General features: G+C 39.0%; 3 protein-coding genes and 1 long non-coding RNA gene across 4 annotated transcripts; 3 read left to right on the top strand and 1 right to left on the bottom strand.

The window, feature by feature from the left end:
- Positions 1-141: 141 nt before the first annotated feature.
- Positions 142-3,118, bottom strand: LOC145428693 (uncharacterized). Its single transcript, XR_013909009.1, has 2 exons — positions 2,978-3,118; positions 142-1,417 (listed from the first exon to the last, which is right to left on the bottom strand). It is a non-coding gene; the product is annotated as an uncharacterized LOC145428693 (long non-coding RNA).
- On the top strand, positions 1,016-10,134 carry LOC113022380 (dual specificity protein phosphatase 7). The gene is made up of 3 exons (XM_026167732.2): positions 1,016-1,424; positions 3,024-3,452; positions 5,657-10,134. The coding sequence occupies exons 1-3, from the start codon at positions 1,016-1,018 to the stop codon at positions 5,971-5,973; spliced, it is 1,155 nt and encodes a 384-aa protein (XP_026023517.2). The 3' UTR covers positions 5,974-10,134.
- Positions 10,135-70,914: 60,780 nt separating this feature from the next.
- Positions 70,915-132,308, top strand: iars1 (isoleucyl-tRNA synthetase 1). Its single transcript, XM_026167730.2, has 34 exons — positions 70,915-71,087; positions 72,170-72,293; positions 73,996-74,152; positions 74,253-74,372; positions 74,622-74,704; positions 78,921-79,038; positions 79,176-79,323; positions 85,952-86,039; positions 87,629-87,689; positions 87,890-87,985; positions 89,514-89,636; positions 95,383-95,474; positions 97,857-97,955; positions 103,299-103,425; positions 105,397-105,470; positions 107,289-107,483; positions 107,769-107,855; positions 108,783-108,866; positions 110,560-110,704; positions 113,836-113,956; positions 114,185-114,276; positions 114,698-114,775; positions 115,312-115,433; positions 117,954-118,056; positions 118,845-118,928; positions 121,573-121,747; positions 123,494-123,603; positions 125,719-125,814; positions 127,328-127,504; positions 127,804-127,924; positions 128,181-128,306; positions 129,394-129,540; positions 130,410-130,562; positions 131,085-132,308. The coding sequence occupies exons 1-34, from the start codon at positions 70,985-70,987 to the stop codon at positions 131,165-131,167; spliced, it is 3,912 nt and encodes a 1,303-aa protein (XP_026023515.2). The 5' UTR covers positions 70,915-70,984; the 3' UTR covers positions 131,168-132,308.
- On the top strand, positions 90,358-92,400 carry vimr1 (vimentin-related 1). The gene has a single exon (XM_075410373.2). The coding sequence runs from the start codon at positions 90,463-90,465 to the stop codon at positions 91,594-91,596; it is 1,134 nt and encodes a 377-aa protein (XP_075266488.1). The 5' UTR covers positions 90,358-90,462; the 3' UTR covers positions 91,597-92,400.
- Positions 132,309-136,209: the final 3,901 nt, after the last annotated feature.

Here is a 136,209-nt window from a genome sequence, read left to right as displayed (position 1 = left end):
CAATAGTTACAAGTTAACTTTGAGCACATGTTTGCTTAAAGGGCTGAACCTTCCCTGAGTGTTAAAACTATAAAATAATCTCGACACAAGGTCATTTGGGATGAGAAAGTAGAGGCTGAAAAAAGCAAAAAACAAGGGGAATGACTCGGGAATAAACTTTTAATCCCTAAAACATCATTCATGGTACCACGAGGAAGTGTTTTTAAAAGTTGCTTTTACAACTGAACTCTTAAAAAGCAAAATTAAACACACAAAAAAGACTCAGATTTTAACAGACTCAAAGGATATAGATGTCCACGAGCGTTGGAGGACGTGGGGCTTTAATTTTTAGAATTAGGTCGGCCTTTTTTTATTAATTCAGAGTATAAGCTACAGAGAATCAATGAATGGATAGTATGTTGTGAAGCTACACTGTGCTCCTGTGACTCTAAAGCAGCGCTGCGCCTTTAAATATGTGCGCTCCTCCCTCTCCTCAGTGACAAGCCCGCAGAGCCTCTTTAACGCATCCAGTGGAAATGACAAACCAGAGGCGCACCACGGGCCAAGCATGTCCAGTAATAACAATAAGCATGGGCTTTAGCATCATCGGCTCACCCGGCTCTCACATCCCGAGAGAGTAACGAGGTTCATTTGGGCCGTTTCGTCGCTCTGCGGACGCGTCAAAGTTGGAGCGAGCTCACCGAATGGACGGTCGATGGACTGGAGTCAAACCTCCGCTTCAATCGGACTGAAGGAAGGAGGGAAAGAAACCTCTGCATGTTCAAGTTTCCTGCTCCCACCGGAGGGGCATCGCTGCGTGTGTGTTGGATGTGTGTGCGCGCGTGTGGAAGTGTGTGTTGGGTGCGTTGCGCCCTCAGGAACAGCGGCAGGAGCAGCGGTGGCGTTGGTGGTGGTGGCCGCGGGAAGGGAAGTTTAGCGCCGTGATTTTTTTTTCTTTTTTTTTCTTTTCCTTTCCTCTGTTCTGTTGTGTTGTTCTCATGTCACAGCAGGCGACGGGAGGATTAACGTTTCACTGATGAGAATTAATCACTCGTGGGGATGCTCTGTGATCGTGACTATGACGATGATGTCGAGTAAGAGCGTGGAGTGGCTGCAGGAGGAGCTGGAGTCCGGGGCCAGCTCTCTGCTGTTGCTGGACTGCAGACCCCATGAGCTGTACGAGTCCTCGCACATCGAGTCGGCCATCAACCTGGCCATCCCGGGCCTCATGCTCCGGAGACTGAAAAAGGGGAACCTCCCCATTCGCTCCATCATCCCCAACAACGAGGACAAGGAGAAATTTGTAAAGAGGTGCAAGACGGACGTGGTGGTGCTGTACGACGAGGCGACCTCGGAGCGGCAGGAGTCCGGGCTGGGAAGCTCCGTGCTTGGGCTGCTCCTGCAGAAGCTCCGGGACGACGGGTGCAAGGCTTTTTATCTAGAGGGTAAGATCAGATTGCTTTGAATCTAGAGGTTTTGTTTGGGTTGTGGTGCATTGGTGCCTTTTAATTCATAAAACTCTCACACTACTTCCTCTCAAAGTGGACTGCAGCAAATTGCTTGAATTTCGCTCTGATTTGATTAACTTAGACAGTCCCAGATGAACTGGACTAGTGTTGTTGTAGTGTCACTCACTGCAATTAATGGGAAAGAAAGCGAGTGTAAATCACACTGATTTATCAGACCTGGGATGCTGCACTTAAACGCCGCACTAAGTGAATTTGGTGTTTTGGGGGGTCGTGGCACGCCTGGAACAGATTGTCTTTTAAGGCAGATTTTATCTGGTGGAGTCACATAGCTAAGCTTGAACAAGCCACTCCTATCAGTAGCTTATAAAACATTATTGCATCGATAAAGTGTTTGTAGGGGGGATTTGAAGGGGGGTTAAAATGTGGCGCCACTTCAGATAAATCCAGCTGTTCTCATCTGTCCACACACACACACACACACACACACACACACACACACACACACACACACACACACACACACACACACACACAGAGTTGATGAACACTGAATGAGTTCCGCATATTAAAATAAAGTGTCACTGTTACAAAATCAGGCGGTGTGTAACAAATCGGATCCAGTGTCAGAATGAAGTAGCTGTTCGACAGATGTTTCCTGCTTCCGACCAAAATCATCGCTTTTATTTTTACTTATTTATTGATTGATTCGCAAAGCGTGGAAATTATTTAGGAAGAAGAAAAGCGTCAACAACGCCTCGTAATTTCATCGAGTGCTTTAAAAAAAGAAAGAAGAAGCAGTTTCAAATGCGGCGTGTTTTCAATTAAACGCTGCAAGTACACGCCCCGCCATATTGAGCTCCTTCAGGAAAAGACGAGCGGTTTTTTTTTTTCATGAATGAACACTGAAACCAGGACACGACGACGGGCTACGAAAAATCCCACAGAAAAAAGCCGACATTGTTTAAAAAAAAGACAGTTGAAAGGCGATGAAATGAGGTGTTATAACCATAGCAGAGAGGTATTTAACCACGAGAAAATAGAAATCTTTGACGGGAGTCACGAGCCTCGAGCTGCCATTCACAAAAAGTCCGCTGAGCTGTGTAGTGTTGTAGCTGACTGTCCTGCTCAGCTTTTTTCAATGGAGCCACATCTGTCTACACTGTTCCCCCCTCTCTCTCAGACTGACGTAAATACCAACTTATTATAATTTATCTGTCACGGGTGTGTGTGAAAATATGCCGTGGATCTAATAAAAGCGTTTTTACACACGTAGAATATCACGTGCAATTCAAAGTTTAATACCGCCTCTGATATCTGAAGCAACTGTAATAAAAAAAAAGAGTGAAGAGATTTTCTTCATTTGGCCAATTTTAGCACCAAATTTTTCTCAGATTATTTGGACTCAGTGTTAATTTCTTCATATCCAGGCTCATGTTAAATGACTCATACCTCCTGCCTTTGGTTATGCACAAGTTTTAAACCCCCCTCCTCTCCTCCCAGTGAAATTGCTTTCTTGGCTTTATACTAACATGTTTTGTTTTTGCTTGTTTTTCCTTTGTCTTCATCATGCTCCAGGAGGCTTCAACAAGTTCCAGTCAGAGTACCCAGAGCACTGCGAGATCAATTTGGACTGCTCCTGTCCCAGCAGCTCCCCACCAGCCTCCGTCCTCGGTCTCGGAGGGCTCCGCATCAGCTCCGACTGCTCAGATGGGGAATCGGACCGCGAGCCAGGCAGCGCCACAGAGTCTGAGGGCAGTCCGCTCCCCAACAACCAGCCAGCGTTCCCCGTCCAGATCCTGCCCTACCTTTACCTGGGCTGTGCCAAAGACTCCGCCAACCTGGATGTGCTCAGCAAGTACAATATCAAGTACATCCTGAACGTGACGCCCAACCTGCCCAACATGTTTGAACACGAAGGGGACTTCAAGTACAAACAGATTCCCATCTCCGATCACTGGAGCCAAAACCTCTCTCAGTTTTTCCCTGAGGCCATTTCTTTCATAGGTGAGTGGAGAATGCTGTGCAGTTGTCTCAGATATCCGTCAGGTTATTTTAGACAAATGTGTTTTTGGGTCAGGGCAGGGATCTGAAGAAGTTAAATTCATTATCAATCAGTGTGCTGGTTGGGCCCAATGTCTCATATTTAAGAGGCATGTTTTGTCAATCACAGTCCAAAATCCTCATATTAGATTGTATAATAAATTAGAGCCAAAAAACAAAGCACTGTATGAAAGTATGTCAATGGATGAATGTGAAAAAGAAAGACAAAACAAAACAGGGCTTTAAGTGCTCAATTAGAGTCACAGAGTTACAAAAGTGCTATTTAAGTACTAGTCCATTTAGTGCCGTTATTATCTGCTCTTTATTAGTCACTCTCGCTGCATTTATCCAAGATTTTAATCATAAGTCGTGCATATAAATAGCTTCTTTGGAAACAGTTTAAGATGGATGTTAGCGTGGTTTTGCTAAGCCTGCATTTCACCGTGATTGATAAAACAGGAATTTAAAATCGTAGAATGAAAAGGCAACTCTGTGAATAAAACATGGAAATGGATTCTTTGAGAATGAGGTCACGCAGAAGAGTTCTCATCTTGTCCCATTTTCAGTGTTTCCCATCATTCCCGTCATTCCTTCTCACTTAATTTTTAGAGAATGAGTGAATTCCCTCGCCGATGAGTCAGTGCTAAAGTCTTCATGCATGTCTTAGATTGTCCAGACCACCGACTCTACCCCCCGCCCCTTTTGTTTTCCTTTAGAGTAATGATTCATTGTAGGTGGCAGGAAGTGAGACATATGCCAGAGCCAGAGGTCGTGGCAGATTTGGGTCACGCTGATGTTAAATGGAGCTGGCTGTAATAAGCAGGGATTACAGCAGATCTTTTTTTGTAAATAACGGGGTAATTATGGGTGAAGGAGATGCCGATATGACTTCACACTGCGCTGCTGAAAGTTGCAGTCCCTTAAATGCCTAAAATTATTGTTTGTACGTGCTTTTTCTTTTGTGAAAGCAAGAATGCAGATGGGGAGGGAGTTGAAGTTTCTTGCATAAATGAAAATCCTTACGTTACTGCACATGCAAAGAACGAGTAAAGTGACGTAATCAGTTAAAGCCCGTTACTTATTCGACTTCCGAGGCTTCTCGAGTTGGTTTTTGACTCGTCGGGCAAGGATTTCTGCCCCTGTCTTCGTTGCGGAAAGCGAGCGCACATCACATATAAATTTAATTTTGCATCGCCTTGGCAGCCTGAGCTCATGAGCCGACTGACCCCAATCCTACAACAAGAGACGTTGGCAGCGAGAGATGAAAGAGAGAGGGAGAAAAGAAAGGAAGGAACGGAGCACTTAACTCTCACTCTAATGGCCTGTAGAGATGCGAGTGCAAGGGCTCGAAACTGATAGGTGGATGGATGTAACCAGTTAATAATGTAAGATGCTTTTTCTGTTCAGGTTTTCCTACAGACCGAGATCTAGAAAGCAGAATGAAAAATTACACTTTGCCGTCAGCGACAGAGGTCACTCTGGATTGAAAATATAATAATCGCAATGAGGCACTTCTGATTTTTCATTCTGGTTGTTCTAGGCTCACATCTACAGCTCATTTAGACCGACCACATAATCTAGCATGTGGTCACTTGCTGTAGGAGTAAATCAGAGTACCGGGGGAAAACCACAGGGTGAATATGCGAGAAGTTAAGTCATGGCAGCGTTAAATGATAAAAGCCAGTCTCGTTTGCAAGTGTTGGTCATTTAATGACTTAAAAGTACCTCAGAAAGTAATTCAGTTTTCATGATAGCCACAGATTACTGTTTGTCAGTTCTCGCTATGACCACGTGATGTTATTCAAAAGTTTCTCTGCAAATTAAAGCACTGTGGGGCCACTTCCACTGCAGTATGACCCAGTATCAGGCAGGTTTTTGTTACTTGCTGATCTAGTAGAAATAGTGCCAGCTGAGCATTTGAACCTTCTCAAGTCCCGGAGCTCTCCAGTTAGCGAAAGCCTGTCTGAGGTACACTTGCTTCACTCTTTTGCCTTCTTTTCATCCTCAGGCGACGAGCTCTTTGGAAAGTCTGCGTTATAATATATAGAGAAAAACTTTTCCTTCTGATTCATTGATCTTTTTAATTCCCAGTGTTGAGAATGAAACACGGTCAGTAGTCATGTCTCTCATTCATGTTCTCATCTCCTTGTTCCCTCCTTCCTCCTCAGACGAGGCGCGCTCCAAAAAGTGTGGCATACTGGTCCACTGCCTGGCCGGGATCAGCCGCTCCGTCACCGTCACCGTGGCTTACCTGATGCAGAAGCTCAACCTGTCGCTCAATGACGCCTACGACTTTGTGAAGCGGAAAAAGTCAAACATTTCCCCGAACTTCAACTTCATGGGCCAGCTCCTTGACTTTGAGCGGACGCTAGGTCTCAACAGCCCCTGTGACAACCACTCGAACTCGCCGACGCACGACCAGCTCTTCTTCACCACCCCGACCAATCACAACGTGTTTCAACTGGACACCCTAGAATCCACATGAAAATGAGAGTCTCAGTTTCATGTGGATTGCCCCCATTGCAACTTACGAGGATTTGGGGTGGGGGGCATGGTGGTATGGTTACCATGTCTGCAAGTGGCTGCACTGCAGGAGAGCAGAGTTTTAATGAATGTTTTAGCCTCTTGAGGCTCGTTGTCCGAGATCCTGACCATGGAGCAGCGTTGACGTGTCAGGAGGAGTCATGGATGCCACGTTAAAGGGTTTTGGGGGGTTTTTCAACCCAGAGAAGGATGCTGTGGGTTAACAAAGCTGTTCTCCCTTAACAGCTTGTAAACGAAGAATGAGGGAGGTTTAACTTGACTGAGAAACTAAATGATTGCAGCAGGACAGAAAGCTTAATACAAAGATAGGAACACGGAAAATCTTTAGCGCTTGATTTATAAGATGACTGCATCCTCCTTGTCTCGGCTCTCGAGCCGAGGTGACTGGTGCCAAGTGGAAAAGCTGGGATTTACTCATAGGAAATCTCACTCTACTGAATGTAGAGTTTTTAAAAACCAAGGAATTAACTCTCACACACACACACGATATAAACACAGTATGTATGTTTGTACTGTATGTATGTTAACGTACATAGCAGAAAATGTATGGGCAGTCCTTAACAAATTCAGTATGTCTATATGCATTTTTGTATATTTTCTATGTACATTTACGCACAGATCTATACATTATATATAAATATATTTATCTCAAGCCATATAAATAATGGCTTAAGAGATTGTAAAATTAAAGTGGAATGGGTTTTTAGATGGTCTTTTTTTTTAAGTTTTGTTTTTTCTTTAGGTTTATGACCTAATGCAGTTTGCACAGTGGTGTAGCCATTGATTTTGTTGGCCTGTGCTGGAAGCAGTCAGATAAAGAGACATTCAGAGAAGAGGAGCGGAGAGGTCAGTCCCAGGCTGCGACGAGTCCTGACAGCTGCACGGCTCAGCGGGGAGGGAGCAAAAACTGGGCCCTGAGCAGAGGAGCAGGGATAGGGGTTAAAACAAGCAGCAGGCTGGAAGTAGGAATTGATTCACGGCTGGAGATGGGAGAAATTACTCCTGCGTGTTTGACACTTGGCCAACTGTTTTCGAGCGCATTTCCCAGTTCCTTCTTCCTTCCCTATATGACTGTTCATCCAGTTGTTTCAGTCAGCTGTTCTGAAGATTTTAATCATTTGTTTCGTTTCGGTCAAAAAGTCAGTTTCGGTCAAAGTTCCTCAGTTATTGATTTCATCAACACAGTTGTTCCACCAGCACGTTTTGCCAAAAAGGGTTACTCGGTTAGAGGTTACGGATCAGGGACAGGAAGTCAGTATTAACATTTCTGGGTCACTGAGGTACTTTTTGGGCAGATCAAATGTATAACCTGCACCCCAAAGTTTTGTTGGCCTATGTTAGCTTCTTGTGTGTTTCAGGACCGAGGGTGGGGGGTCGGGTCGGGGCTTTACTTTGGTCTTTGTGTTTGGATTCTGGTCTGGTTGACTGGGACTGGCTTCCGCTAGACTTCACTTACTTCAGCAGTTTCACGTCCCTTAACAGCGTTGGAGGAAATTGAGAGGAAAGGTCTTTCTAAAAACGAAAAAAAGAAGGGATCACTCGTTTTGTCAAAGAAAGCTTTGTCTGAGTTGATTCACCCTTAAGCCTTGGGTATATTATTATATGAAAGCTATATTAAACACAAATGAATATTAAACAGATCTTTATTATTTTGTATACCAGAGCATGCTGTGGTGCCGTATGCTCTCTAACAGTAGACTCAACCACAGGCTGGACGTTACTTTACCAGGTGGAAAGACAAATAATGAGGACCGTTTTATTTAACTGCTGTTGCTGCTGAACGCAGTGGCACACAGCATGTAGTCAAAGCGTTTTCTGAGACAGCGTCCACATCTGTAGCGCTTCAGCAAACCCGCAGTGATTTTTGAGAAAGACTCCAAACAACACCACGCTAATTGGACTTCTAGGTACACTGGGCCTCATGAAAGAACATTTTCTTCTTCGTCTTCTTCGTGCGCGGACGTGTTATAATTGCACAGCTGAGCCTTGTGAACACCACCTGTTAATCAGAAAGTCTGCTCCTTAAAGTTGAAACCCCCAAAGTTTACTTTTCTGTTCCAGCTTTCATGCTCAAAAATGTTCCTAGCAGAGGGTCACGCTGCGGAGATTAAAGTCTTGCTGCCGGAAATCAGCAGACAAAAAAACAACAAATATAGCAATGTCCGTAATTACAATCCCTGAGAAAAAAGAAGAGAAATAACCTGCTATTTGCAGCTGTAATCAGAGAGCTGTATGCTCCCAAAAAAACAAAAACACCCTGCTAAAGCAAAGCAGTCCAGGTGGTGTTCTGTGCCAGGTGTAGCAGGGGATATGTTTAGCTCGACAGGGACCAGTATAAAGATGCTGAGGCAGCTGTTGTTAGGAAACAGTGACCCCAAAAAGCTGGAGGTCATGTTCACTGCTTGCTCATGTATTGAACAGAAGTCTGATTTTACAAAATTGGAAATGTTGTGAAACCTCACAACCTGCAAACAGGTTGTTTTTCATATACTAGTGAATATGAAAAGATGAATACCGTGGAGATATGTGTCCAGCTTTAGGGCTAAGTGGTAGATGCTGAGGTTTGCTATCGATAGAGCACGCTGTCGGGTTAGAGTTAGAGATCTCCTCATACAAGGCGGTTTTTGCACGAGGTCCAGTGTTCACAGCAAACTGCGTATTCAAAGTCGGGATGTGGACGTTTGTCTAAACAGAAACCACGAACGGTGTTTTCTGCGAGCACAGCAGGGGAATCTGAAGAGGGTTGGTTTTAGCTGGCCTTATATAATCTTTCTAACTTGTTTCTAATGCTGACTGTTCAATACTCTTTGTATCTCACTTTGGAAAAAAGAATTGTGTGGAAAGAAGAAGAAAAGGTTTGTTATCTGTTATTGGAATAAGAGCACGGTAATAACAGAGTACAAGCTGTCTTTTTGCCGTAACGGGTCACACGAGGTCCTCTTTGTTACTCTGCAATATATCAAAACACCTTTTTTTGCAGTATTTTGTAGATCCAAGACCTCAACATTTTTAAATTCTCTTCTTTTTGTACTATATCTATTCTATATAATTCCACAAGATCCAGCTCGATTTATGGCTTATGGACTGAAGTAACATTTCTCCTGGGGTGTACAAAATATAGGGCCAGTGTGTCCAGTACAAACCTGAAAGACTTGCAGATTTAAAGACACACACACACACACATACACAGACTGCTCCACACAGACAGAGCTGTGGTTCAGCATGCCAGTTATGTTTCACAATAGGCCCTTACGCCAACCTGGCTTGAATAATTACAGTGATTAAGGTGTTTTTCCTTCTTGGTTTTGATATAATGTGCTCTATGCTATTCCTGTGGCCTTTCAATATGAATATACTTTATATATATATATGAGTTTATATGCAAAAGTTCCTCTCCTGGTATAGCATCAGAGATGAGAATACTACCACCATGCTTGAATGGACTTTCCTTGTCTGGAGTCATATCCCACATAGAATAGGAAAAACACAGAGGACTTGATCACTTGCACCCTGGGATTGAAATATATTTCAGAACAGAGCTTTTCTATTTAAAAAGAAACAATTGACTTCAAGCTGCTTTCTTGTGATTTTTTTCTTTCTTTCTTTCTTTCGCGTGCGTGCGTGCGTGCGTGTGTCTTTGTAACAATGAAAGAGAAATTAAGTGTTTTTCTCTGTTTGTAAATTTGCCAGATCACGGGAACGGCCGTTTCTGTGTCCTTAAACTTGTAGCTACATCTCGGTGAAATTGTGCTCTGGAGAGAAAGGTGTGAATGAGCGAGAGGAGGCGAGGAGCGAGGCGTGAAATACAAAGCGAAAGAAAAAGTGAATGATTTAAAAATGTTACCTCAATGAGGAAATTTTCAGGGATTTTTTTGACAATGCATCTTGCATCGTGTTACAGCTTCAAAGTCACGTTGAATAGCTGTTTTGTATTGTGCTGTAAACAGTTTTTGTTTTGTTTTTAAAAAAAAGATGCAATCTGTCTGTGTATAAAAAGAAGGGGCGTGTTAACTGGGGCAGTTTCACCTTTCTGTCAGTATATTGAATCAACACAAGACATGTTTATACCGCAAATAAATATTGAAATATTTTTTTTCTTTAACATGTTTCCTCTTTATTTCTGATCATCAAAAGTATATTAGAAATGACCTGTGAGTTACAGTGAATGAAGAACTAGGTCTATTTATTGTTCGCTTACACGGAACGTGTTGGTTTATTTTTGCACTAAGAAATTACTGATTACTGTTAGTAACTGGTTTAAATCTGACGATTAAGACTTTTACCTTATACTCTACACCCTATCCGGTCGTTAAGTCTGACGTCACTGGCCGTGTCTGGGCCTAAACTCCGCTGCAGGTCCATATATCAAACGATCACTATGGCATTACTGAGAGTTGAAAAACTGTCTAAAGTCTTTCATCTTTAATAAAATGATCAGCGTTCTGCTCTACCAGGTGAAACAATTGAGTTTAACATCCAGGCATCCATGAAAACGGAATTTATGACATTTAATGGAGTTAGAAGTTAGCTTGCTAGCTTCTATCTAAATACAATATAGCATGTCCTGACTGCGGGGTTTTGTAAACAAATTAAAATGTACAGCTCTGTTATCACTTCCAACATAAATGAAGACAGAAAACTAAACAGCAGTGACGTTTGTAGGGTTACTGAAGTTTGGCTAGCTGGTATATAATGATGTGCTACGTGACCGCTAGCAACACAGCTATGTTAGCATAATATAAACAAGCTAACTTTTTTTCCACTCGATAAAAGTTAACGTGAGTGTTCTCGGTGGTCAGGAACAAATGTAATCGCATGGCAGGATGCTGTAAAAGGACCAAACTTCAGCCAGGAGAACAACTGAGATAATCCATCCACAATACGAGGTTAGTCATTCATATACTGTTGCATGGGCTGGGCTGTAGTTACATCCTAAGGTTTTAAAAACTGAGCTTAAATAAATGATTAGCGGTAATAAAAGCCGAGGGAGCTCAACAGTGATCACTGACTGTTTTAGGAACTTTTTGAGATTAAATAGAAGAAAATACATAACATTAAACATGTTAACAACACAAAAGCCATATTAAACGCACACTACTTTAGGCCCGGAAGTAGGATTCGTCACATCATCACTTAACGGCCGAATACCTTATAAATTCAAATTCAAATTTTATTTGTCACATACACAGTCATACACAGTACGATATGCAGTGAAATGCTTAGACAACTGCTCCTGACCTAAAATAAAAGACTATGAATAGGATAGGAAATAAATATGAAAATTAAAATAAAGGGTAAATTTAACTAGGAAAGAATAAAATAAAATATAAAAATTAAAGTTAAAAATAAAATAACTGTACAACAAAATACATATATTACATATAAACTATATGTAATTTATAGAGACTGAACCTAATGTTTACATTTTAAAGGTTCAGTATCTAAATTACACAAATTAAATTAATCAGAAAATCATTTGAAACTGATATAAAGCCTATATTCATCATGAAAAAGACAAAAAGTTTTCTGACGTTTTTCATGATGGATTGATAAATAGTCAAAGAATAACATATAAATAGTTTGTTTATCCCAGAATTAGCAAAATTCCTGTGTTAAAGCAACCTGTAACAAATTAACTAAACTAAAATAGCTCAGTAAAATCTAATATTTAAAGTAAGTAAAAGCAGTTGAACCAAGAATTTTTCCTTTTTTTATAACGCAAAACATGGGAATGACCTTTATCAACTTGTCGTGATAACAGACAGAGTAAGGGTTTAAGGATTTTGAGGTCGAGTCGGATGACCAAGGGGTGATGACTGGTTCACAAAAGGTGACAAGCAATAAATGTTATTGTGCTTTGTTGGCAAAAGTGGTTAATACTTCCAATTTAGGGAACAGGAAAAGATTCATGTTAAAAGGTCAGCACTGTTCGAAGAATTCAAGATGAATGAGTTTTAAACCAAAGGTTTTTTGTTTGCTTTTTCATTTTTTAACAGCTATAAACCGCCAGTGATGAAATATTTCAACAGTCAGTGTTTTTAATCGTGCATTAGTGTTAAAAACAATTTGTCTTGAATGATTAGGGATTCATTAGTGAGCTTCGAAACAGCACTCTGGTAGGGCTTCCCAAATCACTACAACCAGTTTTCACTTTTGGGATGACAAATGCTACTCACATTCGTCTGAATCAAGATGTTTGATTTAAAACGAGACCGCAGCAACTGTTTGTTGTTTTTCTGTTTGTTGTTTTTAGTTTTGCTTTGCATAAGACTTCCCCTCATCTTCTTCCACAATTACGCAGACACACACAGACACACACGTACACAGACAAACAGGTTTGTGTTGTTCTTGTTGTTTCTTTGTGGTGGTTTTGGAGGTTTCCAGAAGCTGCGTATCCAGTTGCTTAACTGAAACTCTGCCACTTCCTTTTCCAAACACCGCTGTGTGTTTTATGTGCTGTAAAAATGAAATGTGTCTGCGTTTAACAAGAAAGACGAGAAACACTGAAGCCACTTCAACCACTTGAACAGTGTCTAGAGAAGGGATGTCAAACTCATTTTACACAATCGGCCACATACAGCCCACGTTGATCTTAAATGTTTTTTAGGGTTTTTTAGGTTTTTTTTACCATGGACTTGTTAGTATCTGAAAAACAGTAACTTTCTGGTCATTTGATTTTCTTTATCTGTTAGTTATATTCTTATATGTAGTATGAAGGGCAATGGGGGTGGGGAGTCTTTATTAACAGGAAAAGCTATAAAACCTATGAAACAGTACAGTTACATGCAGTTAAGAATTCACAAACTGTGCACTCCTTCACATTTTCTATAGCTTTCCGTTGGGCTGGATTATAGTCTTGGGTAGGCCAGTTCTGGCTCCCAGGCGTTATGTTTGACTCCCGCTGGTCTAGAGTGAAATACCACATATCTGTAAATAGGAACATTGCCTATTGTACTCATCAATATTTCTGTTTTTCTTGTGTTTTATGTGGCTTTTTAAAATACTAGATAATATTAGTCCCCATAATAATCCTGTATACCGCAAGCAGAAAGAGTCTACATTGCTTTATCAGCTGTGTATGCACATGATCCCACATAACCTTTCTTCTCTTCTCAATCAGCATATAATAATGGCACATGCGCACACGAAAGCAGGACAGAGAAAAAGGAAGCGAGAAGAAGGGTTGGTCAATAAAAGTGCTTCTCCAAGACAGCGCTGTGAGTCGAGCTGAGCCGGCTATAAATATCTTCCTCTTTTTCCTCCCCGTCTCCTCTAGCACAGTCTTCGCTTCGCCTTCCTCCTTCCACTGTAGCTCTTTAACGGCAGTGGAAATCACTGAAAAAAATGACAAAGTGAGCCATTCACCTCATGGTAATTCAGACAGGATATTACAGTGACAGAGGGAAGTGAAATAACGGAAATTAAGGCCCATGTTTGAAGAGAATGGAGCGAATGATCGACACTGCTGACTGATTACCCTCTGGTTTCCTGGCAACGCCATGACAGGGTTTCCTGCATGAACATGATCACCAGGATAGTCTGAGTAACAGGAAATATTCCCCACTCTGATTTGAAGTAATTAAAGCTGAGAGTTTATCATAAACTTGAACGGTTAAAGGAATTAATCAGCAGCTCGGTGCCATTTCCTGTCCTATCCTTTCTACTGAAGCACTCCCGTGAGTTGAAAACATGTTCACATGGCTCACAATGAAGGCACTTCAGAATGGCTTCCAAATATACACATTTAAACAAACAGGTAGGTTTTGTCTCTGATGAGTTCATATTTTATAACTAAAATCCTCTGGTGCAGATCAGGTTACAGTTTCAATATTTTCTGTAAATAAATAAATCAATAAACGATTGTTCCAATCATTCACACCCACAGTCAGCAACTTTAAAGTGAAGGCAGTGTGGAAGTGTCAAAACTTCCTTTCCTGCATTAAAAGCTCTGAACTAGTGGAGGCTGTAGCACAGGAGGCAAAGCAGGTCATCTACTAATCGAGAGTTTGACGGTTCAGTTTCTGGCTTTGTAAAGCTAATCCACCTCATTTGCTCTCCAATATGTTCACTGGAGTGAAAAAGTGTGTGATTGTTAGATAGAAAAAAGTGCAGTGGGTGGGTGGGTGGGTGTTATAAAGTGCTTTGAGTGCTCAAGTACAGTCGAAGTGTTGTGTTTACAGCCTTGTACAAGAAATGTTTTAGTCTTAGTTCTCTACTACACAACAACTATGTGTTTTTTAATGTTGCTCATGTATTTAAAGCTTTATTTGGGTTAAAAGTTATTTGTGGTTAAAGGTGTGTCTGCTTTGAGTGAAAGAGAGGTTTTTAATACCCCCATGACCCACCCACTGTTATATATCGTGTCCAAAGATTTTAAACGATAGTTGATGTCCCATTCTGCCTTTTGAGCCACAGCCACCCATGTGACCGTCATCATCACCTCAGGTAATTTAAATTAGATAATTTCGACCTACATTATCTACGATGTTGCTGCTGTTTGAAGCATTTTCTAAACTTACAAGAAGGCAAATCTAAAACGCATATTGAACGTTTGCTGCCCTTTAACCTGCCAGCTTACTAGTAAAACGTCAGATGATGTGGAATTGCACAAACAGTTCAACTTATAACATCTGATGCACTCGCTGCTGCTAGTGCGTGAGTGTGAGGTGTGCTAGCTGGCTCAAGCATACTTTATCCAGGCATCTCCCTCAGCTAAACCATGCAGCAGCACATTTTCAGTAAACGTGTTTAAAGCAGATCGTAACTCTGCTATATGGGAGAAAGGAACATTTTGAAAAATATTCCCATCTGAGTCTCCAGCAAGGTGGTCTGCAGTTGTCTGAAGTTCATGTATTAAAAACACCAACATACAGATTCCCTTTGTTAGCCACTTTAGCTAGGTACCTTAGCTGTCCACCCTCTAATCCAAATGTGGCCACTTTTAGCTCAACCTCTCCTCCCCCAGAATGGTCATATAAGGCTGAAATCAATCCTTTTAAACAGTTATCTACAAACCAAGAGTTGATGTCACAGTAACAAAGTCAAACATTTTTTATCTAACACCAACACTGTATTAGCCTGGCAAGCTAGCAACCAATAATAGTTGAAATGATGTAAAAACAAACAAACAAACAGAAGAAACACAGCACACAGCCAAGCCGTGGTAGTCTTGGATTTCAAATATGGCAATACAGTCAAAGTCAGTACACAGATTTAACACAATAACAGCCATTTTACAGGTTTCAGGGAGTACTACCACATATGAAAATAGTTACATAGGCTTTTGTGGCTCGTGAGGGAACAGCGTAAAATCTGATGAATTACCTCAAGTGATGTTGCTTAAGTCTGTGTTGACTGCGAGACTGAGAATAAAAATAAAACTTCTGGTGGTTTGAGTTAAAAAGAAACGAGTAAAGCAGACCTTCACAACCTTAGCGTTTGTGAACATTAAAGAATCCCGGCAATGGGGATTATGCAGACTTTCAAGCTTCCTACTATGAGTCCAACAGTGGTACAGGCCTTAAAAAACAAAAAGTTAACACAAATACCCCTGCTGAAAGTGACACTGCATCAGCCATCATTTACGACTTCAGGAATGCAGATGATTATCACCAGGTGTTCGCCAGACATGATGAGTAAAAGTGAGTAAAGGGTCACAGCAGAAAGATTTTCCATTTCCAAACGTTCTCTCCTGCAGGTGCCAACATGCCCTGGACAAGAATGCCCTAAACAACTCAAAGTGTCATGTGACATGCCTGTGTGAGGCGTCTCAACTCCTACTTTCGTATTCATTATTAAGCATCACAGTGTCTCTATCATTTTCAATGAATATATAAAAAAGGCCCAAATTTAATATAAAATTTGAATGTTCCCAATGTGATACTCTGTTGTTACACTCTCCTGATTGCAGCGCAGACCTATTTTAATAATGGCCCTGCTTCCATCTTTTAATGGGACTCTTCTGTGCTCGACTAACAGAGCTGAGACACTCACAAATAAATTATGTCTGCTACGGTCATCACAGTGACAAACGGAGGAGTTCAGGTCTTGAGACTTTTATGAAAGCACCTCTATCGCTGGTTCCTTTAATGGGCTCAAATAATTGCAGTAAATACCTGCTATGACTGCTGCTGCTACACTACTTAGGCGAGCACAGTCCTCCCACCATGAGTGGTACTGTACTGATGCAATGTACACTCTCAGCTGTCTTCGCAGTTATATAAAGAACCAGAGCAGCAGTCTCTCCGGCAACGCACCATTTCAAGAGTACAATGAGAGGGGATTTGGGAGGGAACGGAAGCAGAGGGAGGAAAAAAGGAGGGAGAGATGTTCATGTTTCATCAGCTGAGGCCTGCATACCTGTAAAATGGAAAAATTTTAAAACCACCTGGAAATCAGAGAGACAAATGTTTTCGCCACATACTTATGTACTTTTTAAATCTGTGTACCAAGCTCCAGTGTTTACTCATCACTCATGTGAATGAGTTTTCATATTGCAGTGAAAACTCTCCTCGACCCCACATAAAGGCTGTATATACAGGGCACCTTCTGCAAAACTTTTTCTGGTCATTGTCACGACATATTAAAGAGATATAACATCTGGAGTTGATGCGAATCCTTCCACACAGAATCTTGACTGCTATGAGTACACCATATGACTGCTCTTATGTAACTATGCTTGTCTGTGTGAAAGGACTTGTGCAGCCAGAGCAATGACAGTATGGAAGTATTCGAGTTGAGACGTTTCCGCGCTCTAACATCGTCTGCCATAGTCAACCTAAATAGATCTCACTGACAAGAGTAGTACTCTCAATCAAATTTTGAATCATAGAAAATGTGGCAGATTTGCTATCACATCCTGAGCTGTGCCAGCTCAGACTACAGCTACAGACACAGACCAAGAAAAGCTACTTTTTGGGTGAGAAAAATTGTATCTGAGTGTACCCGATTGTATCCAATTGCCAGGGGGTAAACTTGTTAAATTCATGTCTGCCTCGGGACTGTGAAAAATAGTTAGATATCTACTGTATCGCTTGCTCATAGGGGATCATACGCCTTGAGACAACTGTTGTTGTGATTTTTTGCTATATAAATAAAATTAAACTGAATTAAGTATCTTTCAATCATTAATATTTGTTAAAGACACAAGCATGCTGACGTTTGCCATCACCAGCATTAAAAATGCTTACCATGCTTGTAAGTTTATCCGAGCATGCTCACAATTCTTAAGTAAGAAATCAAATTTTGAATTTCAGCGAAACTTGTTGAAGATACTCACAGAGATTTTCTTCATACTGTACAGTATTGTGCAAAAGTCTTGTGCCACCCATCATTTCTGTATATTTTTGCTTCCAGGGAAACAGACTTTTCTTGTCATTTTTATAAAAAGTGTTGAGGAATTGTTTTCTTTGAACATTGGCTGCTTTATCTCTCATTTTCAGTCCACTCCTAGTACCTGACTATTTTCAGGAGAATTCTTTTCTTTGTAAGCCACCATGAATCATTCAAGCATCAACACAGAACCTAACTAAAGGGATGCACCAGTGTTGTGTCTACACATAACAGACAACTTACCAAAGAGCCACTTTTTAAGTTGTAACTTTGCCACTTTCTTCCTAGCAGCCTGAAACATATAATTTGTTGCCATTTATTCAGCTGATCTATAAATAATGCCAAACAACTTGGCTTGTCTTGGCGCTATCATGATTTGGGAATGCATCTCAGCCAGTGGTGTCGGGGAGTTTTCACCATGACAATGGTGCAGTGACAAAATACCTGGATAGAAAAACACGAAATGTAGCACTTTCAATCATAGATTGACCTCCTCATAGCTCGGACCTCAGCATCTAAAGAAGAACTTTGGATGCCCTTCATGAAACCTGGAGGACTGTTGTATAAAGTCTATATTAGCAAATATAGACTTTAAAGATCATTAGAAATGGATACAAAAGATTTTGTGCATTACTCTATATGATATACATTAAAGAACATATTATGAATCCAATTTAGTCTTGAATTAAAGGCCAACTTTATGAGTGTGATCCAAAGAAAGCTGTATGCCCCCCTCAACATCAGTGGGACTTGGTTACGACTTGTTTTACAGCTGAAGAATACACACTTCATCACCCCACCTGTCAGCTGCTGAAGGCGGACGAAGCGCATGTGTGAACTAAGTTTGAACACCACTAATTAGCCAAACATAGTGACTGCTGCCACCAAACAAAAAACTCAGAATAGATGTTACACTGGGAATAAATCCATACGTAAGTTGCGTGGAGGAGTCAAATTTGATTAAATACTTGGAGACTGGCATCAAAGTGCCCTAAGCAACGATCTTCCTAAGTAAACCTGTAAGTGTGCTCATCTGATGTCAGTATGTGTGCATGCAGCCACCTGTGCCTATGTGAATGTTTGACTATGACCCCGTCCTTGGTGAGCAAACATTCAGTCTGTTCTTATTTGTTTGCCCCTGATGGCATTGCCTAAGTGGCCACTGTAGTATTTGCTTAATGGAGGTCAGTGATGATGGTAGATGATAGGAAATACATTTATGGTCAATTTTATAAACACTAAGATGAGTTTTTGGAAGCAGCTAGTTAACTTTACCCCTGCATTATTTGGTTATTACAACTAAATATTTTAGCTACAATCATCATCCGTTCAAATGTTTAGTCATTACTGATAAAATGAGGTGAAACGTGTTACTTTACATGGCTGTTTGTTCATTTAGACTTTCAGGTCCTTCTCTTTCAACTTTTACAAACAACTAGCAGTCTTTCTTTCTTTCTTTCTTTCTTTCTTTCTTTCTTTCTTTCTTTCTTTCTTTCTTTCTTTCTTTCTTTCTTTCTTTCTTTCTTTCTTTCTTTCTTTCTTTCTTTCTTTCTTTCTCCAATCTTGCCACAGGGGTGAGGGTCAGGTGCTAGACAGGTTAACAAAGTACAGCACACATCAGCTCCTAAGTTAAAGAATAACAGCAGGTGATTGCTGTACTACGTGACCACAGTCCAGGCTCCACAAGCTCTGTCTTGGCAAACACAAATGAGTGTTTTAGGCGAGCAATTACAAGAACAATTAAACATGTAGTACGTGTGCGTGCATACAAATTTAGACTCCTTACAGTAAAGGTTAAACTGTCTGCAAAAGTGCCTGAAAGTGTATTATTTGTACTTTAAAATCATAACTATATACTTATGTCTGACTGTATTTGTTCAAGTTACAGATTAAATACATGTAAGAACTGCTGTAATGAAATTGAGTCTGCTTTCAACTCAGGTAATTCCTAAGGCTGTAATTTATGGTAATGTTTCACTTTCACTGCAGAATTACTAAATGTAATTGCCTTTGGTAATTGCTTATGGGAAATAATAAGAACATCTTAAATTATATTGCAGACCACCTTAGTCATTTACCATTGCCATTTCTATGTAAGTAAGCTTTTGTTTGGCAGTATGGGTCTGTAGTGGGACCTTCCTCCACTTGTCTATACATGGAAAGCTTAAAGTAGGAAAAGCAAGTAAGAAGACCTGGTAGGTGTTACTGAGAGGTGCTTAACATGGGATTGATTCATTCAGAAACAGCATGAAAAGTGGGAGCTTGGATTAAGGTGGGTTTCAGAGCGGTTTGCATCAGCTAATGTGGGATACTGTGTGCAGTTAGACATGAGCACCTTTTTTGACTTTTGTTGTTGTTCATTCATTTAGTTATCCTCCTCTGTTTGTACACTTTCACCTACCGTTTCAGATCCTGCCACTCCTTTTTTTGCATTCCCGCACTTCCCTTCTCACCTACTTCCACTTACATAATCATGATCACAAAATTCTAGCTCTCTCTATTTTTTTTTTTGCCAGACTGTGTCTGCATGTTGTTATACATTGTTGTGAATTTTTGTTTTTTTGAATATTTGTCACAATTAAATGTTTCAGGTTGTCAAACGAATTCTAATATTAGACAAAGATAGCATGTAAATACAATACATTTTTTAAAATTACGATTTCAGCTGAGTGAAAAAAAGTTATCCCAACCTACCTGACCTTGGGTGAAAATGTAATTGCCACTCTTGTTAAATCATGAATTAACTGTGATTAACCACATGTTTTGGAAAACAGACTGCTGTTTCACTAGCCACACCCAGGCCTGATTATTGCTAGACCTGATGAATCAGTAAGTCCCTAAAAATAAAACCTGTCTGACAAAATCAAGTAGGGTAAAAGCCATCTGTCAGTCTGGAGAGGGTTACACAGTCATTTATAAGACTTTGGGAATCCAGCGAACCACAGTGAGAGCCATTATCCACAAATGAAGAAAAAGTAGTGAACCTTCCCAAATTTTCTGGCCTACCCAAATTACTCCAAGAGCGCATCAACGAGTTCACAAAAGAACCCAGAACAACACCTGAAGAACTTACTTGTCTCAGTTAAAGTCAGCGTTCATGATTCAATGATAAGAAAAAGACTCGCCACAAATGGCTCTGAAAACCACTGCCGACCAAAAAGAACACATAGGCTCTCTTCCCCCACCCTCCAAAAAAGCCCCCTGATGATGTCCAAGACTTTTGCTAAAATATTCTGTGGGGTAATGAGATAAAAGACAAAAGAAGTTATTAGTTCCCTTACATGTGGCATAAAACTAACAAAGCATTTTATAAAAAAAAAACAAAAAAACAAAACGTCATACCATCATCCAAACATGGTGGTGGTAGCATGATGGTCTGGGAATGCTTTGCTGCTTCTTCCTGAATTCTGCCAGAAGATTCTGAAGGAGAATGTCCAGCCATCAGTTTGTGAAGTGAAGCTAAAGCAACCTCGACTTATGGAGGAGAATGATCTCAAAATCTACCTCTGAATGACTCAAAAATATGAAACAGTTTGGAGTGATCTAGGCAAAGTCCGAACTGTATTGAGATTGAGATGCTAGGGCATGACCTTAAACCTGCCATTCGTGCTCCAAAACACTTCAATTAAAACTCATTTTTAGAAATCCCTCTACAGTGATGTGAAAGCCTCATTGTCACTTATCACAAACACTTGATTGCAGGTTTTGCTGCCAAGGGTGGCACAACCAGTTAATCGGTTTAACTTTTTCACATAGGGCCATGTGGGTTTGGTTTGGCTTTTTTCCCTCAACAAATGAAATCATCATTTAAAAACATGACAGCTTGACTTCTTGGACACTTCAGACTTCAATCACATGTTGATACGCCAAGCAATCCCCTTTACATCCTGTTAATATTAAACCCCTCTTGTAGTATCAAGATCTGAAACTACATGAAACCACTGATTTGTCAGCATACAAGTGTGCACATATCAAATTGTCAGTGATTAGGCACAGCCCCCTCTCTGGCATTCATACACGGAGACTGAAATGCTGCTGTGGGCTCCTCAGACGGATTAACAGACCATTAGCACCTCGACTCCTTTAAATTTTCCGATTGTCTCAGGAGCACCTCGCTGGCCCTGGACCCAGCACTCAGCACTCATCTTTCACCCCAGCTGCTCCTCCATGACAAATGGTTATATTAGAAGTGATTGCCTGATGCAGACAGGAACCAGACAGCTTCAGAGAAGACTACATTTGAATTAACAGCTTGATTTGTATGCAGTAAGAAGTGTAGTTTTAATCAAGAGTCATGTTAAGCAACCGTTTTAATACAATTTGGCATTTTTTGTCCAACAATAACTGAATTTGTACTCTGTAAGAGCCACTATACATGAATAGTTTTTATTGTTAACCATAAAGACATTTAGAGGAAACATCAACCATGGACAAATTAAATTGTTAGCCTTTTTTAAAGGAGAATGTCATGAACCGAAGTTCCACGCACAAGCTGGACCCAGGAGCAGAACACACACACACAGCGGTACGAGAGAACAAAAAATAAACTTTATTATAACTGAGGGTGTCCCGGGAGGTAGAAGGGAAAAAACGCACGGAACCAGAAAAACCGAGGGACCGGGAGGTGAATCGCGCAGGAACGCCGAGAGCGGGACTGTGGGAGGGATGATAGCGGGGCCGAGGGAACCGGAGGGAGGGGTGAGGGTCCGTGGGGAGAAGCTTCAGAAAGGTCGAGGCGGCTGGGGCTGATTTTGATCCAAATTCCGGACAGGCAGGTGGACAGGCTGGTGGCTCAAACACGCCGAGCTGTGATCGCAGAAGGACGACTACGGACTGGCGTGGAGCAGCAGGCTGGGCAGGATTAAATAGTCCACCTGGTGATTGCCCGGGATGGGATGCAGGTGTGGAGTTAGCAGCCACGCCCACGGGAGTGGGCATCCCATCAGCACCTCGGACGCCGGGCCGCGGACCATGACAGAGATTTGTGCAGCTACGTAGCGCTGCCATTTCTAGAAAGAACGCGTTCCCTTAAATGTTATGAAAAAGGAGTCCGGGTAGATTTTCACTCCTTTTTCTGTGTGTGTCATAAGTGTTACCCCAGCAGAGAACACAATTTACAACAATATCCATCTGTTCAAAGCAAAAAAGTTGAAATTAAGTGTCTTTTATGTTGTACTGGGGCTGAACATGACCCCAATACCCGAGTTCCTCCTTTTCTGACACATTTCCAGCAGAATGGCTTCTTAGGTCTTACTTACTGCCCCCAGTAGTCAAGTCACATGATACTTCTGTGAGAAACTGGGATATGAAATTTATAAAAACACACCTTGCAACCACAAATAACCTCAGGTGTCACCCAATAAACCAGGACTGGAATTCCAAAGTGGACATTTAGTAGAATCTTCATTCTAATTTGTATTCCTAGAATCACATTAAAATTAACAAAGTGTTTGTTCAAAGCAGTTCATGTGCTCAAATTACTCCAGGTCCTACTGAGCATCATTGACATTTTCTTCACTCACTCACTTTGTCGTCTTCTTCCCCTGACCTATAAAGAACAGGATGTGCCCTCTTTTGCAAGATGTGAGACTAAAATGAATTGCAATGCTTATTTATGAGGTGATAATTGAACAAGCTAACAAAAGCAATCATGTGGTTCACAGACTGCTGTGTAAAACATGGTTTTGGATGACAATTTGCCAAAGCAATATCAGGCTTTGGACAAACAGCAGAGACTTTAACCCAGGGGTGGGCAATCTCAGTCCACGAGGGCCGGTGTCCCTGCAGGTTTTAGATGTGTCCTCGAACCAACACAGCTGATTTAAATGGCTAAATTAGCTCCTCAACATGTCCTGAAGTCCTCCAGAGGCCTGGTAATGAACTAATCATGTGATTCAGGTGTGTTGACCCAAGGTGAGAGCTAAAACCTGCAGGGACACCGGCCCTCGTGGACTGAGATTAACCTGTTAACATCTAGTGTATCATATTTGATACGTGGAGGTTTTTTTGTTAATTTTTCTTAAACTTTTGCATCATCAGTCATTTTTTCCCCTGAAAACCCCAAAATAATAGTAAATAATAACAGTAAAACGATCATTTTCTGGCAATCATTTTATATTTCAGGCTTTAAGGGGTTAAGGGGGATCAGTGTTTTGTGGGTTTGGTCTTATGATGCTATTTGTTAACAATGGGTCAATTTCCTTATATAGCATTTTTACAAACTATAAGATCTGAGCTATCATTTGTCTTATTGTCACTCTAAGTTCCAATTCATCACAAGAAACAGAACTACAGAGATCCATTGCAACTACCGAGCAATGTTTGATGCCAATATTACATGAACTAATTAAGACATTACGTCTAAGAAACTCTTCATCGGCACTAGAACTTAGAGCTCAGAGCAGATTTTCTACCTGTGTACATCATCTGTTGTGCATGTCAGAAGCTTTAATAGTCTTTGCCAGCATTTATCTGCTGATTGTTTTTTCTGTTCTTATCTTGTTTTAACTCGCCTCACATTCTTGGAAATGTCTGCACACCCCAGCTGTAGCGTGAAACCTGCGAGGACACTCAGTCCCCTGGCTGCATGAGGCAGAGTGATGGGGAAGTGGAGATAAAAATAATTTCTGCAGTCCGATCCATCTGATGACAACAGAGTTCTCCTTGACTGTTACCATAGTAACTGTGAACAGGAAGGAAATGGAATTGTTGCAGAGCTCAGCAGGACTGTCTTTTCCACTGACAGAAAGCAGAATAACTGATTACAACTTGCAGAAAACCATACGTGTGTGTGTGTGTGTGTGTGTGTGTGTGTGTGTGTGTGCGTGCGTGCGTGCGTGCGTGTGTGTGTGTGTGTGTTAAATATTACCAGCCCTGACTTTTTAGCTGTGTTGTGGTTGTAATGGTGAGCTGTTATCATCACGCTCTGGACTCTATCCAGAGTCTTATTGACCCTATTAGATTATCTGAGGGTGTATAATCAGCCTCAGCAGACTAACTGGCCTAAACTGTGCAGCACTGTAGTGAATCGCCCTCAAAAATAAACAGGAGTTATCCAGTCCTCCTTACAGTTACAGTGCAGGAAAGCTAAGTTGTTCTGGTAGCAGTGGAAAGATTTGCCATGAGAAGCTGAACTTTGATCAAACTGTTGGCAGGGCAGAAGATAGGTTTATCTCAGTGCTGGTGCAGTAAATATCTATTTTTGTGTATTCATATAAATATCTCTAAATTGCATGTAATAATGATTAAGAGATATCCTTCCTCATGAAAAAAATGAAATACTGGACAGAATCACTCCATATGCCTTTGACTACCTTTTGTGAAATGGGAATCAGCCCTAATCCAATAGCAAAAGTTGCATTTATATATGCCCTAACCAGATGTGATTCAAAGATGCCAAAACACTCTCCATGTTTTATTTCCATGAATTCAAGTGCGTAAATTAAATAAATTCAATTCAGTTAAACTTAACAATGTCCTGGAGCTGATGCTGAGAAAGGGCTGTAAGCATCAGCAGTCTGACCGCCTGTCTCCTACCAAAGAGAGAAAAGCAGCAGTATTTAATCCTGACGGTTTTTTCAGTCAAGCTGTGAGAACCTGTGGTTAGAATATAAGATATTTTGTAGATATTCTGGAGTATATTTTTAGGTAAACATAAAGGGAAAAACATGGCCAATATATATTTTTAAACATTGCTTTTGGGAGCATTTTTGCCTTTATTTGGTGGGACTGAAAAGAATTTTAAGACAGGAAAGTTGGAAGACACGCAGTAAAGGGCCTTGGGGCATAATCAAACCCAGGCTGTTGCACTGAGCCTTACATCACCTACTCAACCAGGTGAGCTAAACTGGTGCTTTTTTTTAAAAATTAATTCAGTCTTGATAGCTGACAAAAAGACAGGAGGCAGAGCTGGAGGTGGGACAATGTAAGATGCTTCATCCGGAATGACCACGATGGATCAGATTAGAAATGGATATATCAGAATGACAGCTCACGCTGGGCGGGAGGTGGAAGCAAAATCATAGAGGAGGATAGTGGATATAATGGACAAAGGATGTTGAATATAGAGCTGCTGAGCAGGAGGAAAAGAGGACTGAAAAGAAGAGACTGCAGAGAAAATTCAAGGATGTAGTGAAGGAGGACATGGACAGATAACGTCCTCGTAGAAAGTACATTTTCTGTTTTTCAGTGTAGATTTCTTTGAGATTCTTTAATATCACAACCCTAACATCATACACAACAGGATGCTCTTATTGTTATTATTCTCACTTATGTAGTGGCAGTTAAACCATTTTGGCATGCAAAGAAATAAGAGTATTTTCTAGACATATAGGCTGGGCAGCTTCAGTTTCGTGGGTTGAAAAGGGTTTGTGTGAAGAATCATTTGCTGTGAAAGTAAGCCTTTAAGAAATTAGTCTTGAATCCATTCTAAATGTTTTTTTCTCTCTCTTGAGTGTGCTGACAAAGCATTCCTCTTCTGGCCTGAACTTTTTACACACCATGCTCTATTCTTTGTACGAAGCCTTGAACCACACTGAGCTGTGTTACATAATGCTGCAGGATTCCCCGTCGAGTAGACTACAAGCACAAAACTCATATTACCATTCTTCTATTCTACTTCTGCTAGTATTCATATTATTATATGTCAGTTTTGTCTTCCTCTAATGTTCAATAGAATCAAATTCAAATTTAGCAGGTTGAGTTTGATGCTTGTCGAATGCATAAAATTCTCCAAAGCTTGGATAACCTGGAAACCTCTACTTCCTGATCAGAGTCCCTCGGCTAAACGCGGTTGTTTGTGTTGCAGTGTGATTCAGACACCTTGAGCTTTGGATGGTGTTTAACAAACGAACACGCCGACAGAACGAGTGACCCCGAGCTGTCCTTTAGAGAGACTCACCGAAGGCTGTTTATTCATAGAGCTGTTTTAAAATAGCAACGCTGATGAAAAGGAAGAAGCACACTGTAGTATTGTGTAACCACTCTCAGCTCCATTTACAAAAAGTCATATAATATGTATATTGATCCATTATATTTTCAGGACTCCAAGGAGTAAGAGAGGCGATGGCATGTATGTTTGATGAAGCCCCTATTGTACAGTGGTGTTGAGGACATAGAAGCCTAAACTTTACGAGTGAAGTCAAACAAAGCTTAAAGGTCCATTCTTTACAGATAAATGTTACCACTACTGTACTGTAAAAATGAAAGGTTAGAGGAAGTGACATCATGATAACTTGGGATTAACTGATTAAGAATTTGCTTTGTGGGAAACAACAAGGTGTTTCAGCTTAAAGAGCAGCAACCTTGACTGTTTTGTTATGCATTATTAATATTATTATTAAGTATTATGCTTAACCTAGTATGAATGGAATCAGCTGTTTGTGTTGGGTGCATGCGGAGCTGCTTTCAGTCTGAATAGAAACTTATCCAGAAGACACTGAACCAAATTCTTCTCCTACTACAATGGCTGATCTGTTGCTTACATTTTTCATAGCCTTTTTATATTTTAAGGTTGCAGTCTCAGCATCAAACATATGAAATATGCATAGCCTTTAAGTCTGGAAAGCCAGTTCTATACAGATATACCTTAAACCTTCATCAGTGTTTCTAGTTACCAGCAAACATAACGCAAACTCACCCCGATCTGTCGCTTCAGTAAAGACTTCCCTGATGAGTTTGTCATGAGCACATTAAGTCTGAACAGATAAATCTCCAACTCTTATCTCTAAACCAACTCAGTGTTGTTTGAACAGTGTATCAGAAAGGGCAAGAAAGAGGATTTAAATGACTTTGAATGTGGCAGATGGTCTAGTTTAAGTATGTTAGAAAAAAATAACTTGATAAAAACAGAGAAAAGATAAAAACATCTGGGGCTGGGTGAAAATGCCTTGTTGATGTCAAAGGTTGGAAGACAATGTCTAGACTCTCTAAACACACAATATGCCAAAGCTTCCAGCAGATGGGCTAAAGCAGTAGAAGACTCCAACTGATGCTACTCCTGTTGGCTAAAAACAAGAAACTCTCCAAGAAGTATGCACAGGTTTGACAATATTGGACAACAGAAGAGTGTAAAAATGTTGCCAGATCTGATGAGTCCCAATTTCTGTTGCCACATTCAGATGGTTAGATCAGAATTTGGTGGAAAGAACATGAGAGTATGGATCTTTCATGTCTTGTATTAACGGTTTAAGGTGGTAACAACTATGAGTCCCAACTGAGCATTGTCACAGTCTACCCAAATATTGTTGCTGACCGTGTCCATCCCTTTATGAGCCAGTGTAGTCATCTTTTGATGGCAGCTTCCAGCAGGAAGTTAAAATCATTCCAACTGGCCTCCAGAGTCATCAGATCTCAATCCAATACAGCGCTTTTGTGGTGGAACAAGAGATTCACATTATGGATGTGCAGCAGCTGCATGATGCTATCATGTCAACATGGAGCAAAATCTCTGAGCAATGTTTCCAGTTTCTGGTTGAATCTGTGCCACAAAGAATTACACAACTGGGAAGGTAAAAGGGCTCCAACCAGTATTTGCAAGATCTGTATCTAATGAAGTGCCTGTGAATGTTTATGTCTAATTGTGTTGGATGAAGAATATACAAAAATGGCACACTTCTGTGAATAAATCATAGTATTTTCAGTCTAGTCTTGTAATTATGTTGGATGAGAAAAATGTGAAATGGTCACTTTCACATTGGTAAATGGTAAATTACAGTGTTTTTAGTCCTGTCTTACTCCCCTCATCCTAAACCGGTCTCAGCAGATGGCTGCCTACCCCGAGCCTGGGTCTGCTGGAGGGTTCTTTCTGTTAAAGGGAGAAAGTCAAAGCCAGAGAAGTACAGTACACATAAAAAAAAATGTTTGCTGTATGTTTCGCTACAGGAATAATTTTTATGTGAACAAGGTACGCCGAAGTTGGCTAGATCTCTGTTGCCACCAGAATCTTGAATCTTTGCTGTATGTTTATGTTTCAGTACATCACTCTGAAAAACTCACAAACTCTGTTTCTGTTTTCATATTTTTGTCATTTTTGTTGAAGTACAAAACAGCCAAATGAGGTGGGAAAGGCTTGAGTTACATGTTCTGAGCGCTGTGTTTTGGATGTTTCGCTGTACTAAATGCTGAGTAGTGTTAATATTTGGAGTGGTTGCTGGTGTGATCTAAAAAGCAGTGTGTGGTAATGAACGCAGATGAAGCAGTTTTGATGGATTTGTGAGGTTTTGCCAGAAGTGTTGGCGGTTTTATGAATATAGTTTGAAAACTGGATTTTGTGTTTAGTTTAGAGAAAAAGGTTTCAGGAAATGTGACCTGGGAACATTTTGCTCATTTTGGAAACTTGTGGGGGCTTTATGACCTTTGGGCATTTGCCCACTTTGCCAGGCTGACAATTAAGAATTTGCTAAAAAATGCTGTTATATTGTTCAGTTTTATGAGCCCTGGAGCTGAATAACAAGCAGGTATTATTTTAAATTCTATTCTTCTCTTATCATGTCTGCCTTTGTTGTTTAGACTTAACAAGTGTGCATAGACTGCATGTCTAGTACTTTATTACTGAGAAGTACACACGGTTTTGAATCTACGGGGATAAGAGCTCTCTGGTGGATTCAAAATAATCATGAATGTTCTTTCCACATTGTAATCTCATTATGTGCTCACAGGGTGTTCTCGTTTCATTCAAATGCTCCTAATTGTCTCTGTGGCTAATTTATCCAGTGCCTCTTTTTCTTTTGCACCGCTAATGGATTTTTATTTTTTTTTACAGTCTTCTCTCTCTCTGTTTTTCCTCTCATTTGCTGCCTCTGTCTTCTTGTCTCACTCTGACTCTTTGTTTCTATCTGTCTCACCTCATTAGCGTCTATTATCCATAGGGAGAGCTAAAAGCTAAAGATGCAGTCTTCAGAATCACGATGTCAACAAGTCATTTCCTGCAGGAGATACAGGACACTGTATGTGTGCGTATGACTGGGCTACTAATGAGCTACAAATCCCCTAGTTTGTGTTGTGGCCCAAGCTGCATATCAGTGCTGCTTATTGGCAAACATGAATCCGGGCTTTGCAGTACAGCAGCTGAGATGTCCTCATCTATGTGTGTATGTATGTGTGCCCACACACATACATACACACAGATTAGTTTCTATCATCACACAAAGTGGAATCCCTTTAAGTAGCAGAGGGATTCCTCTGCTACTTAAAGGGATTCTTGCATTATAAGTAAAAGCTCAGTAAATCACACCTGCTGAATATAGCCTGGTGGAAAAAGATACAGGTAATGGGTTTCTTCATTGTGACAGAACTATGTGATGATAGGAATTATCTGAATTAGAAAGAAAGAGAGGAGCAGTTTGTTGCTGCAGTGCTGCAAAGCAGTGAGGAGGGGTTCAGTTTTAAAGTCATGACAGCTGGTACGTTGAGCATTTCCTTCTTATATCCTGACTGAAACTGTATCCTAACTAAATGGGGGACCTTCACAGGGCCTTAAGATTAATCTGCAGCATGACAGCATAATCATTTTTTCTGGTCTGGTGAATTAAGGGAAACTTTTCTCCGTTATGGGTTTAACACAAGCTCAAAATGTCAAAATATCCCAAGAACTCTGTGAACTGTGTTTAGCTGCTCACCTCCAAACACACACTTTCAGCTTTTTCGTCTTCAATAACTCAGCTTTGCTGTTGTTAAAATCATTGTATTCCTCACCCAATGACAGTATCATGTCAGGTGCTTCCGCTCTTCATTAAAACTTTGTGATGATTACAGTGTGGCCTTTGTCGTCTTTGTTTTACAGTGTGTCCTAACAATCAGATCACTTGTGGGTCATGCTAGGTGGAAAAATAAAAAAAACACTCAAATATGTGGTGATCCAGCCACTTTCTCTGCCCTTTTGAGGTGGACTGGGACTCATTTTCTCACTTTTTTCCCCCTAGTCTTATGACAATGTGTCCTGATGGGTCTTCAGCATGAACATAACAGGAAGATTAAAGTTACGTAATAAGTGCAGGATGTAGTGCTCCCTCATCTTGTCCTCCACAGTCTTCAGTGAATATGCCCTGCCACTCTCAGTGGTTGTATCATACTATACATTTTGGTTTTTGTTGCTAAAAAAGGGGGCGGGGGGTGTCACCTGACTGGTGATGGAGGCAATAACTGTGCACAGGAGGAAACGATGTAGAAATAACGATATATAAACGCAATCGGTCAAACCGACCACTGGAGATGCAGCAGTAGGTGTAAATGACGGTGTGTCTCTGCTGTCCACTTATGAGCTGCCTCTTAAAGGCAAGTGGAAACAAGGTCTGAAAAAAACGCGACAAATAAAAAGGTTATAAGTTTGCAATGACGGGCACACACACACAGTGGGATGCTGCTTGCTGTGAGGTTAATGGTTTTCTGATGTTTGTGTTGTTATTGTCCAGTCTGTGGTGAGCGAGGGGAGAAGACAGGAGAGGAGATCCACAACTGCTTAGTCAGCTTTCCTGTTGGTGATGCCTGTTTCTTTTCTTTTTTCTTTCCCTCCTTTTTCTTTATTGCCATGACAACAATTACAAGCCACTACTACTGTCCAATACAGCTTTACATATATGTATAATAATTCAACCAATGTACACACAGAAATGTCTGTTTGTCTTCTTTAAATAAGGTGTAATGACTGAAAAAAAAAACAATTGCACACAAATATTAAAACTTTTATAGACACAATCTCACCCAGAAAGAGATGTTCTGGAGTCTCCTTTAGTTCAACATCTAATTAAATTTGACCACTGCTAAGCAAAACGGTGTGACACAATGTTACCAAATGTTACTTTAAAAATCAAAAAGACATTTTTAAAAAAATGAGGAAGTAGATTTATAAGGAGCTCACTGCAGTTTCATTTCTTTATTTCCATGTTCCCTCTAGCTAATATATCATTTTTCTTATTTAACATTCTTTGGACACACGACTTTTCATTCTAGCATTCTGCAATGGTACTTTTAATTTTAGAGGTGCATTGCTGGGTGCTAGCTCTGTTCCACCTTGCATTGGCGGAACTGACTGAAATGACTGTGTCTGTCTAGCTATGACTAATTCTAACTGTGGGAAAGTCTTGTCCTGTCCTTGGCCCAGTGCAACAGACTCCACCATGTGATCAGAGGTGACAGATTCTCTACATATCAGACGACTCAGGTGTCCACGGCCACTTCCTGCCCCCTCGGACACACGCAGCACACACGCACGCACACACACATACTGACACCTAAACCCCAGTGTCCAATCTGTCTTCCTGTTTCTGTACTCAGAGCTAGGGCCCAGTCCAGTTCCACACAGCTGCCAGCCGTTTCAGGTTGCAACCTGAAAATAGATGCTGTGACCATTAACATCCAACATGCTAACCACAGAGCTTCCTGTTAAAGCAATGAAAGATGCAGAGGGTTACAGAGAGAAGCCTTTAAGGCCAAAGAGAATAGAATACAGAGCTGATTCGCTTAAACTCAGCTCATTATTTGTATTTATTCATATAAATATATATATATTTATATTTATTTATCTTCCTTATCTGACTCAAGTACTTGTCTCATAGCTATTTGGAATTAGTTGGACCTTATAAATATAACAGCTAAGCACCGACAGTAAAGAAAACATTTTTAAAAAAAGTATATTTTCCTATGGGGAAAATAAAATACAATAACTTTATTTTGAGAATAACAAAATAAAGCTACCATAGCTTAAAAAACCTTTTTATTAAGATGAATAAACTATGAGGTACATAAAAAAATGTAATGTATTTCTTTATTTGTCTGTTTTATTTTAGGCACCATGCACAAAATACATTCATCACATAAAAGGAAAAGATGCATTGTAGCAGATCAGCTCATTTCCAAATTTCCAAATTCCTGGGCAGATACAAACAAACAAACAAACAAACAAACAAACAAACAAACAAACAAACAAACAAACAAACAAACAAACAAACAAACAAACAAACAAACAGTCAAATCCAGTTAGAAAAGGTAAAATACAGTTAAAACAGTAAAATGTAGTTTTAAAAAATCAGTAAAATACAAAACAGGAAAACACAAGAAAAACAATAAAATGCACTTAAAAACCGCAAAATGCAGTAAAAAACAAACAAACTGTAAAATACTTTAAAAATAAAAATATTTGTAGACAGCCCAAATCTTGTTGTGTTCCAAGAAAATCAGAAACTATAGAAACAATCAGTTCAGAATGTTCAACAGCTTTGACCTTTGACCTTTAACCTAGGCATATTTCTCATTTTGACCTGTCAAGGCTGGAGAAGCACAGCTGCTAGTAACAACATTAACAGTGACTTTTTTTGCGTAAAGCGTCTCTGGTAAAATGTGAAAGAGCGACAGTGAGTGAGAAACCTAAATAGCAAGACTTTAAAATAGCTACATGGAATTCAGCTATTTATGTCCAACTGACATTTTTCCTACTGTGACATGTCAGAATATCCTGTGCAAAAATGTACTCTCTCTGCCTTTGTCCTCATTTCTTTTAATCACCTAATCTTCACACCCACTCGCTACCTGTTTTTAGTGACCTTATCATCAGTTCCTCATCATGTAAACCAGTCCCGTCTCCATTGTTTCCATCGGACCATCTGTTAGCACGTCAGCTTTCATGTTCTGTCCTGTCCTTCCTGTCGGGCTTCCTTCTTTCCTTTCTCGGTATGACCTTTTGTCTGCACTTTAAGATTTATACTTGCCTTTTCCTCTTGCTTAACACGCTGCTTTTATCCAGCTCACTGTGAACTTTGCTTTCACCTTACCCATTTTCCTCAGAGTTGTACATTTGAGCCCCCTGCCTCCCACCTACCTGGTAAATCTGTGCAAATGCTTTTGAAAATCAAATGCAAATTAAAGACCTCAGCAGAAAGAAGAGCACATAACACCAATGTGCTCACAGTGTATTCACAAAGTGGGAAAAAAACAACAACCTCAGTACAAAACAAGCTGCTGGAAGTTATTTTATTAGTGAATAATTAGGAGGTGATTATTTTTTAATCATCTGTTATTTGATCCATGTCCTCGCTTTATTCATGAGTTGCTCCTCATTAACCGTTTGAAATAATCAATGGAAAAAAAATCAGTATCTTTTCAGTCATTATTGACTATTACAGCATCAACTACTTATTTTGTCTCAAGTTAAAAAGCACCATACTAAAAACCTTCTCTGCCACTCATCATTTCCTATCATTATTATTAATATTTATATCCCAGCTGATATACAGTCATTATTTATTGTAGTAATGGGGCAGGAATTAAACAGCTCCAGTGACCCAATACAGGGTCAGTAGAGCTTACTACAGCTATCACAGCCGGAATAGACCATCAACAGGTCACCAATCTATCGCAGGGCTAACAAACAGAGACACTTCACACTAATATTCACACCTACAGCCAATTAAGAATCACCAATTAACCCCATGCATCTCCCTGCAGGGCAGGGATAGCTCAGTAGGTAGAGTGGTGGCCCCATGATCGGAAGGTCGGGGGTTCGACTCCACTGAACGGTTACCCTGAGGTACCCCTGAGCAAGGTACTGTCCCTACACACTGCTCCCCGGGCGCTGCATTGGTGGCTGCCCACTGCTTCACTGGGTGAATGGGTCAAATGCAGAGGAACTATTTCCCTATGGGGACTAACACGCACACTTTACACTTTAGACTGTGAGAAGAACCTGGAGTACGGACAGAACCCACACAGACATGGGGAGAAAATAAATTCAGATTTCACACATTTGGCAGGTATTTCGCTGCCAAACCTAACCATATTTGGACAAGTTATCATGGTGCATTCCATTTGAAGTTGGAAGTTTACTACGGAGCAAAACAAATGCTATTTTTCTTCCCTTTTCCGACTTCACTCAGGAGTGACGTAAAGACATGAAGCATCAGTCAACAGTTGCAAGCCTGGTTTAGAAGGAGGCATCAGTTTAACTCACCAAAGCATAAACTTTTTGGACAGGCTGTAAAAAACGGCAGGCCTTACTATTCGCCTGATAATTTCATTAAAAATCCACCAAAAGGCACCGACGGCACAAACACAGTCAAGAGGTCCAGTTCCAATTAGTCACAGAGAAGCATAGGAGTCAGAAACCTAATCATGAAAACTTTAATCCTTACTAAAATTAATGGGTGAGTTATAAACCCCCCACCCCCGCATATAGTTGTCAAGGTTAGAGGTCCTATATTAATTTTTAGCACTGTCACGTTGGGTACATTTGGTTTATTCCTCTTTTTTTCTTCAAGTTTCTTATTGTACATGAGAACGTTTTTGCATGATTTAAGATTTGTCGTTACAGTGTTGAACAAATATAAGACTCCTTCACCCATTGCGCTAATTCCCAAGGTCAGCTCTCAACTGGTTAATTCAGGGAGAGAAAATGAGTAATTTTTGAGTCAGTGTGGTCAGAGTAATTTTTAGTCTGGGGCTCAATGGAAAAGAAGCTCTTATCTGATGCGTAGGTGTTCATCAGACCTATTTCTGGCTTGAGTGCCGACAGACAAGCTCAAGTGTTTCCTCTGTTTTGTCATTCACACACACACACACACACACACACACACACACACACACACACACACACACACACACACACACACACACACACACACACACCAGTACTGAAATCCTTGCATATCAACACTCACTCGGGGTGAAGTGTGACAAAATGCACACACACATACAAATACAGAGATCAGTTCTGTCACTATGGCAACTGGGGCTTGGCAATTACCACTGTGGTGAAGTGTGAGCGTGTTTATGTGTGAGAGTACCTCTCCACACGTACATACTTGTTTGTGTACATAAACATGTGCTTATTCGTTTATGTGTCTGTGCATGTGTGATGTCAGGATTGTCCTTTGTGAACGCACACTGACATCTCACCTCTCAATGGGAGCTTTTCAGTTTTCATCAGATACTCCCGCAGCTACTGCAGGAATCGTTTGAGCTCTACCAAGAGTACAATGATGAGAATTTGCAACATCTGCAGTTTTTTCTTCACAGATTTTGAGGTTATTAGATATGCCCCGTGCCAAAGATAAGCTTAGAAACATTTTCGTTAAAAAGGTCTTAACTTTTTTCCTGCATGTCAAAAACTTAAGTGCATCATTTTTTTTAATTGAATGGTCAGTGGATGCTGTTTATATATACTCCGAGAGTTTCCACTATAAGCCACATTAATCCATTCACAAAGCACTTTTACTACCACACAGAAACTGTTTTCCCACGTGTTCTGAACCCCTGAACTTTTTTGGACATTACCCTCTGACATTACGTGAGAACACGGCTGTCTGGCACGGTTAGAAGTTGGTCAGAGTTCACAGCGGCGAGTGGGCGTCATGTCCCCGGCCTCCTTTGCGCTCTAATCAAGCAGCTCCTTTGCTGAATACAGAATTTATGTTCCCCTGTTGGGGTCTGTTTTATGCAGCTTTACATAGAAAGAGGGATTGTTGGAGTCTAACCTGTGCATAGGCAGAGATGCAGTTTTATGTAGTCTTCCAAACAGCCAACAATGTAGAGTAGAAAGCTGACTGGTTAAAAAGATTCCTTGGTCTTAAGTGTAAAGTGTAATTTGTGGTCTTGCAAATGTGTCTGTCTGCACTGACATTTCTTTTCGGAAAGGGGGAATAGAGGTGGTTTTCACCCACCCCAGATGTGGGCCTGAAATGGGAAGGGTGTTATAGCACAGTTCATCTTGAACAGGAGCACCTGTTCTGAGTTACCATATTTTTTGATAATTTATTTTGTGACTATTTTCTGATTTCTGTTGCACATTTTACATCAATAATTTCTCTCAACTTTCTTTCTTCCTGTAGACGGTGTTTATAATCTAACTGTACTCTTGCTTATTAAAATTAGATTATTAAATTACCTTTATAGAGTATTTTACAATTGATGTCACTGAGAACAGAATTTACATAATTTCTTCATCACCTGCAAGATATTTTTGACTAATGGTGACTATACCTGGCAAACAACAGCATGTTAGCATTAAGATTGTGAGCATATTAATCATTTGGGTCAAAGTAAATCTGATAAACTTTACTAATCAAAAAGGGAATTCATCAGCCAGTGGCAGTTGGCTGTTCACATGCACAATAAATGAAACATTTGCTCTATAAAAAGAACAGGAGGTTAAAAAAAGAGGTGCACTGTGGGTGATGTAGTCACCAGCTCCTGAATGGAATAAACAAGAAAATATATTTGTATTTTCATTCTGTTTGATAATAGACAATAATAGATGCTTTATACACACACTACTGTCAGAGTTTGGATGTGCCCTCATGTAGCATCACCATTTCTCAGAGTTAGTCTTGCATGTAATATGTAATAGATCTAAGTTAGTCAAAATTTAAAAATGCAGCCATTAAATAAATGTTTCTTAGTCTGTCTGTTCCTTGATTGCATGAATCTTATTCCAAGTGGATGATTCTCACCATTTGCAGGACTTCCTACAAGCAGTTCAGAGGACAGCTACCTCATTTTTCATGAGGTCTCATATTACACCCATCTTGATTTCCTTGTATTTACTGATTTAAAGTGAAATAGCACCTTCACTCAGGGCTGCTGCTAACCCATCCAGTAGCAACTAACAGCGTTGCAGCTCAAAAGTTGAATCAGCATTACAAAAAGAGACAACTGTAAATCTGTTGACTTGTAGTAGTTAGTAATAATAGTTACTGTTCTTCCTCTGTTCTCATAGAAGCCATAGTTTTATGTAACAAAGCAACTTTATAAGCATGAATTGAATGGTAAATTATGTCTTCCTGTTGTAAAGTCTATGATTTCAGAGATATATTAGTGCAGTGTGTTCACAAAAAAGTCTTTCAATCCCATGCCACGCAACCAAGTGTCCATTTCTATGCTTCAAGGAGATTTTCTTGCACTTTGGAACAGTAAGGTTATACACCAGTTCGGATGTGCACGGATCATTAAAGTTAAAATAGGTGAGAGTACTGGGTTGCAAGGGGCTCTCCCTGCTTCGTTAATAATTCACAAGAGACCAATTCACCTCCAGACGGCAGGAACACTAACTAACCTCAGCCGTCTTCCTCTCACCATTCAGAGTCTACCTCTCGATGCCCATCTCACATGTCTTTGGGTGTTTGGGTCTACATTTTGCATCCTTGTGTGTGTGTGTGTGATTTTCCTTCCATAAATGACCTCCAGACAAGATAGGATGTTTCGTCTAGAGGTCGGCTGTGTGAGGTAGAGAATGTCTCCTGTTTGTTATTTGCTTTGCATTAATTAGAGTGAGGCTGCTGTTTGTGGCTTTACTTCATTCATGACACATTTAATTTTCAAATATGTATGGCTGTTTGAAAAGTATGTCATGTTTATGGCATTTCTCAATGAATGAAAATTAAATTTTGTTGGTCATACCATTATCCTGGCCATAGGCAGGCATTGGTGGTCAATGCAGTAGCAGTACAAATCCAGGACTACCGGTAGTAATAAAAATAACAAATGTGGCAATTGTAGTATTACGGCTATAGCTGTGGCATTAAAGAAAGTAATTATAATTGCAGGGACCTAAATTAAGCCAGAGACATTTTTGGTTTCTGTAGCTCATTTCTTCATGACAAGTACAGAGGGTTTGAGTATTTTTTTTGTATTGCTATTTTCAGGACATTTTTACTTAGTGCTAATTGACATGTGTGTCCATGTGATTCATTCATAGTCTGTGACCAAGATCACGCTCTTATATTCAATCTATGACTATTAACCATACAAGAAGTACCAAAAGTAGTGAAACTGTTTTGAAATAGTACATACAGTTTACCTGCAGCTTACATTATTGTTTCAAAGAGTAAAGTCTCCCAGTACTTCTGTTCAGCCAGGTAGATTGACTGTCACTGAATGAGATTCAGCTCAATTCAATTTATATGCAATTTATATAGCACCAAATCAGAGCAGTAGTCACCTCAAGGCACTTTATATTGTAAGGTAAAGACCCTACAATAATATTGATGAAACCCTATGATCACACGATCCCCTTTGAGCAAGCACTTGGTGACAGCGCGAGGAAAGCAAATTCCCTTTTAACAGGAAGAAACCTCTGGCAGACCCAAGCTTGAGGAGAGGCATCCATCTACCAGTTGGGGGTAATGATAATTACAAACTGAGCCTGCTAGTGGGTTGAGTGGCAAGGAATATGGGACTGATAAACTTTCAGTCATTTTTTTGTCATTAAATTAATTGAAAATATTTGAAATCAATTAACTTTGGTTAGGTGAAAGTGATATGGCTCTGCAGTGGTTCACAGATTTGCCTAACAAATTTAAACTTCCCAGTTTAATCCTGGAAGGAGAGACCATTCCTTTTGGGATTATGTCAGGAAAGGCATCAGATGTTAGCTACCCCCTGTGGTGACACCTGGTGAATAAGGGAGCAGCCGAAAGTAGCTTGTGAGGAGGTGAATGCTGAGGTTCTGTTAGGATTTGGGGCAGACTTGGTGTGTTCTCTGTTTTCTCAATCTCTTTGCTCTCAGGTGGTGAGGTGGGCAGATTACTTGGGCCTGCCCTGTTCAAATCCTTCTTCTGTAAGTTCTAGTCAGTAACCCTTATGTGTTGTCTGCTCTCTGGTATCTGCCTGGAGTTTCTGCCCCATTTTCTGAAGAACTTACCTGTTTCCTACTCTGGAGTCAAAAACTCATCGTCAGTATTCAAGTTTTGGGATTTTCTGTGGAAAGAAAGACTTATCTGAAACTCAGCTCCCTGTGCACTCTCCACTGAGCCACCTACTTCATCTGGAAGCTCCAGCTTGTCAACCAGCTACCGGTCTCACGGCTCATATGTCCACAACAAATTAATGGCAGTTTAGTCTGTAGGAACAAAAACTATATTTGAATAAGAAATAAAGGCTTTTTCTTGATATATTTAAGGATTTAAATCACTAGTTATTAGCATTATTACTTCCAATACAACTACAAATAATAATGTTGAAGGTAAAATGCCATCCAGAGTGATAAATCTAGACTGACAAGCTATAATATTACAATCAAAAAAGTTGTAAGCTACCAGAGTGCTCATGACACAATTAAAAAGAATAACTTAAAACAGTTCCTTCTGTCATAATCGATGGCTCCATTTCATTGAATTAGATTTTTACAAAAGCAGCATTTAAAATCAGTTGTTGTTGTTTACAAACACATTGCTTGGTTTGAAGGTGCCCTGGTCTGTAACATCACACTGGGCTGAACCACTGCGGAGGCATGGGTGAGCGGATGACATTAACGATTAATGGCCCGGGGGTTGGTTGTTGTCGGTGGCAGATCGCCCGATGTCTCTCCAGACTGGCAGAACGATGATGTCATGCTTTAGAGTATCGATTAAACTCTCCCCTCTTACACATCACTTTGTCTCTCTCTTTTGCTGTTGTTCCCCACGTTTTACTCTTCACAGCTGCCTCCTCTCTTGCCATATGGAAAAGCAATAGTGAAAACTTATAAAAGACTTGCATAAGATGTGGCCTACTTCATAGAGGGAATCATATAAGGCTTATATGATTTACTCATGAAAGTGGCCACTTTCTCATTACTTTCATATATTGTTTTAGTAAGTATCCAAAACATACACGTTTCATTTATATACTTTTTAAAGGGATCTTATATCTGTTTTCACTCTTGTATGCTTTTCATACAAGTTTTACACAAGACAGGTACAAACTTTATAAGATTTATACAGTGGGGCAAAAAAGTATTTAGTCAGCCACCGATTGTGCAAGTTCCCCCACCTAAAATGATGACAGAGGTCAGTAATTTGCACCAGAGGTACACTTCAACTGTGAGAGACAGAATGTGAAAAAAAAATCCATGAATCCACATGGTAGGATTTGTAAAGAATTTATTCGTAAATCAGGGTGGAAAATAAGTATTTGGTCAATAACAAAAATACAACTCAATACTTTGTAACATAACCTTTGTTGGCAATAACAGAGGTCAAACGTTTACTATAGGTCTTTACCAGGTTTGCACACACAGTAGCTGGTATTTTGGCCCATTCCTCCATGCAGATCTTCTCGAGAGCAGTGATGTTTTGGGGCTGTCGCCGAGCAACACAGACTTTCAACTCCCGCCACAGATTTTCTATGGGGTTGAGGTCTGGAGACTGGCTAGGCCACTCCAGGACTTTCAAATGCTTCTTACGGAGCCACTCCTTTGTTGCCCGGGCGGTGTGTTTTGGATCATTGTCATGTTGGAAGACCCAGCCTCGTTTCATCTTCAAAGTTCTCACTGATGGAAGGAGGTTTTGGCTCAAAATCTCACGATACATGGCCCCATTCATTCTGTCCTTAACACGGATCAGTCGTCCTGTCTCCTTGGCAGAAAAACAGCCCCATAGCATGATGTTTCCACCCCCATGCTTCACAGTAGGTATGGTGTTCTTGGGATGCAACTCCGTATTCTTCTTCCTCCAAACACGACAAGTTGAGTTTATACCAAAAAGTTCTACTTTGGTTTCATCTGACCACATGACATTCTCCCAATCCTCTGCTGTATCATCCATGTGCTCTCTGGCAAACTTCAGACGGGCCTGGACATGCACTGGCTTCAGCAGCGGAACACGTCTGGCACTGCGGGATTTGATTCCCTGCTGTTGTAGTGTGTTACTGATGGTGACCTTTGTTACTTTGGTCCCAGCTCTCTGCAGGTCATTCACCAGGTCCCCCCGTGTGGTTCTGGGATCTTTGCTCACCGTTCTCATGATCATTTTGACCCCACGGGATGAGATCTTGCGTGGAGCCCCAGATCGAGGGAGATTATCAGTGGTCTTGTATGTCTTCCATTTTCTGATGATTGCTCCCACAGTTGATTTTTTCACACCAAGCTACTTGCCTATTGTAGATTCACTCTTCCCAGTCTGGTGCAGGTCTACAATACTTTTCCTGGTGTCCTTCGAAAGCTCTTTGGTCTTGGCCATGGCGGAGTTTGGAGTCTGACTGTTTGAGGCTGTGGACAGGTGTCTTTTATACAGATGATGAGTTCAAACAGGTGCCATTCATACAGGTAACGAGTGGGGGACAGAAAAGCTTCTTACAGAAGACGTTACAGGTCTGTGAGAGCCAGAGATTTTCCTTGTTTGAGGTGAGGAAATACTTATTTTCCACCCTAATTTACGAATAAATTCTTTAAAAATCCTACCATGTGGATTCATGGATTTTTTTTTCACATTCTGTCTCTCACAGTTGAAGTGTACCTCTGGTGCAGATTACTGACCTCTGTCATCATTTTAAGTGGGGGAACTTGCACAATCGGTGGCTGACTAAATACTTTTTTGCCCCACTGTATATATCTTTTCCATATGGGTTGTGTCCTCTTCTCCCTGCTCCTCTTCCCCCTACAGTGACCTCATCAGGTCCATCATCAGAAACCAGAAGTGGCCACTAAAACAATAAAGCTCCCCTCCACAGAGTCATAAAACACATCATAATCAGATGGTACATGCCAGGATCAATATTTTCCAGCTAGACTCAGTACCCTAGAAGGCTGTTTTGGAAGCTTAGTAGGATGCAGAGGGGGCTGATGATTGATGGGGGCTGGGAGTTGGGTTACAGTTAAAGTGCACCAGAGAATCGATAGTTTGTGGAGGCCCTGGCACGCAGTCAGAGTTATGGACCGGTCTCTGGTGGGATGGTGAGCACACAGGCCCTGACAAAAACAACAGATTGTGTTTCGCTTTCAAAAAGCATTACACGCGTCATCAATTTGGAATCAGCAGTATTGTTATACAAATTGTGTGCACCTGCTTTTATTTATTTATTTATTTTTGTTATGGTCAGTGGTGGAAAGTGTAGAAATACTCTCATACAAGTACGCAGATTTACCATAAGGATGCACTGTAAACGAAGGTGCGTGTTATGATGCGTTGGTCATTTCAGAATAATGTATTGTATTTAGTAGAACACACTTCTACACTTTAACTGTGATTATTTTCATTAATTTCCATTTATATGCTTACAAAGCTTTTGGATCAAGAAAGTCTTACCTCTTAATATATAGTACATTGCATTGTGTCTTTGTACTTACTTTTAATCACTCCACATCTTGTGATAATAGGAGCTCAGGTTAGATTTTGGTTTTGAAGCTTTTAGTAACAACCATCCCACCAATCTAAAAATTCCTGTTTATTGCTACAGTTTTAGAAAATGTTGCACCAAAGCAGCTTCCAACTGTTTTGGACAAATACAGCATTCTTGAAAATTTCCAATCTAGCTTACGCAGAAACCAAAACAGCTATCCTTAGAGCACAGGTGTCGAACTTCAGGCCTCGAGGGCCGGTGTCCTGCAGATATTAGAAACAGGGTGATATCTAAAACCTGCAGGACACTGGCCCTCGAGGCCTTAGAGGCTCCAGTGACACTTTGATGTGAGGCGATGCAGGCAAATGTTCTGCTTTTCTGATCTTGGACATGACCTTTCCCTTTGATACTGTTTAATAGGTTGTATTTTGGAGTGGTTCTCATTTAAATCATCCTTTTCTGTGGTTGCTGATAAGTTCAGATCCTCTTCTCTTGCCTGTGGTGTGCCACAAGGTTCTATTTCGAGTCCCTTTAAATTTCTGTTGTGTCTGCTCCCTATATATTTAAGGACAATTCTTGTCACTGCAGATGACATTTAGTTATATATCTAAGCTACAGAACTCACATAAGTTCCTAGACTCTAATAAATATTGAATTGCTGATGATGTAATCCATCTTAAAGAAGCAAAATCAGAAGTCCTTGTTTGTGCCCCCAACAGCTTTGACCTATGATAATGGAAATTCTAGGTCCCTTTGCCACATGTGCTACATTTTCTATCAGGGACTCTGATGTCTTTTGACTGATCTTTCACTCTAGATAGAAACATTTAATCCATGGTTTGCTTTTGCTTTTATCACTTAAGAAATATTGATAAGTTGAGTTCCATTTTACGATTCTCTTGATTTGGAAATTGTTTTTCATCTTTATCTTGTCAAGTCTGGATTATTGTAATTCATTGTTCACTTGTCTTAACAAAACTTCTTTGGAACACCTACAGTACAGGTTGTTCAGTATATCACAGCACTTCTGACAGTCTTGTCAGGCCTCATTTAGACTTCTGCAGTGAATCTGTGTAGCACCTACATCATAACCTATAGAGAAATAAAGGAGACCAAGCTTTGGCAACAGTGGCCCCCACTGTGAGTGAAACTCACTACCAGTGAGCCTGAGATCTGTGCACTCTGTGATCCCTTTTCAAAAACCGCTAAAAACATTTTAAACTTGCTTACCTGTAATGTTTTTGTTTGTTTCTTTTGATGTTCTGGCATTTTTTTCTAAGCACTGGGATCTTTATCTTGAAAGGTGCGATATAAATAAAATTTATCTTACTAATATTAATTTACTGATAGCCTGTAGCATTGTCCTGTCAAAAGCCTCTTGTATCAATAACATGAAAGTGCCAAAACAGGAGCCAAATAACTGAACTCCATTATATATAGCCACTTATCTATCTAAAAGGCTACAGGGATGACACACAGAGTGACACAACCAACAGATTCACACTTACCGGCAGTTGAGCCACCATGTAGGAAAAAAAATTAGATCATTATTACTCATCGGAATCAAGGATTTCCTAAATTGCTTCTTTTACTGTAATTTTTACTAATGTTTCTTCAGTTAATTTGGTGAGGCATGCAAACATTTGCACTTAAAAATCCTTAACTGCATAAATAATTATAATTAATTATAATTAGTGTTTTCTTGTGACAACACTGCACTGCACTGAAATAAAAATAAAGAATAAAGAAAGAAATGACAATTCTTTATTTAGGCCCTACCAGGGAGAACAAACTCCCTGTGAAATGTTTGTGCTTCAATCTTTGCAGTATTTATTATTGAATGAAAGATTATTGCACACTAGCGGAAGCTTCTTAGTCACTTTGGCCAGTTCTATTAGGGTATGTTGTTTACCAATTTTTTATTTTTGCCATAAAACTGCACCGTAACAAAAAGACAAAAAAAAAGAAAAGAAAATGTATTATGTTTTCTCCCATGTGAAGGACTATGGCCTCAGGAAGAAAATCTATCTCTGTCCATATTTCTCTCACATTCACAGTTTAACCTCTAAAAACACACCAAAACCCAACACTGTAGCCTTGCGAATTTTGCTATCCCTGAAAAATACAATTTCTTTAGTTTTTTTCTTCAGTTCAGAGGTTAAACAAACAAGGTATCTGCTCAAGGTCTACTTGGATCCTTATAACTGAGACCAAGTTCAGGAGCTGGTCTGGTTCCAACCAGCATGCCTCCTTTAGTTCTGAGTGTGCCACGATGACAATGCCCCAGTGGTTGTTAGTGGACTCAGTTCTGGTTAATTTTTTTTCTAGTGAACATCACAAGATCACAGGATGTTTTGTGAGACAGAGGCAGTGCCCAGAATTTCTCACTGCTTACTAAATAATTCACCACATTTACTCCCTGCCATTATATCAGTGTTAGTGTCCAGAAATAAGAAAAACATCCAAAAGCTCAGGAAAGGACAAAACAAAACTGTACAAAACAATAGAAAGCTAGGTAGCACTTTCTATTACAGCTCAGTAATAAAGTGGTAATAGTAGGATAACAAGGAAAACACAAGGACATAATAATGTAAAAAGGTTATTATCACTCAATTACCCATGGTAGTTTCTGTGCAGGAAACAGAGCTGCAAAATGCAAAAATGCCTGTTTCTCTTTAATAACACATTAATAACCTATGAAAGCTAATTTAAAGAAATGTGGTTATCACCTGGAAATATCTTGGGTAGTTTCTGTGTAATAAGCATGTCCACAATTTTACCCATGTATTGTGGCCCCTGTTATCCTATTACATTACATAAATCTTAGGGTAATATTACTCAACTGTAGCCACCATACCATACCATAATATTACTTAGGATATTACATGGTTATTACTTTGGTAATAGCAAAGTAATAACTTAGAAAGGACCACATTATTATCCTCTTGTTTCACCCTTGTTACCCTACTCTTACCCCTTTATTACTGAGCTTTAATTCTAGAAAGTGCTACTGAAATCTATTCTTTAAAGTTTGTCTGAATTTGCTTAAATTGTAAAGCCTTTTTCTTTTTAATGTTTTCTCACTCTGGCCTCTGCTGGAGTACCAACAACTAGTGTGCGTTTGTCAAGGATTCAAGGAGGATCAAGTGATCATGTGACTTTTCACAGATCACTGTGTTTCATTGAGGATGTTTAGACACAGCCAATGATTCTGCTCGACCACACATACACTTACACTTATACACACACACACAAAACCCTGCCCTGCACTGTCGATCGAGCTCCATTCATAGTTAATCAGTGAAGAGGAAATGTTGATGGTAGATTTTAATTATTATTTGAAATGGCCTATTTCCTCGTAAATCCTCCCCTGTTTTCATGATCTTTTTTATCCTTCACCCACCTCTGTCTCGACACTCCGTTTCCCACTTCATTTCACCGCCTCTTTCATATAGTTTTTCTTCCAAATTTATCGCATATCGCCTCACTTCATCTCTGTCAGCTTCACTTTTCTGCTTCATTCCTTGTCATTCTCCTCATCCCGCCATCTCCACCACCAAGACACAATTTTTGGTTGAATGGCATTCAAACAGTAGCTAGCTGCTGAATGGGAAGGCTTTGCTGACACCGCCTCTCCCCTGCTCTCCTTCTCTATCTCTCTCTCTCACTCGCATACACATATACGCCCATCCATATATCACTGAGTAATGTGCAAGAGGGGATCAAAGGGAGCATTAATTCCGCAGCACTCAAAATATACACACATTTGCGCACACACACACACTCACTGTGCTGAGAGCTATTCATTCATTAATAGAGTCACATGCTGCACATCTCAGTTTCACACATCGCTGGCTGTTAGTGGAAGAGAGGGAATGAACATGCCTGTGTTCATGCATGTCCGAGGATACTCTCAATGTGTCTGGTTTTTGTTTTTTTGGTACATGATCGTGATTTTGTCTGCACAGGAACATAAGTGTGTGTATAGCTACAGTAGGTGCTAAAGACTGTTCACTCTCACACTTCGGGAGATACATTAGCAAATCATAAATGCATGTGTAATTATGCATGCATACTCTTGTGCATTGTTGTCTATGCACTTGCTTTCTGTCGCCTGCTTGCCTAGATCTGCTGTCACATGGCTTTAGCTCACTATCACACGAGACAAAAGCGGTGCACAGGAAAATAATTGTGCCTCACATTGCTAGGGGTTTTTTCCACCTAAATTCTGCAGGTTGGAAACATTTTAGTGTTAGAAGGCTCTTGAGTTTAGCTCTGAAACAGATTTTCTTTGACACTAACCATGAGATATTTTTTTCAGTTGTGTGGTTTTGATAATAAAACAAATGAAAACCTCATCAACCATAAATGTCTTGGCTATTATATACCTTTTATTTTAAACAGTCCCGCCTGATTTTTGATCAGCCCTAAACTCTTGCAAATGTGTCCCATCCACAACACAGTGTTTTCTGTTGGAAATCTATCTGCCTGTAAGAAATTACACACATGCAGTCCTTATGGATTACTTTCTGCTACGGGACCTGAAATTGGATAAAAATGTCCCTGTTTCCTCGATAGTTTGTATGGTTTCCCTAGCAGCAGATACAAACCACATGGTAACATGTCTGATTTCCGAGAAGCAGTGATAGGGTTACTGTTTACAGATCAGATGTGGATAAGAGATGGCAATTTATTCGGTCGCTGATATTTACCAGCTGCAACAGCCTGGCTGGTATTGCTTTCACCTCACATGTATGTATGTGTGTGTGAGTGTCTGTTTCTGTCTGTGCGTCATCAAGGCAAAATGCGGTCCCGTGGCACCTACTGTAGCAGGAACTACAACAAAGGCAGTTTAAACGGGACAGCGTTTGTATGTCTTTCTGTGGACAGATTTTTTTCATATAATAACGTCACAAGTCACAGGTGAGTGTGGTTGAGAACAAAGCACTATGTTGCAACCTTACTGTAATATGGTTCTTAAAACGCCTTGAGGCGACTGTTGTCGTGATTTGGCGCTATATAAATAAAATTGAATTGAATTGAACTGAAAACTTAATTTTAAGAAAGATAGAATGTATACATTGTTACTGTATATAATGTACATATGACATTACTTTATATATGGTTCACTGGAAGGGTATGAACAGATTAAGCTACGACAGTCATAGCTGAAAACTGAAGCAAACGCAAAACAACAAAAAAACTGCTGTTTCTCTAGTTGCCACTTGATGCCAGAAGTCAGTTCCCAAACACTCCAATGTTAAAATGCCAAACTTTACAGCATTAAAAAGCATGTTTACAGCTTTGGTGAATTTTTTAATATTGTCATTCACTTTCCTGGATAATTGACTCAGGGGCATGGCCCTGCTGATAACCAGATGTACCCTAAAGTCTGTTAGGCCCCATCCACTACTTTGATTCATTAAATTGGACCTCTTCACTGTGTGTGTGCTGTTTAACCCTTTTGGAGCATTTGTATTGGATTTTCTGACTGTGGCGTGCTCTGTGATACAGACCATGGGGTGACTGTAGCTCAGGAGGAAGAGCAGGTTGTCTACTAATTGGAAGGTTGATGTGTCAGTCCATGGCTTCTCCAGCAGAAGCTGCTCTGATGCGTTCAGCTGTGAGTAAATGTTAGCCACTAAGTATTGAAAATAGTGAGTGTGTGATTGTGGCATGTTGTATAAGTGCCTCATAAGAACTATTCCATTTATCATGCAACAAATTTGTGTTTCATTTTTGGTGATTGAAATTCTGATATTTTATTGATCTGATACTAATTAGCTGATATGTGCGTCTAGTATATAGTTTGTTGGGTGCAGTTTGCTAAACAAGCTTAGATATCTATAGCCACCTCTCTCTTTTTTTACTCTCTCTGGTAGAGACACCGCTGTACTTAAGTGAAATCTTTGGCACCGCCACCAAAATGTTACTCAATCATTTCTGGACATTTCATCTAGGAAATATGTTGTCAGTTTTCAGTAAAATGCTTTATCACCTGTCTGATTTTTTTTTTTTTGCATCATTGCAAAAACCCAAGTTATAATAAACATCACTCATTCTTTAAATGTGCTCTACAGATACAAGATTCCTAGAAGATACAGAAATTCAATAATGACACAGGAGCCTTTATTCCTCTGAATATTGAAAAGTTGAAGTAGACTACAGTATTACTAAATATAATTTTCTGGGATATATATAAGCATAATATATATATTTCAGTTATAACATTGACACTTCAAGTTCTCAGACAACACCGCCATTGTGGGCCGGATGTCGGAGGGAAACGAACTGAAATACATCAATGACTTTGTCAGCTGGTGTGAACAGAACCATCCTCGCATCAATGCCAGCAAGACGAAGGAGCTGGTGATTGACTTCCAGGGTTTGGACATTGAATTATTGAATTATTGGATTATAAATACCTGGGTGTTCACCTCTATAACAAACTGGATTGGTCCACAAATGCCCTTTACAAAAAGGGCCTAAGTCGTCTTCACTTGCTACAGTGTTTGAGATCCTTTGGGGTGAACAGGACTCTTCTAAGGACGTCTTACGACACTGTGGTAGCGTCTGTTATGCTGTGGTCTGCTGGAGTGGTGGAATAGCAGAGAGTGACAGGGGGAAACTTAACAAATTGGTCAAGAGGGCCACCTCTGTCCTGGATTGTCCACTGAAGTCCATCGAGCAGGTTGGGGAGGAGAGGATATTGTCTAAGCTAACATCCATTCTGGACAACACCTCCCACCACCTGCATGAGACTGTACGAGCACTGAGCAGCCTGTTAAACTGTAGACCTTTACACCCACAGTGTAGGAAGGAGCACTACTGGAGGCAGCTTCCCAGCACCTGTCAGAATCTATAACACAGTTTAACATGGTTATCTTACTCATCACCTGTTTAACTGACATATCACATATTTTTAATTGATGCTACTCATTTGCAGCTTGTTTGTATATTTCATCAGGATCATTCCCTACAGGGTGAACCTACAATGGCTACAAATAAACCAGATACACAAGTCTATAAAATAGGAATTATTTTAGGGGTTTAAAAAGAACAAGAAACTATAGGAGAAACAATGGAGTGCAAACAGACAAGTAGACAACTGTAGAAATACAAATATCCAATCCACACACAGGGCTGATACCCGTGTAAATAGGGATTCTTCCCCACAAATGAAAATGGTGGTGTTCCACAGTATTCTGTGCTGGGATCAGTGCTGTGTTAAAACTAAGACCTCTTAAATTCAATTCTAGGTTTTTTTAGTACTTTTGTTTCCGCATAGTTCCAAACATTTCTAACAGAGCACTGTGCTCAGATTCCCTCTACTTTTAAGCTTGAGAGTAAAACTTTCCTTTTTGATAAAGATTATAGTTAAGGCTGAGTCAGGTAGCTCTGAACCCTCTCTTCCTTATGCTGCTACAGGCTCAGACTGTGCTACATTGTTTCTTTTTCACTCACCTCTTTTAAGTATTAATATAACATTGCTGCATGCACCGTGCTGTCTCCTGAATCAAAGGGAACCAAAACTGAAAAAATGTTTAACAGAAATGATGGAGTTGCAATGATGGAGCTGACCACAACCTCAATATCAAAATCCTTGAACAGGCCTGTAGCTCCTGCTTTCCCCTTTTTACCAATGTGCTTAATCAACACCTTCAACTTGCAGTGAACTGCATATGTGTGATTAACCAGAAGAGAGACCTACTTTTTCCTCATCACACAGACAGCACCGGGGTTTCAGCTGTAAGCACTGGTCTCGCTCTAAATCCAGTGTGTGTGCTTCGACATGTATAGGCCAACCGCTGAACAGCTTCCACTGTAATTAGACACACACTTCCAGAAGATTAATTCATGCTATGAAATCGGACAGAGAAATGAAGGGAGAGAATAAGAATTGAATCAGCCAGAGTGGAGTGACTTAACAGGTTATGGCTGTGTTTCACAACTAATATGTTTATTAAGGTGTAAGCCATTATAAAAACTATGTAGACCCTACTTCTATGAAGTGTGTGTAAATCTTTAAGTGATTCCCTGTAGATTTTGTAAAAACTTGCCTATAATTGTTATGTAATTGCCTACAAACACGCATGAATCTTCTGAGACACATTTCTATAATAGTAATCATATGAAGTAGCTATAAAAGAGAACAACAATGATGAAAACATATGTTTCCAAACATGGGCTTTATGTCATGTAGAGCAGCTGTCTAAACAGGTTTGCCCAGACCTCCATCTCCCCAGCCAACGCCTCCGGCTCTTCCAGGGGTCACCAAGCCATTACCAAACCATCAGAGATATAATCTCTCCAGTGCATCTTGAGTCTGCCTCTTAGGCTCCACCAGCTTGGACTGAAAGCCTGAAACATCCTAGAATGCATTCTGGTCACATGTCCAAACTTCATCAATTGGCCACTTTCCAGGCGTATGTGCAACAGCTCTACCAGAGAGCCTGTCCTCATGCTACCTGTAAAGTGTGCAATCCAAAATGTTATATTTTATGTTATACAGATTTAAATATTATTTTATTTTATCTCCTATATTATCTCATATTATCTCCTTAAAGTTCGTAGTCAGTAACATTTACTGTATATGATGGTCTACTTGGGCTACTTTATTAGTAATGCTTGTTTAGTTTTGTCATATCTGGCTCTTTAGCAGCTATATGCAAAACTATGTTCGCCAGCCAGCTGCCAACTTTGTTTGTAGGGTTGTGCTGGTAATGACGCTCCAGTGTTATTGGAGCTGTTTTTTGATGTAAAACACTGATGCTTAAAATAGCATAGAGTTGGCCGGCAATTTTCTGTAAGTTCACCAATATGCAAAGGTAGTTTCTGACTAGATAAGTCAACCCAGGCTTTCTCAATCTGATATGTATAAACTTTCACATAGAAGGAGTCGGGTAAAAAAAAATACCACCTGCAAACAGTGACCAGTCCAACAGTAGCAGCTAATTTTAGCAGCGATAATGTGAAGAGGTTAAACACATAATACAGGTTAGAAACAGCACAGCTGCTGCAGCTAAAGCAACAGTGTGAGTCTAATTGGACAACCACTTAACACCTTATCCCTATACTACTAAAAAAAACAACTCTATGAACATGTGTGTGTTTTGGTTTGTCAGTAATACAGGAAAACTCTAGTCCAAATAAAAAAACCTGACAAACAAATGCAGCATATAGACTTATCAGTATTCCTGCCCCGTCATTAAGACACAGATGATCTGACTACAATTAGACCTGCATATTCTGTTAGACAAATGTGTTTTTTAAATGTATTTCTAATCTCCTGCAGTTTTCAGCTTTTCTTTTATCTGAAGTCTTGTTGGTGTTAAGAAGTCCAAGGAAAAAAAATAGTACAAAGTGTTTGTTAAGTTTAACAACCAGGAATAAAAATGCTTTAAAATTGCTTGCAGAAAAAACAAAGGGTTTTTCAGTAGGTGGTAGTACCTGGTCCCAGGTACTTTTTAAGTACCTATTTGGCTGGGGCTGGCCAGACTGCGTACCACCAATTGGCCAGTCACTGACATCTCTCGGTGACTCATGAGCAACTCCTTCAAAAAAATCAAAACCATAATTTTTGAAAAGCAGCAACGAGGGAAATAGCTACACAAAAACCATCAAAGTGGTCCCAGAGCCTAACAAAAAGCCACAGATCGAGCAGCAGGTATACTATTACCTGTTGTGTTGGGTTGTGTTTGTGTCACATACAAATGACATCATGAAATATGACCCCATGCACATGGACGAGGTTCTCAATTGCAATGGAAAATGACTGAAACCAGTAGAGTAGATCTCACAAAGTTGATTCTGTTAATCTGGACGCAGCGTTTTCAGTGGGAGAAATGTTTCATCACTCATCTACGTGACTTCTTCAGTCTCAGCTGACTGCAGGTTTCCCTAACATTATAAACAGTACATTTGCACAATGACTGACACTAGCACCACTGACTAACAATGGTCTCTGAGGTCAAAGACCATTGATCAATGCCAACTGATAAATAACCATGAGTGCCATTCACAGAGAGTTGGGAATGGCTGCAATCATAGCATTGTAAGATGGTGAAAGATGTACCCTTAGGCCTCCTTGACTCCCCGCTTAAATCACCGTTCCTCCTTGTCCAGGGAGGAATTGATCAGTTGACTACTGATCAATTGTAATTGATCAATGGCCTTTGATCAGTGGTTGTTGATCAATGGTCATGCCAATTTCATAATAATGATCAAGAAACTAACATCAGAGCTCATTGTTTGCCAGTGGTGCTACTTTCAGTTTCTCCCCCTGAAAACGCTACGTCCAGATGAACAGAATCAACTATTTGGGGATTTCCTTACCTGGATGACTGAGCATGCATCAAGACAATTAAAGTGGAGTCACGTTGAGTAGGTACTAGTGGAAAAGAGGCTTACGGTCTGAGGGATCTTCCAGGAATAGTGACACTCTTTTCCAGAGAACTAATTGGTGAGCAGGTGTTTCCTTTGTGCATAAGATCTCTTTTGTTCAACTTAGTCTGCTCTGGAGTAGAAACTTTCCAGTACTAGTTACTCCTAAAAGACTCAGGGTTACATCTGAAATCACCTTGGAGCGCTCTCTTTTATGCTTTTGGTTTTGCAAACAGTGACACACAAAGCTGATCAAAATTAGTTTAAAATTGAATGCTGTGTACAAATGAAAAAAACAACAGATGAACAGCTTGCTGGCACAAATAAAACTATTATATCTATTTATGTTTAATTACCTTGCTTTTCCAGAGTATTGTTTTTCTCCCTGAACACTGATGTTTTTCTCCCTTACATAAATAATGTTTGGGGGGCATTCAACCTAGATAAGACAACATTTGTGGATTCCCTAAAAGCCAAGGTAATTGTGATTCGTTTCCACAGTGGTTTGAACAAATTAATTGGAAAAGGGTTCAGTATGTAAGTCCTCATTGATGACTAAGATTAAATTATTTGAAAACCACAAATATACAGCTGACCAATCACGGGTGGTTTGGTCCAGCCCTGAAGAAAAGAAGCAGGATAATAATCAGAACAAACCCAGAGCAAACAAGTGCATCAATAGACATGACTCAACCCTCTTTGGAGCCTGTCCCTCTTAGACCACTGTGTGTTTTATTATTATTATTACACTGTATCTCTTTACAGGGCTTCAACAAAAAATACTCAAGGTTAAAAACAACCAAACAAGACCATCATAGATTTCAATATTAGTGCTGTTTTTCCAGTGCAGAAAAGTAAGGCACGGTCTCTACATAGAAACTGAAAGTGAACAACATTTAGAGTAAATGAAAGTGATTCATAGTATTAAAGCTGTACAGAGGCTTAACATTCATCCCAGAGCATGAAACATGAATTTATTTTCAGTTATCCAGCCTTTTGGAGCACGACCTAAGTCGTCCTCATACTTAGCCATTTTCTGTGTAAAGCATGATCATGACAGATGAAATAACCTTTAGGATTGAGAAAAGCAGGTGGTGAGTTGAACTCAGCCCCACTCAGCTTTCTGGCCAGTGTAGTACTATTGACAGCCATGATGGAGTGGTAGCTCTGAATGTTCAATACTCTGACCAATAGTCAGCTACAAACAAGTGTGCGATGAGCATTATGGGGACTGGGTGTCAGGATCTATTAGAAGAAAGTCAATCTGCTGATATTTAAACAAATAAACAAACAAAAAACCGTGGGAAGCTCTGTGAAATGTAAATAAAAACTGAATGCAAATCTCGTGAAACAATATTTTATTCACAGCAAAACATAGAAAACACATCAAATGTTTAGAGAAATATTTTCCCATTCTCGTCCGCTCAACAGCCCTGGGTCTTCTTTGTAGTAGTTTTCACTTCAAGATGCCTCAAATGTTTTCAGCTGCTGAAAGATCTGAACTGCTGTTCACCATCTGGACATTTGTCTTCAAAGGCCATGCTGTTTGACAGATGCAGTATGTGGTTCAGTGTTGTTTTGCTGAAAGGTCCTCCCTGAAAAAGACTTATAGATGAGATCATACATTGCTCTAAATCCTGTATATGCCATTCAGCATTGATGGTGCCTTTCCAAATGTGCAAGCTGTCAATTCCATAGGCATCAGTGCATCCACAAACCATCAGAGATGCAGACTTTTAACGTGAGCATTAGATCGTCCCTCTTCTCTTTAGTCACATTTGCCAAAATAATTTGACATTTCAATTAGCCTGACCACAGAACAGGTTTCCACTGTTCCTCAGTGAATTTTAATAAATATGCTTTGGTGTAGTGAAGACATCGGTGTTCCTCTTCTTTGCGTGATAGAGCTTTAACACAGTGAACTGTGTTCGCAGACAATAATTTAACAAAGTGTTCCTGAGCCCATGCAGTGATTTCCATTACAAAATCATGCCTGTTTTTAATGCAGTGCTGCCTGAGGACTCAAAGATCACAGGCATCCAATACTCATTTTCAATTATTTCTCTGGCTCACACAATTTTCTCCAGATTCTCAAAAACATCCCTAATGATCCTCTACCTAATCACAACAGAGGAACCGCCTCTGAGTGTGTTGCTGGGTCTGAAGTATACTGGGATGTCGTGTTTGAGAAAACGCTCCTGAGTTACACCGGCCACATAGGGGATGACGACGAAGAAGCTTCTAGGATGAGAAGTAAAACGTCTTCAAGCCACTTAAAGAAGTCCAGACGCTTTTCTTGCCAAGCTCCTTAGACTATTATCTTCAGGTAAAGAGCTGTGCCAGACATGCAACACAACATCTTATTTTGTTATCTGTTTTCAGTTGCACACATGATATTTGCTGTTTGCTCAATTACCTCTGGCACCTCTCATTTTTCTTTATATTACAGTACTTTGCAAAAGTCTTGTGCCAACCATTTCTTTACATTTTGCTAGAAAAATGGGAAATAGGTAGAAATACAGTATATGAGGCAAAAATATAGCTTGTACACTTTCAATACAGAAATTTGGTATGCCCACTTTCATTCTTCAACACAGCCTGAACTCTCTTAGGCAAGCTGTCTGGAATTTTCTTTAAGTAGTCTTCAGGAACATTTTTCCAGGCTTCTTGAAGGACATTCAAAGCTCTTCTTTGGGTGCCGTTTCTTTCATTCTCTATCAAGATGATCCCACACTGCTTTAATAATACTGAGGTCTGGGCTCTGGGGAGGCTGATCCATCTTTTTTTTTTTTTATCCTTGTATGCTTTTACTGCACTGGCAGTGACTTTGGGATCAATGAAGCCACTGCCAACAGAACATTTTACAGATGGTATTGCATAGTGGATTAAAATCTTACTGCACATTTCTGCATTCATAATTCGGACAAAATCCCCAGCACCACTGGCTGAAATGCAGCACCAAATCGTGCCAGTGCCTCCACCGTGATTTCAGACGGCAGTAGTCTCTCCCTGTTGTACCTCTTGACCTGTTGCCACTGATTTTCAGTCCACTTCTAGTTTAATTTGGCATACCCGAGCCTTTCTCATTGTTTCCCTCCCTTAACAATGGCTTCTTGAAAGTCATCCTCTCACTGAGACCATTTATTACTATTTTATATTCTTTTTCTGACGAGACCTTTGGCAAACAGTAGATGGATCAGCTGGAAGTAAAGATGTATCTCTTATTTCCCGCGTCAGGTCTTTAGTCAAGGAGCTGAATGGGGGTTTTTTTTCCCACCTTACTCTACAGGAAGGGTTTATTATTTATACAGATCTCTCAAAACAGTACACAGAAGGCTTGGTCTGTGTTGGGAAGGGAAAAGGTGGCTTTTAGCTGGAGTTAAAAAACTGCTGTGATCAAGTGTACTTTTTTCATATTAATTCTTTTACATGTTTGACTGATCAAACTTGTGTTCTGCCATCTTGCTTTTGCATTCACTTTCACTCTCTCTGGTCTCTCTATAAATACAGGAGGGGCCGACAGTTTTGAAAGAGACGACTCACATGAATGCGTTACTGAACCAGCCACCAAAACATAAAACAGAGAACAGTGCTTGTTTGTGAAGCTAGTATCTTCCCACTGAGACAGAAAACAGGTCAGTTTGAGACTGACTGTCCATGAGATGCATATTGTATAACAGGCTACCCAACAACACTGTGTCCTAAAATACCCAGTGCTGAGCTGTAAGGTGTCCAAGTGTGTGCATGTGTAGGTGTAGGTGTGTTGCGAAAACGCAAGCGTGTGTGCGTGCGATAAATATGTGTGTGCTGAGTGGATAAAGAATGAGTGAGTCACCAGAATATGATTAATACAGTTTCTTTGCTTCACATTTATTGCCTCTGATTTAACCAACGAACTGCTTCAACTGTTTCAATTCACTGATTGATGAATCGATTGAGCTGTGCCACCTATGATTATAAGGAGGCGCTTCTTTTGATACAGGTGCTCCAAATAGGAAAGATTAAATCCTGATTAAACGATCTACTGAATCACATCTGTCGCCAAGATAATCAGTAGCTTTCAGCGATGAAGTAGCTGGTTGCTGAGACTGGCATTTCAGCTCAGCCACAGGTTAAAGTATGTGAACACTCATAATCTAATAAACCGGGGTGCTGAGCTCAGCTAGAGTTGAATAGTGCTGGTGTTTTATATGCTATTTTTGTTTTGATTTAATCTGTCAGTTTGGACTACAAACAGACGCTACATATTCCTAAACTAAAATGAAGCAAAAATCAGTGATAATCTAAAATGGGATGTGGTCATTTATTTTTGCACTGATGACAGATCACAAATATCAGTTCCAAGACTTGCACTTCCTTAGGTGGGTCGTTGGTTTATTTTTACAATATAACTATGGTTCTAAAGACAGCAAACAGAGGAAGGATCTCCACCTCTGTTTATGCTCAACTAGCAGGGCTAGAGGCAGAAGTTATAAGCAGAGAAAGATGGTGGGTGACATTACTATCCGGTTGTTCAGTGATGACGCGACGAATCCTACTTCCGGGTCTAAAGTAGTCTGCGTTTAATATGGCTTTTGTGTTGTTAACATGTTTAATGTTATGTATTTTCTTCTATTTGATCTCAAAAAGCTCCTAAAACAGTCAGTGATCCCTGTTGACCTCCCTCGGCTTTTATTACCACTAATCATTTATTTAAGATCAGTTTTTAAAACCTTAGGATGTAACTACAGCCCAGCCCATGCAACAGTATATGAATGACTAACCTCGTATTGTGGATGGATTATCTCAGTTGTTCTCCTGGCTGAAGTTTGGTCCTTTTACAGCATCCTGCCATGCGATTACATTTGTTTCTGACCACCGAGAACACTCGCGTTAACTTTTATCGAGTGGAAAAAAAGTTAGCTTGTTTATATTATGCTAACATAGCTGTGTCGCTAGCGGTCACGTAGCACATCATTATACCAGCTAGCCCAACTTCAGTAACCCTACAAGCGTCACTGCTGTTTAGTTTTCTGTCTTCATTTATGCTGGAAGTGATAACAGAGCTGTACGTTTTAATTTGTTTCCAAAACCCCGCAGTCAGGACATGCTATATTGTATTTAGATAGAAGCTAGCGAGCTAACTCCCTGCTAACTTCTAACTCCGTTAAATGTCATAAATTCCGTTTTCATGGATGCCTGGATGTTAAACTCAATTGTTACACCTGGTAGAGCAGAACGCTGATCATTTTATTAAAGATGAAAGACTTTAGACAGTTTTTCAACTCTCAGTAATGCCACAGTGATCGTTTGATATATGGACCTGCAGCGGAGTTTAGACCCAGACACGGCTAGTGACGTCAGACTGAACAACCGGATAGTGATCCCAGTCTAGCTCCATTACATTCAATAGTGACTTGTGTTTGTGCTTCTGAGTCACTTTGTCTTTCATTCAGGTTTAAGTTAGTTTAAGGATCAATGTGTGGTTTTCACATTCAGGTATGTTTACTGCGATTTTTTTTAAACATATTTAATATAGTTTTTTATGCTTTGCATTAAAATTTCATTCCTCATACACTTGCTGTATACTGAATGAAGGAAAAAGTCTGCCTTTACCCTCTAACCTTAATTACTGCATAACCATGACAAAGACACTCTAACCTGAAGTGCTTTTTTAAACCAGGTGTTGTCAATGTTTTGATGACTGAGTGACAATTTAGGAAGCTAGTATCCAGGTGAGAGTGGGGAAAGAAAAAGCAAACATTTACTTTTTGAACGTTAAGCTTCCAGAGAAGCACAATTGAACCTTTAGAGTGGCGGTCACATTCCTAACCTGGCAGCGAGGTGTCACATTGTGCTTTTTAACACCATAGTAATAAGCTGGCTGTAGTGGCCCATCTTTCCCATCATGCCTGAAATGGACTGAGTGGACTGTACTCCACTGTAATCTGTTTCAGGTTTCTGTTAAGTTAAAGTTACTTTTAATTAAAGGACGTTGAGCCAGTTTTTTTCCACCCATCTTAGCATTGCACATATCCTTAAGATACTTGAATTACTGCCTGTGTAACAGCGTTGCAACGATTCAAAAATCTTAGAAACGAATATAATAATTTTCAAATTTTATAGATTCAGTGAACGAACAATTAGGTGAAGTTATTACAATTAACATCTGTAGCAGCAGCGCTTTACTGTGTGTGTATTTTAAAAATGGTATACATACAAATGCAGTTATTTTCATTCTCACAGTATTTTCCTGTATACTTACAGTTATGTGATAGTAGAGAGCCGAGCCAAAGTGAGTCATGGGACTAACCAAGGACAGATATTCGTAATTCATGTAGAGTACATTGGTATGTTTACATATACAGATAAATGACAAATATTCAAAGGTTAAGCTTCTCAAATGTGATGAATTGCAATTTGTATCATAAAAGATAAGTAAATTCAGTAAAATACTGTCACCTGTGTAAATCTATGAATGCCACTGCTTTTATTTTCACTGATAAAATAATTAAGCTAAAAACAAACTGGTTAATAATAATGTAATAGCACAGATATAAGCTCAATGAAGTCTTATCTCTGTGGCTGTCCAAATAGAGCCAGAAGTAGCCGAATTTACCTGAAATAGGAAGATAAAGCACTCCTTGTAGGGAGAGCTCAGATAACCTTTAAGCTGGCAAAAATTAATTGGTGTTGAGTCTCAACTGAGTTTCCAATAATGAGATACCCCGTTTGATACCCTGACATTGCCAAGAAGCTACGATATAAGGCTCAATGAGCATGTATCCAGTGCTGAAAGTTGATATATTGTGCAGCGATGCAGTGCGTGCTTTGGTAGTTAGAGAATAGAGCCAGTGACCAGAAACAGAAATACTGCCTTCAGTTTACTAATATTGATTTTCTGGCTGCTGTGCTTTGAATTAGTTTGAGATCAAAAGCACTTAAGACAGCTATATTGGCAGGGATAGTAACATGTCTTTTCTAGGTCACATAAATGTGGTGGTTCAAAAAGAAGACGACTCAAAGTCCACGACTTTATTAACAGTATTGAAGTAAACAGAGGGTGAAGGTTTCAGAAACCAGAGAGCAATTAAACTACCAAAGGCAAAGATCCAGAAAAAATGAAAAACCAAACAAGAAAACATAATAGGAAAAATTAGATAAGGAATGGTCAGGAGTTTATATATTCAAGGGAACAACTGGATGACTGAATTCAAGTGATGCATAAAAGAGAGCAAATAAACATAGAAGAGAAATTTCAAAATACAACAGGAAATGACTTAAAGAACCCACTAAATATCCAGAACTGATCACAGGTATATTTCTAAGAATATAGTTTAAAAAACTGATATTTGGATAGTGATCATGTGTTCCCTTAATGTTCAAAAACATGAACATTAAGGGAAATAATAAATATAATGTGATTTATTATCAGATTACATAAGGATAATGCAGAATGAGAGCTTTCTTTTCCACATCTCCTCACTGTTTATCTTGACTTTGTTCTGTTTGATTTCCATGAAGGTTTTCATTGTTGCAGGATTTTATGGCATAGATAGTACACTTACTGGCATTTGCATCTCTCTGATGCCCTGGCCGACTGATTAATGCAGACTGATGTCTGTTGATTCCATTTGCCAGAAGCAAATGGATGCACAAAGTCAAAAATTTATGTCCAAAGTCAAAGAAACAATATGAGTGATGGGCAAAGAACATAAATTTAAACAAAATTAAAGGGTAATATATGCTACTCTACATTTAAAAATATGTGTTTTTCATTACATTATTGGCAAAAATATAGAATGCAAGGCTCCTAGGAAGCAATCACAAGCTACATGCTAACTTTCTAATACAGACAGACAGACAGACAGACAGACAGACAGACAGACAGACAGACAGACAGACAGATAGATAGATAGATAGATAGATAGATAGATAGATAGATAGATAGATAGATAGATAGATAGATAGATAGATAGATAGATAGATAGATGGATAGATAATGACCTCCCTCTATCTCACTTCCCTTCTCCTGTCATCCCAGTGCTATTTCATGCTCTAATTCCTTGTGACATGTGGTCTTCATTCAAATCTGTGCAGTTTCATTCATCACTCCCCGTTAACCAATAGGAAAGCTCGATGTTAGCAATGTCTGCCCACCTCTCTCCTCTGTCTCTCCCAGAGCAAATGCATACACTCTGCTGCCGTCGACTCCTTTCTCATTCGTGTATTTTGCCTTTCATTTTCATACACTGGTCTGTGCCCTTCAACCACAGTGAATGAAGACAGCGCTGCAGAGCGAACATGGTGTCAGGAGCCGTATGAGGAGAAAGATGAATAGATGGAGAGAGCAACAAGGACAGTATGTACAGAGAATAAGCAAAGCTGAAAGAACCACTTAGTGAGTCGTTGTCAATGGCAGTTTGAAAGGGACAGACTTTAGTGTAATGTACCGGCGATGTTCTCTGGTGGAGGACGGAGTTTTGTGGCAAACTAACACATATCTTTTTTAATGTGAAAGAGGACTTTCATAACAGTGTGCAGTGTTTTGGAAACTGAGGCTTCACATAAATGCACACCACAACTTCATCACATTTCTCTTACTGAGCGGCTCCACTTGAGTAATCAGTTGTCTCATTGTGCTGCTTAAGATATCCTTTCTATAGAAACTGAAAATACTGAGAAATACAGGATATTAGTATTTTTTTTGCTAAAGTTTTGAGCCACGCTTCATGTCTTTGTATTTCACTTTCACAAAACCAGACTGTCTTGTAATAATTTAAAGTGGTTATGAGTAATATTTCTCCGGCCTTTGTGAAGTTCTTTCAACTGGCTGCTTTTTCAACTTTTTTCAGTCCAGCATGCCACGTCTGCCATATTCAACCTAATCACAGGAGTGTCATGTCATTAAAATGCTGCAGCACAGAAAAAGTGACAGATTTACTATCACACGCTCAACTGTACAAGCTCTTTTCCAAACAGTCAGGGCAAAAACTGAGATCATAGAAAAGCCAGTTTTTGAATGAGGAAAAATGTAATAATTATTAGAAAAACATTATATAAATATATATATTTGCTATGAACAACATCAAATATAGTTATAGTCAATTATAGTTAGGCATGCTCAAAATTCTTATGTAATACATCTAATTTTGAATTTCAGAGTACATTTTCTGAGATACTTACAGGATATTACGCCACATTGTACAATATTGTGCAAAAGTCATGAACCACCCCTCATTTCTTTGTAGTTTGCTTCAAGGATTCTGAGTTTCTTGTCATTTTTAAAAGTGATTTTTTGAAAATCTTTCAGAGTTTTTATTTGCACACCGGCTGCTTTTTCACTCGTTTTTATTTAACTTCTCGCACCTGATCATTTTCAGAAGAAGGGACTCATATTTATGTGCTGCAAATTCTCATTTCAAACCAAAATAAAGCACACATTACATTTTCACAACCAGCAGGTTTTTGTCTGTTTATTATATTCATTTGCACAGATGTATGTGAAAACTAATGGATCATGCACTCTATTATCCTACATATAATACCTCCAAAATCCAGAGATATAATGAGCCGCCTCTTTCATGTGTTGAGCTGAAGTGAGCCTTTGGAGGATTAACTTTGTGCTGCTTGGATAAATGATTTCCTCTTACAGATGAAAAGGAAATGAAAGTGGGTGGGGAGGAAAAAAAAAGACAGAACGGAAGAGTAAGAGCAGTTCAGAGGCAAAACGGAGAAAGAGTAAAGGGGTGAAAGCAAGATTAAATAAAAAGAACAGGACAGTGGACGAGAAGGAGGGGAAGGACATTCAGCAAAAATGAATGCAAGTAAAGAAGGAAGGATGTTATATTTAAAAAGCAAAATACAGTCAATCAGCGATCAGATTTTATTCATGCAGCAACATCACTGTGTGGAAATATCACAGTGTTGTGGGAAGTTTGCCGAATCTCTTGACAGATTTTCAAGTACCTGCTTTTCTTCTCTACCCCTCCAGGTTTAACATTTGAAGTTACTGAGAAAAATCGATTATACATTCATCGAATGCTATAACACAAATATCTGAAAATATGACTTTTCCAAATATTTAAATGAAGACAGGATTTGCTTGTATTGCAGGCTTTTTTTAATGATTTGCACATTGATATTAGCACATAGCTTAAATTTGCCCTATTCCCATAAAACCTCAGTCATGCAGGCCTAGAGACCAGTTATTGACCCTTTATGAGAAATTAGAAATATATTACATATAATCATTGTACTACAAGTACTCTACCCAGATCATGCTAAATGCTAAACTTTCTGTTATGACAACATATTTCTCATAACAGCATTTTAAATCAAGATATCCCATATAAATGGATCATGACTTGATTGGAAGAAGCAAAAGTAATAGATTTTCATCTGATTTTTTCAATATCAGGAAACCAATATAGCACCATGTGTAATAAACATAAACAATTATAGTAGTGCATATGTGGAGATTTTTTGCTCATAAGGGGAAAACACTTCCAATTAGACCCTCAGATAAGATCTAATGTCTCTGATTGGGTTAGACGGCAAGCAAGAGCTTCATATCCTGTAACTGTAACCAAATTGGTGTGACTGTTTTGTGGTTGTTGCTGTTGTCTGCGTATTTGTAGGTGTCTTTATAAAGAAGACACATATTTTTCAGCAGTTAAACAAATATATACATAGAAAAATTCCAGTATGAACCGCACAGTTCTCATTCCAAGCTGATAAAATAATGCTGACTGTCAAAGCTGCTTTATGTCTCAGTTTCATACAAGGTGTCCTTTATGGCTTTACTGAGATGAAGCCGTCTCTCTGAACACCTCGTTTTTTAACTAAGATTATTGTGGTATAATTTACCCAAGCATTAATAAATGAGTGGTTATTAGTGCCTAGTGCCAGGTGAAAGAAAAAGCAAAATGCCAGTGAAAAAGCAGCTGAACAGTAGGCTGGAAAAAAGCTAAACCAAGTGCAAAACAAATGGCTAAAAGGGAGACAAATCATGGCTGCTGCCATCCCTACAGCCTCTTTAAGCAAACTTTTTAGCTCCCTATAATCAGGCTAAAATCTCTCAGCTGCCAAAATTACTGTAACCAGTGTGTCAAGACACCTTGCTGTACATAACGGTGAGACACAGGAAGCATCTGTGCTTTTCAGTTCTAAGTAAGAGTAGAAACATGCTAGTACCAGTCCATTTAATTTGTGCCATGTAAGTAGCCCTGGTTTTACTTACATGGCACAAAGCTGGGCAGCCAACTGCTCACAGACATGGAGCTGCACATACAGACAAAAAATACTTTAGGGAAGGTTTTTCCTGCAGGGGACACACGAATCACTTTCGAGAGATTTTCTTTTCTTCCAGACGTTACCGTTTGTCGGGGGAATCTTCTCATTTATTCCCTTATTATGATCATTTTGAGTTTCACTGTAGCAACTGCGAGAATATAATCTCATTATTACAGAGAAAAACATTCACAGAAATGTGTTCATTTCACAGTATGAACTCACCACGGCACATAACGTGTTCAAGATAACAGAGGAAATGGAAACCAGTACGCACGCCACCACGATCAGATCAAGAAGAATGTATGAAAGAACACATGTAACCAAATCTGTAATTGACTGAACAGATCTGAGTGCTGCAGAGTGGAGTGTGGGGATTTGTATGATCAAATGGGGGGGGGGTGTCTAAATATAGGATACTGCTGCATGATTTCCTCCGCTAGGCCTGGGATTCACCCAGCTGAGAAAGAAAGAGGACAGGAAAGGAAAGGAAAGCTAGGGCCACACATTACAAGACAGATACAAGGAGAGATGTAAGCTTAGTCACATGGCTCTGCATCCATCCCCATCCATTACAACACAGTGGAGTGCCAGCAGCACAGTAATCTCTGAGGATCTGTCTATTAATGCTGGCCAGTGAACAATCTGTCTATGGTCTCACCATGCTATGAGTTGTAGTAATCAGCATCTTCGGCAGGTCTGTCAGAATGAAATCTCATATAATCCTGGCCAGGCTTAATTCCGACTTTTGGCAACTGAGGATGATTTTCTGCCAAACAAACATGTCTTTAAGTGTTTTTTCACAATACTGTTGTCCACTGTTTTCTGATATATGTCTCGTTTTTGGGGCTTTCCCCCCCCATTTTTTGTTTTTCCCTATTAATAGTTAGTAAGTAACTCATGTGTGTTTCATCTTTAATGATAGAAACCCTATTTTTGTAGTGGGGTTTGCAATGCAGTTTCATAAGAAATTCAAGCTCTGGTGCAACCAGGTGCCACTCAACTGTGATCAAAATGCAAATTTTCACAGATCAATACATGTTGTGTAATTCATGATCCAGTTGAAAGCAGCAGAAATTTTGAAGATTCAACAGCACAGAGTTACACGTATTAACACAATTCGTTTATGTAATACACCAAATTAAAAAAAAAAAAAAAAAGTCTTATTCAGCAGCTGGTGATAATAGACTCATCAACCAGGTCAAGGTTTTGTATGGGCTTTTTATGTGGGAGACAGAAAGCGGCAGAATAAGAGTTTATTCATTTTTTCTTCATATAATGTGCCTGTGGAACTTTTTTTGAAATTGATGCTGATAATGTATTTTAGAGTTGTTTTAATCTAGCGTAACAGAAACCCAGCCTTTTTAAGTTTGTGAAGCTTTAGAATTGAACAATTAAGGCCTTTAACTTACTGGTTGTCTTTTTTTCATTGTAACCTTCATTTTAAGATTTTATATATAATACAACATGACAAAAAAAAAAGCTTTAGCTTTAAATAACTTTAAGATGGTCTCACATTTGATCCTACAATACTTTGGTATACAATAGAGTTCTGATATTTAAAAGTAAGTAATATTGTGTATTTACTTTTTACCATGTTGGACATTAATTTCTCATTTTTCCTTTTATGGAGAAGATGGAGTTTTTTATGATGTGCAGAAGTACTAAAGGCAAAATAGTAAGTTCACTTAGTCTACTATAAAAATAAGATCAGGTACAACCAGTGACTGTAGAAAACAATCTTTTATACAGTCATTGGGTACAACCAAAAAGTATACTTACTGAAGAAAAGTGGATTAGAATTAAATAACCTTAAATGTTCTTTCATTTTAAAGCGCCATCTCTGCACTTGCCCAAATGCAATATATCGTATTATTTTATTTGTTATCTTTTTTTTCCTACATCTATCTCTATGGTTTAGCGCCACAATAGACTGGCCACCTCTCCACGGTGTCCAACCTGTCTGCGTCCCTGAAGTGAAAATTTAAGAAAATGGATCGATGAATTTTATTTTGTTTGATAGTCAGTTTCTTAGAAATCATAGATATCTAAAGAACAAAAAGGCCCACATGCAGTATACATCTTTCTGTAAGGCAGGTATGAGAAACCCGTTTTTATACTGTGGGCCACAACAGCCCGCTTTGATTTAATTTATATAGCACCAAATCACAACCGTCACTCCCATTCTGTCGGTATAAGGAGGTTTAACTGCACATTTAATTATTTGAAGATATCATGGTATAAGTATATATCTGTCAGCATGACTTGGGTTTAAGTTGTGGGAAATAAATGTGTAAGCTCACACTCAAAACCATGCAGTGGACAAGACTGGAGTCTTTCCGTGGCTAATTCTGGCCCCTGGGCCTTATGTTTGACACACCTACTGTAAAGGTGTTTGAGATGGTTAACTTAATCTACAGCAGTGTACGGGAGTGGCTGTACCTCAGGTGGTAGAGCAGGTCAGCTGCTAACCGGTTGGTGGTTCGATCCCAGGCTCCACCAGTCTGCATGCCAAATATCCTCGGGCAAGATACTAACCCCATGTTGCTCTCTGATGCATCCATCGGAGCGTGAATGTGTATGAATGTTAGATAGTAAGCACTTAACAATTTAGAAAAAGTGTTTGTGTGATTGGGTGAATGAATTAGTTGTATAAAGCGCTTTGAGTGCTCAGAGTAGAAAAGCGCTATATAAAAACCGGTCCATATACGACGGAAAAAATACCATGGAGAAAAAGGAAGTGTACATTCAACAAAATTGCATTTATATACATTTTGGCCTGTTTTGTATTTCCGATGCTTTTTTTTCCCTTTTATTTATATAGTTCTGCTCCAAATATATAGTTTCCAAATGCAAAAACAAAAGTGAAAGATTATGCAGAAGAGAATCAGTCAAAATCAAATCAGTGGGTCTTCTAGTTACAAGCAGACCTGTCACGTTTTCATTTGTGGAATAGAAAGGCTGTGAGTGACATCCAGTGGCTTGTCATAGACTCCAGCCTGTTGTAGAAGGACCCACCAATCAGCAGGAGGCGCTGTCACCATCCACATCTGTTCTTCTGCCGCTAACTTCCTCTCTTGGCTCCACTCTTTATCTTTTTCTGCTCGCTCGGGTTTTCTTTCTCTTCCGGTTGTCGTCTGTTCGTGTGGCAGGTATCTATTTTCCCCAACTCGGGGACTCTTAAAAAATCCTCATCAATCTGAGTGTATTTCATATGTTTGCAAAGAAACAGACAGTGATTTAGATGAGGGGCTTTCTTAATGATGGATCCATGGCAGTATTGTTTAGATGGGATCCCAAATAAAGCCTGAAAATGACGTTCAAGGCGTGTTAACGCTCTGTGTAGCAGAGCTGTAGTTTCGCAGTAGCTTCCGACCACCAGGCAGTCTTTCTAAGCACAGCCCAGCCGCACAGTCATTTTTTAAAATTATTATTTATTTCATGTGTAGTTTTATATCATAATTCTGTTGCTACCCAGAATTTTTTCCGACGGACACAGCTGGTTGAAATGAATGAAGCATCGTTAGCCACCTGATGCTAATCCAATCCCAGTTAATACTGATGATAACTACAGATTAAGGTCTGATGCGCATTTCTCCCTCATTTTCTCTACTTTTAGATTAACCAGCGTCGAAATGGCCAAGTCTAAGAACCACACAACCCACAACCAGTGTAAGTAACTGCTGAAGTAACTGTAAAGTCGTTTTACCGAGATGTGGTGCTGTTGCGTTAGCTTTGAGGTTTAGCTACTTGCCTGTAGTTAAATATTGCAAAGCTAGCTGCTTTGTATTAATTGTCGCTCCTTTTTATTTGAACAGCTCGGAAACACCACAGGAATGGCATCAAGAAGCCACGATCACAGCGATATGAATCTCTGAAGGGGGTGCGTACTGTTACAATTTTACATGTTTGTATCTTTGAAAAAAACAAAACGGGTTTTGTGAACATGATCTGCAAGGCAAGCATGCAGCTCATGGTCAAATCCTCTGTAGTAAAGTGTGCTTTGTATAACTTTTGTAATGAAGTGAGTGGATGTTATTGCCTTAAAATGTAATATGGAGTATTTCTAAATTTAAAACGTTGCATTGGCGCTTGCTTGCAGCAGCATTTACAGTTACAGCGTTTTCTGTCAGCCTTTTCCAGTGTGCTACTGTTACTAGTGACTTTCTAATTTGGAGAATGAATATTTTGAAAGAAAACGACAGCAATAGTATTGATAGCATTATATGCAGTGACATAATTTCAATGTGTGGACAAAAGTAGCCCAGGCAGTGTTTTCCCTGACAATTTCCTGTGAAATTATAAAATGGCTGTTTAACAAATGGTAACTCATCAGGTGTTGTACATCTGGTCAAGCTTTTTAAAGAGTAGTTTAAAGCCCTGTTTTTCCGAAATGTAATCACAATTGTAACTACTTACATCCATCATTTGTTCTTCCTAGAGTTGAGGTATTTATTTACATTTGGATCGCAGATCAGCAGCAGTTGGCTAGCTTGATTTGATTCAATAGTGCTTTTGCATGAAGTAGCAAATACCAATCAAAAGGACCGAAACTGTGAAGCAAGCTTTTTTTCTATGTTTAGTTGGAATAGTTTTTTGCGTATTTAAGTACTGGACCCTTATTAATTAAAGTTATTAATTAATTAAAGTTATTAATTTATTTATTTTCAAGTTGTTGAAGTAATTCCCTTTGGTAACAAATCATCTCTGGAGCGTGACAAGTGGTTCATGCTCTAAGACAGGCCCTACCTAGTCTCCTTGAGGTTTCTTCCTGTTGAAAGGAAGTTTTTCTTTAGCAGTTTTGCCCAGTGCTTGCTCATAGGGTGTTTGTTGGGACAGTAGGGCCTTTACCTTGCAATATAAATTACCTTCAGGTGACTATTGTTCTGATTTTTGGAAATCCAAGTAAAACAAACGTATTGAATTGAAGTATTAGCAACGTAAAGACACACCTTTGCTACAGCTGTGGGCTCGAATCATCAGAATGTGCATTCATCAATTATTTAGCTACCGCCCACCCAAGCTAATTTATTAATTCCTTAAAATGGTTGCGTTCTGGATTGATGATTAATTCAGAGACCTGCTCCCAATCAGGCATAAACACAGTGACATGACAGGCAGGTTGGTTTGAAATTATATAGATAGGCCAGTTAATTGTCATATTTATTTACTTTTTTTTTTTTTTTTTACATTAAAGAAATTGGATCACTGCTGAAAGACCTCCTGGTTATTATTATAATCTGGTTATTAAAGTGTGTGTGTGAATGTGCAGAGTAACAGAGAGGTCCTTGGTAATTTTGGATTGTTGGATTAGGTAAGGTTTAGGTTTATCAGTTTCATTTAGGTTAGCACTGTTTTAATACATGATACAAAGCTGCTAACATTACTCTGTCTGCCCAAAGCTCTCGCTAACCTGTTAAAATGAAATAATTATTTTTGCATTGTGTTATTAAAGTTTATTTTGCTTCGAAGAAAACTTTCTGAACTTTCAGTTCAGTGAACCTGCTAACTACTTGTTTACTTTGTTGCAGGTGGACCCCAAGTTCCTGAGGAATATGCGCTTTGCTAAGAAGCACAACAAGAAGGGCTTGAAGGCAGCACGGAAGGCCGCTATGGAGAAATAAGCAGCTAGCCCATCACCTCATGTCTGTCAGAGTCCATTTTGTGTTACCATCATCAAAATAAAGCTATGCTTTGTTAACACACCAACATCTGATTGTTCTTTATTGAGGTTCCTGCTTCTCTCTGGTTTTATAGAATAAATTATGTTATTGGTTATTAAGGGTTTATTTCTTTCTAATGTGTCTCTAGTTTGTTCATTGAAACTGAAAGTATGTAGAAAACTGGATAATGGTTGAGTTTGAAATATTGCAAAGATTGGGGGGGGATGGTTTTAATCAGGATAGATGAAGTTTGATTGCACAACCTCAATAGAAATAAGAACTTTCTCTAGATTTCTAAAATCACTAACAAGCTGTGACAGAAATATATTCTAATAAGGAAGGGAGTTGAATAAATCAAGTTGACTTCTAGCATCTTTTTTCCCCTTTCCTTAATCCCATGCAAAGATTTGAAACACCATGAATGGAAGTCATGAAAGTGTGACATTACCATGTGAAAACACAATCATTGCACAGGTGTTATCACATGGGTAATAACTAAAGCAATTCAACACCAGGAAGTGAAGTGATGGACCTCCTTGCTGCCAGAAAAGCTTCACCTGTCTTGACAATGATATTTACTCATTTCGTGTTTTGATGATGTTGTCAGTCTTTAACATATGGCTGCCCACTGCTTCACTGAGTGAATGGGTTAAATGCAGAGAGGAATTTCCCCACGGGGATCAATAAAGTACACTTTCTTCTTCTTTCTTTCTTTTTCTTTCATATTAGACCCAAACCGCCCATACAGTGGGGCTGAGATCTGATGACTTATAGCATTTTCACATCTTTTGTGCCCTATCCATGGCAGAGAATTGTTATTCCACAAAAAAACCTGTAGAGGTGGAGTCAACTAGAGCAAATACCCCCCCCCCCATAAAAAAAAATGCATAGAGGCTGAACATATAGTGTATAGTGTTTGTATCTTAGGAAGTAAGTTTACTGAAAATATAGGGTAGTCAAAATGTTTAAGTTTTTTTTAATTGAAAAAAAAAGTTTAAAACTTGTGGTCGATTTTTAAACCTTTAGTAGATGGCATATAGTCATAGGAATGAACAGAATAAAATATAAAAAGAAAGAACCAAAGTGGGAACAAAATATAATTTAGTCGTAGTAAAAGTTAGTTAGTAAAACAAGTAGATTAATAGTGTTTTTTAAAAACACGAATTTCGTTATTTAAAAAACAAATCACTGAATTTGAAGATGAGATTAGGAGATGTTTTTGTGGAGTTTTGTTTTTGTTTTGTTGTTCTTGTCTATGTAATTTAGCGTTTTATTTTTATTTTCATGCAACAACGTTGTTTGCCGTCCATTAGTCGTCACTTCCGCTCACGCTCTGACTCCAGCTTGCATCATTTCTCGTGTCTTGTCAGCCGGGTTCGGACAGCATGTGAGTACCTGCATTCAAACTTAGTAATGGCCTTAATATGAAGGTTTGGTCGCAGCAACACTGCGCTGTACGGCTGTCAGTGTGAGTGAGCGACTGAACGTAATTTTTAATAAACTTTGCGTTTCCTTCAGCTACAAGCTAACTAACTCAAGCGCCGACTTACTAGCTTAACCTTCCAGCTAACAACAAGGAGGCGTCATTTCTCGGATGCGAACTGACTGCTGTGGAAAATTGATTTATCAGATTTAATTATCACTTTGGTCAAATTTAGAGTGATTATATGTCGGAGGTAGAAATAACATATATCTAGGTTTGACTTCAGGGTTAAACATGATTCCTAAAAAAAGGGACAGCATGTTTTGCTAAGAAAGTATTGAGCTCTGACAGGTTTTTGGCACATCAAAGAATGAGAGTCAGAGTTATTATAATTTTTTAGGTTTTGCATTTAGTTTACAAATTGGTTTTGCCAGTTTCAGTTTATTGTTTGAAAATGTGCTCGGTTTTAGTCCTTTTAGTTAGGGAAGTCAGTACAGGGTTACAATAAAATACAGAAGTCTGTGAGAGAAGTTAACTCACAGTGTTGCATACCTCCAAAGTCTCAATAAACATGACTCATCAGGCAAATTGTGATTATTATTATTATTATTTTCTTTTTTTTTACTAATCTAACAAATACTAAAACTACTGTAGTTTTGTGTTATTATTTTTGTTAACTTTTTTTTTTCGCATGCAGCTTTAGATTTTAGTTTTATTTTTAGTTAAGAACCTTTATCAGAGGAGCGTGAAAGGCATTCATTTAGAAAATATGCTTACAGGTAGTTTCGTTAGGCGTTGGCTCTGTTTAGTTATTTGATCAGAAACTTTTGCGTAGTGGAGTCTAAAAGTTTTTACCTTGAAAGTGAGATTTAATTATTCACTTTTATAAAATAGGCATAACTAGGGATATTTTAATAGGTGATTCTTTATAGTTCTAGTTTGTTAATGCATTAAAAAAAATTGTGCATGTGATGATCTTGGCAGGAAGTACAAACTATAATTCCTGTTCTGTGAGTGTAACATTTGAGTTTTGTTTGTCCTCACAGACGCAATGGTGGAGCGGGTTCCTGAAAACATTAACTTTCCCTCTGAAGAGGAGAAGATTATAAACTTTTGGAATGAAAAGGACTGCTTCCAGGAATGCCTCAAACAGTCCAAGAACAGACCCAGGTAAGTCCAGTTGCAAATTTCCATGTTCTTCTTGTATCTGTATGGGTTTTCTCTAGGTGCTCCCATTTCCTAACGAACAAAACATATTTACACACAAGCTGTGAATAACCTAAGATAATACTGAAATTTGGTTGAAGTGTGTTTAGATTAAGTTAGCTTTTTGCTTGGAATGTGTTGGTTCGGACAATCTCCAGTATAAACGTCTAAAAATCCACCATTTATTATAACTTATTGTAAAACACTTACGAACAGTTCTTTTAAATGTAATAGTCATAGTATAGTCAATATATGACTTATAGCTGCTAACAATCTGTATTTGAGCAGACATAATTTTGTTGTATCGCTTTAATGCTGGGTGTTTTATAAGGATTGGTTTTAAGCGTTCTGGCAGCTGGTAACAGCCAGAGAAAATAGTTGTATTTCCTGATTGTCCAGTTTTATTTCTTACCAGTGTCTGAGTCATGTGAGGTCCATTGGAAAAAACAAGGTAGCTATGAAAAGTGTGTATGGTGTATGGTAGTATAATATCAGAAAGCACAAATACTGTGTTATCATTGCGTCACAGCTATGATGTTCTAGATTCAAACCTGATTATCAGCTGGGCCTTTTCTGTTAGAAATTTGCATATTCTTCTTGTATCTGTATGTTTGTTTGTTTTTTTTGTTTGTTTGTTTGTTTTTGGAGTCAGCTCCAGCCCCTCGTTGACCTTGACTGGATAAGTGGTTAAGAAAATAACCTGTTGTTTACCTCAGGTTAAAACTTGGCTCTCAAAAAAAGTGTAATGAAAGTCAAAGTGAAAGTAAAGTGTTACACTTTCCATTATTCTTTCATAGCTTAGGATCATATCTGTGTTATTTTCATATTCATTCTTTAAATTTGACTTGCAGATCAAATCAGGAAGCTTTTCTCAATCTACACTCTTAACTAAAGTTAAAACATTTATTTTCATCAGCAACTGTGAGAAGGTTATTTATGCTTTAATTACATGGAGACTGGATTACTGTAATTCATTATATATTGAATTGAGTAAAAACACTAATATCACAGTTGTTATTACTGGTGTGTCAAAGTGCAGCTCCTAGACTCCTGACTGGTACCTGGAAGGATGATCATATTTTGCCTGTTTTTAAATCGTTACACTGGCTTTTTGTGAAAATATTATTACTCATATATAAGTGATTGTAAGAAAATGATCCAGGTTATGACCCATGTCGTTCACTTAGATATCTCACTCAGATATCCTGTGTCCCACATTGCTCACTCCAGCGATAAGCAGATTTTAGTAATTGCAAATTCCTTATTGTCTCATATTCCTGACCGGAGATTGTCTCATACAGCCCAAGTCCAAAACTCTGGAATTGGGTCATCTACCTACTAATAGTATTTAAATACCAGCTGAAATCATACCTCTTTTTAATAGCTTTCTCAGATTCTGACTTACAGTGTCATTCTCCCTAATGTGTCTCTCTTATTATTTTATGATTTATTATTCTCTAAATATTAAAACTTTGTGCCTTTTCATTTGATTCTTTTTATTGGTCTTAAATGATTAGTTTTTCTTTTAAGTATTGATAGATTTATTTGCTGTGTGCTGTATAAATAAATGTATAGCATGTTGCGAGTTTGTTTTACCAGTTAACAAAAATGCTGTTCCACATAGAAGTATTCAAGATTTGCATTTGCTACCTATCTCTCAAACCAGGTACACCTTCTACGATGGACCTCCCTTTGCTACTGGTCTACCCCACTATGGTCACATCTTAGCTGGTACCATCAAGGACATTGTTACTCGCTTTTACCACCAGAGTGGCTTCTATGTGGACCGGCGCTTTGGATGGGACTGTCATGGCCTACCTGTGGTAAGAATTTGCCATAGCTGTCTTTTTAATGTTTCAATTCAATGTTACAATGTGGTCTGTTAATATTTAGTATTTGTCAAATCCTGTGTGTTTTATGTAGGAGTATGAGATTGATAAGACTTTGGGGATCAAAGGACCAGAAGATGTGGCCAAAATGGGCATTGCTGAGTACAACAAGCAATGCCGAAGCATTGTAATGAGATACTCCAACGAGTGGGAGGTGAGTCCAGTGTATCTGACTAAGAGCAAAACACAGTTTACACTAAATAGTTGGGCTAGGTTCATGTTGAATGTTGTGGTGAATTCCTTGCCATTTGTAAGCCTGCATAACGAGTGACCTTCTAAAGTAGTTGTAAATATGTGTTACCTCTAAATTCATATCATAAAAATCTATAACAAATCGCCCTGCATATATTTACCATGGTAATTTGTTCTTTTCATTTTCACGTGCGTTTGTAATTGTATCTAGGCTTCAGTAAAGCGAATGGGACGATGGATTGACTTCCAAAATGACTACAAGACCCTTTACCCATGGTTCATGGAGACTGTCTGGTATGTATGTAAAAAGGGGAAAAAATGCACGTTTTTATAAAGACTTGTTTTGACTGCAGCAATTGCAAAAACATGGTGTGGGGCTATGGAAGGGTGCTTTTGGATTGGCAATGTGCAAATTTCTGAACACAAATGCAGCCAGTTTATTTCAACAATGAGCAGCAGAATCTACCAAGAGCAGTGCAAATCAATGAAATGCACCTGAAAGAGAATCTGTATATTCATGGGGACTAAGTAGGGTCTCTGAGGTTTTGGGTAGCTGTTATCTGGCTAAATCTGACAGCTCAGGCAGAACGCAGGATTTATCCTGAGAGGGGGTGCTTTGTCATTAAATAAGACCAACACGCATGATGTGTGTCAGACACACAAACCATTACTTCATGTTAGGTCCTGACTATTCGGGCATTAAGTTGCAAATACAGTGGGGCAAAAAAGTATTTAGTCAGCCACCGATTGTGCAAGTTCCCCCACTTAAAATGATGACAGAGGTCAGTAATTTGCACCAGAGGTACACTTCAACTGTGAGAGACAGAATGTGAAAAAAAAATCCATGAATCCACATGGTAGGATTTGTAAAGAATTTATTCGTAAATCAGGGTGGAAAATAAGTATTTGGTCAATAACAAAAATACAACTCAATACTTTGTAACATAACCTTTGTTGGCAATAACAGAGGTCAAACGTTTACTATAGGTCTTTACCAGGTTTGCACACACAGTAGCTGGTATTTTGGCCCATTCCTCCATGCAGATCTTCTCGAGAGCAGTGATGTTTTGGGGCTGTCGCCGAGCAACACGGACTTTCAACTCCCGCCACAGATTTTCTATGGGGTTGAGGTCTGGAGACTGGCTAGGCCACTCCAGGACTTTCAAATGCTTCTTACGGAGCCACTCCTTTGTTGCCCGGGCGGTGTGTTTTGGATCATTGTCATGTTGGAAGACCCAGCCTCGTTTCATCTTCAAAGTTCTCACTGATGGAAGGAGGTTTTGGCTCAAAATCTCACGATACATGGCCCCATTCATTCTGTCCTTAACACGGATCAGTCGTCCTGTCCCCTTGGCAGAAAAACAGCCCCATAGCATGATGTTTCCACCCCCATGCGTCACAGTAGGTATGGTGTTCTTGGGATGCAACTCAGTATTCTTCTTCCTCCAAACACGACGAGTTGAGTTTATACCAAAAAGTTCTACTTTGGTTTCATCTGACCACATGACATTCTCCCAATCCTCTGCTGTATCATCCATGTGCTCTCTGGCAAACTTCAGACGGGCCTGGACATGCACTGGCTTCAGCAGCGGAACACGTCTGGCACTGCGGGATTTGATTCCCTGCCGTTGTAGTGTGTTACTGATGGTGACCTTTGTTACTTTGGTCCCAGCTCTCTGCAGGTCATTCACCAGGTCCCCCCGTGTGGTTCTGGGATCTTTGCTCACCGTTCTCATGATCATTTTGACCCCACGGGATGAGATCTTGCGTGGAGCCCCAGATCGTGGGAGATTATCAGTGGTCTTGTATGTCTTCCATTTTCTGATGATTGCTCCCACAGTTGATTTTTTCACACCAAGCTGCTTGCCTATTGTAGATTCACTCTTCCCAGTCTGGTACAGGTCTACAATACTTTTCCTGGTGTCCTTCGAAAGCTCTTTGGTCTTGGCCATGGCGGAGTTTGGAGTCTGACTGTTTGAGGCTGTGGACAGGTGTCTTTTATACAGATGATGAGTTCAAACAGGTGCCATTTATACAGGTAACGAGTGGGGGACAGAAAAGCTTCTTACAGAAGATGTTACAGGTCTGTGAGAGCCAGAGATTTTCCATGTTTGAGGTGACCAAATACTTATTTTCCACCCTGATTTACGAATAAATTCTTTACAAATCCTACCATGTGGATTCATGGATTTTTTTTTCACATTCTGTCTCTCACAGTTGAAGTGTACCTCTGGTGCAAATTACTGACCTCTGTCATCATTTTAAGTGGGGGAACTTGCACAATCAGTGGCTGACTAAATACTTTTTTGCCCCACTGTATATGCTGTACTCTTGAGTTTTTGGTTTCTTTTTCTCTGCATGCTTTGTGACAGTGCAGTTGTTTGTTTTAGCCAACCGAAGTAATCAGACTGATCTGGTTGCACCAGCTTCTGCAAAATCCCAAAATACATTCAGTGAGACTTGACCATTATGTTGTAGAATTTAAACAATTGCCTGTTGTGTTCTATGTCAGTGTGATCCCACACCAATTCAGTAATGTTGTCTGATATGGTAAATGGATACTTATTATAGTGCTTTTCTACTCCAGTTGAACACTCAAAATATTTTGTTTTTCCATTCTATGTTCAGATTTTTTTTCTTTCCATCTATGCTTTTACTACGTGGGCAGTATGTTTGGGATCATTGTAATGAATGAAAATGAAGCTGTTGCCAATCACATGCTTTACTGGTGGTATTGCATGGTGGTGTGACAGTACTTTGCAGCCTTCATAGTTCAATCAATTTCGACAAGCTCTTCAATGCCACTGGCTGAAATGCAACCCCAAACCATGGCAGAACCTCCACGTGTCTTACAAATCACTGTAGACACTCACTGTTGTATCTGTCTCCTGACCTCCTCCATACATATTGATGAGGAGAAATCTCCAGTTTGGATTCTTCACTCAGTCAGACCTGCTGTCACTGATTTTCAGTCCAGTTCTTGTGCAATTTGGCATACCCCAGGCTTTTATCTATGTTTCCCTTCCTTAAGAGTAGATTCTTGACAGCTATCCTTCCACTGAGAGCATTTCTGATGAAGCTTCAGTGAAAAGCAGATAGAGGGACAGATGCATCTCTCAGGTTTTCCATAAAATTTTAAGGACACACTTTACAGCATGCTGAGATACACGATTTTTCATCTAAAATTTGCTCTTTCTCAAAGAATCTGAAAGAATTGGTTCTCCTCTAAGTTTGACATAACATAACATTGACAATAACAGACAACTTGCATGTGTAAGAAACTACAACTAAAAGGCTTTTTGTCAATTTTTAACCAACAAATTATTGAGTTGACCTTGAATACCTTGGTGGATACAATACATAATTTAACAAGTAACTTTACCCCACTCTACACCCCTACAAAGTTTTATCAGAATTCATTCAAAACCTTTTAAGCTTTTGTGTTTAAAGACAAAAGTGCATGCAAACACTATGAGGTGTGGCTCAAGAGATTTGCACGCTATTGAAAATGAAAGTTATTTATGGATATAGAGCCCTCTGCATGTACACTCAAAATCTTAACAAGTATATTTGTCTTATTTCTAGTCAAAATATCTCATTACACTTAAAATAAGACAAAATCAGCTACAAAGCAACATTCCAGTAAGCTATATGAACTTGTTTCAAGACAGTGAATCTTGTAACTAGAGAAAAACTAAATAATTTTCACTTGTTTCATTGGCAGATTTCTTTTCACTTATTTCAAGTCAAAATATCTTGTATTAAGTGAAAAAAGCAACATGTTTAGCTTGTGTTAGTCAGTTGTTTTCTTCCTTCAGATGCTCAATGTCAAGACTTCCTCTGTAACATTTAAATAGCCATGTTGAGGGCAGGAAATATGCTCTGTTCTACACATTTAGGTTTGTGAACAGTCAAAACAACATTGTGTTCACATAACATTGTGCACAGCTTTCGTAGTTTATTGCATATTAAGATAAATGTAGAAGAGTGCAAGTCCCAGCTTTATGTCTTTGTATGCAGTGCTTGTGCACTGTTATATATTGTAATACTTGCATCAGAATTCACTCTCTGGTGATAATAGATGATGCATTTGATGCAAAATATATCTATGGATTCCCTGTGAGAAGTGAGGATGAGCATCCCTTTGCACTCATATTGGTTATTAATTAAAGGCTTTAGCAGGAAAATAAGTTTTGAAATTCGTCAGTAATACAGCCTGTGGGAGAATATAAAATGGTCTTTAACTTAACCTTCTCTCATTTCTTCTCACCACTGGCCCATGACCTGACTCTTTTCATAAATGCTCTGTCATATTTGATGAATGCTATGTGGGAAATCAGTCTGAACGATTTTTAACTGTTACCAGAGAGATAAAGCTAACAATTTTACGTATTCATGTGTGAAACTGTTGCAATTTAACTTACTAGACACAGAATCTTTGAAACTTGTTGCGTTTTGTGGAGTTGATGTTTTCTTCTTTATTTTAAAATGTTTGTTTTCTTTCTCTCAGGTGGGTTTTTAAACAGCTGTATGACAAGGGTCTGGTGTACCGAGGTGTCAAAGTTATGCCTTTCTCCACTGCCTGCAACACCCCCTTGTCCAACTTTGAGGCCAATCAGAACTACAAGGTTGGCACAGAACATTACCTCTTTACATATTTGCTGGTGTAATGTAACACGGCTATTGTTGCCTCTATTGTAAGTGCAGGTACTGTACTTCTTAAAACAAAGTTGACCTTGTTTCTATGCTTAATGCTTGTCTCCAGGATGTTCAGGACCCCTCGGTGATTGTCAACTTCCCACTGGTTGAGAATGAGGATGTTGCTTTGATTGCCTGGACAACCACACCATGGACACTGCCGAGCAACCTGGCCCTGTGTGTGAACCCAGAATTACTTTATGTCAAGGTCAAAGGTGAGCAAAGAACATAGCACACATCTTGTGCTACAACAATAATAATAATGGATTGGATTTATATAGCGCTTTTCAAGGCACCCAAAGCGCTTTACAATACCACTATTCATTCACTCTCACATTCACACACTGGTGGAGGCAGCTACGGTTGTAGCCACAGCTGCCCTGGGGCAGACTGACAGAAGCGAGGCTGCCATATCGCGCCATCGGCCCCTCTGGCCAACACCAGTAGGCGGTAGGGTAAAGTGTCTTGCCCAAGGACGCAACGACCAGGACAGAGAGCCCAGGGATCGAACCGGCGACCTTCCGGTTATAGATACGCTTCCCAACCCCCTGAGCCACGGTCTCCCCCAAGGGTTGCTGTTTCTTCAAGTCATTGCAGTTATGCACCTCGTTCCTTACAATCAGTGGTTTTACACTTTTTTAACTCAGCCAATTACTAAATGCTACAGTAAAGAGGAGCAGGTCACTGTAACTGTAAAAATGTAAACGAGGAATGCAGCAGAAAATAGTTAATCTTGTAAATTGGTAGATCAGTATATTTATTTTACCACTTAATGCATACTTGGTATTATCATTTATTGATAACATGACATATGTGCTCTTAATGATTGATACAGTTGAGTACAAGTGGAAGTGCATTCAAAAATGATTCTGTTTTATGTGAGGAGTGAGTGATTTCTCCCTGTGATGAATGCCAATAGACGTTAGTTGCTTTATCAGCAATTTAGCCTAAAACAGACTTGGCTAAGGAGAATTAAGAGTCTAAAGAACAAATGTATTCATTTTTTGTATCGTCTACTGTAGTGTTTCCCAACCTTTGGGAGCCACGGCACATATTTCACATTAGAGAAATCACACGGCAAACAAAAATGTCACCAAAAGCATATTGATGATTTTTCTCCATGCACCAGGCATAGCGGTTTGTCCCCAGTATACCTTTTTTTGCTTTCTTCTGACCACTACTCTTGCTAGGGCCTTCATCTGGGTTGAAATTTTCTCCAGGACCCAGGTCAGATTGACTACTTTTTCGTTTCAAATATTTATTTATTGCTATTATGCTCAGTGTTATCTCACTTGCAGCATGTCCTCTTCTGTTTACTGGCAGTTGGCAATCTATTTAATTGGAACAACAGGTTGTACTGCCCTCTAGCGGAAGAGAATGTAATTGTTCTGCCCATTACTCACGCAGGTCGCTTAGAGTACCAGTCAGGTGAAACCACATAATCTTCCACGGTACACCTGATCATTTCTTGCGGGACAGTGGTTGGGAAACACTGATCTACTGAATGCATATAAATTCCAGTGGCACTGTGACACATTTAGTTTATGGAACTGTTAACTGCACAGTCTCATTTTGTGACATTAGCAGTATACGGCATAGCAATTTCAGCATATGTAACCTTCAGCTGAAAATTTCTCTCACTCTTATCATATCGCCATGATAGAATCATGGAACATGGTGATTAAAGGCAGCTAAGGCCAGCTGTGTTTAGTGAAGTTGTTTCGTAATCTAGCCAGGTTAAATAAAGAAAACAAATAACAGCCACCTTTGTGCTGCTGAAAACTCTAGCTTCAGGCTCGACATACCACTCTAACCCATTAATCTTCCTTTGCAGTGCACCACTCAGGACAACTAGTTTTGTTAAATGATAGTGCTTAAATGCTGATGCCTGAGGCAAAACTTTTCTGACTGAAAATCTTGTTTCCCTTGTGGCTTTAGTGTTTTGGACCACAGTATCAGCTGATAGATGTTTGTTTTCTTTTAATTCAGAAAGAACAAACAAGAACAAATTAGCTGAAGAGGAGTGCTGCCTTTGCAAATTGCACCCGTAGGAAATAATGGACCCGTAATGTGTTGGTGTGACTGGAACTTTGTTTTTATCTTCAAACAAAACACACAGGCAGTAACTTGCATGAACATCAGTTATGATCATGCAGGATTTATCCTTAAGTGAAAATACAATCACCCACCTAAATTGCTCCTTTCAGGTTTAAACAACAGAATCTTACATAAGAGTGTTTGTGCTAATGGCCAACATGCATTAAAGTAAAGGCATTAAAGTATTTTTGCAATTTTAAGCAATAACTTTTAAACAGAAAACTTTCTCTATAGTCTGCAAAAAAGAGTACAGCTAGACTACAATTTAATATATTACAGATGTTTTGTTTACTAGTTAAAAGACACATTTTTAACAACCTTAATCCAGTTTTTATTCTGCTGAACAACAATACTGTACACAAACCCATTTTCCAGTTTCTTAATGAAAACTAATGCAGAAGTCTAATTCAACATTCTTACAATAAATCCTGCTTTCTTGAAGGTCACAGGAGTTAATGGAAGTTTCAGAAAAAGTGTTTGTTTTTGTTTGTCATGATTTAGTTTGCGGTGCTGTTATTTTGTTCAGTCCATTCATTTTAATTAATTGCATGGCTGTTGTATAAAGAGCTACACCAATGAAAGCTAGTTGATGAAACAAAGTAGGCATTTTTTCCCAATTTTTTTAAATGCAAAAATACAAAACTTTTGCAATAATTAGAGGGTTAATTAATTATATTTATATAGCCATATACAGTGGGGCAAAAAAGTATTTAGTCAGCCACCGATTGTGCAAGTTCCCCCACCTAAAATGATGACAGAGGTCAGTAATTTGCACCAGAGGTACACTTCAACTGTGAGAGACAGAATGTGAAAAAAAAAATCCATGAATCCACATGGTAGGATTTGTAAAGAATTTATTCGTAAATCAGGGTGGAAAATAAGTATTTGGTCAATAACAAAAATACAACTCAATACTTTGTAACATAACCTTTGTTGGCAATAACAGAGGTCAAACGTTTACTATAGGTCTTTACCAGGTTTGCACACACAGTAGCTGGTATTTTGGCCCATTCCTCCATGCAGATCTTCTCGAGAGCAGTGATGTTTTGGGGCTGTCGCCGAGCAACACGGACTTTCAACTCCCGCCACAGATTTTCTATGGGGTTGAGGTCTGGAGACTGGCTAGGCCACTCCAGGACTTTCAAATGCTTCTTACGGAGCCACTCCTTTGTTGCCCGGGCGGTGTGTTTTGGATCATTGTCATGTTGGAAGACCCAGCCTCGTTTCATCTTCAAAGTTCTCACTGATGGAAGGAGGTTTTGGCTCAAAATCTCACGATACATGGCCCCATTCATTCTGTCCTTAACACGGATCAGTCGTCCTGTCCCCTTGGCAGAAAAACAGCCCCATAGCATGATGTTTCCACCCCCATGCGTCACAGTAGGTATGGTGTTCTTGGGATGCAACTCAGTATTCTTCTTCCTCCAAACACGACGAGTTGAGTTTATACCAAAAAGTTCTACTTTGGTTTCATCTGACCACATGACATTCTCCCAATCCTCTGCTGTATCATCCATGTGCTCTCTGGCAAACTTCAGACGGGCCTGGACATGCACTGGCTTCAGCAGCGGAACACGTCTGGCACTGCGGGATTTGATTCCCTGCCGTTGTAGTGTGTTACTGATGGTGACCTTTGTTACTTTGGTCCCAGCTCTCTGCAGGTCATTCACCAGGTCCCCCCGTGTGGTTCTGGGATCTTTGCTCACCGTTCTCATGATCATTTTGACCCCACGGGATGAGATCTTGCGTGGAGTACCAGATCGTGGGAGATTATCAGTGGTCTTGTATGTCTTCCATTTTCTGATGATTGCTCCCACAGTTGATTTTTTCACACCAAGCCGCTTGCCTATTGTAGATTCACTCTTCCCAGCCTGGTGCAGGTCTACAATACTTTTCCTGGTGTCCTTCGAAAGCTCTTTGGTCTTGGCCATGGCGGAGTTTGGAGTCTGACTGTTTGAGGCTGTGGACAGGTGTCTTTGATACAGGTGATGAGTTCAAACAGGTGCCATTCATACAGGTAATGAGTGGGGGACAGAAAAGCTTCTTACAGAAGACGTTACAGGTCTGTGAGAGCCAGAGATTTTCCTTGTTTGAGGTGACCAAATACTTATTTTCCACCCTAATTTACGAATAAATTCTTTACAAATCCTACCATGTGGATTCATGGATTTTTTTTTCACATTCTGTCTCTCACAGTTGAAGTGTACCTCTGGTGCAAATTACTGACCTCTGTCATCATTTTAAGTGGGGGAACTTGCACAATCGGTGGCTGACTAAATACTTTTTTGCCCCACTGTATAAATCATTTTACAGCAACATGTTAACAGGAAATGCAAATGTATAATTAATAACCTCTGGAAAAAAAATCAGCTATTGTTTATTTATGGAATTAACACTTGTTTTTCCTATTTTAATGTATCAAGATGTGTTTTTTGGCTTTAGCTGGTAGGGGTGCGTGTGTGCGAGAGACATTGTGTAGCTCAAACCTGAAAATGTGGCTGAATCTCAAATCAGGGCACTCAAAAAAAGCCTTGTCCTTGTTCAAATATAAAAAAACGATACTCAAGAGAGGTGGCTACTGTTTTTCTGTTACCCTCCTGCTGTAGGTTTTGGTTCCCTATGAGAGAAACTGGTGGGTTTTTAAAAGGATGACCTAGATTCCTTTTACTTTGGCGTAGTGCAGATGATACTGTAGGGGGCAGTGTTGGAGCACAGTCTGTTATCATTACTGCACCGCCTGTGCTGCATGGGAGACCGCCTTGGAATACCAATGAATGTGGTCTTTTTTTTGTATCAGCTCAGTCTCTTTTTATCTCTCCTTGTTCACTCACTCGATCTTCATCCCAGTTCTTCCTACTCTTTTCTTAGCGCTTTCTTTGCTTTCAAATCCACCTGTTTTCGTCCTTCCTTGTGCTTATTCCTTCTCAGTCCGTCTCTTTTAACGTCTGCCTGTTTCCCTCGCTGCTTTTGTCGCTGTTTGAGTTGGGGGCTGTCAGCAGGTCTGAACTGTGCAGTCATTTGTCACACGACTGAGGGGAAGAAACATCTTTTATTGATGCTGCCCTCTTGTCGCTCTTTTTTGTGTCTCAGTGTCTCAGGCCATTTGGTTTTTGCCCTCTTCACAAGTGTCATCTTTGCTGTTACTGGGGACTCGTCTTTTTATGTTTCTTACAATCTGTTTTTGGCTGTATGTAGAAGAAGGTTCAGTTCTCCCCCCTCAGTGACGGCTGTATGACAGCTATCATTATTATTATGATGATGATAATGGACCCTATCAGAAACAAGATGTTACATCACTGTTACTATTATTATTCACAAATGGACCTTCAGACATGAATACAGCACAGCTATGAGACGAATGGATCTGAGCCATGTTGGATGAGTTGCTATTTATCATCACCTGAAATTCAGGTCAATAAAGATAAATCCTGCTGCTGTGGCTATTTACATGACAGACTTTGAAAAATCACCAGGATACCCCCCACGCATCACATCATAGAAATCTGCCTTGTCATTCCCCTTTTATTATACATACTGCGAGATTTCAAAACTATATGGAAAAAGGGGAAAATGCAACAGGGACCTGGTTTCATTTTTAGCTATTTATACTTGAGATTGAGCAACTGGAGGACCAGGTTCACTGTCATATCTTTTTATTATTCATTTATTTTTTTCCCCAGTTCTATTTATCTAATTTATGGGTCTGCTCTGGACTTGCTAAATGTTCAAAGATGGTGTGATGAAGAGCTGAAAACAGCCACGTTTTCATCACAAAAAAAAGGAGGGAATGAGTAATGATGGAAAAAAATAAATAACTAGCTGTTGCACACAGTCAAGCGTAAGTTCTTATATCTGTTTATACATACGTACTTATGTACATTTATTATGAATTTTAGCCAAAATTAAAGATTAAGAGGTTTAAGATTAAGCGATCACAGTGTGGAACAGTCAAAAGGCCCCGAGCTGGTGACTGGTGAGGCAGATCGCTGTAATAAGGTCTCAACAGGTCCGTTAAACATACAGGAGTCTGGCCGTGTAGGGCTTTATATGTAATTAAAAAACATTTTTTAAGTGCATTTCTGCATTTCCTTTTTTCCTTTTGGATGCTAATGAAAAAAAGCAAGAACAGAGGTGATGTGTGGCCATCGGCTAATTTGTTAGCAACCTAGCTGCTGTGTTCTGGACTATTGAGAGGACTGAGCAATGAAAGTAAAAAGTCTGTTGCCATAAGCTAGTGTGAAAAAATGTAATTGTCTATTATGTGTGTATTAATTCGAAGTTATAGGAGTACATCCCCAATGCTCTAAATGACTGTTAAGTAAAAAATAAAGATGTTTATGTTAATAGTGTTATTACACGTGAAGAAAATGCACTAGTTACATCCTCAGAAATCTTTGTTGCTGACCAGCAGTGCACGCCTAAAGATATGAAGTTTGCTGTTATAGGTTCTTTGCTTAATGAATGACCATTTGTGATCCATTTCAGATGTAGACAAACTAAAAATGTCAGTCAGCTGCCTGAATAACTGTTGAGTCATTGCAAATCTACATCGTTCTATCGCCTGACATTGAAAGTGTTTGTGGTTAAAGTGCACCTACATTTAACAGTAGCAAATTTATTGGTAAAAGGAGTCTTTGGTTAATGATTTATCTGGATTGATGCTCTCTACAGGTGTGATGGGGAAAAAAGCAAGAAAATTACAAAAAAAACCTAAAAACCAACGTGATTTTCTATTTTGTCTCTTAGATAATACCACACACAAGACCTACATCATGATGGAGGCAAGACTGGGGGCTCTGTTTAAGTCAGAGAGCGAGTACACTATCCTTGACAAGTGAGTACAAAGGCTATATAAGTGAAGAAAAAGATAAAAAGTTCAAAGGATTAAATTTTTAAAAATGTGCACACTTCAGTCTGTTGGCACCAAAGTGCAGCGGTCTGTTGCTGAGCTACTGGGGAAGTAATTTCCCTTAGGTGAATATACTGTACAATACAGTCCTACTTTATTAACAAGAAGTCAGCTAGCAACCAGAGCTGTGAATAAAGGGTACACAAAATACGAGCCAGCAGCTGCTGTTTCTTTTTGTTAGTAGCATTTCTAGATTTGTGCCCTGATTGCTGGCGTCATGACTTACGTTAGTTGCCTTAATTTGCTTTCCAAAATTAAAGCTGTTTCAGCTGACAAATGCTTCTGAAAAGCCATAAAGAGAAACAAACCGCGTTGTGTTATGTAGTTACTGAAGCATTTCTAGATTTTTATTTTTTGTTTTTAGTCTCAATTTAATTGGAAAAAGTTGAAGTGAAAGTCTAGATAACAATACATGATTGTTTTGGAAATATAGTTGTTATTATATAATTATAGTTATTTATGTAATGTTAACATTTTGTACTTGAAACCCAGCTGCTGCCTTTTTCAACGAGTAAGAAACTTGTATTTAATGTTTCTTGTCAAAGGTTTTTTGTTGAGTTATGACTTTAAAATTTATAACAGCCAGATTAGGAGAGGTTGTATTTTACCAGCTAAGTGTTGTTCTTTGCAGCAGAAAGGGGAACAATTCCAATTTCTCAGCTCACTGGATGAGTCTGGAGCACAGGGAAAGCACATAGCAGAAAAAAATAAAGCGTAGTGAGATGACGAAAACAAGTGAGTGAATAAAGACTACAGAATTTACTGAAACCTGATGGAGCAAATTTCTAGGCATGATTTATCCCCTCTCATCCTGTATATCAGATAACTGAACCGGTGATGTAAACAAGACAAAAAAAATGTCCTTCCTCTTCTTCTTCCACAAGGACAAAACCCTTAAACACAGACGCCTTTATTTGAACTATGATTACAGAAACGGTGCATCAGGACTGTCTCAGCTGCCAATATGAACCCAGCCCTTAAATGGAGATCTCACAAAGATCCTGAGGCAATTTCTGTCCTTACCAAGTGAAATCACCTCCCTTTTTAAAAAGAAAAACATTTAACGTCTGTCCTTTACTGTGAGATAAGTTATAAAAATTGTATCGTAAAGATGATTTGTCTGAATTTTTTGGTGTGAGTCTGAGAGGTGAAATTCAAGGCTAAGAACGTCCTCAAATTACTCTCCGCTGCTTCTAAGGCTTAAACACCATTACATAAAGCTACTGCTCACAGTTCTAGCTCAAGGTGACTGAGATAAGTCCATCAACATGTTGTTCTGCTCCTTTCTTCTCATTTATTTTGTGCGAGCTCAACAGTTGGAGGGACACTGTTTAGAAAGATTTTGGTGCGGAAAAACAAACTGGTGTCTGGATTTAAAAAGTGGAATCAATATGAGGAAACGTCTTTTGTCCTGTGAAGCTGTGATGGTACAGCGTTTCTGCTGGTTTGTGTCTGCAGTAATTATGAATTAAAGTTATTGTAGGAAGGTTTCAAGTGTTTTATTTGCTTTTTAGATTTCCTGGTAAGACACTGAAAGGGAAAAAATACAAGCCTCTTTTCCAGTACTTTGCAAAGGTTAGTACAGTTTTTCTTCCTGGTTGTTTCACAGTTATGTCTAATGTTTTTCAGAAACTAAACAGTATGCCTGTCTTTAATTAACACAGCACAGTGACACCTCTATTTACATCTAAATGCATCCATGAGTTTGTATTGTTGCTGTACTACTTACCCTGTCCTCACCCTTCATCTAATATCTTGTCATTTTTTTAATTCAGTGTTCAGAGAAAGGAGCTTTCCAGGTTTTGACGGATAACTATGTCAAAGAGGAAGAGGGCACAGGAGTGGTCCACCAGGCACCTTATTTTGGAGCTGTAAGTAGGATCTTTTCTAAAATCATGCAACTGTGACAACATGCAATGCTCATTACATAAGGGGGAGCTGCAAAAAGTAAAATTAAATGTTAAAGAAGTGTTGCTCTTGGTTTGTAGTAATCATAAAAAGCAGAAAAATTAAAGGTTCAACTGATGAGTTACTTCATAGATTCTTGGGATGCTATTTTAAACAATTATCTTATGAGCGTCAACATCTTATGTGGATTTATTGGGTGTTTTTATCTGATGTAGGATGCTGTGTTTCTTGCCTGATAATTTAAATTCTTTTAATTAAATGTATGCATTTAAGATGAGATGAAATGAGCACACACATTTTCAAATTCATTTCAAGTTGAGGTATATTGTTGTCGAGGAGTGTTTGTTTTGAGTGCTATGGTATCAGTGTATTGAGTCCAATGCAGTAGTGCTATCAGATGTATTGGGTCATTGCTAAGAGGTTAGATGGCCTTGCCAAGGGTAGACAAGTGCCCCAGTGGCTATAGCCAGCTTGGAATACCAACCAACTGTCTTAGCTTTCTGTACAGCAATCTCTGAACTGTTAACAACACCCTTGTAGTTAGCATCTCATTTAAATCTGCATTTAATTTTTTAATTTACTTAGTTGTCACAATAATTTTGATTTTCAAAAAAAATGAAAAAGATCTTCTTCAGTTAATAATACCATATCAAAAACAAGCACATTAGCTCTGAAGTTGTACAGTAAAAGGGAAAGAACTGTCAATTTATGTTCTTCAAATTGTATTGTATGACTAGATGTGAAATGACCATGTGACACATCTGTCTTGGGTTTTGACAGGCTGTTTGAATACAAATTACATCTGCAGCCGGACAGTGCTCAGATCTTTCATGCATAGCTGTCACATACCAGCAGTGCTTGTTTCAACACTGCAAAAAAGTATCCAGCTCAACAAGGAATTTAATATGGAGTCATAACATATCTTTACACTGTCGAAACTGGGTTCACTTTTGGTTGCACCTATATGCAGTAATGGAATTGTAAAGTGAGCTTAAGATGAAATGATCAACATTAAGATTGTGTACTCTAATTTATTTCATTTACATTTTCATTACATGTGACTTTGTTATAAGTGGATATTTGTGACACACAGAGAGAGATTAGATGGATGGATGGAAGCATAGATAGATGGATACTTTAGATGATCCCACAAGGGAAATTATTTTGTTACAGCAGCAGGATAAATAACAAAAACAGTACAGTCTACAATAAATAAACAACAGAGTTAACTTAAAAGTGCCGCAGGCACTGCATAAGGGCCTTATACTAGGCAATGCAAAAGTTTATATATACAGTGAAAAAAAACAAAAGTAAAACTGTAGTTGACATTGTGCAAGAGGGTAGTGCAAATTGTATTTGTAAAATAATAAATAATATGTATACTATAAATCTAAGAAAAACAGCCGTGAAAAGGTTTAATACAGAAGACTGTATTGATAATAAAGATGCCAGACAAACCCATCTCTAAACTGTAATATGATCTCTCTGTAGGATGATTATAGGGTGTGCACTGAATACAACATCATCCAGAAGGACCAGGCTCCTATCTGCCCTGTGGACGCCTCGGGCTGCTTCACTTCAGAGGTCACTGACTTTGTGGGACAGTATGTCAAAGTGAGTGACACTTCATGCATTTACATGCAGATTAGGTTAGCAAACATTGCATGTATTCTACCCACAATAGGAGCCGCTGATATGATACACATGATAAATATTTAAACATTATTGATAGCTGGATTAATTCAGTGTTTCATTTTCTGCCTTATCAGTTCACACTCCTCAACTGTTCTCGATTTCCTCCATTTGTATCTTGGAAATGCGTCTTTTCTTAATAGACTTTCTCTTTCTAAAAGATTTCATGATATGTGCCAAATTTCTGTTGTTAGTCCTCTTTAGAAATATGCTTTAGATATATTCTCTTTAGCTATACTTGCAATAAAATGTTTTACCTTTAACTAATTCTTAACTCAAACTGTTTAAATGTGAAGTTGAGGGAATCTGTGTCAGAGCAGTCTTCTGGAAAAACTTGCTGCCAAAGCACATTGTCATTTACCAGCGCACTGGATAGCCTCTTCAAGTCTGTCACACCCAACTAGAGTCCTAAGAGAATAATGAGTTAAAAAGAGCATTCATATATGATCTCATCACTATTTCACATCCTGGTGCAAAGGCCAGGGAGTGACCTGCCTGGCCACTAACAATACAGCGTTAGCTAATAAAGAGTGTGCAGCCACAGTTCTCCGAAAGTCAGTCATAATCCACTTTTGAAATGTGTTAAAGTGTAGCGTGAGTTTCAAGGGTGTCTGAGACATTCTTTATTACTGCATAAAAACTCAGAGACAGTCTAGGGGACTGTCAGTCGCAATATTTGCTACACAAGAAGCCAAAAGAGCAGCCACTCTTCTGTAAATTGAAAAACAAAGCCAGTATCTTACACAACATGAGAGCTGCATCTTACAGCCAGAAAAGTCTGCAAGTTAGCAGTGCCAGCAGAGCGAGAGTTCAAAGTCCGTCACCTTCCCGGTGCCGTGGAGCTTCTTATGACAGCCGGGGACGCTCGGGTTATCATGGAACTGCCATCGAGGTGGGCACAGAGATACATCAGCACCATGCCAATGAGAAAGAGGAAATGCAGGAACTCAATGTCAAGTTCGCAGGATACATTCAGAAAGTTCAGGCACTCGAACAGAGAAATGCTTCTCTTCAAGCTGAGCTAACTGCCCTGCAGAGCCGCTATAAGGGAGGCCCCACGGGCATCGGAGAAGAATACGAGCTCAAATTTAAAGAGGTGCGAGAGCTAATTGAGGTCCTGACTAATGAGAAGGGAGCAGCTGATATTGAACGTGGCTACATCGAAGAAGAAGTAGAAGTTTGGAGACTTAAGCTGGAGGAGGAGCTGGCACTTAAAGAAGAAGCAGAAATGATTCTGAAGGAGTTTCGTCAAGATGTTGACAATGCCACGCTGCAGAAGGCTGAGCTGGAGAAGCGCATAGAACAACTGGTGGCCGAAATAGAGTTTCTCAAGAAGCTGCATGATGAAGAAGTGGCTGACCTCATGAAGCAGATTGAGGACTCAAAAATTAGTGCTGAGATGGATGGCGATCGCCCTGATCTGGCTGCTTATTTGCGTAACATGCGTGCAGAGATAGAAGCTGTTGCTGCTCGCAATGTCCAAGAAGCAGAGAAGTGGTACAAGACCAAGTTTGACAATCTCAAGGACCATGCTGGCAAACATGAAGAACACATGAAAACCATGAAAGAGGAGATCACCACCTTCCACAACCAGGTGACAGATCTTCAGAATCAGATTGATGGTCTGAGGGCTCGCAATGCCGCCCTGGAGCAGCAGCTGGAGGACATGGAGATCTCCCACATGGATAAGGTGGGGAACCTAGACAGCGTCATCGCTCAGTTGGAGTCTCAGCTCTGTGATACCAAACTGGAGATGACCAAGTATCTCCAAGACTACCAGGAACTGCTGCACATTAAGCTCAAGCTGGATGCAGAGATTGCAACCTACAGGAAGCTGCTGGAAGGAGAAGAGGAGAGGTTGGGAATTCCCAAAGATGTCTAATTACATGGGAGAGGATCAGCGGCGAGTTTAAAGAATGGTCACAAAGAGGATCCGCAGAGTATCATGGAGTTTCAAGATCAGTTCACTCTATTTCTTACCCTTATTCTTTCTGCGGGCTTTTTAAAAATGTGTTTTTCTGAGCACAGATGCCAACACCTCTCCTGACACTTTGCCTAGACATGACTCCACTAATCAGGTGTTATAAATTTTGGGTACATATTTTTTGACATGAACTCTGCCTGCATCATATAAGGAAGAGTTTTGATCTATTCTTGTAATCTTATATGTATGCTTGTGTAGTTTTGGATTTCCCCTAACAGTTTATTGAGATATAAGACCCAGCCCTTTCCTACTCCTTATTTGTCTGTGATCATATTCTCCTTATGTATTCTCAAAATGATCTTCATTCCTATTCATTGCCTTCCTGTAACTCTTGAATGTTTGGGGGTTTTTTTTTTGGAGTCCTCATTTCTCCTCGTTGCTTTCCTTTGCTCATGCTTATGCAGTACCCCTGCTAAATTTATCTTCTGTCTTTTCCCAGAAAAGACTGTTGTACCTTCTCTGTTATCACTTCCCTTTGCTACAGTTTGTCACTTTTTGCCATCATTGTCTCTCTTTATGAAGGTTTTGGACCCGTCTGTCTTCTAAATGAAACACTCAACTCAAGCAAAGCAATATATAATCGTAGTATTGTGACTGATCTTTACAGCAACTCCAGTTAATTCTGAATGTTTTGACAAAACTGTTGACCATTCACACTAATGTTGACCAATTTAATAAAGATTTAAGTGTGTGCATACAAAATATTAGTAATGAATGTTCTTTAACATGTTGTCATTTCCTAATTTGTCTTTTCCTACAAATAATAAATTGAGTAGACAAACAAATGCCCATTTAATACATAGCAAACCTAATCCCTCACGCAATTTTTCCCTGATAAAATAGCATTCATAAAAAAAGGATAAATTGTTTTTCATAGCAATTCAAAAATATAAACACTACAAAGAGTGTTTCTGATTATTTGCCACATTCAAGTTCTTATCAAAGTCCTAATAGGAAGACTGAGTCTTTTTTTTTAATGCATAATTTGCTTTTCTTCTTTTAGTGGATAGGTTTCACATGATTTTTGTTATTCAGAGCATAAAATTTGGTCTGTTTGTTTGGAGGTGTCAGGGCAGGGTCGGGTTAGGACCGTTATCTTGCACTTAAGAAAACCCAGATTTTTACTATGATTTACTACAAATTCAAACGATGCAGAAATAGATTTGGCTCATGTGGTGTTTCTTTAGAAATAATGTTCTCACAGTCCTCCTTCATCATTTATAGCAATCTCTCTATAAAGGTGATAAAATGCAGCATCTGACCAAGTCAAGCCCACTGAATTTGGATTTTTTTTGCTATTTTCTATTCTTCATTATCCTGTAAATAAACTGTAAATACCGTGGGTGTCACAACGGGACTAACTTTTATGCAAATCTAAACTTTCACCCTATATTATTTTTCATCTGTGCAAACTGGGTTTGGTTGTGTAGCTGGGGTAAGTAAGATGCACAAACAGAAAATAAATGAGCGTTTTGGAACCTTAAATCAGATGCAGATTAATTACAAAGAAATCACATGCATGTGAGTAATTTTATAACATACTGCTTAAGTCTTATTTATGTTGAATTGGGCAGGTGGTGAAATTATTTCATTCTCTCAGTGCCAATTTTCCTGTGCACATCACAGGTGTATCTTCATGCTTTAATGAGCATGGGTCAGGACACAACAAAATTTATCCCTGGGTGAAAGAGGGGTGGGAGGCTGGCATGGGAACTCTCTGCAAAGAGGTCACGGCCACCTGCCAAGCACTTGCTGAAAAGTCGTATCTATGAGCATCCTGTGAATTGCACTTGGCTAGAGGGACATAAAATATGGGATCATAAGACCCCATATTAGACTGTTTGCCATAAACACTGAGCTCCATTTTTCATAGTTGTATGGGTAGACTGGCCTTGGTTGCAAAATTACCTTGGATTTTCTGCAAGAAAAGTCATACTCATATTGAAGTTTCCAGAGAATTCCCCTGATCAAGGTCTATTCACCAAGTATTAAAGGTATGGTAGCCCTGAAGTGTACTGAAAATCTTCTAAGAAATAAAATGTAAAAACTGAAAGTTGCTCAGTAAACATCCCATAATAACATGCTATTAGGATATGTGAAATATGTTAGGTAGAGACAGTTATTATTGATATAATACTATGGAGCATAATATAATGTAGCGCTGCAGATATCAGTTATTTCAGTAATAGAGTATTCAATCGATTATTTCTTCAATTTTTCGAGTAATTGGAGAAAAACGTATTTTTGGCTTATTAATGAGAAATAACAGTTGTTCAAAATGAACTATTCACAGGTTTCCATTTTAAAAATACACCAGTGCCTGCCTGAATAAAGGCTCCGCCTCTTTGCTCTTCATCCTTTTTGTGTAGACGGACTCTGGCTCCACATTAAACTGCTCACATGGTGACAACTGAGTGCTATGGAGGTGTGGATTAAACAGATCTTTCGAAGCAAAGAAATTTGCACCGATGACTTTCTATAATGAAATTATTCAAGTTACTCGATGAATTACTGCAGCCTTAATTGATAGAACTAAACTTTAAATTATTTCACTATTGTCCACTGTATGGTGACCTTGACAGTATAAAAAATGGACGCAACTGTCACCTGTCGGTTTGTGAAGTCCAGCTTCGAAGCTGCAGTCATCTTCTTGGTAGCAAACAGTAGATGTGAAGAGGAGGGGAAGAGACTGTGAAACTGCATGCTCAGTAGATCTCCATTAGCCAGTGAGTGGCTCTCATTAGCCAATGAATGCACAGCTTCATAACACAGATAATCCTCCAGTTTGCTGCCAGATATGACCAAGATTTACAAAATTGACTTAATTTTTTTATTCACTATAATCCAAAATGAGTGACTGAGCCCTTAAGGTCAAGAGGAAAGTGTTTACAGAGGCCAGGATAGACAGCTGTTTTCTCGTAGACTTGTATAGGACGAGATGTTTTGCTGCAACGTCCATCTGGTGGTCATAGATTGATACAATGCACGTTTAAGGCTTTTCCACGGTGACATATATTGTCTTGCCCAGAAGCTATGTCTGTCTTTTATACTCTCTGTGGTCTGTAATAAGGACTCGATTTAATTCTGTCAATTTATACAGTGCATAAAATGACATTGTGCCACTTATTTTTTACTATTAAATGTTTAACAGTGCTGAGATATTGTATTTATGTAATATTTATTTATTTATTGTGGAAAAAAACAGTACTGCAGGTTTTTTTAAAAAGACGATATGACACAAATAGTGTACTTAAAAACACAAAACGTTCACTGCAGTTTTCATTCAACTAGATACAATTATTGCATGACCTGAAGTGTGATTACTGTTAGATGCTTATTCATTAATTGATTAATTAATTTTTGTGCATGGGTGCAAAGAGCAAACCTTACAGTGATTTTATAAAAGTTAACTTTGAAATGAGCTGAAGAGCACTGGCAGATCTCCATGGATTTTTTAACTTCTCACCTTGCAGCTGTGATGTACAGATGTACTACTCCAGACTCTTTCAGTATGCTGTGACATGACAGTTGGCTGTAGTTTAAAGTGTAAATGCGCACATCTGTCCATGCCTAGCCAGCTGAAATCTTTGACCCTATATGACATTGACATGTGGCTCTTCAGCCCTATTCTGTGCTATAAAGCATTCTCTAAACAATGTCTCATGTTTGGTGGTTCTGTTACAGGATGCTGACAAAAATATCATCAAGTGGCTGAAGGAGAACGGTCGCCTCGTCAATGCCAGCTCCTACAAACATAATTACCCCTTCTGCTGGAGGTGAGACATCAAATCAAATCAAAATTTATTTATGTAGCACATATTAAAACAACAGTGTTGACCATAGTGCTTCACAGTCAATAAAACATGAGACAGTTAAAACAAACAATAAAAGAGGACAACAAACAATAGGTAACAACGCAACAAGCTAAAACAGCCAACTAGACAGAATCAAAAGCCAAATTAAAAAAATAAGTTTTAAGACGTAATTTAAAAGACTGGATAGACTCGGCAGTGCGAATATGAACGGGGAGGTTATTCCAGAGTCTGGGTGCCACGGATGCAAAGGCCCGGTCGCCTCTCGACTTCATTCGAGTCCTAGGTTGTGCTAGGAGCCTGTGGTTTGATGATCTAAGTGCTCTGTTGGGATTGTATGAATGGAGTAAATCAGACATGTACAGAATTCAAACTGAAAAGCTAATGTTACCTCCAGCATCCTTTTCTGTGTCACTCAAATTAACAGCTTAAATTTTTGCCTTTCACCACGGGGATTTTAAAGCACCAGTTGAAGAAAAACTCAAACTTCTGGACACAGGAGATTTTTGTCACAGATGTTAAGCCTGACTCAATGAAATATTTTCTCTTTGAGTGCCACTGGCCTTATTTTGTTGTAGAATGTGTGAAGTTAAATGTTTAGTATGCAGGAAAGGGGTGTTCATACAGAGGCTTGAGTGTATTCACTGTAACATTGGCTTTGTTGTGCTCTGTGCAAGTCCAACATCACGTACAAACCATCAGGCACATGTAGAAACACACAGCTGTCTGTGGGTTTTGGTTTTTTTGAATTGACTAAGGCACGTTCACACTGCAGGCGAAAGCGCATCAAATCCGATTTTTTTTTTTAACCCTATGCGACCCATATCCGATCATGGTGTGACAGTGTGAACGGCACAAATCCGATATTTTCAAATCTGATCTGGGTCACTTTCATATGTGGTACTGAATCCGATACATATCCGATGTTTTAGAAAGCGACTGCTGTTTGAACGGTCATGTCGCATTAAATCCGTCTTTTACGTCACTGACACGAGACAGACGCCAATTATCAGTGCCTGAGAAGACATCGCGAACGCTGCCTGGCCATCCAGTGTAGATGTCAGTGAAACTGTTGGGAAGACAACGTTGGAGAAACGTGAACATTTTATTTGTACTGTATAATCTGCAGATTCTGACAGAAATCTGCAACTTTGAAGCACAGCTCCTCTAAAACAGCAATAAGGATCATTATTAGGTTATCTACATTATTATGTAAATAACAAAATAACTTAAAGCAAAAATTGGGAAACGTAAAGTCCAAAGTCTTTATATTAAGGCCATCAGTCAAACAATATTGTTTGCTCTGGGTCTAAACAGAGCGCGTTGTGTGTGACATCTTCTTTTGCGCATGCGGGCCGCTTTGAGCGTTCACACTACAGAGAGTTTGCTGTGGCATTTTATTTGTAGTGTGAACGAGCAGACAAAAAAAAATCAGATTTGATCAAAAAATCGGAATTGAGCATTAAGACCTGCAGTGTGAACGTAGCCTTTGTGACTTTCTGACTTTGAGCAGCTGCCCTGCGACCTGAGCAAGATTAATTAACCTTTGCAAATATGAAGAGATATTTTCTCTAAGTCTTTAGAAGACACAAGTTTGTAGAGATCAAAGTAACTATTGGATGAACTATTCGCTGCCTAAAAGGTAAAACTTGTGCTTTGGTGGTTTTCTGAGCTAGAGGATGAGATCCATGTGGTATGTGCCATAACCTTTGAGCTATCAGGTCACCCAGAGAAATCCAATAATAAATACAGCAGATTATTGTAAAGAAAATGGATAACGAAATACCAAGTAAACCTGTATTTTACAGAAGATTTTTTAAATGTATATTTTTAAGTAATAATAATAATAATTTTAAAAAGATTGATAAATTGTTTTTACATTTTATGGCTTGACAGTAAATATAAATGAGATCAATATATTATCTGTATTGTACAGGATCCTTTTGTTTGATTTAAGACCCTGAAACAGCTTTATGTCTCAACTTCAAAATAAAAATACACTTTCGAGTATAAGTAAAGTTTTCGTTTTAACCTTTGTGCGGTGTTTTGGTCTTTCATTTTCAGTATTTACCAAAAGGAAAATTATGCGATTTATTTAATTTATACAGCACCAAAACACAACAACAGTCGCCTCAAGGCGCTTTACATTGTAAGGTAGACTCTACAATAATGCATACATACATATGTTATTTGTTACGTTGTTCTTTTTTTTGTCCAAACACTGTCACTGTCAAGCGCTCGCACAAGTACAAAAATGAACACCACACAAGGTTAAAGTTTATGTGGTATGCCTCTTTGATCCTTTTTTTTTCTTTCTTTTTTTAAAATCTGCTGTTGTTTTTTCAGATCTGACACACCACTCATCTACAAAGCCGTCCCCAGCTGGTTTGTCCGAGTGGAGCACATGGTGGAGAATCTACTGGACAACAATGGAAAATGCTATTGGTAACTTTTTTTCTGAAAAAATGATAACTGGCTTGGAGGCAGTGAAGTGGCAGCTGCGAGCATCTTGCCAAACAAGTGTTCTTAAAAACCATGCCAGACAGCAGATAGAGTCCCAAAACAATTACAGCCCTCCTCTGCACTACTAAATCAAGTTATTGGACTGTCTCTGCAGAGCAGCTATCACTGGGTATAGTAGTTTTGAATGGCAAAGAATTCGATTTTAAATAGAAGTTGTTTTGATTGTGGTATTTTTCTATATCTGACATGGCGTTAAACTCTTTCTCAAGGAATTTTTAACATGAGTCAACAGGGACTGGTGGTTTCTGTAAAACATTAGCATGATGCTAATTGCAGTGGCAGAACATGGAGAAAACGTAGGCATCAGCATGATGGCTTTGCTAAGTGGTATTACCCCTGGTGCTCCCAATGCTCTTTTCTGAGCCACAGTAGCTGCCTCCAGTAATGGGACTGTCAAACTGAGATGAATGACTAGCCGCTAGGAAGGTGAAGACGCCCAGACACACACATACAGAGAAGCTGAGACAAACGCACACACTACTTTAAAGGCTACGGTCCTTATCTAAGAGGTACTAGTGTTGCAGGTTTTTTAGGAACATCTAGCTAAAGGTTATGTAAAGTAGAATAATCCTTGCTTTGACTACTCTAACGATTTATAAGTTATGGCCAAGATTCTAATAGAAACACCTGTGATTATAGTGTAAAACTATTCACCACACTACAAACTGCAGCCTCCAACTTTATCATATGTCTTGATCAACACGTGTTTAAACCGTTTCAAATATGTACTGAGCATGTTTAAAATGAGAACCCCAACAAAACTAGCATTTATTATAGATGAGCACAACTGAGATAATCGTAAGTGCTGAAGCAAGTGATTTAAAACAAAAAAATTGTTTATTATTTGCATGTTGTTATGTTACTCAGTTATGTCCTCAGAAAATAGTGAAGAATTTGTAAGCCAAGCCTCCATTTTTTTATTTTTTTTTATTTGGTTTTTTTGTTGTTGTTTTTTTTGCAAACATTGTCCCAAAAAGCAACTTAAACAAGCTCCTTATCAAAATTTTCATTTTCTGTCAAATTGTTTTAGCTCTGGAGTAAAAAGTAAAAAGTTAAAAGGTGTTTGAACGACATGCAACATTGACACTAACTTTAACTTGGCTGTGTTAGTGTGGCTGCATTCTTATGCAGATTTCTTATTAGGTTGATATTTTAAATGTATTTTTATGTATAAATACATATTAAAAATATAAATAACCTTCTTATTTTTTTATTATTAGACTCCATTTTCAGACTTGAGTTCTTGTCCCATAAAGGCCGTCTGCCTGTCAGTCAGGGTTGCCAGCTCATCAGCTTCCTAATGAAAGTAAAGTCCTTGTAGAGTTCAATACATCTATATAAAGTTCATATTAGCTGATGAGAGGCTTAAAAAAACTTGAGAAAGCAAAGTTCTAAAGTGCTAGTTAATGTATTCTCCAAGTGATTTGTTCATTTTATCTCAAATGGTGCAGCTCAGACAAAGGCTAAGTGTCTTTTCAGAGAGCTCGGTTTGAATTCTCCAGATGCCCGTCTGTCAGAATAAATGAACGACTAAATTTTTGAATGCTCAAAGGGTGGCTGATTTCTTTTGAGGTTCAAGGTGCAGACAGCTCGGCCACTGACATGTGAATTTAGCACATTATTTCGTAATAGGTAATCAGCTTAGCCTGAAAAGACTTGGGTTAAATACATTAAGAATCAAGTATTATATTTCTAGTTCATTTTTTTTCTTTCTTTCTTGTCTGTGTTTTTTTTGTCTTTCATTTTTTCAGGTATTCTTTGAGTTCATTCATTCATGTGCTCACTGGCACACTTAATTCTTAGTATTTGTCTTTATTGAAAAAATTGATTGCAAAGAAGTCTAGTGTGCTACACTAAAAACCTTGCGATTGCTTTGCTTAATTGCTGGTTGCCACAGTTGCCCATAGTTTGCATGGAATACGACGACTTTACCGATTTCAAAGTAACTGCAAATGTATTTGCTGCTGGTGCATTGAACAACTTTTATTTAGGCCAACGTGCTCTGGTTTGTATCACACTTTTGTCAAATTTCAAAACAGCTCAAAGACTAAAGTCTGGAGAGTGTGGGGGACTACCAACCTGTCTCTAGGCCTGTGTGACTGCGGCCTTCCAGTTTAATATTCCTGTTTGTTGATCCATGCATTTTCTTAGCTAGTTATCTAATGAGGATCAGAGGTCCAATAAAGCGTATCCTAGCTAAAGCTGAGTGATAGCCAGGGAACACCCTGAATAGCTCACTCGATCATTTTAATAGAACTTTGCACTATTTTGCATTTTTGTAAACGAGTCAAACCACCAGTTATCAGTATGCTTTTACATAGCTTTGAACTGATTAGTTGAGCCTTGTCCCTCTGTCTTATTTAACCCCCCCACCCACCCACCCACCCACCCTTTTTTCTAATAAGTCTTCTGTGTGTCTCGAGCACAAGATGGGACACTTTAAATTCTACATTTAGCATGAATAAGGGATGGAGGGCGGTGGTGAGCAGCAGCAGCAGCAAAAGGGAAAAAAAATCATTAAATTGATATATTAGGAGCCTAAATAGAAATGCCTCCTACAAATGGGAATTGATGAACTCTTTGCTTAGCGTGTGGATCCTGAGGCCAATATATCCCCACCCCCCATAGCCCCTTGCACTGTTCTCCTAAGCAACGCAGACTGCTGCGGCGAGAAACGGGGACAGAAAAAAATTAGCGAAAGAGGGAGAGATTTGGAGATAATGGCAAAATAAAAATGAAAGAGCAGAAAAGGGGTAGAAAAGAGAAAGATGCCTCGGAGGGGATGTTAACCTTTGCAGTTGAGCTTCATAAAGGGGCAGTTTTAAATTTATATCCTGGGCTGAAAAAAAGGAGTAGTAAAGATGCCAGCAAGGAATAATATTTTCTTGTGAGAGACTGTGTTGCACAGTAATATACAGGGTATGGGTAAGTTTGTGTCTTGAAGAGTAATGTATACAGTTTCCATATAATAGACCTTAGAGGATATTCACAAGTCTAAAATTTAATTTACACATCTCTTAAAATTTCCTTCCCTGCTGGAGGCCATACAGTTAGTTACAAAACGGATTTGTCTTTGACTGCAGTGTGTCAGGAGGCTCTGTATACATATGATCATCGCTTTGACAGGCTACACCATCAAAGTGGTAGAAAACACTTTTATCAGTTTTGCTGGTTCTAGTTGCTGGGAAGCTCATCAACTCAGAGCTCAGTAACTGTTGAATTTTTATCAAAATGTAGGATGACTTAATAATTTTAGGTTAAAATGTCCTTCACAGCTTTTGTGTTCACTTCATATTAATATACATTAGATTATCAAAAGTATTCACTCAGCCATCCAAATTGTTGAATTCAGGTGTTCCAATCATTTCTGTGGCTGCAGGTGTTAAAATCAAGAACCTATGCATGCAGTATGCTTCGTTGCTCTTAAGGCGGTGAATTACAGCATGCTGCCATAATAGGATCCCACCTGTGCAACAAGTCCAGTTGTGAAATTTCCACGCTTCAAAATATTCCATAGTCAACAACAATAACTCAGCCATGGAGTGCTAGGCCACGTAAAATCACAGAAAGGGGTCAGTGGATGCTGAGGTGCATAATGCCCAACCTTCTGCAGAGTCAATCACTACAGACCTTCAAACTCCATGTGGCCTTCAGATCTGCACAAAAACAGTGCACAGAGAGCTTCATGGAATGGCTTTCCATGGCTGAGTAGCAGTATCCAAGCCTTACATCATCAAGTGCAGTGCAAACTGTCAGATGCCGTGGTGTAAAGCATGCCGCCACTGGACCCTAGAGCAATTAAGACGTGTTGGAGTGATAACTTCTAATGCTTCAGCATGGTGAGAATTTTTGGACAATTTCATGCTCCTATGTTTGTGGGAACAGTGTGAGGATGGCCCCTTCCTGTTCCAACATGATTGAGCACCAGTTCACAAAGCAAGGTCCATAAAGAAATGGATGAATGAATTTGGTGCCCTGCACAGAGTCCTCAACCTCAACATGATAGAGCACCTTTGGGATGAATTAGAGCACAGACTGCAAGCCAGGCCTTCTCGTCTAACATCAAGGTCTGACCTCATGTATCTGACCTCAAAAGTATGTTAGGTTGCTGAACGACATGAGGACAGCGAGGCAGTGGTCAGATATGCAGGAGGAGTGACAGATGCGTTCATGGTAGGGATGGGACTGCATAAGGCACTGAGTCCAGTCTTGTTTGCTGTGGTGATGGACAGGTTGACAGATGAGGTCAGGCAGAAGTCTCAGTAGGTTATAATGTTTGCAGATGACATTGTGATCTGTAGTGAGAGTATGGAGCAGGTGGAAGAGAGCCAGAAGAGGTGGAGGTATACTCCAGAGAGAAGAGGGGTGAATGGTAGAAGCAAGACAGAATATGTGAATGCGAGGGAGACAAATCGATAGGTGATGATACCAAGAGCAGAGGTAGTGAAGGTGGATGAGTTTAAATACGTAGGGTCAACCATTCAAAGCAACGGACAAGGTACAAGAGATGTGAAAAAGAGAGCACAAGCAGGGTGGAGAGGGTAACGAGTGTCGGGGTCGACAGAATGATAACAGCAAGAGTGAAGAATTGCTTCCCAAAATTAAATCAAAAGAACTAATTTAGGCGTCAATTTCACTGCATTTTTCCTTTTTAATATGCTAATTAGTGTGTTTAATGACGCATTGCCTCATTTGCACATTTTAATATAGTTGTCAGAAAACCTGTTATACAAAGACAACATGTATAATGTCTTAAGTTTCTTGCGATGTCTATTAAGTGTAAAAATGTTATAGTATAAATGTCACAATACATTTTTTTTTATTAAAAATGAGTTGTTTTGTTTTGTTTGTTTTTTAATACTCTGAGCCTACTCAAGTAGCAGTTACAGCCACTAGACATTCCCTTTTTATACTCTGACGTTTTTTTTACAGAGTCTACAGAGGGAGTTGTGTATATATCATTCAGAGCCACAAATGTGTATTTCTTTTTCATCCTAAAAGTATTCAAAATATTATGTTTATTCATTATTTGGATGTTTTCTGTGAAAACATATCACTTAAAATCTATGATTTGCACATCAAAAATGTCTTAACGTATGTCGCAAAGTGGGAAAGTGAGACTTTAGTTTTGGTTAAACAAGGATATGATGGCAGTCTGTCATCTCGAGCAAAAACCCCCATTGTTGGCCATGGAGGCCTAACGGTCCTTGTTTGTTTTATGTATTTCTCTTTAATTATAAAACGTATCTTAATGTGTCTCTGCAGGGTTCCAGAGTTTGTGCGTGAGAAGCGTTTCGGCAACTGGCTGAGAGATGCACGCGACTGGGCAATTTCAAGGAACCGTTACTGGGGCACACCAATCCCCATCTGGGTCAGCGATGACTTTGAGGAGGTCAGGAAAACACATACATGCACTTCTTACTCTTTAATAGAGTACTTAATGCTGATGATAAGTCTTTATACTTTATCACACATTTTGTGTCCTTACCAAATACCAAGATAGTTCTTCTTTTCTAAAGAGGTGGCGCTCAGAGTTCAATCTGGGCTAAGCAACAGAGGCAATAATTGAAAAGTTAAACTGTCACTTTATTTATCATAGAAAAGACTGGGGCTGCAATATTACAGAAATCAGTTCTTCTCAGAAATTGCTTCTGTGAAAATGTTTCTCTGTAATGATTTAGCATATTAAAATATTTGTGTATGTGGAGGCTTGTGTAGCAGAGACTTTTTGGCATGGCAGAGCGAGGTGACCATGGTGTCAAGCCAGAGAGTGTAGCACGACTCCGTGTTGCAGTTAGCTACCCTTAAGCACATTGTAGAGTGCCTCCATAAACTCAACACATGAATAATTCATTAATGTAAACAGCAAATAATCATGAACTAAAATGTCTTTGGTTTCTTTTCATGCCAGTTGAGGTAACTTCAAAGCTCTTTCAAGACAAATGGCTTCTGTTTTTTGGAGAGAGGGTGGTGGTAAAGAAGCTACTGAAAAACACAGCAAGAGGGGTCAGAATAGAAATGAAAAATGAGAGGTGAAAAAAGGGGAGGATAATAAATGAATGAGTTAAAAGAAGCAGACAGTGAAGAAGCGAGCCAGACTGTAAGTGTCCATTTTGTTATGGACGCTCCTTGCCAAACCCAGCTGACTATGTGAAGTAGACTGAACCAAATAGAGATGTCAGAATTGGGTTGTTTGAGCATTTGAAAAATGAAGTGTTAGTCCCCTGGCTCAAAGAGGGACAGCCAGCGACCTGCTTGCTGGAAATAGCTCTGACTGTTTCCAGAACACTCGCACTCCCTGGTGCCTCCCTCACTCACCCACTGCAACAAATGACACACCCAAATCTGAAGCCGTGAGCGAGCGTTATACGTTTCAGTACAATTTCAGTCTCATCATTGCTGTTTTCTTTTGTTCTGATGCTCTGTGTTCCTGGCTTTTTGGGTATGTTTTTTTTTTATCATTCTGTCTTCTGCATTTGACGGTGGTGTATCTGGGCCATGTTACCTGGTGCTCCAGTAAAACTAGAGCGGAGCCTACAGGTTAGCTCTCTGGGGAGACCAGATAACACACTTTACCATACTTTCGAAGGTAAAGTTACTCGGGAGCTGTGTAGGCCTAGTTTTAAGTTCCGTGCAACAGTACAAACATGTAAAATTTGCTATCAGAGAGGATTGAGAACAGGCACTTGTTACATTTTTAAAAACCAAAGCTCTCAAATTGTTACTTAAAGTTGTTTAACTGTGTCAGCTGTGATTTAAACAAAATGCACTGTATTGTGTACTGCAATCAACAAAAATATGTATTTCTCTAACATAATGTGACGCTTGCCAATAGCTGTACTTAATACAACTGCAGTGTTTTTTTTCTTTAATTAAAATTTGTAAGAAAACAAATAAAGGAGTATGCCAAATAATAATAGTCAATTTGAACAGAAGGAGCACGGTAAATAAAAAGTGATTGGGTTGTTTGCTCTATTATCATCAAGAAAATTGCATCTATCCACTTAATCTAATGCTTACATCTGCTGCTTTATATAAATTCACTTTTTTGTTATTTCAGTGGGCTGGTGTATAGGGCCTAAAGTGTGGTTTCAGACAGTGTGAAATATTTGAATTTATTTAGATGAATTCTTTGTCAGACCAAAAAAACAAAAGTAATAATTTTTCATGCTAGAAAAAAAGAAAGTTGGTACATTCTCAAAACAGAGAAGCATCAAATTATGTTTAGTTGGTAAGTGAGATGTTCTTCTGTTGATCAGTTGGTTATATAATTGATTAACTTTCTAATATTTATAAAAAATTTAATGAATGTGGGGTTTTTTGCTTACTGAAGATATGCTCTGTGTGTGTGGATACTCATTAGGTGGTTTGCATTGGATCCATGGCCGAACTAGAAGAGCTGACTGGAATCAAAGTGACTGATTTGCATCGGGAAAAGTAAGTCACAAATGAGCAGCTATCCAGTTGAACACGTACCCAGTGTTACTACTGTAATAGTGAGTCACACCCTTAGACTGTACAGGAATCGACGCACGGTGATACCTTTTTGTGAGGTCGTGTGTGTCATTGTGCAAGTTTATTTTTCAATTCTGCATCAGATTCCCCGAATGTGACCTGTCTTCCTGAACCAGACGGGTGTTGTTGTGCATAGATCACCTTTCTCTTCCGCCCTTCATCTACTAATTGCCTTTAATCGCTTCCACAGGGCTGGCCATCTTTAATTGATGAGTGAGAAAGGGCTTGCTTTCACCAAGCTTCCATGTTTGTTTTTCTATGCAGGGCATGACGTTTGTAACAGTAATCTGAATGATTTTAGCAGCTTTCAAGATTAGAGACTCTAATTAAAGAATATCTGATTAGCCATTTAGCAGTCAATTGGATGTTGTCTTTTAATGTCTGAAAAGTCTGCAATGTTTCTAAAAACTTAAAATCTAGTAGAACCTTAGGCGCACACCTTTAGATAACCTGACTTTTAATACACTTCATCTTTCAAGACCCAAAAACCTGGATCCATGGTACAACTCAGTGTGGGTGCATCATTAAAAACTAGCCCTAGAGGCATACTAAAACAGCTTCAGTGCACCCTGGCATTGATTCTCCAAATCTCTTGAACGCTAATAGATGAATTAACACAGTTTCTCAAAAAGATGTTTTTACTCATCTGGTATTTTGATGGTGGTTGCTGAATTTGTTAGCTTAACATGTTGGTCCAAAATTTCCCATTAGTGTGCACCTGGTTGAGATCCAGTCACTTCAAAGGCCATAGCATATGATTGGCATGTTATTTTTATATTCATCTAACCTTTTTGGAATGAGTGGAGCCAGATGATGCCAAAATGTCCCTTCAGTTTCACCCCAGCCCTTCATGATAGAAATCAAGGTTAATATTTTGCCTCAGACTCATCTACCCAACTGTAGATGATGACTTACACCATGGATGTGACATAGTTCATCAACAGTTAATTCTGATCTAACCAGTCCTTAACATGTACCTTTTAAAGAAATCATTTTCTTTATTTAAAAAACAAACAAACCAAAAACTATGAAAAGATGCTCATGTGGCGTGATCAAATACTGAAGATTATACTTTTGCCTGCATTGCATAACAACCTGCAAAAATAAGAGCTGATGTACTGCTCAGAAAATGTTAACTTCACTTATTTTTCACATCCTTCCTTCAGTAAATTGAAAAAGAGGCTTCTTAAGAATAGAAAAGCACTTTTATGTAACTGCTTAATCCACTTTTCTTTGGACGTCCTGGGTTAATGTTTTTTTGTTCTTGCTCTTATAAATAAATGTTTAACGGGTTTTGGGGCCTTTCTTGCTATCTGACACTTGATAATTAAGACAATATTCAGGTGCATCTGTTTGTGTCAGGTTAGCTTAATTTATCAAAAAATAACCAATTTTATTTATTGGCTGAATCTGACCAGATCAGTAAACCAGTAAAAAAAGAAAAGAAAACTCTATACCCTTTTTTACCCAAAGCTGTAATAAAAAAGCTTAATCCAGTAAGAGCCAGCTTTATATTACCATTGTTCTCCTCTTAAACCTCATTCTCAACAGTGAAAGCCTATAAAATCCTTGTTCTGGTCTGCAGCCCAAATGCCTCAAAACCTTATTCCATGTAATGCACATCTGTTTAAGAAGTGCCTTGTGATGCTAACCAAACTCAAAATGAAACAGAAGTCCAGCTGTAATTGCTTCTTCTTATTTTCTGCTGGTTAATTTTTTTTTTCTGCTTTATCTGCACAGCATCGACGATCTGACAATCCCCTCACGGCGTGGTAAGGGCGTGCTGCGGAGGATCACAGAAGTGTTTGACTGCTGGTTCGAGAGTGGGAGTATGCCTTACGCTCAGGTTCACTACCCCTTTGAAAACAGGAAGGAGTTTGAGGACAGTTTCCCAGCAGACTTCATTGCTGAAGGCATTGACCAGACCAGAGGATGGTAAACTGAAGATGAATGAGTGAACTGATGAGTGACACATAAGAAGTTGACACATAGAGAGCTCCCTGAGTAATTTAATTTAGGGAAATCATGAGAAAAGATCATTGGCAGATGGAAATACAGTTCGGATGAGTGTGTTGCTGAAATATGATGTACATTTATTTTTAACTGTATGAAATTATATTATTAAGAGTGTAATTTTCAAAATCTCTGTCCAACCCAAGAGAACAAATTAATTTTGTGTTATTGTCTCCCTGACCTACTTGTCTTTGTACCCCACTGTAGGTTCTACACACTGTTGGTGCTCTCCACAGCCCTGTTTGGGAAACCACCCTTCAAAAATGTCATTGTTAATGGACTGGTGCTTGCCAGGTAAGTCTGTCTGCTTAACAAAACATCAGTTTACTTACTCAAAACGGTGACCCGTTTTTATTTTCTTCATTATCTGCCCTAAATATGCTGTTACTAATTAATGAAAGTAAACATAGTGCATCTCCTTTAAATGAGCTCGTAAAATGTATTTTAATTAAAGAATAACACCTTTTTTGCACAAGTATTTGGGTCTCCTGATATTTGATAACTTTGAAATACCATTTGTTATATACCAGTTATTCATTTCTTCTTAAAATGTTAATTTTCACAAACTCATCACTAATGTGTAGTTTTCGAGACTTAATGGCAAACTCGTTTGCGCACTTGGGGCGATTTTGAGCTGAAGAATTGTGCACTGAGGAGTAATCATGGCTTCAGGATCGCAAAACTGGGACTGACTCAAATAAACCTCACTATTCATTTTCCCAGTAATCAACGGATATTTCATGTACACAGAGGAGAACTGAGGTCTTTGGAACAGAATAAAATTCAGTAGCAGGCTCATATTTGTTTTCATTCTTTAAGAGGATTTGCTGACAAAGCAAATATTCCGGGCTATTTTTCCTGCACGTTTTGTGCAGAAATTTTCTATTTCCCAACACATATTGTGTTTTGTGCTTTCCCCCCACTAAATCCACTATTTACTTCACCTCATTACCACCATTTTTATTTTAGTTTTCTTCCCCCTATTTATCCCATCTTTGTTTTTCTTCTCCCCTTTTACTCTTAATCAGCGTGATGTGTGTATGCAGCATTTAGGCTTCAGACCCACTGCTTCTCTGCAGCCTTGGGGTCTAAGTGCAGCTCTATGTTCGCCGGCCTACTGACCTGGAAGGACTTGACTAATTTGAATATTAAGTGCATGGTTTCCAACATACACTTTAATGCATGCGTGCTTTAATAACTTTGCTTGTCTCAATCCCACAGCGATGGACAGAAGATGAGCAAGCGCAAGAAGAACTACCCAGATCCTGGACTGATAGTGCAGAGCTATGGAGCTGATGCCCTCAGGTCAGCTCTGTGAGCGAGTGTGTGTTTGTGAAGCGTGAGTGCTTGTGTGCGCCGGTGGCAGGGTGTGGGCTAACTTCACTTGTGTTTTTGTTTTAAAAAGTTTGAATTGCTGTCTGCTTAAATACAAATGGGCCCACTCCTACATACATTACACACACACTCATGCACATTACATGCATACAAATGCCCCTCTTTATACATTCTTTCTCCTTTGCCCCGAGCAGGAAGAGCACTATGGCCATATGGCCTAATGAATAAACCACTATGCAGCTGCACCATATGCTCACATATACACTGATGGGGAGAGAGCTGCTAAAATGAAGAGGAAAAAGGCAACAATTGGATTCTATTTGAGACCTTCATTTTTCACTTTTCTGGCTTTAATCAGTGCTTACAGTATAACCATTATGGTGTAGTGAGCTTCAAAAGGCAGACTGATGTACAGACTATAAGGACTTTTTTTTAGTACTTTTGAGTAGCGACAACTACGTCTCCTACATATTTTAGCAGTCGGAGATTCTGCCTATTCTGTATTTTTTTTTTCTCTTCCAAATGAATCTCAGTGTTGCTGCTATTAAAATTACTCATTGCTTGTTGCGTGAAGTTTCATCATCATTCAGCTTGCTTACAGAACCCCCCCAAAAAAATGTCCATCAGTGTGCTGATGCCTGCCAGAGAATATTACACTAATATGCGTTATTTGTCAACTGTGGCTTTAATGGAGGCAAGAAATTAATTTGCACTGTGATGGTTGCTGCTGGTAAAAACAGGGTTTGGGACAAAATGTCCTTGAAGCATTTCAGGATGGACATGTGCAACTTTATATTGAGAAAATGCACACTGTCACATAACTTTATTTTAGTACTTTTCAGAAAGTATCCGATAATGTTTTCCTAGCATTTATAGAGTTTTTTTTTTCATTTTTAACTGTGTTTTGGACAAAACTCAGACTCTTTTGTCAGTGCAGCTGGGAGCTGATGGGGCTGCTTAGAGACTTTTGCTCATACCTCCATACACTGATTGGCTGCTGGTGTGTGTTTAATGTGCTTAACAGAATTTTAAAAGAAAATCGCTTGTGTTAGGTTTTAAGAACACACTCTAATCCACAAATATTGATCTTCCAAAGTGGCGTAAGACAGAAATGAACATAAATCAAACTTATTAAACCATAGCTTTGGTTCAGCTTGTAGATAGCTCACTGGTTTCCATAAATCAGCTTTGGCATCTTTGCCAAGATGTACATGAACTAATACACTAAAATAAAAACTGTCACATCATGCATATATTGTTGATGTGAAAATTAATTTCATGCATTATGTTCTATGTAAGTCATAAAGTCATGACCCTCAGCTGTGTAGTGTAATAACAACCATTAGAAAGACTGAATGTAAATGAAAGTCACTGTGTATTTAAAATGGAACTGAGAAAGATAGATTTTCAAAAGTGAAACTCTTTTCATACTTTGGTAGTAACGAGTGGCATTAATGAGGCACTTTCATCCAGAGAACTGTCACTGGATATTTGCCTTCTCTGTAAACCTTCGAGATGGTTGTGAAGGAGTCAAGCCATCAGCAGGGGTTGGTTGGGGTTATCCTTATTCAGTACCTGTATACTCTCTGTTTTCTCTATTGTCAGTCGCTAATATTTGATCTGCACTCACCACCTCCTTCACTTCCACTGTCCCTCTCTGCAGACTGTACCTCATCAACTCTCCTGTAGTGAGAGCAGAGAACCTGCGTTTCAAAGAGGAGGGTGTGCGAGATGTGCTAAAGGATGTCTTCCTGCCGTGGTATAATGCCTATCGCTTCCTGGTGCAGAATGTTCAAAGGTTACAGAAGGTACATTTGCAATGAACAAAAGTCAGACTCATTATCTTTACAATTCCTGCAGTGTTCCTCTAGCTTTTTCTGCTTCACAAACCACAGCACTTTCTCATAATACGTAAGTTTCCTACAAATATCCGCCAATGAATTATTATTTGGTTGTTGCTGGCACAAAAAAAAAACTTGTTGTTGTTAATCCAAAGTCTGCAGTAATAACTTGTATTATCAGAATCAGAATCAGAATACTTTATTGATCCCTGGGGGAAATTATTTTTTGTTACAGTGCTCCATTTTAAACCAACATTAAGACAAGACAGACAATACGCTAACTAAGAATAGTACAATATATACATATATATACATACATACATACATACATACATAAGTCACTTATAAATAAATATTTGGAAAAGAAACATGTGTAGTTGTAGCAGCAAACAGTGTGTTAAGTGGATGCGTTGTACAGGGAGATGGCCACAGGCAGGAATGATTTCCTGTGTCGTTCAGTGGTGCTTTTCGGTAATCTCAGTCTCTCACTGAACGAGCTCCTGTGACTGACCAACATGTCATGGAGTGGGTGGGAGGTGTTATCCAACATTGTCTTTATCTTGGACAGCATCCGCCTCTCCGACACCACCTTGAGGGAGTCCAGCTCCATCCCCACAACATTGCTGGCCTTACGGATCAGTTTATTAAGTCTGTTGGCATCTGCGACCCTCAGCCTGCCCCCCCAGCATGCAACAGCATAGAGGATCGCACTGGCCACAACAGACTCATAGAAAATCCTCAGCATTTTCTGGCAGATGTTGAAGGACCTCAGTCGCCTCAAAAAATAGAGACGACTCTGGCCCTTCCTGTAAAGTGCTGTGGTGTTTTTAGCCCAGTCCAGTTTATTGTCAATGTGTACTCCAAGGTATTTATAGTCCTCCACAATGTCAACACTGACCCCCTGAATTGAAACAGGGGTCAAGTGTTTCCTGGTCTTCCTGAAGTCCACGATCAGTTCCTTGGTCTTTGCCACGTTGAGCTGCAGATGATTCTGCTCACACCACGTGACAAAGGAGTCGACCACAGCCCGGTACTCTGTCTCATCATCCCTGCTGATGCATCCAACCACCGCAGAGTCATCAGAAAACTTCTGAAGATGGCATGTCTCTGTGCAGTGTTATATTATATTAGTGTTTAATGGATGGCTGGGTATTTCAGCCTAATTTGAAAAACTTGGAAGCTAGATTCTGCTGTGCATATTTATATAAAAAAAACATTATTATTATTCATTTGTATTTGCTCAGTATCTTGACTTACCTAATAATGGGATACTTACTGAGAGTAGCTTTATGTGGCATAGTGCTCCTAAGAAAATAGTAATTACCTGCAACTGCCTTTAAGAAATAACCAAGTTTAAATATAAAAAAGACAGGAGAATTATGCGATTTGCCAGTTCTCCACTTGTTCGTGATGACTTTTAGATTTGCAGTCCTTAGGGAGAGTCATGGAGTACAGTTTAAATCCAAGTTTAAAACCAGAACCCAATAATGCCAGAAAAAAAACATGAATGAAGGTGCAACTTCAAGCTAGACTGACATCAACAGTGGGTTCTGTGAATTTTTAACTCAGGTGCTATTAAGCTATTGTTAATGGGATGAGTTGATTAAAAGTTCAGATTCAAAAAGATGAAATAGTGCAGCACCTGTGTGTCTTCAAACTTTAGAGCCCATGAACACCAACATATTTGATTAAGAGCAATTGCATCCTCTCACTGCATTTCCCTGCAATCTATCTGCTGTCAAGTCTGTTTAAAAATGCCAAAACGCTTAAAATACCTTAGAAATTGTAAAGAGCAGATCTTAGTTCTTGAACCATTTTAATATCAGGCTGTTTTAGGCACTTTACAGTCAGAAACAAGAGTCTGTATAATACTTGTCCAGAGAAGCAGTTGCCTCTTAATATCTTTCTGATTTGTCAGTGCCAACTGCTGTTATAACACTGTGCATGGAGATGGCACGGGTATCTAAACTACAGCAGCAACTGCTTTCCTTCCCTGTAGATGGTACACATCAGCATGTTCAAATTGATATACCACTATTTTATTCAACTGACTGTGCCACAGTTTAGAAAACAGCACAACTTCTGCAAATCACCCATAAAACTAACCACATCTATGAGCTCTATTTAAGGATTGTGCTCATACGCAATTTATACCTGTTTAAAAAAATGTGGTCCATGATGCTGCTGTTATACAAGAGGTGGAATGGTTGGAGATTGTGGCATGACCAAAAAGTTCGCACTGCGCATATTATGAGCTTTGGTTCTTTTTGCCTTTAAAGTGGTGACTTAAAAAAGGAGGCCAGGTTTGCGACCACTTGCAGTCAGTTGGCATCTTCAAAGTGACTTTGGCACACCAAGACAGCAATAGAACGATGATGAAACAGCAATAAAAAGGAGTCAGTCATCTATTGGTCTGCTGTTGCAATTGTGTGCAATCTGTTGTTGAGGAATTGGCCAGTTGTATGCACAGAAATTCACATTAACTGCTTAATTCAGATATAACCTTTCTTTTTATAGGAATATTATGGCAAAGAGACATGTTGCAGGCATCTTGCGCTTGTTAGTGCAGGCTCAGATTGTTTGCAACATGTTTGCAGTCTGTCTGCATTTATAAATTAAATAGAAGTTATTTACAAACCTTCACTAGCATGTCAGAGTGTGATTTCAGTCAATCTGAGTCGAGCCAAGATTGTTTGGAGATAGGTTGTCTCCCACCAGGATACTGGTGTGATGACCTTGAACTGCCCAGAGGTTGAGGGTGTGACATGCTCTACCTCTGGGCTAAACTACTTGCAGTTTGTTTTTGACAGCAAAAAAAAAACACAAAAAAAAACACACCCAGCATAATCAGTGGGTAACCACAGGTTTTCCTTGGTCACAAGGAGACTCCCATCTTATTTTTATTCTGTGACTGAGTTGTAAGCGTGGCGGCCCAAACTACTGCTGCTTCTACTTTTCTTATTGATGCACGAAGCATATTTTTGGCAGGTTTTCTAATTCTTCACCTCATGCTCTTGTAAGACAACCAAATAGCATTAATTTGCATCTGTGCTTGAGCAATGATTTTATATATATGGCTGTATGTATTTCCGTCTTAGGAGGAGAATATTCACTTCCTATACAATGAAAACACAGCAAAGAAGAGCGACAATATCATGGACAAATGGATTCAGTCATTCACGCAGTCCCTCATACAGTTCTTCAAGGCTGAGATGAAAGGTGAGACAGACGCTCTTAACACATGCAAATGTTTCAGTCATTTTACGTGACAATGACTCATAATTCTCTGGAGACTTATCCTATCCTAACCTTAAACCAGCAGGGGTTGAGTCCCCACCACCATTAATAGATTTATATCTAACTCTTATATCCTTAAGTCTTGCGTGCAACTATTTATGATGTTTCTCTTTCCAGTGTAATTAGACTGACAGTTTTTTCTGGTCACAGCTTACCGCCTGTACACCGTTGTGCCTCGTTTGGTCAAGTTTGTTGACATGCTCACCAACTGGTACGTCAGGACCAATAGACGCCGCCTGAAGGTGAGATCACAGCTCTAAATCTGTTCTTGTTTTTATGTAAAGAAGATGTGGGTGAAAGCAAATGATATATCACTCTTACTAAACTCTAAATGATGACTCAAAATATTACTGTATACAAAAATAGATATTAGATAATAGATATTATTACACTTTGCAGAATATTTTCTTTATTTGGTGCAGAATACAGTCTTGTAATTACTAAATGAATAGTATTAATTATTTATTTAAACTACTGTTAAAAGCATCGTTAACACATCCTTCACCTGTGAACATTTTATAGAAGTGCGTTTTTAGCCATGCTTGTGAACAATTGGTTCATTTCAACTCAGGGCACATGCACTAATGTCAGCGAGGGCATTTTTTAAATCTTTTTACTGTTCCAAGGGGAAAGAACTTATTGATGTGCATGCGAACTTTATAGGGCGAGAGTGGCACTGAGGACTGCTTGTGGGCGCTGGAAACCCTCTTCAGTGTTCTGTTCTCCATGTGCAGGCTGATGGTGAGTCATCCGCTTTCTGTGTTTTAGTGTGTGTGAGACTGAGAGAGAGGGAGAGAGAAGAGATTGCATGAGGAAAATTTCTTGTGGTGAGGTTGTGCTTTTGTGTATGCAAGAAATAAAAGCATAAAGCTGCTATTGTAAAGGTGTGTTTGTGTGCACACTTAACTATGAATAATTCATGAGTAGTAGGAGTTTTTATTTATAACACATTGATGTTTGCATGTGAGGCATGAGGCTTGCTAAGAATCAGTAATCCTAACACAGATCAATACAGATCAGCTGTGTGGTATGCAAGTTAATTAGCCATGGTTGGAATAAAAGAGAATCACATAAGAAGTAAACTCACAGTGGCACAATTCTGTTTGATCTTTAGCAACAGTTAAGGGGGAAAAAAAACTACATAAAAATTGCGCTTCTGACTTTTAGACCTTCTTGTCTGAAAAATGTAAATTAACTACAGTGTCACTCATCCAATAAATTTTCCTCTTTCTCTTTTTCTCTCTCTGTACTTGCTTTCTTGCCTTTTACCCCTTCAGGCTCCTTTCACACCCTTCATTACCGAGATGATGTACCAAAATCTGCGTCACCTCATTGACCCTGCTTCTGTCGAAGAGAAGGACAACAGCAGCATCCACTATCTCATGCTGCCTCAAGTCAGGTTGGAAAAATCCTTTCAGTAATCTGAGAGGAATTTTTTTGCCACTTAATGTGTTTATTATCATTACTGTCAACAGTAGATCACATGGATACGACAAAAACAGAATTCGCAGCCGAGGGGACTCTATTGAGCTCCGCTCAGCTCTGCGGTGTTTTTGTCACTGCTGTTCAGGGAAAAAACAAAAACACCAGGCGAAAGAAAAAGAAAAGAAATCACATAGAACGGGACAAAAGTTGTTCATTTAGTATGTCTATGAAGGTTCTCAGTCATCCAGGTCATCGTAGTCAAAGGAGCTTGCAAGCTCCTTTGACTGTTCATTTAGTAGCTTCAGTTCCAGATCCAGTTATCAATAGTTGTTGGAGATCCAGACAGAGCTAAATAGAGGGTAATTGATGAAAAATCCAAGTTGCTGATATTGTTTAACGATTTGAAATGAGGAACAACCTTTCTTGAATTAATATTAAATGGTACTCTAAATCAGGTTCTCATCTACAGATAATTCAAGTACATTTTCATATAGATAATCAGCTGACCGTTTAGTAATACAGAAGACATAAGTAACTCTTCTGTCTTGGCAGCAGTAGTCCTTGTTCTGTTGTGCAGTCTTGGTTAGTTTGGCATAGCAGCACATGAACCATGCTCTGGTCAGAGTGGCCCTCCAGCTCACAGCAACTCTCCCAGAAAGCAGAAAAGGTCTACCATTGCTAGTGGCAGTTCATCATGGTGTCATAAAAAGAGGAAGTGCTGTGGGCTAGCAGGTTAGCATGACTTAACTTTTAAAACAGGATTGAAGAATGTGGGGAACCACCTCCAGCTGCAAGTATATTCTGCAATTTAGGTGCATAAGTAAACTAAGAATCTGAATCTGTTCTTCAGCCATTTTAATCTAACCAAGTTCAACTGGGTTCATTGGCTTTTCTTGGCACATGGCACTCAGCAGCAAAAACAAAAAGCACACTTGTGTTAGCTCCTTTTCTGAGAGGATATCCACTGCTTATGTAGTCTAATCAGGGTCAGCCACAGTGTGTGGCTGTACTTTATCACAATTGTACTGAACTCTTAACTCTTCAAAGTAGATTTGGAGAAGTTTTCAGTATTTTCTTTGTAATTTCCAGGCTTTTCTCATTCTGTCCCTTAATTCCTGTTGTTCTTCATCTTCATCCATTTATCTTTGAATGTTTAGATTGTTTACATATTGAACACAGTGACCCTAGTTTTTAAAAAATGTGCCCCTCATTACATTTTAAAAGAAGAAAAACAATTCTTGATCATTCGTAAAATTGCTATTTGAATGGAATAGCCGGCTAAGACTCTTTGATATCGAGAGTTACTTTTTCAATTTTTTGTTCACTGCTGTTTTCTCTAGAAAATGAGTCTAATCCTGTTTGGGGTTTTTAGGGTAATATCTTTTTCTGTCTTTAGACAGTGTTATAGTAGAGATTTTAGAAGAGGCTGAGAAATATTCATGCAGAATTGCACAGACCCTTTCTTGATTTTTGGCCCTGCAGAATGGATATAGCTCACAAAATGTGTTCTTTTCATTTCCTTTCACTTCAATTACTCCAGTAAAAATTGTGGCTTGGCGGCTGATCAGTTTTGTAATGCCTGGGAGGAATTTCTAATTGCCCAAACTTAATTGCATCATCTTTAACTATAAAAAAGTTCTGACGTGATTAAATATCCATTTGATTTAGCATAAGGAAAATAGTTTGTGTAATGGTTCATATAATCTCCCCTGTCACTTAGGCAGCCCTCAGGGCTGATGCTTTATTAGCTGCTTGTCCTTCCTGCTGTCAAATGAGAGTACTTCACCTTCCTCCCAAAGGTCAGCTACCAATCAGCTGGTGGGAACAGCCGCTCGTCAATCACCTCATTAAATGATTGGTTGTCCCTGGCCACCCACTCCTCTTGTTTTACTCCAATGTGGCGTGCACACTGAGAAGACACAAGTCACGAGTAAATGAACAAGCATTGTGCATAGTTCTGTGTGCCTGCAGATAGTTAGGGATAATATTGCTATTATGTGTGATTATTAGTGGCTAAACAGCTCTAATTTGAATTCAGAGGTGGAAGTCTTGTTGTACCTTATTAGTGGAGCTAAATAGATGGTTCTGAACTCTGTCTTTTATATATGCGGTACTGACCCTGCTGTTCTCTAGTGTTTTCCTCAACAGATAATCCAATTAATTTCATAAATCACCATTAACGAAAGATGAGGATTGCTCTTAGCGGTAAAAATGCTGCTGTCCACCCAAGAATTTCCTACACATAGTTTTACAGAATAATGTATATTTATTCTAAGAGGATGTGTTATTGTTATGAGTGGAGACTGACGTCACGTGGCTTAAATGAACAGAGCTCAGTCACTTCTAGTTTCAGTTGATGGTATTCCCATTCCTAATCTCATTCTCTCCGGTGTCACAGAATAGACTGAGTTATCCAAACACTGATTCTCTCACTCAGTGCTGCATATGATAACATGAAAAGTATGACACTCAATATTTTTTTCTGTTTTTACAGGGAGAATTTGATTGACAAGCGCATTGAAGGCGCCGTCTCTCGGATGCAGTCTGTGATTGAGCTGGGCAGAGTGATCAGAGACAGGAAGACCCTGCCTGTCAAGGTAGATTACCATTTTGACCCTATCCACTTCTGTAATCCACTGGGATCTACATGGTATCTACTCTATAGGAAACATGATTTAAAATGTGGCAAGAAGAGTCTTTACTCAATGGTCACGTACTTCATTTCTCCAGGACTTTCACGCACATTTTACATTGTTTATCAGTAGATTCATCCATTGCCTTCTTGTGATGTGATTGAAAGCTTATGAAGAGGGCTCTTTCAGATAAAATGTTGGACTTCATTTGAAAAGCACCATTGGAGCTGCCAAAAACAGAAATGAATTCAGAAAAACAAAGAGACACAATTTAAACACAGTCAGATTCCATCAGATGTGATGTAATATGGACCATGTCTGACTCAGGTGCTGGATCATTTCCTGAGTTACTCCCATATTATGTTTGTTTTTCTTGGTAGTAGTATTCTTTATTGAATTTGGGTAAAAAAAAATCATAGAAGACTCAACAGATGTAATTGTCCAAATGTAAATAATAATAATAATAATAATACTATATAGAAAGTTCTGTTTTAAAAAAAATGATCCAATATATAGCCAAACACAGGATTTAAGAATTGCAGTTTTGTTTTTTGTTGCTCATTTTCTCGTAATTGCAGTAGATTGACCCTGTGTCAAAATGTACTTACTTTTCATACTGTAACAAGGTTTATGATGAATTGGTATTTTACTTTACAGCTACATTATCTAAATGTAGCTGAAGGTGTATGCTAGTTTGCATTGTGCATGCTTTTTCTTTAATGTTGGTTTTAGCTTTTTGGTTTGTGTTACAGTACCCATTGAAGGAGGTTGTAGTCATCCACCAGGACCCAGAGGCTCTGAAGGACATTGAGTCACTGCAGAAATACATACTTGAAGTAAGTAAATTAGAAAAAGTAAATAGAACACCCAACCATTCAAACATTTATATTGTATTGTGTATTCATATTGCATTCTTTTGTTTTGTTTTTTGGTAAATTGGGGAGATTGATTTGCTTTTACTCATGCACTGTTGGAGGGGGTATTTTCTTGTCACTTTCTTGCAAAGGTTTTCCCCAGCCTGTAATTCTGTTGCTTTGCTGTGCTTTGATCAGTACTATTTAACTTATAATCTAAAGAGAAACATCCCTGGAACCGTGTTTACACTCCAAAGCCACTGCTGTTGATTTGATAGAGGGGATGAACATCAGAGGGAGTACATGTTCACACACTACTTGGATCTTTAGCTGTAATTGAAATTTCAGTGTCTGTTTCGTGCAAAAAGAGGGGCGAAGCACATGCCTCTAAATGTTATTTAACATTTGATCTACCTTAGTTGCCACATTTCTCAACTGCAAAGTGCAATCACAGGCATGTTTTCTTTTTTAAGAGCATATCATAAGTCTTCTGTGTACCAATGTCAGTGTGTGCTTATTTACTAGACAGTGAGGATCGATTCAGGTGTGAGCTGGATTAATTCAGGTGTTTAACAGGCTTGCAGACTAATCCCCATTGTCTTTAAATCCTTGAAGTCCTTACCTTTTTATTTTTCCAACAAAAGAGGACATTATAGTACTGTCATAGAGAAGAATGTTCTCACCTTTGCAGGATTTTGTACGTCTTTGTTTCTTGAAATTGGAAAATTGATTCAACCCCCCACATGACTGCGTTGACGAACATTAACACAACTTTTACAGAAAAGAGCTTCTGCTGCGTCTTCTGCTGGATCCTCCAAGCTTTATCTTAGTTCTAGCCACTTCTTATCTATCACTGTTTTATTTCTGGTGGGGAGGACATTTAACCTTGTCAGCCTCTAGCTTTCCTGCCAGTAAACAAGGTTTATTCAGTCAGAATTGAGAGCAGTGGAGGCCTTGCAGCCCGGTAAACAATCTTTGGAAGCTGAATTTTTCTATTGTTTCTTAATTTCAATAAAACCACATTAAGTATAGATTCATCTTTAAGCACAACAAAGATGTTTTATGTTTTAGGTTTGACCTTTTTTGTGGCCAGTGTTCATGTGTCTGACGAGTACTCAGGAGCAAGAGAAAGATTAACTAAGATGCAAAAACCGATTTACATGTTTTTATTGTCCTTGTGGAACAGGTAAACATTTAATATAATTGAATGAATTCTCCTAACATTCAGGGAGGAGAGGTTGGAGTCAGAGTGAGACTGGCTGTTGTGGCCATCTGAATTTTAGCTTGGGTCAGCTTTGCTTTGTTGACAGTCTTGTTGGTGACTCTGTCAGCTTAGTTTCCTCTGAGCTTTATGTCAAATATGAAATGAGTTGCTTTTTTGAGCTGACAGGCTTCCTTCATTGTAATGCACCAGCACACTAAGTCATCACACACACGTTCCCCTACACAGACTAACAGAACCTCAAAGCCATATTTACCCTCAAGATTAAATGAGCTATTTCTTTGTGAAATCAACCCATTGATAGAATCCCATTTTAAGTAAGCTTATATTTTCAACCCCCCAGTGCCCTTAAGGTTTATACATCGACCCTCTACAGTAAGCTTATCTGTGCTCTCTGTCAGCAAGTCAACTGTGCTAGAGCTTGATCTCAGTCACAACCTACAGCATTGTGATTGACTGGACCAATGGATGGCAAAGCCGGGCGGGTGTCAGTATGGCTAAATTAAGTATTGCTGATATGACTGGATCACAGATGCCCCCCCCCCCCCCCCCCCCCCCCCCCCCTCTCTCTCTCTCCCCTGACTGAAAACAGAAATATTGACTGAAAAGTGGGGATGGCTTATTGGAGATTTACAGATTGACTGGCTTACTGACTATTTGATTTCAGGGCTGATGTACTCTTTGAGTGAATGGTGATCATTTGCCCTGTACAACTCTAGTATATAAAGTTTTTAACTTTTGTATTATTTCAACTGATTAGAAGTATCTGCTTGTTTTTCTACATAAATAAATAAACCATAACCATTTTCTCTGTTAACAACTGAAGCCCAGTGAGTTTATTGGCAGGTTCACATTAATGCTCCTTTCCGATCTAATGGGAACAGCCTTTGTAATGGGCAATGAATGAACATTTTTAAAGTAAAGTAAAGAAGGGATTGGACAAGGACCCTTCAGCCATGTTGCACAGTTTGTCTGTTTGTTTGGAACGACAGCGCCAGAAGAGCCAGCTTATCCAAGCAGTCAGGAGATGCATAAATCAATCATCTATCAGTCAACTTCTATTAACAGCAAAACTTGAGTCTATAAATCTTGTACATTGTGAGTGTTCATGTACGTAATCAAATGTGTAGTAGTAATAAAAGTACAGTAACTCCCCTGTAACAGTTTACTTTAGCTTAGGTTTTGCTTGAAGTATAGCAGAATAAGATGTTGGTATGTCATTACAGTGAATTTTATATTGAGTTCCAAGCACATCCATAGTACGAGTGACCTACTGTACACTGTTTTTGTACCTGTATCAGTCTTGGGCAGATGACATTGTATTCCCCAGTGTGAGATATTAACAATTTTGCAGCCAACTAAAAGACAATGACATGGTGTGTTTGACTATTCTTCATTCCCCAGGAGCTTAATGTGCGACAGTTGACACTTTCAACAGACAAGGACAAGTATGGTATCCGCCTGAGAGCCGAGCCAGACCACATGGTGCTGGGCAAGAGATTAAAGGGGGCCTTCAAAGCCGTCACTGCTTCTATCAAGGAGCTCACCAGCGAACAGCTTGAAGCCTTCCAGAAGAAAGGTGACAAAAAATTTTAAAAAGTAAATAATCACAAAATTGTTTCAGCAGTGTTGCTGAAAATTAGCGGCCTTATGTTCTGTATTGACTTAATCTTTATGTATCCTTTTTTTTTAATGTTTGCTTGTTTTCTAGCGGTGTTATCAAATTATTAATCAGCTGGCAGTGATATTGCTAAACAAATAATAAAGTGGTGAAGAACAATCAGTTAGTGTTAACGACGAATCCTCGACGAGGAAACCAGTTTATCCTCTGAATCCAAACACTAGCTGGTCTGGAACAGGGTAGGGATCAAAGCAATGCAAGGTATCTTGTCTCTCCAATTATAGAAAGATGAGGAGAGCCCCCAGAGTCTTTGAGGAAGGAGGCAGAAGAGGTCAGCTGGACTGTGGGAACTTAAAATTTCCAATAACTTGCATGTTTGAAGTCCAGCCAGTTGTGAGGCGGAAAGAAGCGATGCATGGAAAGAGACAGATGGTAGAAAAATGTTGGAGAGAGTGCACAGAAAGAAGAAAATGTTTATAGTACTGCAAAGTTACAGTTCATCAATTAAAATCGAACGCAAGCCATGATGTGAAACTGCTTGCTATTAAACTAAACGGAAGCTATGAACAACAGAAGTGGAGCATTTTGTCTGTCTGAACAGTCAGAGTGAATGAATCTTACCATGGAAAAAAAGCTAATGGCTCACACTTGAGTTGAGTCCACTTTTAAACTTTTTGTGTAATTTCCATGACTCTGAAAGCGAGAGATTGACCGGTAGGCTAGAAAGTGATTGTAGGTTGTGGCCAATATTCATAACCTATACCTTTTGATGCTATTACTTTCATGAGGTGGAAGAATAATGGTTAAGATAGAAGATGTAAAACAGCAACAAAGCAGGGAGGGACAAAGGAAATTAAAGCGTGGAAATCTCAGATTAGAGAGAAATGAAGCGACTGTTTCACCGAGCCTCCGGGTGAGGAAAAGTGAAGAGGACAGGAGAACACGGTCATGGTTTTTAGTCAGAACAGAGATATGGGTAATTGCTGCCACTGGCAAAATGGAGATATGAACCTGAGCAGATTGCATTTGCGGTATTGTTTTAAAGCTCAGATCTAGTGTGGATGCAGCTAGAAAGACTTAAGTTTTAAGTAATATTAAAATACAAACAAACATCAGTCCAGACCCCAGAAAACAAGAAAACAAATTAAATTTCAAGTTATAAATGAGAGCACTTTATTCATTGTGATTAAAACTCAAATCTCCTTTAGAAGTCCTGTCAGGAGATGAACTCTTCCACCAAATCATGGGGCACATTTATTTAAACAGAGATATAAATAGGTTGAATCATTTTTAACAGTGTCTGCAGCCAGTTTTGATTCATTCACAACACACATCAGTAATCATTATGGCAAACCTTTTTTAAAACACTTAGAAATAATCCATTATCTCTTGCCAGCATAGTAATCCTTGTAAAACTAGATATTAGAATAGAAATGCAGATATTTTGTTGCATTAATTTATTATCAATAATTTTAATCATACACTAAGTATAGTGTTTAACATGGTTATACAATCCACATGTCATCCTTTTTTTTTCCTTAGGAAAAAAAATAATTACTATTTATTGAGATTAGAAAAGAAAAGATTTGTGGTAACCAACATTTTCTTACTTAAAATACTCAAAAACTTTGTTTATCTTGGAATTGATGAACGTTATATTGCTAAATGTATATATTTATGATGAATTATCTGCTTAATTTGCAGGCTCCATAGTGGTGGATGGTCATGAGCTCCATGAGGAGGACCTGAGGCTGATGTACACGTTTGATCAGAGCTCAGGCTCTGCACAATATGAAGCACACTCTGATGCACAGGTAAACCCAGTGCTCTTGGTATTACAACCCTGTATCCAAAGAATTTTGGCCACCGTGTGAAGTTTAAATAAAATGCAAGGAGGAGGTCTTGCAACCTCTTTGCTTTGGCTACCTGTCGATGTTGACTATATTCAGGTGCTCAGTGTAATGTGACTAGATCTTAAAAAAAAAAGAACTACTCTGCTGCTGTTGCTACACCAAGCTGCCACATGCTGTAAATGCATTTATGTTTCTTTACTGTGAGTGTGATGTATGAAATTATTTCGCAGCTAAGTGGAATCAGTATATATGCATTTCCCAGAGGCCCTCTCTAATCAGTGCTCTTTCAACCGCATACATGCCACACGGCTGCAGCTTAATACCAGTTTACTGAGCTGGCTTTTTAATTCTCTGTTGCTCACTCGCTCACACTGACTCTTCAGGTTCCATCTGTCTGACGCTCTGTTCTCTCTCATATTCTGTTTCTCCATTGTTTTATGTGTACATTCACTCATCTTTCTCTCCTTCTATCCATGATAAAATGAGAAGCAGACAGTATATCCTTTACTGCTGCCTGGATGTTGTCTTACATTTTGACACTGTAAATGTTTGGGCAATAGGATAGCAGACTAACTGCTTAAAGATTGCTCTTGTCAACTCTAAATGTTAACCTTTTCAAAGTAATAGTTTGTAACAATGAGGTAAAGGACTGGATGGTTCAGTTTTAAAGTAATTTAATTACACTCACTGGCGCTTTTATGTATATCTTCCTAGTGCTGGGTTGAACGGCCTTTTGCCTTCAGAACTGCCTTAATTCTCTGTGGCATAGATTCAGCAAAGGACTGGAAACATTCCTCAGAACTTTTGGTTCATATTGGCACGATAGCATCAGACAGTTGCTGTAGAGTCGTTGGCTGCACATCCATGATGATAATCTTTGGTTCCACTGCATCCCAAAGGGCCTCTGTTGGATTGAGATCTGGTAACTGTGGAGGCTGTTTGAGTTCTCCTGTTAGAAGGAGCCATCAGAAGATGGGTACTGTGGTCATAAAGAGATGGACATGGTCAGTAACAATACTCGGGTAAACCGTGGCATTTAAACAGTTTAAACGATGCCATGCACATCACCATAAGCAGTCTAAATCATTGATAAAAGGGAGGATGGAGCCATGTTTTCATGTAATTTATGCCATCCAAAAGTTGAAGCGGATTCAAAGTCATCTGATGAGGCAGTGTTTTTCCCAGACATTTATTGCCAAAATTTTGTTGAATTGCAGCCTCAGTTTCCTGTTCTAAGCTGACAGGAGTGGCGTGGCAACCAATGCAATATTTTGTTCCTGTAATCCAAGTTTGATATTTTGTGCATTCAGAGATGCTCTTCTGCATACCTTTGTTGTACCAAGGGTTTATTTAAGTTACTTTTGCATTCCTCTCAGCTGGAAACAACCTGGCATTAGCATTTTTGCTCATGAATTGCCAAAAAGTGTTGGCTGATTAGATATTTCCATTAACAAGCATTTGAACATCTGTAGAAAAAAACATGGCCGCTGTATGTGTATATTAGGAGATTAGTAATGCTTGAAGATCTTTATTTTGTGTGAAATACTTTCTTTTTATGACTCGTATTCAGTTTTTGTGGCAGTTTTTGTATGCCAGGACGAGCACATTTCACCTCATTGTTTCTTTCTATTTAAGAGTATTATTGGAAAACACAGCACACAGTTAACTTGCTGTGCAGATAGTGCTATGTACATTTTTCACAGTTATAGCTACATTAACTAATGATCTTCTCACTTTCTGGATCAAAGTACCTGACATATCTTAAAGACATAAAAGCTTGGATTAGAATAAATACTAATGAAATTAATTAAACCTCCAGCTTAAATATTATTCCAAACATCTGTTTTAATCTAAAATAAAATAATAGTAATAATAATGTAAAATGGCTTTTTTATTTTTTACATTTGTTAGACCTGTTTGAAATATTAAGTTATGATCCCCAGAATTTAATCTTGTTTATTAGAGCGCCACCTTCATCTCAAGTCACAGAAAAACATCAGGAGAGTTCTGTCATAAATTTTGCTAAGAGTTTAATCTTCCCCTCTTCTCTTCTGCTCATGATCTGTTATCATTTAGGTCCTGGTGCTGTTGGATGTCACCCCAGATCAGTCTATGGTGGATGAAGGCGTTGCCAGAGAGGTCATCAACCGCATTCAGAAACTACGCAAGAAGGTGGGGCATTTATTTCTGGACCACTACTAGCTGTGGAAACAAGAGGGACACATAACACACCACTCCTGAATTTTACAATCCAGTGTTTAATAAGCAGAACCTGACGTAGTTGCAACAGCAAAACAAAACATGCCACTAAGGCAGTTTGAGTGGTTTTGCTTCAGATGTGAACTTTTTGAGGATGTTTCCTTTATTTAAACAAACTAAACAATCCCCTGCTTTCACATGTATGATCATAGTCCTTTAAACCACTCCCATTTTAGTTAATCTGATGATGTTTCAAGACTGCAGCGTAGAGTCAAAACAGAAACTTTGCTTTTTGTTATATTTCCGTCACCCCAGTCCTCCACCCGTTCGTCTTTATGTCTCATTGTATTGTCCGGGCAGTTTTGAAATCTTTCCACTGCAGCGTCACAGTTAGAGGTTTCTCCATCATAAGGCAGGCTTAATGGAAGCTTAATTACAGTCTGGCCCCTTTCAGATTCTAATGTTCGAGCTTTGAAGTGGTCTGGGGAGTAAAGACGGATTAGCCAACAGCCCCTTGTTTTCACGAGCAACAAACAGTTTTTTCCGTCCCCCTATAGCAGTGGTGTGCATTGGCTCCCTGCCAGGTTAAATTCCTCCAGTTATTTCAAACTGAGATCTGTCAGGAATTTTCCACCCTGTGGATGGGAATTAATTTTTAGCAATTCTTGTACATGTTTGGTAGTAGTTTGGTGGGTTGCACCTGTTATCACTGTTTGCGTGGGAGGCAGAGTTGAGAAACAGGGGTCACCATTTCCTTATTTTTAATGGACTGTTCCCCAACTGGAGAGATCTGTTGCTTTATTCCCCCCCCCCCCCTTCCCACCACACACACTCATACAGAGGCTCATGTGCACTGTACTAGCCCCATCAGGGTAGGATCAGTTACCTTGACTTGGAGAACCCTTTAAACCTTCTTCCTCTTATGGACTTCTCTGTACCTGGCTGTCTGTCCGCCCTTGAGCCAAATATTGCAAATGGCGTGTTTGCAAGAATGTGTGTGCTACACTGTTGGTACATGTGTGTGTGGCCGTGCATGTGTGTGCCCAGCTGCACACTCAGAATAGGATTAGATCAATGTGTTTGAATATGTCAAGGTTATTGGAAGTTTGCGGCATATGATGCCAAAATAAATGGGCTGTCATCCAGTAAAAATGTCCCCTTGTTTGCTTTCACCTTTATTTCTTCCTGTATGGTCTCTGCTTTTTAATCCAGCTATTCTACTCTTTTGTTCATCTTTTCATTTTGTTTGTCTCGTTCTTCCTTTCAGGTAATCATTTCCTCCAGATGTAATTTATTTATAAAGGAGGAAAAAAAACTTTGAAGAGAGTTACTTGTGCTAAAGATTTTTTGTGTCCTTTGCAGTCATTGGATTTGTGCTGTTGTTTGAAGACCCACTGAAGCAAGACTTTTAGCCTGTTTACTCACCTGCTCCAATAAAGAAAACTCTCACTTCTCATGCCACTTGTCTCTTAATGTCTGGTCTTAGGGGCATTTGGTGCCATCAGATGAGATAACGGTGTACTACCGCTCCCAGCCAGAGGGGGAGTACTTGGACTCTGTGATCAAGGCTCACACTGACTTCATCCTGGCTACCACAAAGGCTCCACTTCTCCCCTTCCCTGTCCCAAAAACTGCCAGCGTTATCATAGATGAAAAGACCCAGGTATAAAAGAATACGTGTAGACCAAGCAGGGTTATATATGACTGAGTTTTGTAGCAGCTTGTAGTCTGACACAACCTTAAAGCATTCATGAAACGTGCTGGAAAGTATTTAGCATATACATAATATACACAAGGAGCACTCAAATTGGTGTTACAGTAATAAAAAATTTTTAACTTTGTGTTTAGTGGTTACCTTCTTGCAAATCTCTTAAGTATATTTGTTGCAGTTGTCATGAGACTGAAACTTATGTGTGCTTTTCTCTATTGACTCTTTCACTCTTTGTTCTATGTCTGTTGCAGCTGAAGGGTTCAGACCTGGAGTTAACCATAGTAAAGGGATCTTCGGCCCCTCGGGCTCCTCTAAATGGACCAGCTTGCACATATGTCAACCTCCAGGTGAAGGTCAACAACAAAGAACAAGGTAGCACATGGGGAGAGAATCTGTTTTTCTCCAGTTTAAGTGGTGTAACAGGAAAAACTGTAACTGTCTAATTTTAAATAGAGTTAAAATAAATATTCTCTGCTGATGATTGAGATTATACATATGTGCAACCAAATTCACATATAATATTAAATACAACTATAATATAAATACAGTAACATTATCTTACCTGTGATTTACTTTTAGTAACTGTTTGGCTATGTTAATAATCCTCTTGAACTGGTTTCTTGTGCAGAGGGTGTAGTGCTGTTGGAGAATCCCAAAGGGGATAACAGGCTAGACTTGGACAAGCTGAAGAAAGCGTGCAGCAGCATCTTTGGAACCAATAACACACAGCTCAAATTCTTCAGTGACGGAACTGGTGAGAACTAAACTCCCTTCTTTTTTATGAGAACATTTAATCATGTTATTTAAAAATGTACATCTTCTTTTTACCTCCAGATATTTAATAACAATGAAAATTCTTCCTTTATTACCAGTCGGTTATTTTATCTGTCATTTATTTCACTTTTCTTTTTATATATTTCTGGGTCCTTTATTTTGGCTGTTTTCGTGCTACACTTTAACCATTTTTAATTTTATAGTTTTTCTGCAGAATTTTGACTGTTTTTCTTTTCCACTTTTCTGATCTTCTTCATAGCTATAATGTCAGTAAAAAATAACAGAAAACACGGGTAGTTACACACAGTGTAGCAAACTTTCGCTGTAAAACTCCACTTTGCAGAGCAGTTCATTTTTAAGAGTAAGGATCATTTAAATTATTATTAAACAACATAATATTGTGCTTTTTTCCCCCAGCAAATTGAAATCAAAGAGAATTAATTAATTAATTATTTAGTCATAAAATGGTTCTTTCTGTTAAACTGTAGAGAAAATAAACATTTCATAAAGCCTTCTGACATAAGCTAGAGCACTTTATCATGCGAGAAATGCCAACAGAGCTTAGTCAGTTTTTTGATTTCATTTATCATGACAACAGTAAAATCAACCATTATCCTGTGATAATAAATCTTAAACTAATTTTATCTTTTAGGCCCCAGTCATGCAGGCCTAGAGACTGGTTCATGACAACCACCAGTCGCTAGGGAAAAATGAGTATTCCACAAAGAGGTCTTCTGTGCTGAGACCTCGTTGTGATTGCTGTGGTTGCCATGGACGTAGTTTGTGCCGACTTGTCTGCAAACACTCGACAGCTACTCACTAAGCAGTAACCGTGATGCAAACCTAAAGTGAATACTGCCTTGCCTTCATTTTATCCAGCAGCAGGCAGGGTGAAACAACCACTGACTAACTGGTTAGAGAATAAGCATTGCTCCCTAGCTATAGGTGGTTGCCAGGGGGTCTCCACCAGATCTCTAACTCTGTGTGACTGAGGACTTGTTGGTTTTTATAGATTTCACAAATCATCATGAAACATATGTATATTTGTAACTGTCTGTTTCTCACAGAGCTGACCAGCAAAACGGACGTGCAGACTCTGACTGGTAAAACTTTGTCAGTGACTGCGGGAACTGCGTCACCTGGCCCCGCCCCCTCCACCGACACCATCGCGTGTCCTTATGTAAACCTTCTACTATGCAACGCTCAGCCAGCTGGTGAGAGAAGCAGCCACAGAAACTGAATTTATGTGCACAACACGCTTTTCTCACTTCTAAAGATTAATCTTCGTCTGACCAACGTTTTATTTGAGAGAAATATTGAGAAGATTTTCTTTGTTTTGTTTTGTTTTTGTCCTCTTTATATTTGCATTTATATTCGAGATTGAACTAGTTTTAAATGAAAAGTTTGACATTGATTTTGCTCCAGACCAAATTTCCTCCACTGGGGCTTCAAACATTGATTCATATATTTATTCATTTATTCTGTACTTGTGCCTGCACAGCCACTTAAATTAGCTTACCACCAAAACTAAAAATGGTAAAGTGCTTGCCTGTGGTCATCAGCACCACAGGCAAATGGTCATGGTAAATGGTAAATGACCTGTATTTGTATAGCACTTTTCATCAAGATCATTTTTCATTGTTTTTGTAAGTTAACCAGCTGTTGGTGGAGACAGAGTGGCATCTGTCTCCTCATCGCTACCATCAACTACCATGTATATGGATTTCTTGTCAACATTACAGTTATTCCTATTATTTTAAGTGGATATTGACAAGGAGTAACTGTAGCTGTGTTTAGGTTTTTCTTCCATTTCTTCCAAGTCATGCATGCTGGTTGTGCAGTTATGATGCAGTTTTGCTTCTACTGCAGGAAATTGAGTATAATCCAACTTTATCCTTTGAGTCATTCAGTCTGTCCTTTCACCTTTCCCTTCTACTTAGCCAGGATGTTTTTCCTCATCTTTTCCCAGCTGAAGCTTGTATATATGCCCTCTCAGGACAGAACTATCCCTGCTAATAAAAAACATTGTTAATGATGTAACATGTGGTACAGTTCTCTTTAACACCCTCCCTATCTCTTCTAGAGTGCCAATCAGGAGACGTGGGTACCCTCCTACTGGTCAACCCAGTAGGCCAGAATCGGCTTAACCACGAAGGCTTGCTCTCTGAGACTGCCAAAGTTTTTGGCCTCCGCAGCAGGCGGCTCAAACTCTACCTGGATGAGGACCTTACTCAGGGTAAAAAAAAAAAGATCACTAAAACCATCACTGAAACAGATTTTAAGGCAATTAATGGCTGATAGAGATACGGTGATTCCTCCCACACTTTCTCATGAAAAGTTAGTAAAAACATGTAAATGTATTTGCCAGATTTTCCTTAAAATACTACTCAGTACCTAGTAGTACATGCAGAAAAATGGCTTCTGTGACTGGAATAGATTTTGCAAATCTGCACATAGGCAGATTTTTAAAAAAAGATTTTCAGCTTGTAGGGAAAGCTGTAAGATTCTAGTTGTGTATGTTGTTAGATGCTAAGCTGTGTATTCTTTATTGTAACCAGTAGGACGTCCAAATCAAGTATAAAACACGAGTTAGTGCATTGTCATTTTTAAAAAATCGAAGCATTTTCCTGAAAGACACCAAGTTTCTTTTAACTGCTTTGATAAAGCAAAGTAACTTTCCTTAGCTGTAGGGTTTTAAAAGTTTTAAAAACTGCTCTTCTCAAATGTAATTTTAGCCATAAATACTTCTGTTTTCCAGAGCTGCCAGCTGATTCTTCAGTCAAATCTCTTGACACCAAAACTCTGTTTGTGAGAGTTCTTCCTACGACCGCTGAGGCATAAATCCACAAACCACCTGAAGAGCATTTGTCTCTGACAGACCACATGTTCCCTAAATGAAGGTTTCTACCACTCAATAGCCCGATTGATGTACGATGGAGTAGCATGGAGTAGCTTCATATGTTTATGATGCTTTTTGAATGCAAATCAGGGGTTGTCTGTCAAATTCAGAACTGTTAAAATGCAGAGTCACAAACAGAAAAGTCTTTGTGTAACATAAACTCAGATGGAAAAAAAAGAAGAAGAACGTTTTGGGATGTCTTTATATTTAAATGGGGGGGTCTTTATAAGAGTCGATGGTCTCTCTCGCTCCAGTTTTCTCCCTGACAACCACACAGGTTTTCCCTCCTCATATTATCCTTGTCTGCAACTGTAAGTAGCTGTTTCTGAAAAGTATCTTGTTAGGTCATATTTAATGTCGACCAAGAAGGGATTTTTCTGGGTGATGGTGTACATTCTCTCCTAAAAAGTGGGTTCACCTCTGTAACACAGTGATGGTTCATACATAACCAGCTCTTTCCAGGTTTCGAGGAAACAGTTTAATTTGATTAACTGTCAATTTTACCAGTGGATGATTTTCTTTATTATGATAATGATGCAAGCTACTTCTCTTTGAGGCTTATTTGAAGGCAGCTTAGTCCAGAGTAATTATTGCTTTGTCTCATAATTGGAAAAGCAAATTTGGGCTATTGTGCTTATACACCATTTTGAATTTAACAGATAAACTCATTGTGCTCACTGCATTGAGAATCCTGTGACAATGGAAAAGGCATTTAAAAGGTGAAATGGGTTTTTGGGCTGCTGTACCTGGGGACAAAAAGGTTCTGCAATGAAAAGAGCAACAGATGAATAATGTACTATTTTAGGTGACTGAATAAATCAAAGGTGACTTGGAATCAGCATGTTTTTTTTTTCCTTGTCTCCTTTCTGTTCACTTAAACCTCTTCGTGGCAGTGAGAGACAGAATGTTTCTGTGGGATCCTGCAGTCTGACATTTTGAATGACTGATGTTACTTTCTTTAGCAGCAAGGTCAGAGAACAAATACATCAAAATGCATTACAGATGCTCTCAGCTGTGGTAAAAGTACACTTTGGCATGTGGACTTACTTTGAAAATGAGTTACAATAAAATCTCTGAAGTTAATTTCCCTCTTTATTTTAACTCCACGTGGGTGCTTTACTTTTTTACTGAACTGAAGTGTTAAAGGTAATGCATAATTTAGACTGTAGCTTCTTGTATGACACACAGGTACTCTTAAGGATTTGGCTGTTCAGTTTCTGTTTTCTCCTAGTCCGAAATAGCATCACATTCACTATCACAGTGAATTAACAAAGCAGCCCATGACCAAAATTAGATGACTAGTGCTAGCATAACTCCCAGCTGAACCCTCTGATCCAGATACATTCATCATTCAGTTGACTAAAAACAGCCCAAAGCAAGAAGACCTAATGTGTGAGTTGGACTTCTGTCGGAAGTAACAAGGTAACTGGAAAGCCCTCCTAACCCAACACCACAACCTGCCACGTCGTTGCAAGCTGCATCGATACCATGCATCGTGTTGCAAGTTTCTTGCAGAGATCTCACAATAACTAAGTCCATCTTTTATATATGGTGTAATACTTTGTTTCTGCATTTGTTTCCATTTGAGCCTATGCAAAGGGGTTTTCACCCTTTTGAGTACTCAAAGGCATGTAGCTCCATGTAGATGATCCTATGCTGGGGCTAGGGACAAGCACAGATGGTAGCATCAATGGATGCTTTTCATTGTTTGCAACACTGTTTAATTTCAGCTTTTTGTATGTTATAACTTCTTGGCTCTTCTTAGCCAAAAAGTTATAACTTAGTAAGGACCAAGGGACAGTGCAAGCAAAAGTACTATCCTGAAGTATTATCTTAATCTCAGAAGTATTAATCTTCCCATTAGGTTATTCTTTTGGCTCTATTCCTTATTGTTATGTCTGGGCCTGTTTTTAATTCTGATTACTACAGAGCATGCATTAGACACTGATTTGGATGATTCCACAAGTGGTTTTCATAAGGCATTTACCGGGCACAGTGTGAGGCTGATGTGGCTTTCCAGTGAATGTTTAAATGGGACTTTTATTAATCCGTGTCTGCAAAAACCAGTTTCCCGTTGGTTTGGTTGTTGATTTGCATATTTTGATTATTAAAAAAAGCCAGGAGGAAGAGCAGTCTACTTTGGTAGTTGAGGTAATTCTCAGCTGGGGGCGCTGCTGCAAAACATCATCTTCTACACATCCTTGCAACGCCATACCATAAATTTACTATTAATTTACATCCAAATTAAATGCATAAATAGTCCATTAATCTTCTACCGTGCAGCTAATGCTCATAAACATTTCTTCACCCTGCACCCTGCTAAGTCATCAGCACCAACACTGTATAGTAAACTGCTTCCATTCACAGTTACCCATAAATACATCGACGTCACTGAGATCCACTGTGGAGCACCTGTGAACACATAATTTCCTCTGGGATTAATAAAGTATTGTGTGATGTGTTATGTTATCCACAGAGTGATTTTACATATTAGCATTCAAAGTTATTCTCATATTAAAGGAACAGTGTGTAGAATTTAGTGGTCACAGAGTACAAACAACCAACTATTCCTCCTTTAAGATAAAAACAACTTTGGCTTATAATGTAGCTAATTCTAAGCTAATAAAAACAATATTCAAAGTACATGTGAATATATACTAATTAAAACCTAATTATCAATATCATAATTAATGTCTGGAAATAGTTTTCTCTAAATTTCCCCCATAACTTGTGGAAGGTGAAGTATAGCTACTCAAAATCTTGGGGTGGGGAACAGTGATGATGTCATTTCTGTTGGTTTTATGTTGTGGGATGGACATTTAGTATGTATTGAGGTTTCTTTAAAATCTATATATCTCATTATTATACCATATGTTATTGTACATTTATTACCATTTATTTGTTAATGAATTGACCTTGATCTGGTTTTTGTATTTATCAGGTCAGCTAACAGGAAAAATGACATGAAAAGGATAGCAGAGAGGAATAACACAGATTTAAGTCAATTATCTTTATTTGGTTGTCAAAACTCAACAGGCTCCACAAAACATGTTTTTGGTCATAACTCAAGAATTCATGCGCAAATCAAAGCGTGATTTCACACAAATTTAGTCAAATTTACTGAGCAGTATGATAAAGTGATGGCATTTTATATTCAAAACAATAAAGGTTAATCTTACTGTGGCATCACATTATGCAAAAAAAAAAAAAAAACTCCAGACAAAACGGTTCACATTTATCTTCATTGTTTCCTCTCAATCCTATGCAGTACATGAAAAAGTAAGTATACAGTTACTGTTTCCAAGTACCTTACCAATTACCAAAGTAGAATACCCAAACATTATTTGGTGAGGCCATATGTTCAACAGCTTGGCTCAAATCGGGTGATACAACAGGACGGGGCAGCAAATCTACAATAAAGGGTTTATACTGGTCTTTTTGGGGTGTGTGTGTGTGTGTGTGTGTGTGTGTGTGTGTGTGTGTGTGTGTGTTTTAACTAAAGTTTCTTACAACCTAAAAGATACTTCAGTACATCATAATTTGAGTATAGCTCAGTACATGATGCTTGTTTTGAGCACAGTATTTTCTACCTTTGATTCCAGCATCCCTACAATCAGTGTTATTTCATTGTGATCATTTTCTCCTCTCCCCTCCTGAGAGGAGCAGCATGCATCTTCACTGGTTAAATATTAAGTACACAGCTCTGTCTCATCATCCTGTCATCCATCTCGCTCCCATCTGCTCCTGCTGCTCCCTTTGTGCCTCTACACACCTCAGCCTGGGCAAGTATGCAGGTCGACGACCCATCTGCTGATAGGCATTACAGAAATACACTATGCTACACGGATGAATTGAACATGAACCCTGTCGTGTGATTCTAATGACAGACAACAAAACTCATTATAGTGTACTGCAGTGACAGAGAAAAAAGAAGTTGCTTGTGCAGAATAAAAACGGGTGTTCTTTCACGATATATAGCCAATAAGGGTCGTTTCTAACAATCTACCCTGGCAACAAGTGTGCTGTGTAATGGAAAAATCTAAATCTCTGCCAGTAAAACAATTTTCAGTGCTCTGCATGTTGCCAACTTCAGAATGACAGCAGCAAACACTACCTAGTAAGCACAGTAGGTAAGAGGATAAAAAAAGAAGTTGTTACTTTGGATGCAGAGCTTGGTAAGCCAAATGAGGGGAATACACCAGCCACTTAATTTAAAACAAGTTCTAGTGGATGGCAGCATTTTACATGATATGTAGGTATATTACTTGCAAGACTGTAGTAAAATAAATAATAGACTCTCAGTGTGCTACATACTAAATGCTGTGTAATAGTGGGAAGACCACAGCACATTGCTGACATCAATAAACATGTTTCAGATTAGTATTGAAATAATAATATTAAGATAGTACCTTGAAATGTTCTGCACTGATGGGGAAAACAGGCTTCCACACAAAGTCAGAGATGTTTTATTTACGTTTTATTGCTGTGCAGATTTAATTACGGCAGGTCTTGAAAACGTTTTTTTTCCAGAACCTTTGACTGTATAATTATCAAACTGTGAAATCTTCAAAAAAATCAGGTTAATGAATTTTGTTACTTTTGTTAGGTGGGTATTTTGTGTTTTCTTGAACACGCCACACATTTCTTTTGTGGTCTGCCTGCAGCCATCTTTATTATGACAAAAAAAAAAAAGACGAAAAAGGGGGAAAGGGTGTATTTTATGAGAAATTAAACATGTTTCTCCTGTGAAGAGTTCAGGGGAATATGAAAATGTCCTAAAATGTGGTAAGTGTTGATTTTAAAGTCCGACTTCTTGTAACAGAGAATAGTTAGCTTTAAGGTTTGTTTTACTAGCTAACAAATGCAGGTAAACCTTAAAGGATAGCAAGAAAACAATTAATTAATACATAGATGAAAATATAAATTAATAAATAAACAAAGAAGATGCATAAGAAAAAGAAATGAAGTATCACTACCCCCAAAT

This window comes from Astatotilapia calliptera, chromosome 5 (genome assembly GCF_964374335.1).
Source record: "Astatotilapia calliptera chromosome 5, fAstCal68.1, whole genome shotgun sequence".
NCBI classification, from domain to species: Eukaryota; Metazoa; Chordata; class Actinopteri; order Cichliformes; family Cichlidae; genus Astatotilapia; species Astatotilapia calliptera.
This window is presented reverse-complemented; position numbering and strand designations above follow the sequence as displayed.

Coding starts and splice junctions, on each gene's coding strand:
- vimr1 (XM_075410373.2), top strand. CDS start 90,463: ATGAGAGCTGCATCTTACAGCCAGAAAAGTCTGCAAGTTAGCAGTGCC.
- LOC113022380 (XM_026167732.2), top strand. CDS start 1,016: ATGAGAATTAATCACTCGTGGGGATGCTCTGTGATCGTGACTATGACG. Junction 1,425..3,023: donor CAAGGCTTTTTATCTAGAGG/GTAAGATCAGAT, acceptor ATCATGCTCCAG/GAGGCTTCAACAAGTTCCAG. Junction 3,453..5,656: donor TGAGGCCATTTCTTTCATAG/GTGAGTGGAGAA, acceptor CTTCCTCCTCAG/ACGAGGCGCGCTCCAAAAAG.
- iars1 (XM_026167730.2), top strand. CDS start 70,985: ATGCAACAACGTTGTTTGCCGTCCATTAGTCGTCACTTCCGCTCACGC. Junction 74,373..74,621: donor GATACTCCAACGAGTGGGAG/GTGAGTCCAGTG, acceptor AATTGTATCTAG/GCTTCAGTAAAGCGAATGGG. Junction 74,705..78,920: donor TGGTTCATGGAGACTGTCTG/GTATGTATGTAA, acceptor TCTTTCTCTCAG/GTGGGTTTTTAAACAGCTGT.